Source organism: Panthera tigris, chromosome A2 (genome assembly GCF_018350195.1).
Source record: "Panthera tigris isolate Pti1 chromosome A2, P.tigris_Pti1_mat1.1, whole genome shotgun sequence".
Lineage (NCBI taxonomy): Eukaryota > Metazoa > Chordata > Mammalia > Carnivora > Felidae > Panthera > Panthera tigris.
In genome coordinates this window covers 1,398,956-1,532,683 of record NC_056661.1, presented here as the reverse complement: position 1 = coordinate 1,532,683, position 133,728 = coordinate 1,398,956, and the positions used below count along the sequence as shown (strand labels likewise).

At 63.4% G+C, this 133,728-nt stretch overlaps 9 protein-coding genes across 36 annotated transcripts; 4 read left to right on the top strand and 5 right to left on the bottom strand.

The window, feature by feature from the left end:
• Positions 1–13,893: 13,893 nt before the first annotated feature.
• Positions 13,894–18,798, bottom strand: LOC122236525. The gene is made up of 5 exons (XM_042977691.1): positions 18,683–18,798; positions 18,020–18,136; positions 17,793–17,907; positions 15,893–15,959; positions 13,894–14,468 (listed from the first exon to the last, which is right to left on the bottom strand). Exons 1-5 carry the CDS (start codon positions 18,796–18,798, stop codon positions 14,086–14,088), a joined length of 798 nt encoding a protein of 265 aa, XP_042833625.1. The 3' UTR covers positions 13,894–14,085.
• Positions 18,799–20,150: 1,352 nt separating this feature from the next.
• On the top strand, positions 20,151–22,225 carry LINGO3 (leucine rich repeat and Ig domain containing 3). Its single transcript, XM_042977671.1, has one exon. The coding sequence runs from the start codon at positions 20,185–20,187 to the stop codon at positions 21,961–21,963; it is 1,779 nt and encodes a 592-aa protein (XP_042833605.1). The 5' UTR covers positions 20,151–20,184; the 3' UTR covers positions 21,964–22,225.
• Positions 22,226–27,297: 5,072 nt separating this feature from the next.
• PEAK3 (PEAK family member 3) lies at positions 27,298–32,626 on the top strand. Of its 7 annotated transcripts, none has more exons than XM_042977669.1 (4): positions 27,298–27,470; positions 28,505–28,587; positions 29,071–29,612; positions 30,895–32,626. In XM_042977669.1, exons 2-4 carry the CDS (start codon positions 28,506–28,508, stop codon positions 31,675–31,677), a joined length of 1,407 nt encoding a protein of 468 aa, XP_042833603.1. In that variant the 5' UTR covers positions 27,298–27,470; position 28,505; the 3' UTR covers positions 31,678–32,626. The 7 variants fall into 7 exon arrangements, with proteins under 7 accessions (XP_042833603.1, XP_042833602.1, XP_042833600.1 ...); XM_042977668.1 differs by having other exon boundaries at positions 28,300–28,587; XM_042977666.1 differs by having other exon boundaries at positions 28,231–28,587.
• Positions 32,627–34,069: 1,443 nt separating this feature from the next.
• OAZ1 (ornithine decarboxylase antizyme 1) lies at positions 34,070–36,703 on the bottom strand. The gene is given in 6 exon segments (XM_042977663.1): positions 34,070–34,637; positions 34,781–34,866; positions 35,007–35,179; positions 35,399–35,485; positions 35,487–35,553; positions 36,467–36,703. Coding segments are annotated over 6 exon segments (693 nt in total). The 5' UTR covers positions 36,613–36,703; the 3' UTR covers positions 34,070–34,503.
• Positions 36,704–44,600: 7,897 nt separating this feature from the next.
• JSRP1 (junctional sarcoplasmic reticulum protein 1) lies at positions 44,601–48,850 on the top strand. 5 transcript variants are annotated; one of them, XM_042977658.1, is made up of 8 exons: positions 44,601–44,711; positions 45,077–45,191; positions 46,202–46,336; positions 46,721–46,758; positions 46,918–47,047; positions 47,394–47,576; positions 48,125–48,222; positions 48,316–48,850. In XM_042977658.1, exons 3-8 carry the CDS (start codon positions 46,219–46,221, stop codon positions 48,757–48,759), a joined length of 1,011 nt encoding a protein of 336 aa, XP_042833592.1. In that variant the 5' UTR covers positions 44,601–44,711; positions 45,077–45,191; positions 46,202–46,218; the 3' UTR covers positions 48,760–48,850. The 5 variants fall into 5 exon arrangements, with proteins under 5 accessions (XP_042833592.1, XP_042833593.1, XP_042833591.1 ...); XM_042977659.1 differs by having other exon boundaries at positions 46,173–46,336; XM_042977657.1 differs by having other exon boundaries at positions 46,109–46,336.
• A 233-nt stretch (positions 48,851–49,083) lies between these two features.
• On the bottom strand, positions 49,084–52,579 carry AMH (anti-Mullerian hormone). The gene is made up of 5 exons (XM_042977640.1): positions 51,437–52,579; positions 50,725–50,867; positions 50,407–50,515; positions 50,155–50,314; positions 49,084–50,077 (listed from the first exon to the last, which is right to left on the bottom strand). Exons 1-5 carry the CDS (start codon positions 51,873–51,875, stop codon positions 49,159–49,161), a joined length of 1,770 nt encoding a protein of 589 aa, XP_042833574.1. The 5' UTR covers positions 51,876–52,579; the 3' UTR covers positions 49,084–49,158.
• A 61-nt stretch (positions 52,580–52,640) lies between these two features.
• On the bottom strand, positions 52,641–63,120 carry SF3A2 (splicing factor 3a subunit 2). Of its 16 annotated transcripts, none has more exons than XM_042977644.1 (11): positions 62,420–62,803; positions 60,271–60,346; positions 58,798–58,881; positions 58,292–58,455; positions 56,984–57,055; positions 55,889–55,935; positions 55,351–55,460; positions 54,275–54,324; positions 54,051–54,191; positions 53,660–53,728; positions 52,641–53,555 (listed from the first exon to the last, which is right to left on the bottom strand). In XM_042977644.1, exons 4-11 carry the CDS (start codon positions 58,415–58,417, stop codon positions 52,755–52,757), a joined length of 1,416 nt encoding a protein of 471 aa, XP_042833578.1. In that variant the 5' UTR covers positions 58,418–58,455; positions 58,798–58,881; positions 60,271–60,346; positions 62,420–62,803; the 3' UTR covers positions 52,641–52,754. The 16 variants fall into 16 exon arrangements, with proteins under 16 accessions (XP_042833578.1, XP_042833581.1, XP_042833589.1 ...); XM_042977647.1 differs by lacking the exon at positions 60,271–60,346 and adding an exon at positions 60,040–60,136; XM_042977655.1 differs by lacking the exons at positions 60,271–60,346; positions 62,420–62,803 and adding an exon at positions 62,970–63,120 and having other exon boundaries at positions 58,822–58,884.
• Positions 63,121–63,320: 200 nt separating this feature from the next.
• Positions 63,321–65,789, top strand: PLEKHJ1 (pleckstrin homology domain containing J1). The gene is made up of 6 exons (XM_042977662.1): positions 63,321–63,657; positions 63,766–63,833; positions 63,927–63,993; positions 64,855–64,945; positions 65,033–65,096; positions 65,178–65,789. The coding sequence occupies exons 1-6, from the start codon at positions 63,450–63,452 to the stop codon at positions 65,241–65,243; spliced, it is 564 nt and encodes a 187-aa protein (XP_042833596.1). The 5' UTR covers positions 63,321–63,449; the 3' UTR covers positions 65,244–65,789.
• A 3,271-nt stretch (positions 65,790–69,060) lies between these two features.
• Positions 69,061–129,802, bottom strand: DOT1L (DOT1 like histone lysine methyltransferase). 3 transcript variants are annotated; one of them, XM_042977638.1, is made up of 29 exons: positions 129,664–129,802; positions 112,863–112,906; positions 104,374–104,448; positions 102,300–102,363; positions 100,702–100,930; positions 99,792–99,886; positions 99,372–99,434; positions 92,492–92,547; positions 90,352–90,431; positions 86,640–86,708; positions 85,909–86,015; positions 85,590–85,631; positions 84,625–84,735; positions 84,256–84,490; positions 83,740–83,853; positions 83,012–83,103; positions 82,594–82,695; positions 82,192–82,329; positions 81,376–81,501; positions 79,914–80,398; positions 79,588–79,723; positions 79,052–79,198; positions 77,824–77,938; positions 76,313–76,875; positions 75,876–75,997; positions 73,507–73,571; positions 72,093–73,016; positions 70,755–71,307; positions 69,061–69,275 (listed from the first exon to the last, which is right to left on the bottom strand). In XM_042977638.1, the coding sequence occupies exons 1-28, from the start codon at positions 129,742–129,744 to the stop codon at positions 70,790–70,792; spliced, it is 4,998 nt and encodes a 1,665-aa protein (XP_042833572.1). In that variant the 5' UTR covers positions 129,745–129,802; the 3' UTR covers positions 69,061–69,275; positions 70,755–70,789. The 3 variants fall into 3 exon arrangements, with proteins under 3 accessions (XP_042833572.1, XP_042833571.1, XP_042833573.1); XM_042977637.1 differs by having other exon boundaries at positions 75,876–76,078; positions 129,664–129,801; XM_042977639.1 differs by lacking the exon at positions 70,755–71,307 and having other exon boundaries at positions 75,876–76,078; positions 129,664–129,800.
• Positions 129,803–133,728: the final 3,926 nt, after the last annotated feature.

Here is a 133,728-nt window from a genome sequence, read left to right as displayed (position 1 = left end):
AGGCTGCAGCCGCCAGACCAGGAGCTAGCCCCGCTCTACGTGCACACGGTCACCGCGGCCCACGGCTTCCGGGTGCTGGCTGAGAGGCCTCGGGTGTTGTCTGCAGAGGACCCGTTCTGGGAGACGGTGCCAGCGGCCCCAGCAGACAGGGAGAGAGGGGCAGAACCCGGCTTGAGCCCAGACCGGCCAGAGAACCCCCGGACACCCCCCCACGGCAGATTCTAGAGCCTTCCGAAGGCGGACCGGATCTTCATGTTGCCCACGGTCAGCCCCGCCCCTCCCCACCCCAGCTGCCTTTGTCCCCCGGGTAGCTCTGGTGACAGGATACACCTTCTGGTCCACTTAGCGCCCCCCGCACACCCCCCCCCACCAAGCCCTTTCATCACCCCGCTTACAGATGAGGAAACTGAGGCCCAGACGGCAGGGATGCCAGCTCGGATGGCAGGCTGCCCCCGGCACCCTCTCCCCTACCTTTCCTGTGCTCTAAAGCCACCGAGGCCCACTGCCCGTCCCTGAGGCCCAAAGCTAGATGGGTGACCTACGTGGGGTGGGCACAGAGAAAGGGAATCACCACCTGCCCCACCCCCTGGCCAGGGGCCCGGAGGGAGCCAGTCCTCATTCCTACGCTGCAGGCCTGTTCCTGCCGCCAGCAGCCAGCGGAAGACCTCACTGCGGCCTCCGAGCACCGACAAAAGGACCCGATGCTGCCGAGTAGCTTGGGACCCTCTGCTGCAGATCCCAGAGCCCCCAGGGTGCCCCGACTGTCACCACAGGCCTCCTGGCCAGGGAAACGGGGGAGGGCCCAGTGGAGGACGCGGACGTAAGAGGCTTTTGTCAGGCAAGTCTGCAGGTACAGGGGGCCGGTTCCTGCATCCACGGGCTGCTGGCTTGAGCTCAGGGTGTGAGCAAGGACAGCCCCCCCCCCCCGGGCCCGCCCCCCTCCCCGCCTCCTGCTGCCCCCACGTCCCTCCCTCCCTCCCTCCGCAGGAACAGGTCCCCCCCACCACCACCCACCGCCTCCCTGCTGTTGCCAGGGAGACGGGGGAGACCCCGGGCCTCGAGGCCTCAACCCAACCTGACCAAAAGGTGTCGCTGGAGGCTCTCGGTCTCCTCACAAGAAACATTCAAGGACGGACTGGCACACCCGTGTTTGAGCCAAGCCCGAGGGAGTGCATTACAGCGAGCGCGCTACCCCCCACGCCGTGTGAGGGTCTGTCTGTCACCGACGGTTGTTAACAAGGACGCGGGATGTTATTACTGGGGGAAGGGGATTTGGGGAGGGGGGTTTGCGCCTCTTCTGCCTTCCTCGGTCAGGGTCTCCTGCCTTCTTTGTCGTGGGCGGGGGTTTGATCCCGCTGCCTGCGGCTCTCATTTGCCGGGTGCTGCGGGGACCGGCCTCCGACCTCCCGAGAGTGGGCCCCGACCCCCCCTCTGCTGGCCTGCACGCGTCCTCTTACAACCCGACTAGCTGCCTATTTTAACGCTGCCCGCCAAGGAAACCTTAAAATCTTTTATTTTATTTTATTTTTTTATTTATTTTTGAGACAGAGAGAGACAGAGCATGAGCAGGGGAGGGGCAGAGAGAGAGGAAGACACAGAATCCGAAGCAGCTCCAGGCTCCGAGCTGTCAGCACAGAGCCCAATATGGGGCTCGAACTCATGGACTGTGAGATCATGACCTGAGCTGAAGTCGGACGCTTAACCGATTGAACCACCCAGGAGCCCCTAAAATCTTTTAAAAGAATGGGTGATGGCCCGTCTTCCCTCGCGACCGCGTGCGGGATTGGGACGCTGACCTGCCTGAAGGCCCCGGAGGTCCCCTCTCTCCAGGTTTTAGGAGACCTGGAGGGACAGCGGGGAGCAGGACAAGGGGTGGCTCACTCTGTTTCGGGGTTGCTGCGGATTTACCTGGCTGAGGCGAGAGGAAATAAGTGTGTTAGTAACTTGAGGCCCCGGGGTCCGACATCAGAATGGGGTGTGCGGTCGCTAGGGGTCCGGGAGGAGGGTGGGCCATGAGGAGTCCAAGGAGCCCCCCGGGAGGAGGCGGAGGCTGGTGGCGGTTTAGGACCTGGGGTCCTTCCTCGGACCTTATCCGCGGCCCGGACGCATGGGCCACTTGCTGGAGATGTGGGCCTCTGGGGGGCGGTGTGGGGGGCGTCCTTGGCAATTGAGAGGCCCCCTCCTTGCAGCTGGCCGCGTGGGCGCGTGGTCAAGGAGGGTCTGCTCACAGTCTGGCACCTGTTAACTTTTGGGGCCCCCTACTCTCGGGGCTCTGCTCGGGGGAGTAAGCCTGCGCTGTGGTGCTGGGCGTAGGGCCCCTGCCTCCAGAACCTGGCAGAGGGGGGCCTCTTACACGGAACTGCCGCCAGCGGTGAGCCAGCTGCCGTCCTGGCCGCCTAGAGTTGGCCTCTCAGGTCTGGGCTGCTGTGCCGGGGCCGGGTGCCTGTCACCCCCAGCGGCAGGAGGGCAGCGGGGGGCCCAAGGATCTAGCACGCTTTGACTTACTTCCTGAGAGTCCAGCCCTGGGGCCTGACCTTCAGGGAAGTATCCTCTGGCTACCATCACTGTCCCTTGGTCTCTGGGACTCCCTGTACCTGCTGGAGTCTGAGCCCCAAGGATCTGACCCGACGCTGCCTTGATGGCTTCTCCCTCGGAGAGCACAGCGGCGGCCACCGCCCTTGGGTGTCCGGGTGTCTGTTTCGAAAGAAAGGCTGTGGGTCGCGGGGCGGCCCCCGGTCTTGAGTAGGTGCCCCCAGAGTCACCCCTTGCCTTTCGGCCACAAGTAAGGGGAAGCACTTTTCAAGGTTAGGCGTCCCCAGTGTGGGGGCTGTTGCGAGCAGGCTCTGAGCTGTTGCTTTCCCTTCCGTGCAAGCGGGTCGGTGTCCGGGCCTTTTAAAACCTGGTGCAGGGGTTTGGCTGTGAATCTGGATTCCGCAAAACCCTCCATCCTAGAAACGTCTCGCCCCTGCACGGTATGGCTTCCTTGTGCTTACGGAAAGGGCCCGGCTTCCCGGGGTTCGGACGTGTCCCGAGTGTCCTCGCGTGGGCCTCTGTTGGGGCCACTCCACACCCTTGCGGCGACAGAACGCCGGTCCTTCCTGGAAGGGGCTACAGGGGAGCGTGTCACCCACACATCGCAAGCAAGCTTCCTGAGCCGTCTGGCAGGAGCGTCGCCAGACAGGTGGGGACTGTCCCTAAAGCCCAGGGCAGGACTGCGGGCGTAATGCTGAGTCACACTGGTGGGTGGATGTCGCTCCCTTCAAAGGCAAGCGTTCTGAGATTCCAGACGTAAGCGCGCAGAAGAAAGCGGCTTGGAGACGTGGGACCGTGAGCCAAGCGGTGCCTTCCGGGGTCGGGGGTGAGACAGTGCAGGGATGAGGCGCCTGGGGGGCTCAGTCGGTTGGGCGTCCGACTTCGGCTCAGCTCATGATCTCACGGTCCGTGAGTTCGAGCCCCGCGTCGGGCTCTGTGACGACAGCTCGGAGCCTGGAGCCTGCCTCGGGTTCTGTGTCTCCCCCTCTCTCTGCCCTTCCCCTGCTTGTGCGCTCTCTCTCTCTCTCTCTCTCTCTCTCTCTCTCTCTCTCTCAAAGATAAATAAATCGACATGAAAACAGAAGACAGTGCAGGGATGAGGCACAATGGGGTTGACACGGGGCAGGGGGCCCAAAGGGAGCACAGCACCAGGAGGCCGTGATTTAAGATCGTGTCTGTTGAGGGCTAGAGGCCTCACCTGCTTCAGGTTTAATGGGGTGCTGGCACCTGCAGGGATCATTACTCTTGTCCTTTAAAGCACTTTCTATCGGATTTACAAACATAGCTCCTCCTGGGGTCCCCTTGTCCCACACATGGGGATTAACCCAATCCCATGCCTGCGGGAAATAGCACAAGATGGGACCTCCCGAGCCAGGAAGAGGCCAAGAGTAGCGCCCAGGGTAGACGGAAGCCTCCTCCCAAGAGCGGGCGTGGACGTTCTGGCAGGACCCGCCGTCTGCAAGCCGCGGGGTGACTTCCCCGCAAACGAGATGGGGGCTGAGTAAATACTTTGATTTGGGCCCTCCCTCCACCCTGACAACAGGGCAGCTTCAGAAGCTAGGGGCCCCCAGTGGGAATCAGGGGAGAAGTGGCTCTCGCGTGGACAGGAAACCGAATAGGCTTACCTGCCACTTTTGGGGCCACCTGTGGTTCCTCCCCCAGGACGGTGACGGCCTCCTGGGGGGCCTCCAGGGAGCTCGGGGCCGGTCAATCAGCCACGGCCGTGACCGGTAAGAGGTGGGACCCCGGCTCCCTTTGGACCCACGGGCTCCCTCTTCCAGTGTCCTCCCTGTTTACGCAGGGGACACGGCGCTGGAGGAGGTGGGTGCCTGGGGCACTCGTGGCCCCAGTGGCCCAGACCACCACGGGAGAAATGGGCTCCCTTGCCTTGTCGTCTTATTTGGGGTGGGTTCGGGTGGCCCCGAGGTGGGTCGCCAGCTGTGAGGGCGGCAGTCGAAGCCTGGCCGGCCTGCTGAAGACCGAGAAGGCCGCACCCCATGGTGATTAGCTGCTGTCTGGGCCCCACAGCCACGTGTTGGAGCTTCCTACGGTTTCTGGGGCTGACTGGCCTATGAACCGGACCCCAGGACTGACCGCCCTGCCCAGTGTCTGGGTCCACATTGTGGATTCCCACAGCCCTCCTGCACGATCGGAAGAGGGCAGGATGTCCCTGTTCGTGTCACAGTTCGCTGGCTTGGTGACACCACAGTGCCATGTGGTCCCTGAGGGCCAGTCCCGGTCGCTGGGGGTTTGCTCGGTGTTACAGCAGAAAGTGAGGAGGACCACGCGGTCCTCCCAGCTGAGATCACCCGTCTGAGTCAGCTCACAGATCCCCCCGTAAATCTGTCAGCTGACGACCCAGCGCCCAGGGCATCGTAGCGGGCAGGGAAGCTCCTTCTGACTTGGCTGCGGTGACGGAGGACGGACGGGTTGGCAGGCGCCGGGCCCGAGGCGAGGGGGCATCTCCGTGGCTCCTGGGTCGTTCCCCGAGGGGAGCTACAGACAGAAATCCCTCCCTGGAGCCACGAGCCAGAGGACCCCATCCAGCCACGTGTGCCTTGCATTTGTCAGATGGCTCCAGAGGGCCGTGAAGGCCGGGGCATAGGGGGTCTCCATCCATTTCTGGTCTCTTACGGAAGAGGTGAACCTGTGGTGTGGTTGAGACCCATTTTCCCGCCAGACTTCCCGCCCTCCGGCTTATGTTGGGGCCAAGCTGCGTCACCGACGCGGAGAAGCGTTTTCATTTTTTTTTTTTTTCTAAAGTTGTTTAAAAAAAAAATTTTTTTTTAAAATGTATTTATTTTTGACAGAGAGAGTGTGAGCATGAGCCGGGGAGGGGCAGACAGAGAAGGAGACACAGAATCTGAAACAGGCTCCAGGCTCTGAGCCGTCAGCACAGAGCCCGACACGGGGCTCGAACCCACGAACCGCGAGATCGTCACCCGAGCTGAAGTCAGATGCTTAACCGACTGAGCCCCCCAGGTGCCCCTGGCTGCTGTTTTTTTAAGATTTTATGTATTTAAGTGATCTCCACACCCAGCATGGGGCTCGAACTCACAGCCCCGAGATCAAGAGTCTCCCACTCTTCCGGGCACCCCCGAGTGCCCCTCCACATCCCCCCTTTTGTTGCCCCACTGCTCCTGGGTTTCGGGCTCACTGTCCCTTATTGTGACTCTGTTAAAACAGCGTCAAGGAGACCCCCAGGGTTCTGGATGGGGAGCCTGGTTCCACAAAAGACCACCAAGGAATCGAAACAGAGACGTTTATTCCTCACAGGACCCGTGGGCGGTACGGGGCCTGGGAGAGCCTGGCCGGGAGCAGGACCCACACAAGACTTTACTAGGGTCCGTGGGTAGAGCGTTTTGGGGTCCCTGCACTAAAGCTGGTTTGGTCACTTCAACCAAGAAAGAGCAGGGGTTTGGCAAGCTCCGTGGGGGCTTATCTAAGGGGCCCCCACAGGGAGGCCCGAGGGGGGCGGGGGGCATGTCCCAGGGCAGCTGTGGGGGTTGGGGGGGGCTCGTGCTTCCTTGTGTCCCAGATGCTGCTCTCCAGGGCGCATGCCCGCCCGAGGGACCAGTTCTAGGCCCCCCCGCAGGCCACTTGGCCGAACAAAATCGATGCCGAGGCATGAAGGCCACAGAGCAGCAGGGCTAGACTCTGGACTCCCCGCTGGCCTCTGCCGCCCTTGGGCCCACGGAACTTGTCCTTTGGGGCCCAGCCCTCCCATGACATTTGCCTGGTAGCCTGGATTTGGGGCCCCCTGGTCTCCCCAGCCCGATGGCGGGACCTGTGTTTGGGGACCCCGTATCCCAAGGGCACCACACACAGTGCGAGGAAGTGTTGACTCAGTAACTAATAACCAACAACCTCTGACAGTCGAGAGGGATTCGCTGTTACTACTTTTTTTTTCAAGTGTATTCACTTATTTTGAGAGAGGGAGTGGACAGAGAGAGGGGGAGAGAGCGAGAGAATCCCAAGCAGGCCCCGCACCGTCCGCGCAGAGCCCGATGCGGGGCTCGAATCCACAAACCGCGCGCGAAACCGAGAGCCAGATGCTCAGCCCCCAGGATTCGCTGCTATTATCCCCATGTTGCAGATGAGGCTACTGGGGCCCAGAGAGGTTAGCTCAAGGTCACACGGCAGGGACCCAGCAAGACCCCAGGGATCTGGAACTGGAGCCCAAGGCTTCGATCACTGCACGTTTGATGATTCCACTCCCACTTACGGAGAGGAAGCCACTTGTCTGGGGCCACACCTGCGGCTCCCAGGCCACCTGTCCCCACAGCCTCCGTCCACTGGCCGTGACTGCCAATCCTGCACTTCATACTGGAGAGAGAGGGCAAGAGGAGGCGGGCTTCTGATTTTAGAAATAATTACTGCCACCTAAGGGCTCCTGCTGGCTTTTCCAGGCGTGAGGGCACAAGAGGGGAAAAGCCCGTGGCCCAGGCACACCCCCACCCAGAGGGGCACACCCCCCGGGCAGGTGGCCACCTCCCTGCCCCCCAGCCCCTCTCATGGCTTCCCCATCTGGAGCTGTGCTCTCCTCCTGGGTGGTCCATCACCATGGCAACATCCCCAGCGCGCGCGCGCACACACACACACACACACACACACACACAAGTGGTCGTAACCTTGGCAACCAGGTACTTCCACCCCCGCCACCTGGGACGCTTGACCCCCTTTCCACAGCCCCCACACCCCTATGGTGGCATCTTGCTGGGGATGCTGGGCCCAGAGAGGCCACCAGGGTGGCTGAACCCCCCTCCGTCATACTGCTGGACGCATCGGAGCAGCGCACTCCAACGTGCACGTTCTAGCTGTTTGCTGAGCACCTACTAGGTCCTCTGGGACATGGCAGCCTGCGAGACAGGCGTGGTCCCTGCCCTCGGCAGGCACTCCCTTGGGACAGGAAGTGGGGAGATGCTGGCCAAGGACAGAAAGGGGAAGACAGGCAGCGGCTTTGGGGAGCGGTACTTAGAGGAAAACCAGGGTGCCGCTTCCCTGCTCAGAATCCCCACCTCTGGGGTTCCCTCAACATCACTGGGTCACTCAGTCATTCAACCAGGATCGGCTGGATGCCTGCTGTGCGCACACTGGAGCCACAGCAAGAAAGAAGGAAGGGCACAGGGAAACAGGATTAAGTCGGGAAATTGCAGAGAATCTTAGCTGGGGAGAGTGCCGAGGAGGAGGGAACCGGTGGAGCCGTGAGTCAGGGGCAGGGAAGCAGGAGGGGAAGTCAGGGGAAGGGCGGTGCACAGGCAGAGGAGCAGCCGTGCAAAGGTCCTGAGCTGCGTGTGGGCGAGGCCTGCCCCTGCCCTTCAGCCAGGCTTGGGAGCAGTGCCCACACACCGGGCAAAGCAGCCAGCACCCTGGTGTGCCCTCTGTCATTGGGAGTGGCGTCTGTGCGGGTCTAGAAGATGGGGACTGTTCTGACTCCCGCGTCACAGGTGTGGAAACTGAGGCTGGAGGGGAGTCTCCCACAGCCCCATCGCCAGGAAGTGGTGGCAGGATCTAGACTGGAAGCCTGGCCCCCACTCCAGGTCACCTCTCAGCCTGCTGGACTCATCTCCTGTGCCCTTCCTCGGGGAAGCGTCCCTGTCCCCCACCCGGGTTGGGCACTGGGTGTCTCTACTGATATTTCCACCCCGCTTCATGACTATTTCGTGACTCTGCTTCCCCCGCCAGCCTTGGCGAGCCCCCTCGTTTCTCTGAGTGTCTCCTCCCTCCAGCACTTTGCCTGGTATACGATAGGTGCTCAGTAATGCCTTCCGCCAAGAGCCCCGAGAAGCAGGCATCAAAGGGAGACACAGAACTCAGAGAAGGGAAGTGACCGCCCCGAGGTCACACAGCACATACGCGGTGATGACTCCTCTGTGCAGTGTTCTAGGCTGGTCATGGGGGTGGGGAACCATGAGGGACGGCCGCCCACATCCCCCTTCCGGACCTCTCTGTGGCCAGGAAGGGAGCCATCCCCCCACCCCCCACCCCCCCGTCCTGGGGGGGGGCGGGGCCTGGCCTGCAGCCTCCTGAGATGCGGTTTCTGGGCCTCCAGCCAACGCGACAGTCTGGGAACGGAGCCTGCTTGAGTCACAGGTGGCTGAGCTGACACCAAGCTGCCATCGAAGCAGCTGGGTGGATGCAGAGGGCAGGGAGGGCTGGGGGTGCCGTCTCTGAGCCTCACTTTGCTCATCTGGGAAATGGGGATGGTAGAAGGGTCCACCTTGGGACAGCGAGCGCAGCAAGTAGCAAAGGGCCTACGACTGAAATGAGCTGGGCACTGGCGTTATTAGCCAGATGGGGAAGAGGACGCCCCCAACCCCGTCCTCTGCCCCCGGGGCCCCCGATCTGCAGAGATGTCCACCTCCCAGTGAGCGAGCCCTCCGAATGGGGCAGGCCGGTCCCGGAGGCTAAAACACCCCACTCCTTGTCCTACTTCCGCCCTGTCCCGCTTGCAAGGGGGAGCCACGGGACCCCAGCCTGGGAGTTTTCACCCTGACGCTCCCTGGTTCTGGAGTGTGTTCTGAAAAGACCCCTCTCATCAGACAGGGAGGCCCCCCTCCTACCCTGAGGCTCCCAAGCGTAGGGGCACCCACTGGTCCCCAAACTGTTCGCGGTAGTGAAAGTGAAAGGCTCCGAGCACGCTGCCTCCGCCAGGCCGGGGGTGTCGGTGGGAGAGCCCTCGTACTCACACACAGGTGACTGCGGACTAGCCAAAGGAAGGATGAAGGGACGGCATTGCAGGCAGAGGGAACGGCAAATGCAGAGGCCCCGAGGCAGGCAGCAGCACGGGTGCTTGAGGAGGAGCAGGAAGGGGAGGGTGGGAAGAAAGGGGGTGCCTCGGATCCAGAAACACACCCTCAGTTTAGACACGATCCTGAGGGCAATAAGGAGCCACGGTCGGTTCTGGAGCACAGTGGTTCGGTTGCCTCTGGGGCCCATGTGGGGGGCCGGCTGGAGCGGAAGAGGCTGGGCAGGTGTACACGTGCCAGGTGGCGGAGGCCCGGACGGAGGAGGAGGCCTCGAGGAGCGGGCAGGTCCCCGAGCGGCCCAGCCGGGGCGCCCCTGCGTTTCCTGCGCCACCGCCTCAGCAGGCCCACCAAGGCCACGGCTCCAGGGGTCCTCGGACTGGCGCCAACGCGGGCAGCGCGCACACTGACCGCACGCGCCCCCAGGCCTGCTCGCGTCCCCGCCCTGCGCCCCGGCGCGCGTCCTGGCACCTGCGCGCACGTGGCCCCGCGCACCCCGCACACCTGCGGCCCCGGCGCCGTGCACCCCGCGAGCGGGCGGCGCGCACGGCCCGGCGCAGCCCCGCGCGCCCCCGCCCCGCCCGCCGGGGAGAGCGGCGGGCGCGCGCGGCGGGGGCGCGCACGGCGGCCCGGGAGGCGGCGGCGGCGGCGGCTCGTGTCGGCTCCGGGCGGCCCTCGCGCCGCAGCCCGCGCCGTGTCCGCGGCGGAGCCGCCCAGGTGAGTGGCCGCGCGGGCCGGCGACCCCGCTCCGCCCGCGCCCCGCAGCCCCCCCCACCCCCGCGCGCGCCCGTCCTCGCCCTGGGCACTCGCCCCGCGCCGCCCCTCCTGGGCGCATCGCTCCCCGCCAGACCCCCGGCGCTCCCCCTGGAAACTTTGGGGGCCACTCCCCACGCTGGGGTCCCCTCGCCCCTCCCCTGGGGCGCTGAGGAGCGCGGAGCCGGGTGGGCGTCTCTCTGGGGCGGCGAGGACACCAGGAAGGATGCGCTCCCTTCCATGGGGGAAGAAGGGAGCACTGGCAGGGTCCTGGGGTGGGGGGTGCTGCTGGAAGACGGCGGGGATAGGGGCTTCACCCCTGCAGCCGGGTCTGGGCCAGCCTGGAGGTGCTGAGATGCCAGGACAGAGAAGGGGGCGTTTGGGGTCCACACCAGACAGGCTCCCTCTCTTGGGCTGGGGACAGCTCAGCCCGGTGGGGAGGCATTCGGGGCGCAGGGCTGAGCCCTCTGCGCTGTGGGCCTGTGTCCAGACAACACCAAGGATGGGGCGGAAAGCTTCTTTCTGTCCCCTGAGTTTGGGCCTGGGTGCCCCCTGGGCCCGTGGGGCCTGGCCGGTGAGCCCCATTCAACAAGTTGGGGCGAGGGGGGACGGTGCCCTGTGCCTCGGTCTGGGCCCAAGAAAAGACCCGGTCCTTACTTGCAAAGCGCTTTAATAACTGGTTTCCTCAAAGCGTGCTCTGGGCGCGAAAGACCCAGGCACCTCAGCCCCCCAGTTCTGAGGTTCGGGCCCCGACGCTGCATTAGGAACAAGCAACCCCCTGGTGGATCCATGTGTGCACAGAGGTGGTTGAGAACCTCTTGCTTCCGGCAGGGGGTAGGAAGGGGGTGTCTGGTGTGACGTGACATCAGGCTGAGGGACCATCTGGGACTTGGTGGGTGAGGGGACCTCTGGACCGGCAGGGCTGTGAGACCCGGAGCAACCCAGGAGGCCTCCCTGGACGGGGTGTGAAGGCTGCAAAGAGCGTGGCATTTGAGGGACAGAAGGCAGAGGACACAGGGTCTCAGTGTGGATGAGGCGGTGAGCAAGGAGGGGCTTGTCTGTGTCAGGAGTATCGGCCGAGGCGCGCTAGGGGCACCTCTGAGCCAAAGCAGCTGCCATCTGGGGCAGGTTGGGAACTGGGGGACCCCAGAGACGCCCTGCACTCCACCTGGACGGCACGGGGTGACGGCCCGGCCCCGGGACGGGGGTTCGGAAGGGCCGGAGCCAGCCTCCCGCACCCGGGCTTTCCTTCCGTTCCCCGTCCCGTCTGGTGACTTCCGGCATAGGATGGCCCCTCTCTGAGCTCCAGCTCTGAGGCTGACCTAACAGACGGGTGCGCGCCGGGCCCGGTGGCTGCTGGGTCCCCACAGCTCTGCCTGGTGTCTGCTCAGCCTCAGTGTGCTCTTCTGTACAATGGGGGCGGCTCCTAGCCGCCCCCAGACGGAGCCCGGGATCTGAAGGTGCCTCGCTGAGTGGGCACGGAAGGCAGATGTGAGCCGGCAGCCCGACTGCTCTTCCCACAGTGCTGTCATTCCTGGGCACCCCTGAGTCACCACCTCGTCACCAGGTAGACAGCCTCTCGGGGAACTCTGCAGGCAAAGCTCGTCCCAGGTGGGCCTGAGTGAGCCGTCATCATCTTCCCGTGTCAGTCCCGGGCCTCAGAAGAGCGTCCTCTGCCCTCCAGCGGGGCTCTCGCACTTAACGGAAAGGAGCTGGCACCTCCAGACGTTGACCCTTGAGCTCAGTGAGGCTAGATGCGCCGGGGATCACTCTGACCCTCAGTCTCCTTTTCTCCGAATTGGGCTTCATCACTGCCACCCTCGCGGCTGGGCGGGCGGGTGAGCGGCCACGGTCTATGGTGAGCATTTCGAAAAGTAGTTCCGATCTAGAAGCCTCACCTGTAGAGGGCAGTTGACAGTGCTCGTGCACAGGCTGCAAGGAAAGTGGGTCGGGAGGCCCCCAGCCCCCCAAGGGGTTAAGGGACTGTCGGCAGACGGGAGACTAATTAGAGCTTAATGAATTGTCATGGATGAAAGCCCCAGGAGGGTGTGGATCTAGGACACACAGCGCACCAAACGGCGGAGGGGGGGTCGGCTGTGTGTCCCCAAAAGCAGGGCCTCAGAGGGCCGGGTGCTGCTGCGGCTGGGCCCCCACCTTCCGAGTCTGTCTAGAAGCTTAAGTGGGGGACGTTTCTAGACCCTGCCAAAGCAGACTCCCCGTGCTCCCTCCTGCCCCCATTGTTGGGGGGGGCGGAGGGGGTCCAGCTGCCAGCTTCCACCGTCTCCACCGCCCCCCCCCCCCAGGCTGCCCCGTGGGTTCAGCTGTGGCCTCCAGGGGGACCTTGCCCGGCCTTGCTTGCCCGGCCTTGCCCTAGGCAGTCCTCAGCATCCCCTGGCCTGGCAGGGGTGGGAGGATGTGTCTCCTGTGGCCTGGACGGGGAGCAGGCTCACTCAGAACAGAGGAGGTGGGTGGAAGGTTCTGGGGGCCTGGCCAGGCCGCCTCTGTCCCAGGGGAGGGGCGAGGGTACCCCAGCCACACTCTCCTCCTCCTTGGCCTCAGAGCTTGATGGCAAATTAGTCCCCGGACAGTTTGGGGGGGGGGGGTGGAGGGAGGGCTCTGCAATTGCCCAGGTCCCGCCATGATGGACAGATGTCAGGGCCCCTCCCCGTGGGCCCCCCCACCCGTGAGCTGGTGCTGAGGCACCCCGTGGGGAGCTCGGCCGCTTGCTCTCCCCAGCCCCTGGAAGGAGGCCCACAGCTCCGCGGGGACCTCCGCCCACCTCTTCAAGACCACACGCCTCTCCCAGGCCACTGTCACAAACCGCCACCAACCTAGGGCTTAAAACCACACACACTGGTTCTCTGACAGCTCTGGGCTCAGAAGTCCTAAGACCCAGGCGTGGGCAGGGCCGGTTGCCCCCGGGGCCCCAGGGAGCCCCGTCTCCCCCCTTTTCTGGCTTCCAGAGGCGCCGCATCCTGGGCCCACGGCCCCTCCTTCCTCACGGCGGCAGCACAGGGTCCACCCGGCTCTCTGCCTCGCTCTCGTGGGGACCTCGTGGGGATGCTGGGCACCCCCTAGTCGTCTGGGACAGTGTCCCCATCTTGAGGTCAGCTCAACGGTATCCTTAAGGTCACTGGCAAACGGGATCCTGGTGGCCACCTAGGGCGACATTCAGGGGTTCCAGGGAGCAGGATATAGGCATCGTAGGAGTGGCCGTTCCGCCAGCCCTCCCGTTCAGGTCAACTCGGCGAGGCCTCCCCAGGCCTTGTGGGACCAAGCATCAGACCGTAACAGACCCCCCCAGTTTTCCCAAACCATCCTGCTGCCGGTAACCATTTTCACGATTCCTGTCTGCTTGCCCCCCCAACACGACGCCCCGGGAGGGAACCGGACACGAGAGGCCACACGGGGTGTGAGTCCACGTGTGTGAAACGTGGGGGCTGGGGAGGGGGGTGGAGGTGATGGCTGATGAGGACGGGGATTCCTTTTGGGGAGATGGAATGTTCTGGAATTGGAGAGAGGTGACGGTTGCACGACGCCGTGAGGGAACTAAAGACGCTGAGTTAAAAACTTGAAACGGGACACATGCGGCCACAAAGGCCCAGCCCCGGTCAGGACCTGCCACACGGTAGGTTTCAGGAGGAGAAATGGGCACACAGGGTGACTGGGTAGCGGGGTGTCTCCACCCCCCGGACCCCCGTCCGCGGTGACCGCAGCCGCCCTGCAGAGGGCCTGGTCATGGCAGTGACACTCTGTCCTTGCAACACAAGTCACCTGCCCACTGGACGCGGGGGCCGGGATGGCTCGGCCCCTGAGGTGGGAAGAAGGGCGGGGAGGTTCGGGCGACCAGCCCCCTGAGTGCTCGCCCGGCTGGAAAACGGGGTGGCAGAGGCCCTGGAGGGGCTCCCGGGCGCAGCACCGTCACCTGGCCACAGCAGGGAGGAAATGCCCTTCGGCCCTCATCCCGGCGCCCAGGCTTGCCGACCCCAAAGCTTTGTGTGGTGTGGGAGGAGGGGCTGCGGTCCCGGGGGCCCCACCGTCCTGCCCGGCTGGCTCAGGGCGGGCCCCTGGGTCTGCGGAGCTGACAGAGGTCGTGGTTCTGTGGAGCACGGGGGTCCCCCGACCCTGGGAGAGCCGTGGAGAACGGGGCGTGGGCTCGAGTCCCGGATCTGCTTGTCACCTGCTCCGTGGCCCTGGCCGGGTGGCTTCCCCTCTCTGGGCCTCTGCTCTCCCGTCTGTAACACAGGCTGATAATCAGCTCACTTCCTCCTGGGGCGTCAAGTGCGCGCCTGCCGTGTGCCGCGCATCCGTAGATGGGGCTGTCACCTGGGGTGGTCCTGCCTCCCCGTCTGGGGACATCTGTGGTTGTCATGACTGGCGATGCCCCTGGCGTCGAGCGGGTGGGGGCCGGGGACGCTGCTGAACACCCCGCAGTGCCTGGGACGGCCCCCCGGAGAATGACGTCACCCCTCAGTGGTGACGGCTGTCATCCAACCCTCCCACATCCCCCGGTGTCATTGTGCAGATGGGAACCCTGAGGCCGCAGAGGACGTCTGTTGAGAGCTCAGGTGTGAGCTGGCCTGCAGTGGGTTGGCGGTGGCCCAGCAGTGACAGGAGATCCAGAGCGAGGGGGAGCTGGGATGTGCTCGGAGGTGGGGCTCACGGCACCTGCTGACGGATTGGCCGGGGGTGGGGGGTTGCCACGATCCCAGCTTGTGCGGGAGGCGGGGCGGGGGGGGTGGAGCAGGGACAGCTCCCCGTTGCCTGGGTGCTGCACCCCCCCACCCCGAGGAGAGGTCGGGCATGCGGCCGGGTCCCCAGGACTGGAGCTCAGGGGAGACGTGCTGCCCGAGACACAAAACCAGGGTCATCAGCTAACAGTGGCGGTTAGTCTGGGCAGCCGGGAGGAGGGGCCTCAGGTGGGTGCCAGGTGCTGGGCAGGGCGGGGACGCAGGGTCTGGGCGCAGGTGGGCGTCACCTCCCCCAGGGCCGCGGCCCCGGGGGGCAGAGAATGGTGAAGCGGTCCCACCGCCCCGCCTGTGCCCTGGCCCGCCCTTCCTGCAGCATCTGTTCTGCTGACCCCTTCGCCTCCCGCAGGGAACGGGCCCCGGTCTCTAACGACCCCGCAGAGGCAGGACCCGAATCCAGACCTCTACCGGAGAGGGAACCCAGGGTCCCGGCCTCCTGATGCCACCCTGAGGCCCCGGGAGAGGAAACCGGTCTGCAGAGGGGCCCTTCCTTCCCGGGGTGCCCAGCCCCTCGACCATCCGAGAGCGACAGACACAGGGGGTACCCAGGACCTCCGGGGGAGGCGTCAGAAGCTCCGGCCCCCCGCGCCCCCGCCCCCGTGGAGACGACGAGGCCGTGCCTGAGAGGAGGTTTCGGGTGACGAGCTGGGTCCCAGCCTGGGCGGCCCCGCTCCTGTGACAGGCAAGGCACAGAGAGGGTGCACTGCTCATCACAGGTCACAAGGGGCGGGGACGGACAGCACCTGCTGTACCATAAGCCGGGCCAACCTCTCGTCGCCTGATGCCTTCCAGATTTCGTCCTTACCCATATCCTGTGCCGGCTAATTTTTGAGAATTCTTTCCAACTTAAAAACAACTTAAAATTTTTCAACAGTCCGCCCTCCTCTCTGGCCTCAGCACCTTGCCTGGACCGCGCGGCCCCCGCTCGCGGCGTTTGCCCCTGATGTGCCCTCCACCCGACCGCCCCCCCTGAGCCATCTGCTCGGTCTCTGATGGAACATTCCTCTCTCGGTAGATTAGATCTTCGCAGCCCCCTCGCCACGCCGTCCCTTCCCCGGATATACGTTTCTCCGCCGGCGGCCCCGGGAGGCGGGAGAGGGCGCGTGCATTTACCTCCTTTGATATCGTTCGGCTCCAAGAAAGCGAGCTCTCGGTCTTCCGTGCTCCGTGTCCCCCGGACCTGGAAAATGTTCCCCACATGGTAGGTGTTTGTTGACTGACTGGTGGACAGAGGCAGTGAATGAGGGGAAACAGCGTGATGGTGTCTCCAGAGGTGACAACAGAAGTCATTCTTAAGGACATCCCCGAAGCTAAGGTAACGTTGTATGCCAACTATACTCAATTAAAAAATTCTTAAAAACTAGGACCAGGAGAAGCAGAGCCGTGTTGCAAATCGTAGCCGGCTTCGCCCGAGACCGTCCCCTGCCACCTCTGATGTGCTGTGTGGACCAGAGCAGGTGACTTAGGTTGCTTTGAGCCTCAGTGTTCCTGTCTGTAAAGTTAAGGTGACAGCAGCGTGTCCCCCCCCCCTCGCCGTGTGATTGTTGTGGGACCATCCAGGTGGAGCCCTGACCCCAGGGCTGGCACAGAGCAGAGGCGTTTGCCCTGAGGAGGAGGAGGGGGAGGTTCACAGTCCGGCTGACGGGAGACCAGCAATAAACAAGGGTTTAATAGCATTTAGAGAGACTAGGATGGGGACACCTGGCTGGCTCCGTCAGTGGAGTGTGCAACTCTTGAGTTTGAGCCCCACTTTGGGTGTAGAGCGTGCTCAAAAAAATAGACGAGGATGGGGACTGTAGTACAGAGAGTCACCAGGGGAGTGACATTAGGGGTGAGACCCAAATAAAGTCAGGGAGAGAGCCATGCAGGGAAGGTGTTCCAGGCAGAGGGAACATCGTGTGCAAAGGTCCTGGGGCAGGACCCGTCTGGCGTGTTGGAGGGACAGCACGAAGGCCCGTGTGGCTGGAGCAGAGTGAGCAAGGGGGAGAGAGGGAGGAGGGGAGGGCAGAGGGGACGGGGGCAAGTCGTGCAGGGCCTTGGGGACCTCAGGGAGGACTGAATTATACTCGAGGGGGCTGAAATTCTCTGCTGCAGAAAGAACAAAGCAGGCAGTTCTGCCCGCACAAGGAATCTGGGGGCTGAGCCATACCGCCCATTTCCTCGTTGAGGCAAAGCCAGAGAGGCCCCAAGTCCTTACAGTCAGAGGCCCTGTCCCCAGTTCCCCGGGGAGAGGACAGTTACCCCTTGACCACAGGGAACAGCACAGGCTGGGACAGGGACCCAGGAGTAACCTCACACTCAGGGACTAGTTTAAGTTAGGAAGTTGCCAGAATTGTGAGTCGGGCAGCTGAACAGGGCACCGTCCGTTCTGGCTCTCTTGTCCCCTCCTGGGACACGGCCTCTCCGTGTGCTGTTCAGGGCAACAACATGGGGGGAATGACCTAGAAAAACAGCCTCAGAAGGAAGTTTGCCTTGGGGAAAGACCGTGTCCCTGCAATGCCCAGGTCAGAATTAAGGACAGCTGCAGGGGGAGGGCACAAGCAGCCAGCTCTCGCTCCCTCCCACAGCCTCCCCACGTCCGCCAGCCGGGGGCAGGGAGCGGGGACCCGTGGCATCCCGGACACCGGATGATGCTTGCTTTCCTCGCGGTGTGAGCTGAGAGTGAGCAACCCCCTTCCCACCGCTCACGGTGCTGTCCCGTGCGGTGTGTGAGTCCCCAGGCGTTTTGGGGGGGCACCTGCCCACGGATTCACGCGTCCGCCCGAGTCGAGAGTTCCGTTTGGTGTTCTGTGTTCCCGTATTTTGCCGTGAACAGGGCTATGCTGTCTGTAATTGCTTGGCAAACCGGTTTGTCTCTAAGCCCCGTCTAACTGCACCCCGGCTGTCTTTCTCTGCGGGTCCGTCCGTGTCTCCCAGAGCCCCGCCACAACCGGGGGTCACAGCTTACTTCCTCCCCCGCTGATGGACACGTGGGTTAGCCCCAGTCCGCGCTTTCACGCGACAGGCAGCAAACCTGCGTGGCCACGGCGTCTGCTCCCGCGCGGTCTTTGTCAGGGATCCACGGCCCCTCTTGAAGTCTTGCGCCAGTGCCCCGAGGCCCCCTTCGCAAAACGCCACAATCGCGGCGGCTGAAAACGACAGGAGTGTGTTCTGTGTTCCGGAGGCGAGAAGCACAAACTCAAGGGACCTCCCCCCGGGCTGGGCCCCCGCTCAGGGCTCTAGGGGAGGATCCTCCCTTGCCTCTTCCAGCTCTTGGGGGTGACCGGTGACCTGCGGTGTCCCGTGGCTCGCGGGTGCACCCTCCAACCCGCCGACACGGAGCCGTCTTGCCCGCGCGTCTGCGTCCGAATCTCCGCTCTTCGTCAAATCGCCGGTGGCTGGACGAGGGCCGCCTTGCCCCAGGGTGACCCCATCTTCACTGGATGGCACCTGCAGAGCGCAGACTCTCCCCCCGTTACGTGACTCTCCCCCAGCGTTCGGTGGCAGTTATTCGGGGGCTCCGTGTGTTACTTCCCCAAAGGGCCCAGGAAGGCAGGCGCTGGCCTCGCAGATGTTGAGCCGACGAGGATCTGTTGCCTGAGCCCCTGCCGAGCCGGGCCTCTGGGGACAGCGCGGAAACAGGAAGCCTCTCCTGGGACGAGGGGGGGTCCGGGGGAGCCTTGGGGGGCTGCAGCTGCTAAGATGCCGAAAATAGCGGACCGGCTGACGGGGCAGCCCCCATCCCTGCCATCTGGCTGGAGCCCCCCCCACCCACACCCCACCTTGACCCCCGGGATCTGGGCTGCAGCCCAGAAGAGTGGGGGGAGGGGTAAGGGGTGGCGGGGCCAGCAGGCGAGACGGGCAGGCCCGGGGCCCTGCACGCCCCACACCATCTGGCCTCCCTCCCCCAACCCCTTCACTCACTCCTTCTGCCTCAGGGCCTTTGCACTGGCTGCTCCGCCAGCCCGGCCCTCCCTTCCCCGGACACCGCGGGCACCTCCCTGACCGTCCTTTGTGTCTGCGTTAGGGTCCACCCACATCTGGGTCTCAGCTCACGTGTCACCTTTCCAGCTGCACCTCCTTCCCCCGGGATCACCGACTCTTCCTTTCAGAGCACCCGGGGCACATTCTCTGGTCTTGCTGCTTGTGTTGAGTGAGCCCCGAAGGTCATCAAGCAGGTGCCGGGTCTAGGCTCTGAGAAACCGGAAGTGATGAAGACAAGTGCCTTGGAGAGGTTACAATCCACAGGGAGCAGACAACGAACAGGGTGTTAACCTGTAATTTCATGTGCTGGTTGGACCGGTGTAGACACAGGGAACTGAGGAAGGGCAAGACGGGTGGGGGGGGGGGCTGGTAAGGCCTCCGGGGGGGAGGGCAGGGGGGAATATTTAGACCACCTGTGTCCCCACAGGGTGGATGTGAACCCCAGGAGGTCGGGGTCTACACCTGCCTTGTTCATCAGTGTGTTTGGAGACTGGTATACAGTAGGCACTCAGTAAGTGTTCTGGGGGGCTGTACCCCAAAATTTAACCTAGATTTGTGAAGTTCTTCTCCAGTTCAATAAATGTTTCCTCTTGCAATTTATTTTTTATTATGATAAAATTCACATGAACACAAACTTGCCCTTTTAAAGTATACATTTCAGGGGCGCCTGGGTGGCTCAGTCCGTTAAGTGTCTGACTTCCGCTCGGGTCATGAACTCGTGGTTGGTGAGTTCAAGCCCCACATCGGGCGGGCTCTGTGCTGACAGCTCGGAGCCTGGAGCCTGCTTCGGATTCTGTGTCTCCCTCTCTCTCTCTGTGCCCTCCCCCCGCTTACACTCCCTTTCTCTCTCAAAAATAAACAAACATTAAGAAAATTTAAAGTATACATTTCAGCGGCTTTTAGTATATTCACAGCGCTGTGCAACCATCAGCACCGTCTAAATCCAGAACATTCCATAACCCCCAAAAGAAGTCTCGTCCCCGTGCGCTGTCACCCCTCACCCCCTCCCCAGCCCCCGGCTCCCAGGAGCCCCCTTCCCGTCCGTGGATGAGCCTGTTCTGGACGTTTCACACCCGCGGACTCACACCCCGCGTGGCCTCTCGTGTCCGGTTGCCTCCCTGAGCGCCGTGTGTTCGGGGTCCGTCCGCGGGGCGGCGGGGGCGGGCGCCTCGCTCCTGCTGGGGACCGAGTGACGTTCCGTGTGGACGGAGCACGTTTCTGTTCATCTGTTGATGGGCATTTGGCTGGTTTGCAGCTGTTGGCTGTGGTGGGTACCGCGGGCACAGGTTTTTGGGGGCGCGCCCAGGAGCGGGACTGCGGGCCCCGCGGCGGAGAACCGCGTCTTGCGCACGCGTGCTAACGCTGCTCCCCCCCCCCCCCCCGCCGCAACCCTCAGGTGCCCACGAGGATGGTGGCGCGGCCCTAGGCCCAGGCTCCGCACCATGACCTGCTGGCTGTGCGTCCTGAGCCTGCAGCTCCTGCTCCTGCCCGCGGCGCCGCCCCCGGCCGGCGGCTGCCCCGCCCGCTGCGAGTGCACGGCGCAGACGCGCGCGGTGGCCTGTCCCCGGCGCCGGCTGACCGCCGTGCCCGACGGCATCCCGGCCGAGACGCGCCTGCTGGAGCTCAGCCGCAACCGCATCCGCTGCCTGAACCCGGGCGACCTGGCCGCGCTGCCGCTGCTGGAGGAGCTGGACCTGAGCGAGAACGTGATCGCGCACGTGGAGCCGGGCGCCTTCGCCAACCTGCCGCGCCTGCGCGTCCTGCGCCTCCGGGGCAACCTGCTCAAGCTCCTCCCGCCCGGCGTCTTCACGCGCCTGGACAACCTCACGCTGCTGGACCTGAGCGAGAACAAGCTGGTCATCCTCCTGGACTACACCTTCCAGGACCTGCGCAGCCTCCGCCGGCTGGAGGTGGGCGACAACCACCTGGTGTTCATCTCGCGCCGGGCCTTCGCGGGGCTGCTGGCGCTCGAGGAGCTGACCCTGGAGCGCTGCAACCTCACGGCGCTGTCGGGCGAGTCCCTGGGCCACCTGCGGGGCCTGGGCGCCCTGCGGCTGCGCCACCTGGCCATCGCCGCCCTGGAGGACCAGAACTTCCGCAGGCTGCCCGGCCTGCTGCACCTGGAGATCGACAACTGGCCGCTGCTGGAGGAGGTGGCCGCCGGCAGCCTGCAGGGCCTCAACCTGACCTCGCTGTCCGTCACGCACACCAACATCACCGCCGTGCCGGCGGCCGCGCTCCGCCACCAGGCCCACCTCACCTGCCTCAACCTGTCCCACAACCCCATCAGCACGGTGCCGCGCGGCTCCTTCCGCGACCTGGTCCGCCTGCGCGAGCTGCACCTGGCCGGCGCCCTGCTGGCCGTGGTGGAGCCGCAGGCCTTCCTGGGGCTGCGGCAGATCCGCCTGCTCAACCTCTCCAACAACCTGCTGTCCACGCTGGAGGAGAGCACCTTCCACTCGGTCAACACGCTGGAGACGCTGCGCGTGGACGGGAACCCGCTGGCCTGCGACTGTCGCCTGCTCTGGATCGTGCAGCGCCGGAAGACCCTCAACTTCGACGGGCGGCTCCCGGCCTGCGCCACCCCCGCCGAGGTGCGCGGCGACGCGCTGCGCAACCTGCCCGACTCCGTGCTCTTCGAGTACTTCGTGTGCCGCAAGCCCAAGATCCGCGAGCGGCGGCTGCAGCGCGTCACGGCCGCCGCGGGCGACGACGTGCGCTTCCAGTGCCGCGCCGAGGGCGAGCCCGCGCCCGCCGTGGCCTGGGTGACGCCGCGCCACCGCGCCGTGACCGCCGCCAGCGCCGGGCGCGCGCGCGTGCTGCCGGGGGGCACGCTGGAGATCCGCGGCGCGCGCCCGCAGGACAGCGGCACGTACACGTGCGTGGCCAGCAACGCGGGCGGCAACGACACCTACTTCGCCACGCTGACCGTGCAGCCCGAGCCCGCCGCCAACCGGACCCCGGGCGAGGCCCGCAACGACACGCAGGCGGCCGCGCGCTTCCCGCTGGACCTCACCACCATCCTGGTGTCCACCGCCATGGGCTGCATCACCTTCCTGGGCGTCGTCCTCTTCTGCTTCCTGCTGCTGTTCGTGTGGAGCCGCGGCCGCGGGCAGCATAAGAACAACTTCTCGGTGGAGTACTCCTTCCGCAAGGTGGACGGGCCGGCCGCCGCCGCGGGCCAGGGGGGGGCGCGCAAGTTCACCATGAAGATGATCTGAGAGGGTCCGGGCGCCCCCACGCGGGCCCGGCCGACGACCACCTATGCATTTCCCGGAGCGGGGAGGGGGGGGGGGCTCCCTCCCCGCGGCCGCCTCCTGGCGGAACTTCCCCTTTTTTTGTAGAGACCCGACCACAGGACTTTTTTCATCAGGACGCATTTTTGCATTGTTTCGCAAAGCATTTTCTAAAGGTTTCACCCCGTCTTCCTGCCCCCGCCGGGGTCCCGAGCTGGGCGGGGTGGGAGTTCGGAGCCGCCGGAGCCGCCAGCCCCCCCCCCCCCCCCCCCCGCCTCCTCCCCAGAGCAAGTAGTTCACACCCGGGGGGGGGGGGGGGGGGAGATGATCCAGCGCGCGGAGAGCAACCCGGTCCCCGGGGGAGGCCCGTGAAAGCCCATAACGGGCCACACCCGGATGCCCCACACCGCACCTCACATCCAGCGGCACGCACGCGTTCACACCAAGGACACAACCCACGCGAGACCGAGCGCTCACACCTCCTACCCGGCTGACCCCGAACAGGCGCGCCCGGCCGCTGAGCTCCCGGCGGGCCTGCACAGCTCTCGGAGACCACCGCTCACACCTGGGACACACCCCACTCGCACTCAGGACACTCGCAGCTGACACACGGCCCACCCGAGACACACAGCTCACACTTGGGACGTGCCCGGCCTACGCTGGGAACACAGTCGGCTCCCAGCCAGGACACGCTCAGCTCACACCCAGCTCCTGACCCACCGGGCATCTCGGGGCTGGAGGAAAGTCTGGCTGAGCATGTAAATGCTCCCCCAGGGGCCCAGCACGCGGCATGCTAGCCCCCCCTCCCCGCCCCCGTCTCCGCCCCCAGACTCCCTCCCACCAGGACCCCTGGCCCAGCAGGGCGGGCTGCCCACTAGAAGCCATTTCCCTAGCGCCCTCCGGCACCCCTAACGGCTGCCACCTGCTTCCTGTGTCCATGCCACACGGGAGGCACAGCTGCCCTGGCCCCTGGCTCGGGAGCATGGCCTCTGGAGTGACCCTCCTCCCTGAGTCCACACTACCCCTGAGCCAGCCTCAGATGAGCCCCGAGGGTGGCCCTCCCGTGCCCAGCCCTGTGACCCACCGCGCGTGTGGGGAGCGAGGCCAGAGAGTGTGGGAGGTTCTCGGGGTCCCCGTTAGGTGCGTTACAGGGGCAGCCATGGAGAACGAGGCCAGGACAGGGTGCAGGCTGCAGGGAGGGTCTGGACCCGGCTGTTGGGAGCAGAGGTCCCTCGGTGTCTGCCCCTTTGGGGCAGAGCTCGCGCTAAGATCAAGGGAGCCGAGGGCAGACTATAGCTCAGGCTGAGGAAGAGCTTGCCCAAGGTCACTGCCCCTTTACTCTTCAGATAGCGAGTTCCCCATCACTGGGGGTAAGCAACAGGAACTGAGGTTTTGCAGAAATATTCAGACACCACACTGGGTCCATCCGTGACCCTGCCTCTCCCAGGCTGATTATCGCCCCCGCCCTCCACCTGGGCCAGATGACAGGCCATCATCGGGGGAAGGGGCGCGGGAAATGTTGCGGGACCCCTCGACTAGTCAGGAGCTTGGCCGCCCGCCAGGAGGTCGGGACAGTATTCTTAAGGACCTTACAGGAAGGCTCGAAACCAGCCCTCTTCCTGCCCACGTGGGTAATTTTATCTGGTGACTGAGAACCACTGAGGACTACAGTGTCCTCATCTGTAAAATGGGTCTGAGGTCAGATCCACCGCCGCATATACAGAGGCCAGGCCCATGGATGGGCTTCGCGGTTGACTGGGATCCTGGATCCTTCAAGATCTTTCCGAGAGGAGCCAGAGACAAAGCTGGGTGAACACTGGGGGTCTGGGGCAAAGGATTCACACGGAACTCGGAGGGGGGTACGGGCCGTTCTCCCCGGGATGTGTGGCTGCAAGCGTCGGGACGCCCTGGTCCTTCTCCCACGGCCGCAAACGGGCCAGCGGGGCCGGGTGACGGGCCGCTGACCCCGCCTCAACCTCACTCGTGGCGGACATGGTGACGGCCAAAGGGGGTGCCCTGCGACCCCAAGCCCCACCCGAGTTGGGCAGAACTGACTAGTTTTCCCCCTTCACATCCTCCTAACCTTGGTTGCCATAACAACCCCAAGGGCCCCTCAAAATGACATCCAAGTGCCTTTACCATCGTCAAAGATGGGAGGGGTGTGTTCTCACAGCAGCGTTAGGACTTGACGGAAAGTCAGCAAAGTGGGATCTCCCACCCCCTCTGCCCAACCCCCATCCCAACATGAACCGAGACCCCCCCCCAGCCCCCCATCCTAACAGGAACCAAGACCCCCAGCCCCCCAGCACCCCCCAGCCCCCTAGCCCCGCAGCCCCCTCCTGCTGTATTTGGTTGGAATCTAATAAAATGAAGCTGATTTAATAGCAGACTCAGTTTCTTTTGTTTTTGTTTGTTTGTTTTTAATTCTCATGGGAGGAGTGAGGGCAGGAAGCAGTGGCTTCTGGGGTCCCCAGGGGGAACAGGTGTTTGTGGAGTGACAGCGGCCTGCTGAGATGACGTTACAGTAGCACTTCGGGAGTGCCCGATCTGTCCCGCGTGCTGTTCCCCAGCTCCTGCCATGCAGGTGACATCCTGGGAGCCGGGTCCTGTCATGACCTCACTTTACAGAGAGGCACAGGGAGGGCCAGAGGATGGAGGGCATCTGCCCAGAGCCCCCAGCTAAGGGGAGGTGGGGCACTCCTGCTGTGCCCTCACAGCTGGCAGCTTCCACCAGGCCGGGGCGGGGGGGGGGGGGGTGTCTGTCCTCTCCTAAGGGGTCCCATCAGTTTCCCTGCCTGCTTTTTTTTTTTTTAAAGACTTATTTAATTATGTTATGTTCAAGGTGGGGCTCGAACCCACGACCCCGAAATCAAGAGCCACGGGCCCTTCCGACGGAGCCAGCCAGGCGCGTCCGAGAGCAGGCAGCTTTATCCGCACTGCAGAGTGAGGGAAACTCGGGCCCAGAGCCCGTCTGAGCTGGAAACTCAGCTCCCGAGAGCCTGCGCTCTTTCTGGAAAGAGGTAGGCCGAGTCAGAGTGGTCAGCAGACTCTGACCTGGGCGAGGTGGCCAGGGGCAGTTCTCAAATGCCACTCGGTGTCACTCCGGGTCTCAGTTCCCCATTTGAAGCTGGGGACATGTCAGGGCTGTGGGATGCGCCCCCCCCCCCCGCCCCGCCCCGTGCCTGATTGAAAAGGAGCCGGGAGGCGAGGGTGCTGGGCCATGGGACCCTCCCTCAGAGCCTCCCTTCCCCTTGAACCGGGTTCAAGACCCAGGATTTCCTGAATCCCGTCTTATTCCAGGGGCGTGGCTGAGGGGTCCTCCTTCCTGGGGCAGCCTAGGCCCGGCTAAAGAGGACCCGGCCTGTTGGTGGCTGGAAACCGAGGGGGGGCCCCTCAGAGGGTGTCCGTGGGGTCCCCCAAAACACAGGACACAGGTCCAGGTAGCACACGTGGGCCCGGGGCAGGGACGCTGAACATCCCTGTCTCGATTTCCCCTCCCAGATGGAGCTAGGAAGGAGGGCAGTTTCCTCCGGCCAGCACCCTCTCGGGGGAGTCCCGGAGCTGTGACCCCTCGTAACGAAACTCAGTGGCTTAAAACAACTGAGATTCATTAGTCCTGGAGCTCAAACCTGTAAAATGAGTCAGCAGGGCCGGCTTCCCCCGGGGCCCCGTCTCCCCCCTTTTCCGGCTTCTGGAGGCACCGCATCCTTGGCCGTCGGCCCCTCCTCCACCCTCACAGCCAGCAGCACGGGGTCCGCCCCGTCTCTCTGCCTCCCTCTTGTGAGGACCTGTGTGGACGCTGGGCCCCCAGGAACCCAGGGTCATGACCGCCTCGCCTAACAAGCAGAGCCTCAGACACACCTGCAGCCTCAGTTTCCCCGCCACGACACATAGCAGGTTCAGGGGCTCCGGACATCTGGACCTGGACATCCTGGGGGCCGTGACCCTGCCCGCCGCAAAAACCAGAGCGTTTTTCTCGGGAAGGCCAGCGTCATGTGAAATCGTGAGCACTTAGCATCCCACGGCCACGCCGGGCCACGCCAGACGCGCAGAGCCTGGCTTCGGCTCCCGCGGGACTCGGTGACTGCTTGTCAGACAGAAGAGGACAGTCCCCAGAGGGCCCGACACGGAGGCCGAGCGGCCGGCGGGGGCGGGCACGGGACGACTCACAGGCGGATGGCCAGTTTTCGTGGTGAGCCGAGGCACGCGGTCCCCGTTCCCGAGCCTCGGGGGAGGCCTGCCCAGTGGGGCTCAGGGGGGTGCCGGCAGTAGGCCCTGTGCTCCCCCCTCCCGCGGAGGGTCGGGGGGGGGGGCACTGCGAGCACAGGCCGGCTTGAGGCAGGCAGGGGATCCCCATGCGTCACCTGCTTGTCACCGTGCCCCGTCCTGGTGGAGACGCCCCTGGAGATCTCACCCCTGTCCCAGGCTGGCCATCTGCTCGCCCCTCCCCCACGCCACCCCCGGCCTGGCCACATGGCTGTCACAGCAGGGCTGGGACCAGGGCGGGGTGGGTGAACCGCTCACCTCGGGCACCGCATCTAAGGGGCGCCCAGAACAGTCATCAGGACCAACATTCCATAAACAAAATTAGTTCATGTCCCGTATGCACAGTGACCGAAACAGTCATCTTTTAGATAAAAACGGGATCTGCCCTGGCCTGACCCCGCCCGGCCCCGGTTCTTAATAAAACTTCATTCACGAAAACAGACCGCCAGCCCGTGGCCAGAGCCAACGAGGCTTCGTAAATACGACGGTAAAATGTTATTTCTCCGGATCGCTGCGCGGGGTTGTTTTGGCCTCGCCTTACATTCTGCGCCCGAGGGGAGAGTGTGGCACGGCCCCCCTCCCCCCTGTCGTCGTGGCTCAGAGCCGTGACCTGGCCGCTGGCCCCCAGGGTCTCGTGAAGGGAAGGACGAGAACCCGTGATCGGGGTTTGGGCAGTGAGGAGGCCGCCTGCTCAGCCCCGCTGGCCCCAGCTGGGACAGCCCAGCATTTGTGGGATCCGGCCCCGAGGTTCCTGGAGCCCGCACCCCGCCTCCCGCCACCGGTTCCGAAGCCCACCCAAATCGCTGCTGGGTGTGGCAGGGGACCCGCGAGGAAGGGGTTCACGGAGCGGCTTCATCTGCTTCCGGTGGGGAGTGAGATGATTCCGGTTTTCAAAAGTTTTTAAAAATATTTGCTTACATTTGAGGCAGAGAGAGACAGAGCACGAGTGGGGGAGGGGCAGAGAGAGGGGGAGACCCGGAATCGGAAGCAGGCGCCAGGCTCCGAGCGGTCCGCACAGAGCCCGACGCGGGGCTCGAACCCACGAACCGCGAGATCACGACCTGAGCCGAAGTCGGACGCTTCACCTCCTGGGCCACCCAGGCGCCCCTTCGTGTTTGAAAGAAGAGTCCAGCTGGTGTGACTGTCGTGAGGCAGCACGAGGGAACTGCTCTCCTTTATTCCCCGGAACAGAGAGGGGTGGCGATTTGCCCAACGTCACACAGCGGGTCAGAGCAGAGCCGGGTTCCGTGGAGCTGGGACGGGTGGGGGGCTGGTGCGCTGGGGGCTTCTCAGACGCCCTGCACGAGGGACGGTGAAAGCAGAGAGAGAGGACAGAGCCACCCCGGTGGCGGTGGTGTTTCCCGCTGCCCCAGCGCTGCCGGGGCTCTCTGCCCTCCCGAAGGCGGGGAGCCTAACTTGTCTGGCCGCCGGCCCCCTGGGGTGACCCCTTGGACCTTGCCCATGTCACCCCCCGCTGCTCGCAGCCCTGGGGCCCCCCTTCCTGGCCCAGGCGGCGCCCTCTGCCTGGAATGCCCTCCCCACCTTTGAGGGAGGTGTCCTGGGAGGGCGGGCGGGGAGCCAGGCTGGGGAAGTGGCACAGAGGCCCCCACACCGGCCTGCGGTCTGACAGTTGCACGGCACTTCCGGACCACAGCGGCCGCAGGCACACTGTCCTGGCAGGCCGGGGTGGCAGCTGCCCGGAGTCTGTCCCCAAGGCCCACCCCCTGCCCCTGGTCACTCCAGTTCTGCAGGTAGGGGCTCCTGGAGGGGTGCTCGGCAGGGAGGGGGCAGATGCTGTACCTTGCAGAGGTTGGGGTGACCAGGAATCTGGGGGGGGGGGGAGCCACTGCCCACTGCCTGGCTCGAGGGGGCTAGAGGAGCTGAGCTCTGGGACGGAAGCCCGAGCGGGTCCCTGGCTACTGTCCCACCCCCCCCCACCAATGGCCCGCATTCGAAGCTGGACATTCTATTCTGTCCATGTCACAGAGGCACAGGGTCCTTCCCCCTGCCCTGAAAAGTTGATGGGTGACATTCCTGCCTGCCCCATGAGGACAGGAGTCCAGAGAGGGCAACAAACCCTCCCAGAGAGAGCCACACAGCGGGTCAAGGCCAGGCAAGAAGACCAAGACCGCCCCTCTTGCCTGGGTCCCTGCACCCCCACCAACGCCATGGAGCCCTCCTGGCTCCCGCATGTGCCCGCCCGCGCACGCCCCCTGGAGTCCTCCTCCCGCCCACGCACGCCCCCAACTCTGACCTTCAGCATGAGCAGCCCCCCGACGCTCACAGAGACCCCCGCACCTGACGCCCCCACCTGGCCGACTCAGCCTACCTACGGCAACCTCGGTGAGCCACCCTGGGGCCCTGGCTGGGGGACACGGGCTGGCAGGGGCGGGTGGCTGAGCTGAAGGGCTGAGTCTCTCGTCACCCTCGAGGGAGCCCCCTGCCCGATGGCGGCTGAGCTCACTTAGAGTGGTTGTTTCCACATCTTTCATAAAACTTTGTTAAGAAAAGGCTGGGATCATCAGCTTGTAAAAATGAGGAAGCTGGAATTCACGGGGTGGGGGGGGACGGGGGGGTCATCTGGCCAGAGCCATGCAGCAAAGGGGACCACCTGCCGTGGGCTGGACACTTCTCGACCACTGGTCTGTCACTCCTCTGGGCCTCGGTTTCCTCCTTTGTAAATGGGGGGTGGTGTTCGTACCCCCACGGGGCACCGGGCAGCTGGATGTTGTTGAGGCAGTCGAGGCTGAGGGGTGGAGTCAGGTTCCCGAGGCCCCAGACTCTGCGAGGCCTCACCCCCTCCCTGCTCCCCCTCCCTCCCCCCAGGTGAGGTCCGCGCCCACCTGCTGCCCTCCAAGGCCTGCCGGCCCCCCCGGAAATCTGGGCCCCCCTCGGCTGACCCGCAGCCCCTGCCCCCACCCCTGCCCAAGAAGACCCTGTCCAGGACCCAGTCTCTGCCCAGCCACAGGGCCCCCAGCCGCAGCCCTGCTCCGGAAAGGCAGCCCCGGAGGCCCTTTCTGGGGTCCCACAGTGTGGACGAGCGCCAGGCGGATGACGGCCAAGCTCGGCCAGCCTGTCCCCTTGCAGAGCCGCCCTTCAGCTCCCTCGACACCTCACTGGGCCTCTCCTGGCACGACCTGAATTGCCTTGAGGACACGCGCGCCGTCCTGGAGGCCCGGCAGCTGGAGGGTCTCCGCACCGTGCACTCCCGGCTCGAGGCCCGGCTCCTGGGGGGCCACCCGGGCCCCTGCCACCCCGGCCACAGCTTCCGCCTCCTGGACAGCTCGCCCTACGTGGAGAGCGGGGACGCCCTCTACTACCGCATGGTGCGGGTGGGCGACGAGTCGTGGCACCTCCTGGCGGCCAAGGTGAGCCCTGCCCCCACCCCACCTCCTCCGAAGTTTCCAGTTTTCCATCTTAGGCACAACCCAGGACACGCACGGCGGGGGCTCAGCTGCCTAGTTTGCAGCGAGCATGACCTAACACAGCCCTCAGTGCCACGTTTCTCAAGCGTGGGGCCACTGACATGCAAATGGCTGGGGGTCTTGTCTGCCGCCCCCCCCCATGCCCCTCAGGAGCCTAGGAATCTGCATTGTAACCAGTCTCGGACGAACCCTGCCGCTAGAAAGCCGCTGCGTTCACCGCACTGAATAATCCTCGTCAGGAGCTGCCCAAACGTATGGAGCGTTTCCTTTGTGCCTTGAGCGTTTGCGGGGAGTCCCGGACTCCTGGGTGATGCGAGTATCACCGCATTTGTCCTAAGGGCTCTTCTGTCTTTTATGCACCACTCAGGAAAAAAAAAAAACCAACAAGATTCCTGTTAAACCACACCACCAGGGAACCTCACCCATTTGACAAAACGTGCTAGTGCAGGCCCGTAATTTTTACAGACTGGAGCGTCGTGGGGAGAAGGTTCTCGCTGGCTGTGTGTTCAGTTGACGGTTGGATCCTGGATCCACAAACAGACACAAAAACCCTCCCCTGGCGATTCGAATCTCATTCCCAGAGCTGACGCTCTCCTGACCTGCTAGAAAGAGCCGTGTGCTGGCCGGTCCTGCAGCCACCGGCCACGTAGGACTTATGAGCACTTGAAACGGGGCTGGTCCGGCCCGGGATGTGCTCTGAGGGCCAACCATACACCAGATCTCCAAGGCTTAGTATCTAAAAATTACTGTCATGTAAAACCCCTCGTTCATAGATTCGATGTTGATGACCGGCCCGTGGTAACATCTTGGATATATCCGGTCAAATAAAAACTACTGTGAACATTACGTTCACGTCTCTTATCGCTTTTTAAAAATGAGGCTTCTGGAAAGTTTTAATTATACCGTGGCCGCAGTTGCGTTTCTACTGCAGGCCCAGCCCTGGCGCCTTCGCCGCCCCTGCCCCTGCCCCTGCCCGGAGCGATAAGAACCCACGCCTTTGGCAGGCCGCACAGTCTGACCCCTAAACACCACCCTCCTTAGCGTAGCTCTCCCTAAAATCACGTGGGCCACGAACATCCCAATTCACATTGAACCTGCTTCCTCCGGAGGCGAGGCAACCCACCTCCGCCACCGGAAACCGCAGCGGGGGCGGGGCGGGCAGGTGGAGGCGCTCGTCCGGGGGTCTCGGCGGTCAGGCCCTGACGGCCCGCCTTTGCCCCCGCAGGTGTCCAAGTCGGGAGCGGAGGAGCCTCGCCCGTGGGGCCTGGAGCTGCAGGCCTCACTGCCCCCACACTTCAACCTCCAGGGGCTGTGCGGCCTGGTGCCCGAGGGCGCACTGCCCGGGGTGCCCTGGACGGGCCCCGTGGTGCTGGCGGCCGAGGTGCCGGAGCGCACGCTGACCCAGTGGCTGGCAGAGGTGGGCACGCGGCGGCGGCCGGCGGAGTTGGCCTGGGCGGCGGCCCTGCTCCTGCTGCAGCTGAGCGCGGCCCTGGAGCAGCTGGAGGCGCGCGGCGCGGCCCTGGCGGAGCTGCGGCCGGAGAACCTGCTGCTGGCGGCGCCCCGGGGCTGTGCGGCCGCCGGGCCCCCGCGCCTGCTGCTGGCCGACTTCGGCCGCGTCCACCCACAGCCGCCGGGAGCCCCGGGCGCCCACGCGCCGCAGCTGGGCCGCCTGCTCCGCACGCTCCTCGGCCTCGCCGCGCCCTCAGCCACGCCCTTGGCCGACGGCCTGGAGACTCTGGCGGCCCGGCTGGCCCGCTCCCGGCCCTCGGCGGCCCAGACGCGCGGCGCGCTGCGGGCGCTACTCTGGGGGCCCGGGCCCGAGCTGCACCGCCAGGGGGCGCTGCTGGGGCCCTGGCTGCAGGTGCGCCGCGCGCTGCTGGTCCTGCACCTGGCCGAGCGGGCCTCGGGTGGGGAACTGCCCGGCCTGGAGGACTGGCTGTGCTGTGAGTACCTGGCCGAGGCCACCGAGGCCTCGCTGAGCCACGCCCTGGCACTGCTGTGGGACTGACGCCTCCAAGGGCCGCGTGCCTGTCTGTTGGGGGGGGGGGGGGGTGGCAGGCACACAGGGGACCTGGGCCGGAAGGCCAGCCGACAGTGAGGGAATGTGGACGCCTCTTCTGGGGAGCCTGCCCCCTGCCGTGCTGGGGACTTAGGCCCAAGTCGTCCCCAGGAAGGCAGGGGGCTAATGGCCAGCGCCTCCCGAAGCTTCCTGATGCTGGACGGCCCAGCCCTCCCCCAGCTGTGCACACTCCCTATCAACCGTCTCCGTGAGAGGGTGGGACCCCTCCGCCCACCTCCCGGCAGAGGCGAGGAGGATGCCCTTCTAGTGCTGGAGTCTGATGGTCACTGTCTTCATGAGAAGGTGGCCACGGTCCCTCCGATGCCGGTAGCAGAGGCATCTCTGGCCCTGGAGCACCCCCTTGTGCTGAGGACCGCCAGGGATCCTGAGTGTGAACGTCCTTGTTAAGAATGGCTTAAAAAAAAAAAAAAGAATGGCTTGGGGTCTCCGGGGGGAGGGAAAGCTCCCCAGAACCTGAGACACCAGCCCACCCGGCAGAGCCCACCCCAGAGGAGTCTGAACTCACCTGCCCCAATGCCACCCCGCCACTCTCTGCACCCGCCGTGGCCCCCTCCCTGGTGCTCCGTGAAATTAAATTTTGTCCAGCCACCAAGCCTTTCCATGGGCTGTTCCCTCTGCCAGACCGTCCAAATCTCACCTGCTCCAAACAAAGTTGCCCCTCCTGGGCCCACCTTCGCCCCTCACTCTGCTCCCACCTCCTCCCAGAGCACCTGTCGCCACCGGGAAGTATTTATGTCCTTATCTGTCACCTAAGAACTTCACCCATCAGGCTGGGAGCGCCTTGAGGGCAGAAAGCCAGGCTTAACACACAGTAGGTGGGTTTTTTTTTAATTTTTTTTAACGTTTATTTATTTTTGAGACAGAGAGAGACAGAGCATGAACGGGGGAGGGTCAGAGAGAGAGGGAGACACAGAATCTGAAACAGGCTCCAGGCTCTGAGCAGTCAGCACAGAGTCCGACGCGGGGCTCGAACTCATGGACCGCGAGATCGTGACCTGAGCCAAAGTCGGACGCTTAACCGACTGAGCCCCCCAGGCGCCCCCACAGTAGGTGTTTAATTAATAGCATAGGATGATGCAATCACCTGGCAAGAAGACTCATCAGGGAACCTAAGGAAAAGAACAGAGTATCTCTGAAAAATGAACACAGAAGCCCCGAGGGGTGCCACTGCCCTTGCCTGGGGACTCCAGTCATGCCCCTCACTTCCCTTCCCCCATCACGGCTAATCCCCAGGTATGACCAGGGTCTTCTCCTGCTCAAACATCTCCCATGGCTCCCTAATACCCTCAGAACACAGTGGGGCTCCTTCCAACATTCCACAAGCTCTCTTTGGCCAACCCCTCCTGCCACATTGCCTATCCTCGGAGCTTTCTGGCCACCAGACCTTGCCCAAATTGTTTCCTCCCCTGGATCATTCTCCCCTCAAGGCCTGTGCTTGACTCCTACTCATCCTTCATTCAGCACCCCAGCTCGAGCCCCTTGTCCACACTCGCACTCCCCGCACTGGAGTGTTGTCCAGCTTTGTCCCTTCACGCCTCTGAAGACCGGCTGCACCCTCAGGTAGCTGAACATCCCTCTCCAGCCCCAGAGACACTCCAATCCCTCCGAGTACCTTTCCTGCTCCCCTTTTCCAGCCTGTCTCCCAGCCAAGGCCTGGATGTGAATCCCTGGGCCATGCTCCCAGACGCAGCCAGCAGGTGGCACTGCGGTCCCGCCGATCGAATGCCTCAGGGCCCCTCCCCCTAGCCCGCCTACTGCCGGCCCCTCCGGCTTCCCCACCTTTGCCCCCCACCCCCACCTGCCAGGACCCGGCAGGCCGCAGTCCCACCCCAGCACAGCACAGCACAGCACGCAGGGCCCTCTCCAAGGGGTGCAGGTGCACTCGGGGTCCGCACCGGTGCTAAGGTGGGGCCACGTCCCAGACACTCCCCAACACCTTAGCCTGGACAGTCCCCTGGGGGCGGACCTGGGAGCCCTGGCCACGCCCCAAGCCACCAGAATAAGCCCAGCCTCAGGCAGAGGGGAAACTTCAGGGCCAGGCAGCATCCCAGCAAAGGGCACTAGCTAAGGTTCAAGGGTGGGGCTGCTGGGAAGGACCGAGAAGGCGTGGGGTTCAGACATGGCCCAAGCAAGGCCTGGGAAGGGCCTCCCAGCCCACAGGAACCCGGCCACAGCCCGGAAGGCGAGGCCTCAGCCTTGGCTTCTCCCCCCCAACCCCCGGAACGAGGGTCACTCAGCTCAGGACGCACTACGCCCACCGCCTCAAGTCGCGGGCGGTGGGGACAGTGGCCGGCTGAACACCACTGAGCCAACACGGGTCTTGCAGGTGTCATCACTTTTATTCAGGTTTTTGAGCACTGAAGAGCAGTAACACCTAACTTCTCAAGATCAGAGACCGAGGATTTCCAAAAGCCTTCAAATAAACTCCTTCTCCAAGTACAGGGACAATTGGAATCATCTTAAACCAGCAATAAAAAAGTAAAATATAAACTTTTATTTAGAATTAAAGCAAATACTTCAGTATCACAAACACAATATTAAACTTCAGGAAATATACTGCTAATTTGGAGTGAGCATTTATTTGCACAATCACAACATGCGGACACACCCAGCAGAGGCGAGCACCCTGCCGCCTGCGCCCTCGGCGAAGCAGTCGGTCACGCCGGCCACGCAAAGCAAAACACGCAAAGGGACCGCAGCAGAGGCTCCGAGGGCTCCCGCCGCAGAGCGCCGGGGTGGCGGGCGGTGCTGCCACTACTCCTCCTCCCCCGAAGACTCCCTCTCAAACGTGTAGGCCATGAAGCAAGCGTCGGGTCTCTTGGGGACAAGGGGATGCCCCGGTCTCACAATCTCAAAGCCCAAAAAGCTGAAGGTCCGGAGCAAGGCAGCTGCAGGGGAGACACCGTCAGAGACACCGCCGCCCTGGGGCCGCGCGCCCATCACCGGAGGCCCGGAGGCTCCGGTGCCTGGGGGCGACGACACCCTCTCCCATCACCTCTGCAGACCCGGTCGCCCCCGGGACGGCCCCCACCTCTGTCATCGCGGTTCTTGTGGAAGCAAATGAAGACGTGGTCGGCGTGGAGCTGCTCCTCCGCGAACTCCAGAAGAACTGCGAAGCTGAAGGGCGGGTGTGAGCGCCTCCCCCCCCCCCCCCGGGGGCCCAGGCCCGCTGGCCACGCCCCCGCCCCTCCCCCCGACCCGCGGGGCGGGGGGGGGGGGGGGGGGGGGGACAGCCCCAGGCAGCCCGGGGCCCCTACCTGTCTTTGCTCCCCTCGGGCAGGGCCCCGCCTGGGATCTCGATGTACAGGCAGCCGCCACTCAGCACCGCTCTCCAGTCGACGTGCTTGGAGCCCGTGAGCCTGGTCTGGACGTTCAGGACCCTCGTCTTGTTGTTAGACGTTAGTTCCTCTGTTACATTCAGCCGATTATCCTGCCGGGGCGCCCCAAGTCCGCACCTTGTATCCGCGCAGCAGCCAACCCGGGGAAGGCCCCCCAGCGACCTGCCCCCCCCCCCCCACCCCCGGGGCGCGCGGACATCTGGACGCGGTTGGGGGAAGGGGGAAGTGGCTCGGGACCTTGGCTCCCAGGAGGCTCCGCGCGGGGAAGCAGGTGCGGCCCCCCCCCCCCCGGGCGGCGCGAGCATACTCACGGAGTAAAATAAATTAGCTGAAAGATTGTGATCCCTCTGACTATTCCCTCGCCCACCTGGGATCTTCAGGGGTGGGTGAGGGACATCAGGAGCACCACCGAGGCCCCGGACCCAGGTTACTACAGCAGTTAGGAGCGGTGACGGAGGCCCTGGAACTGCAGCCGACGGCGCCGGTGAGCCGGGCCGTGTTTACACCGGCGCCACTTCCGCTGTCAGGGCGGCGCCGGCACAGCGACCCCGCCGCCGCCGCCCGGCTCCCGTCCTCCACCCCCCCCCCCACCCCCCCAGGGCCTCAGACCCGGACTCGGCCTCCGCCGCCACTTCCCGTTTCTTCCCCAACCCGCTCCACTTCCCCTTCTCCCTTCGTCGTCGGCCGGCCCCGCCGGGCTCGTGGGGTCCGGGCGGCACCCCGGTCGGCCGGGCGCCCCCCCACACCCCCCCCCCCGCCGGCCCCGGGGTTGCGTCATCTCGCCGCCGCGGCCCTCGGCCCCGAGGGAGATTTTCACAATCGGCGCAGCCCGAGCGCCAGCAGCCATTTGCTGCGCGGCGTAAACAGGCTCCGTAGTCGCCTCCATCTTGCGCGGCTCCCATCCGGGGCCCCCCGAACCGCGGCCGTCTACGTGGCGGGGTCCCGGGGGTGGGGGTGTCTCGAGGGCAGCCGCGCGGCGGGGAATGGGGAGGGGGGGTCCCGCGGTCAACGACAGCCGGCCGCGCCCGCACAGCACGCACTCGCGCGGGCCTGACTCGGCCTCGGGCCAGCCCGCCCCGACCCGCCCCCCCCGACCCCTAACACCGCGCCCGCCCCCCAGATCAGCGCACAGCGCCCCACGTCCCAGGGACTCTCGCGCCCCCCAAATCCGATCGCCGCCGGGCCCCGGGGACCCCTAGGGGCCGCCGGGAGTAGGGTGGGGGGGGGGGGGGAGGACAGTGGGCACCCGCCCCGCCCCCGCCGCGATTATGGCCTCGACAAAGGGGCGGACCTCGGGCTCCCCGGACTTCCGCGGCCGGCGCCCCGCGGGCCTGCGCGGCCGCGCTTCTGGAAGCTTCGGGCGGGGGCGGGGCGCTCACCTCTCGCTGCTGCGGCCGCCGCGGCTGTGCAGGCTGAGGAGCGGCATGGTGCGGCTGGCGTGGACGGTGGCGCTGGGTTTATCCCCCTCCTTCTCTCTGGCGAAGCAGTGGCTGTTGAGGATCCGCTGCAGGGAGGATTTCACCATCCGGCCGCTGGGGTCCGAAACCAGAAAACCTCCGCTGCGCTTCTCCGCGCCGCCGCCGCTGCTCGCCGTTCGCAAAATGGCGCCGCCGCCGCCGCCCGCCTTTATAGGCGCTGTGTCCAGGCCACGCCCCCTCGCCGTCCGGAGCGCGGCCGCGCGAGGGGGCGGGGCCACGGGGGCCCCCGGAAACGCAGGCGTGCCCGCCCCTCTCGGCGTCTGATTGGCGGGAGGCCGGGGTTGGGGCGGGGCCGCCTTGGGCCCTGCCCCCGCTCCTGAGGACTCTCTGCGGGCTCTCGGGGGGCGGGGCGCCGTGGCCCCGAGAACGCATTGCGCGTCCCCCCCGCCCGCGTCAGCTGGGCCTGGGGGCGGGGCACCTCGCTCAGTGCGACTTCGGGAGGCGGGAGGCTGCGTCTCCGCCCCGGTTCCCCGTTCCTCGTCCCTTCCCTCAGCGGGGCCCCCTCCCCCGGCCGGCACGGGGCGACGACAGAGGCCCCAGGTATTTGCGGGAGGGGTCCCAGAGCCACCCCCCCCGGGCAGGATTACCTGCAGGAATCACCCCGAAAGGATCGGGCCTAACGAGGGTTATCTGCCTTCGTGTTTCACGTTTTAAGACGGCTGCAATTAGAAAGCGAAGCTTCAGGGTTAGAGACGCATTTGGCGGACTCCGAAGGAGCCTTACCCTCGGGAGCTCCGATGCGGGGCGTCCCCGCGGGGAAACTCATCGTTTGACGCGCGCACCAGACCCGCCGCGGGCAGAAGTGCCACTCCCCGCGCTTAAATGCAGGAGCGCACTCTCTGCGAGCTAACTCTGGGACTTATCAGGGAAAATGCTGATTTTTGCAGGTCCTGCTTTGTTTCATGGTTTTGGGTTTCCGGCACATTTACATAGAGGCTCCGAACGAAGCGTTACCTAGCATTGAAGCAGCTTCTGTTTGTTTTCTGTCTTCACAATTCCTGCCTCTCGTTTTAATTTCATTCTGCTATGTCCATTTGGGTTAGAGCCACAGACTTTTCCCCAAAGGGACCTTGAATGATTGCCAAACCAGCAGGAGCTCACTCTCCAGAGCACGTGCGCTGAACCCCTGTGTGTCTCCGAATTCCCTTCCATGCCCATCGCACTGTTTGTTATACAGTAACTCCCAAGGAAAACAACGTCCAATTTACAGCTTCCCTCCATGCATTATCAAGACTCCCTCTAAACTGTAAGAATTGCATGTAGGGGGCCAACCAAAGAATTTTCCTGGGAAAGAATATTTAATCCATGACTTCGTTTAGAGTTGCAGCTCCCAGGGAAAATTAAAAGCAGGTGGATTGCTGATAGTGAACTTTCTAATCGTTTTCCATTGTTATGCAGAGACGCATGCTTTGGTTGTGAGGGCTCCCTCCCACCCACCCTGGGGTGCTGCTTCAATATTCTCACTATTTGTAGGGTTAGTATCTTTGTTCTAACGAAGGTCCTGTTTTCTTGACGCCAGAAGAGCCCCTGAGCTTTGAAATCTTTTTTCTTCCTTTCCTTTTTTTTTTTTTTTTTTTTTGTCTCTCGATGGCTCTCCAGTGTTTTGCACTGACGAGTGATTCTGGGCCAAGAGTCCGGAATCCAGACCTGCCACTGGTCACTGGGTCACATGGTGTTTACTCCCCATGCCTGAGGCCAGAAAGTGACAGAGGTCACAGTTGAGCCTCAGCCCCACGGGTGACTGTCTTGTGCCGGGGCAGAGTCTGGGGAATAAGATTCATCCCTCGTCACCCCACAGGGAACCAGCAGGAGCCTCGAGAGGAGAGACCCAACACCCAGGTGGGGAGGCTCCCTTCTGCATCGACAGGTTTTGTGCCCTTGCTGGCCAAGGCACCCTTCTAATTCGGAATCGTTGTGGGTGGAAAGCTGGGGCGGGGGCTCTTAGAAAACAAGTTGCAGCACCTTGCAAAAGAGCAGAGCTTGGAGAGAAAAGGGGGTACGTGTGGGGTGGGGTAGGACAGGCCAGGGAGAGCCAGGGAGAGTAGCCGCAGGGGGCAGGGCATCCTAAGGCCTCCCAGCGCTGTGGCGGGGATATGGGAGCAGTGTCACTCACCCTCTCGGGTCTGGATCTGGGGGACAGCTCCCTCTGCACGCTGTCAGGGAGGCAGGGGCGCCTGGGATGAGGAACATGTTCCTCAGCCTCACTGACGGTGGTGGGGGAGGGGACCCAGGCCCCCCGCCTCCGCCAAGATTGCAAACGCTGAGGCCGGGTCAGAACATCCTCCCAGATCTCATGTGGCACCAAAAGGCTTGCTTGCTGTCAGATCTTGGTCACCGCCCGCGGTATTCAGGGGCTGAGGCAGAAATCGATTCCCACTATGCGCAGTAGGGCCGGTCACGCCTGGGGGTGTCCCAGGCACTGGGGGGGGGGGAGGGGGTTGAGCATACCCCTGGTCCCCACCACTCGATGCCGGGAACCCCTTCAGTTGTGACAGCCACAGATGTCCCGAGACACCGCCCCGTGTCTCGCAAATGTCACGTTTTCCTTTCTGTCTACTCTGGGCGCACCTGCAAATGTCGTCTGTGAGGGAGGAAACTCCTCTGTCGGAAGAGCACAGTGGAGGAGAGCTCAGGATCAGCACAGGTGCTCAAGGCAGCCCCCCACCCCGGGCTGGGCTTGCTGGGGACCAAGACGGAAATCAGACTGTGGGAGCCTGTGAGAGGCGAGGACCCCCAGACTGCAGGGTAGGGAAGAGGCATATCAGGGAGGGCCTCGTGGAGGTGGTGAGAGCTGAGCTGCTGGTAAGGACAGCAGAGGATGTGGTGCCCGATGGTGAGCCCAGGCTTCATGTCCTGGTGAGATCAGTGTGGCGAGGTCCGATATCTGGGGGCACCAGGGAATCTGAGGGTCTCACTCTGATTTTTAAAAAGGATGTGTAGAGTATAGTTGGCTGATTCACAACCTCCCCCTCAACATCCGCGTCCTAGTTCTGGAATGTGTGAATGTGTCACCTCACCTGGTAAAAGGGGAACAAGTCAAGGCCCCCGAGGCGGGGGTGGCCCTGGGGCCCCGGGGGGGGGGGGGGACCAGCCCTGCCCAGGCCTGGGCGTTAGGACTTCTGACCCCAGAGCTGTCAGAGAATCGATGTGTGTGGTTTTAAGCCCTCAGTTGGTGGTGATTTGTCACATTGGCCCCGAGGGACTCCCACTTAGAATGATGTCAAGGTTCAGTACGTGGGTCAGTGACGTGGGGCGTGTGGCCATGTAAATTCCGTCCAAACGCACGGATCTCCGGCTCATGCTGCAGCATTTCAATATCCACAACCGACTTTGCAGTAAAAATTCAGGGGGGCGCCTGGGTGGCTCCACTCGGTCGAGTGTCTGACTCTTGATTTCAGCTCAGGTCATGATCTCACGGTTCAAGGGTTCCAGCCCCACGGCTGCACTGACAGTGCAGAGCCTCCTTGGGATTCTCTCTCTCCCTCTCTCTCTGCCCCTGCCCCACTCATTCTCTCTCTCCCTGTCTCTCTGTCTCCCTCTGCCTCCCTCAAAATAAAGAAACCTTATAAATAAAATAAAAAGTAAACATAGAAAAAGCTTGGGTCTCCCTTCATCAGGTCCACCTGGCCCTTTCTCCCATCCTCACTCCCAGGAACGAGACAGCAGAAGGGTCTTGGCCCCTTGAGCAGGGAAACGGGAGCTAAGCAGTCACCAGCCATTCTGAACACGTGTCACACAGCCCGGCTGTGCGTCAGGCCCAAGGAAGGCTTCAGACGGCTGCAACCTGGCCACGAATCCACACAGGCGTCTGCGGCCGTGCGATAAAGCACAGGACACCAAACCGTGCTGGTGACATGGTGACAGGCCGGTAAACACGCGGGTTCAAAGAACCAGAGGGGGCGTCGACCAAGAAACGGGTGCGGAGTATCTCACACGGGCCAACTATTTCTTTGTCTCGTTGATATTTTCCGATGCTCTCTTCCTTATTTTACTCTGCGGTGCCCAAGTGTTTTTACAAAGGTTTCATTTTAGAAAGAAAATGATCCACAGGCTGCCACCCGAACGTAACGGTGGCACCGCTCTTTGTCCCGCCCCGTGTGGCCCGCACCTCTGTTTTGACCACGCTTTATCTTCGTTTCTGTAGAATTTCTGTTGCTAAATACAAGAGCAGCGGGTGGGCGTGACTCTTGATCTCGGGGTGTTGAGTTCGAGCCCCACGTTGTAAATGCAGGAGCAGAGGATGTTTACCGAGGAAACGAAATACACACAGGCATGTTTCTTACAGACATTTCTTTATATATATATATATATATTTTTTTTTAATTTTTTTAATGTGTATTTATTTTTGAGAGAGAGAGAGAGCGCGTGAGCTAGGGGAGGGGCAGAGCGAGGGAGACACAGAATCCGAAACAGGCCCCAGGCTCCCAGCTGTCAGCACAGAGCCCGACGCGGGGCTCGAACCCGCGAACCGTGAGATCGTGACCTGAGCCGAAGTCGGACGCTCAACCGACTGAGCCCCCCAGGCGCCCCAAACCATAACATGCTCTTGAGAGAAAAGAAAGCGTAGTTTATTAAACAAGATGTTCAGATCCTCACGGATGATGCTGGTTTTTGAAAAGTGAACACGTACGTGATGTCACCACGGAGGGTCACGGAAACAGCGAGGAAAGAATCCTCAGATGTTGACATCGTCTGCGTTGGGACGGGAGTACGCTGGGCTTGCTAAACACTGTCCTCGCCGAGCTCGTCTACGTTTTCTAAATGTTCGGGCTTTGTCGTGTAATAGGAAGAATGCGCTCTGTTTTGGGGGTGCGGGGGGCCGCTGGCCTCAGCTATGCGGGTGGGCACGTTTGTCAGCTTTCACGGTGGCTCCTGGGGGGAACTTACTCGCTCAGGGTTTATGCTGCTGGTGACCCACTGCTCCAATCCACCTCCCCTTAGGGTCCCGAAGGGGCTCTCGCTTTCCAGCTGCAAACCCCTGGGTCCGGGTCTCAGGATGAGCCTTCGAATATGGAGAAGAGAGCCCAGAGCCCCCCAGAGCAGGGGACCCCTGCTTCTCTGCACGGTCACGTGGGGAGAAGGAAGTTTGGGGATGTATGTGTTTCTTGCAGCTGCCGTAACTAATAACCGCAAAATGAGGGACTAAAAACAACTTCTGGGGGCAGAGTCTGGAACCCAGGCATCCGCAGGGCGCCCTCCCCCTCTCTGCCCTAGAGGTGGGGAGGGAAGGGGGAGGGCCCTTCCTGCAGCTCCTGGTGGCTCGGACATTCCACCGGTGGCCGCGTCCCTCCGTGTCTGCCCCCCCACCCCCCGCGTGTATCTACATCATCTCCTCCGTGCGCGTGTCTGTTTCCAAAGTCCCTTCTCCTTACAAGAGCCCCATCCTGAGAATGTCACAGACTGGGGGGGTTGTAAACAACAGAGATTTATTTCTCGGTTTCGGAGGCTGGGAGTCCAAGGTCCAGGCGTCGGTAGATTTGGTGTCTGGTGGGGGGGTCCCATTCCTGGTTCGTGGACGGCTGTCTCCTCCCTGTGTCGTCGTGTGGGGAAGGGATGGGGAGGGTTCTCTGGGGTCTCCTTCATGAGGGCATTGATCCCATCCACGGGGGCGCCAGCCTCACGACCCAATCACCACAAAGGCCCCACCTCCAAATACCGTCACGCTGGAGATTAGGTTTCAACATACAAATTGGGGGGGGGGGGCGGAGACACGCCTTCAATCTGCAGCGGACCCCAATTCCCAAGTAAGGCCACGTCCTGAGGTTCTGGGTGTTAGGACTTGAGCATGTGTTTTGGGGGGGGGGGGTACAGTGAACCCAGTACCGGAGTCAGAGGCGTGTCCCAAAGGTCAACCTTCCTCAAGGGGCCTCATGTGAGCCGTGGGGGAAAAATGTGGGAACGGGTCCCGTAGGGCGAGGGCCCTCCTGACTGAGTGCGGGCACATTTCCCACAAGCGTATGACTTTTACAGCAACCATGGGAGCCCGGCTGCGTGGAAATTGATTGGGATTCCACGCGGGGGCTCTCTGAGCCCAGAGACCCCCGTCCCAAGTCCTGATGCTCCTGCTCCCATGCTGCCTCCCGGGAGACCTGTTTGCACTGGGTAATTACTATGACAACCAACGTGTGTCTGGGGTGGAACGGACTCACTAGGTTCTATCCTGATGGCGGGATATAGTCCACCGTGTTTTGACAGTTTAAATTCAACAGGGTCTCCTCCCGGTGCCGCTGACGTCGGGGCGGGTCACTCTGGGGGCAGAGCAGCGTCCCCGGCCCCACCAGCCGCAGATGTCCCCCCCCCCCCATGGCTCAGCATGGGGCAGAGTCACCCTGGCTGAGAACCACAGACCTACAGTTACAGAAATCGTGTCTTGTCACACATTTTAAAATATATGGCTCATCTATGGTATTTAAAAGGTTTTGGGGGGGCGCCTGGGTGGCTCAGTCGGTTAAGCGGCCGACTTCAGCCAGGTCACGATCTCACGGTCCGTGAGTTCGAGCCCCGCGTCGGGCTCTGTGCTGACGGCTCGGAGCCTGGAGCCTGTTTCAGATTCTGTGTCTCCCTCTCTCTCTGACCCTCCCCTGTTCATGCTCTGTCTCTCTCTGTCTCAAAAATAAATAAACGTTAAAAAAAAATTAAAAAAAAAAAAAGGTTTTGGAGGCTTTCAAAATAAGCTTATGACCTTTTTACTCTGACGGTTCACGTTAGTTACTCAGGGGGTTCTGTTTATCCAGACAGCTCCTGTGGAAGGTGGGGACATTTTTTTTTTTTTTTTTTTTGTCACTTGGCATGCCACTCTGGTAACTTCCAATGTATGTTTTGGTCCTGTCCAGGTAAAGTGGTATTTTAAGATTCTACATGAGCTCACGGGGCTTGTCCCCTTAATTCTGTCATACGAAATGGGATTCATTGTTATGTAATCTTTCAATTTTTTTTTTAACGTTTATTTATTATTGAGAGACATAGAGAGACAGAGCATGAACAGGGGAGGGGCAGAGAGAGAGGGAGACACAGAATCCGAAGCAGCCTCCAGGCTCTGAGCTGTCGGCACGGAGCCTGATGTGGGACTCGAGCTCACGAACCGTGAGATCATGACCTGAGCTGCAGTCGGGGCTGAGCCACCCAGGTGCCCCTCTTCACACATTTTAATATTAAAAACTTGTTTTTTTTTTTTTTTTTTTTTTTTTACAGGTGATGAGTCTGGCATGTAAAGGGCATCTCATAAATCCGGTATTAAGAAAAAAAGACTTCAAAGCAGGGACTCCAACAGGTATTTGCACCCCCGTGTTCATAGCAGCATGACTGCTGTCCTTCGGTGGATGAAGGACAAACGCGCTGTGTCCACTTACACCCCGGAGTATGACCCAGCCTCAGGAAGGAAAAACGTCCCGCCACCTGCCACCGCGTGGAGGGACCCGGAGGCCACTGTGCGCGGTGACAGGAGCCGGACACAGAAGGACACGTCCCGCGTGACCCCACTCACAGGGGGTCCCCAGAGGAGTCCCGTCCACAGAGACAGAGAGCAGACGCTGGGAGCCAGGGGTGGGGCAGGGGGCGGGGAGTCCGTGCTTCCTGGGGGCAGCGTCTCAGTCTGGGGAGATGGAAAGTTCTGGAGACGGGTGGTGGGGGCGGGTGCAGGACAGCGTGAGCGCCTGACGCCGCTGAGCTGTGCGCTTAGAGACGGTTACGATGGTGAATTTCAGGTTGTGTGTATTTTATAACCACAATAAAAAAATCAACGTATAAAAATCCACGATGAACATGATCTCGACCTTTTCTAAAGACGGGATCTGACCCGGGGCTTGACCACCCACCACGTCTTCTCCTCTCCCTCATCTCACCCTGTCGGATGCCAGCGAGCGGATACACGCCGCGTGTCCGCCCCCGCCGCCCGGCGGACGGACCCGAACACGCGGCGCTCAGCGAGGGAACCCGACACGAGCGGCCATGCGGCGTGTGAGTCCGCGTGTGAAACGTCCGGAACGGGCTCATCCGCGGACGGGGAGGGGCCTCGTGGGGGCCGGGGGAGGGGCGGTGACGGTTAACGGGGAGGGGGTTGCTGTTGGGGAGACAGAATGTTCTGGAGTTGGTGGTGGTAGAGCCACCGCGCCCATGGTTGTGAGCGCGGATTTCATATGGATTCCAGGTGCGGAAACAGGCGTCCCAGCTCGCGTCTTGCCCTCACGCCCCTGGCCCCACAGGCCCCACCGGGCCCCAGGAGCAGGGGTGCAGCTGAGCCCCGCACGTAATCGGCGCTCCACATGCCTGCTGATGGAATTCGAGGGACCCTCCCTGGGTGCTCCCGCCTCCGGGTGCTCCCGCCTCCGGGACCTCCCTTCCTGGGCTCGGGGACGGCAAGCAGCTTTCCCAGGCCACCGTGGCCAGCCCAGCAGCGGCTCTGTGCTGCAGCGGGGGTGGGGTCACCCTTGGGCCAATGCCCAGTCCTGCTCTGAGCGTGGGGGCCGCCCCAGCAGCAACCTTGTGCCCGGGCCTCCCCCCCTCTCGCTGCAGCCTGCTGAGCTCATTGGCCCAGGCCGCGGCCTCCAGGCACCTGTTGCTGTCTGTCTGGGGGCCACCCTCCCCGTGCTCCATCTGTCCAGCGGGCTCACTGTGGCGGCTGTGCACAGTAAGTAGGGCAGGGGGAGGCCTGGGCAGAGGTGGGGGGTCCCCTGGGTCTGGGGGAGGCCATCTCGGAGGTCCGCGGGAGTCCCCAGCTCTCGTGGTGGCCCCCCTACATACCTGAGGGCACATACCTGCGGCCTGGCCTGTCGGGGCCCCTCCCCCAATGCCCTGCTCCAGCCCCAGGGAAGGGTCACTTTTCTGGCCGGAGATGTGACACAATGGTGCTGGCAGCCAGGGGCACTGGAGACCCCAAAGGCTTTGGGAAATCGGCAGGACTGGGTTCGACCACAAGCTCCCTCCGACCTCCGGCTGACGGCTGTCTCCAGAGACTCAGTTTCCTCATCTGCCCTATGGGAGCAGAGGCAGTGGGAGGAGGCCCCAGCATTGGGGTCAGGAAGCTCCCGGGGGGCCCCTGCCCCTCCCTGCCTGTAGTGGCCAGAGTGAGGCTGGTCCTGACCGCTGCAGCGTGAGCTTCTAGATTTAGGGGTGGGGGGGGGTGCAGCAATGGCAGACCAGGATGGTCCGGAGACCCCATGTGGACAACAGCCTGGGAGGGGCTGGCACCACGTTGGCCTGTCGCGCTGGCTTCCGGCACCGGATAAAAATAGTCCCTGCTCTCAGAGAACATGAGTCCACCCTGGGGCCAAGGGTTCTGGTCTGGGCTCTGTCTCCTCTCTGTGTGACCTTGGGGGGGGGGGTCCCAGCCCTCTCTGGGCCCCAGCAGCCTCCTTGTGCTCAGGGAGGGTGGGCTATGGGGAGGGGTCCCAAGGCAGGGGGCGGGGGGCATGAGGGCAAGGCTGTCCCGCCACGCCAGGCTGAGTGTGAACTTGCCAGGTGAAGGGGGTTCCGGGCAGAGGGGCCAGTAATGGCTGAGGTGAGAGGCGGGGGCCAGTCGATTCGTGTACACGGGGCGCCCCCCAGGTCAGGCCCACAGCAGGGCCTCAGCAAGCGCAAGACGCCTGCAGGCGAGACGCCTTTTCTGCAGCCCTCCTCCCGCCCATCTCCGGATCCCAGGCTTCTCAGACGTCTCCATGACAACCAGGGCCTTGCAGGAGCTGGATGGAGGCCTGGGCAGCTGCCAAGCAGGCCAGGACCTCTCCACGCTGGCTGACCCCTGCCCTGACCAGCCCCTGGAGGACAGAGCTCGAGGTACCCACAGAGGCACTGGCAGGATGGAACCCAAGCCCCTGTCTTCCCATTGAGCTGGAGGTTGACCTCCAGAGACCGGGACCTAGACTCCCACGTTGGACTGGTTTAAACTATGCTCCCCGTTTCCGACCTCTGTCCGTTAGTGCCTTGGGGATCTACAAAGAGCCCCAGAAACATAAGCGCTGGGCCCCGCGGGTCAGGAGTCAAATCCCCGCTTGCCCGCAAAGTGCTGTGTGCCTGTGGGCAGGGCTGCCTGTGGGCCTGTTTCCTTTCTAATCTGTAAAATGGGAGCCATCACCCACCCTTAGCCCTGCAGAGCCCAGCAGAGGGTGGGATGGGCCCGGGGGTCTCACGACCTTGACTCTCTCTCTTTTCCTATTACAGCAACACCGAGGCCGGCCGACTCTAGCAGCTGGTCCCATGTGAGCAGCCGGGGCCCCGGGGTTTCAACCTACGATGCCCCTGCAGCCAGGGATACGCTGGCCAAGGGGGTGGCTTTCTATACTCCGTGGGAAGGGTGTGGGCTCCCTTAGGGGAAAGAGACAAAGGAAACACCCCAGGCGACTGGTGACTCCTCATAGGATTCTCAAGAGCCGGCAGCAGAGGGCAGCCCCACAGGCAATGTGGATGCCAGGCCCAAGAAGACCGAAAAAGAGCCTGTGACCAAAGTGGCCCTAGGAGCTGGGAAAGAGAGGCTGAAAGCTGGAGCAAGTAGGCTTGCAGAAGGCAGGGGTGAGGTGGGGGCGTGGGTGCGGCCCAGCAGGGCGTCAGATCCTGGACTGCTGGGGCTTTGGATGTAGGGGGAAGGGAACGGGGCGCAGTGGGGCTGCTGGCTGGGTTCTGTCCCGGGTGTCACCAGCGGTCACCAAAAGGGCTTGGGACCCTCTGCTAAAGCATAACACAACCTCAGCCTGGGTTAATTACCTTCTAGATTATTCTCCCCATCCCAGGGAAGCTCCGAGGCATGCAGGGCCGCGAGGCCAGGCAGGGAGGAGCTGAGATCAGGGCCCAGGTCTGCCCCGTGGGGCTGTGCCCAGCCCAGCACTTGCTCCCGCAGCTCCCCGGAGCCCCGCCCGCAAGAAGGCGCAGGCCGCCCCTCCCCCGCAGCGGCCACCGCCGCCCCCGGCCCCGGCCCCGGCCCCGAGCGAGGAGCTGCCCTGGGGAGACCTGTCACTCAACAAGTGCCTGGTGCTCGCCTCACTCCTGGCGATGCTGGGTTCGGCCTTCCAGCTGTGCCGCGGTGAGCCTGCGCCCTCCGGGGTGGGGTCTTGAATACCCGCCCCCGCCTCCCCGGGCTGGTCCCCTTCCCCCTCCCCCCGCCCCCGCCACGGTGTGGACCTCAGAGGAGTGCTCGTCCCCCCACTGCCCCGCCTTGTGCAGGCACACTGCTCAGCGACTGACCTTGGGCGCCCCCAGGGCGGGGCCTCCTCCCCCACCCCCACCCCCACCGGCGACCTGACCCTGGGCCCTTCCTCTCCCCACGTCGGATTTGGCGCTCCTCCCCCCTCGGTGAACAGGTCCTCGCCCACCTCGGGCCCTGCCCCTACCCCCGCCCAGGGCTGGCCCTGTGAGCCCCCTTGCTAGTGTGTGCGCTCCGGGCAGCTCTTGCCGCCCTTTTGCACCTGGAATGAGGGAGACTGGGAGGGAAGGGGGCGCCGCAGCAGTGAGACCCTGGAGCCTTCCCTTCGGAAGGCTCGGAGAGGGGAGGGGGGAGGGCTCCAGCGGGGAGGACGCGGGTGGAGGGCGCGGTGTGCGCCTTGGCCTGGGCTGACACCCCTCCCCTCCAAGATGCTGTGGCGGGGGAGGCAGGCACCCCTGCACCTGTCCCCGAGCCGTGGGTACCGCCCAGGTCGGCACCGGAGCCAGCGTCGCCCCGGCCCCCGCCCCCGGTAAGCGCCTCCTTTAAGTGACCGCGGGCGGTGGGGGGAGGGGCCTGGGCCGGCAGGGGAGGCGTGCGCTGACCCCGCCGTCTCACACCGCCGGCGTGGCAGCCGAAGCCCGAGGCCTGGGTCCCCCCATCGGGACCGCCCGCGCCCCAGGTGGAGGCGGAGGAGAAGGCCGAGGTTCCTGGGAGCCGGGAGGCTGCAGACAAGGCTGCTGGGGAAGAGCGCGCGCCCAAGGAGACGCCTCGGAAGGAGGAGAGGCCTCGGAGGGAGAGGCCGCCGAAGGAGCAGAGGCCGCCGAAGGAGAGGCCGCGGAGGGAGGAGAGGGCTCGGAAGCAGGAGAAGCCACGGGCCGCCAGGGAGCCCCGAGGGGCCCTACCGCGGCGCTGGGAGGCAGGCGAAGGGGGCCGTCGGCCTTGGACGCAGGACTCCGGAGACCCCGGGCGCAGGAAGAGGCAGGCCTGGGGCTCCCCGCGGCGGCCGGACGAGGACCGGCCTCCGGGCCGCCAGAAGCAGCGGGCTGGCAAGGGGCGGGACTGAGCCAGGCCTCGGTACTGTGTGACACACAGTCCCGGGACCCCCGCTCGGTGGCCCCCGCGGTTCAGTGAAATAAATTGAGTGCTGCAGCCCCCGGGGCCGCCTGCTCCTTTGAGCCTCGACGCCGGAACCTGCCTGGGCCTGAATGGCGGAGATGGCAGCTCTAAGGGGAGATGGGGGGAGGGGGGGAGGGCGCCGGCCAGGCAGCGACCCGACCCCGCCTCGCCCCTCCTGCCAGGGGCGAGCTGGCCGGGAGGAGGCCCCCCCCCCCCCGGCGGTCCCCACCGCGCGCGCGCGCACACACGTACACGTCAGCCTGTGCTTGCCGGTCTTTATTGGGGCGCTGATGGGGGTCCGAATAAATATGGGCGGGGACGCCCCTCGGGGGGCACGGTGCGGGGCTCACCGGCAGCCGCACTCGGTGGCCACCATGTTGGGCACGTGGTGCGCGCTGATGCGCTCCTCCGACAGGCTGATGAGGAGCTTGCCCGCGTAGGCCGTGGGCACGCAGCAGGGCGGGCGCGCCAGGGCGGCGCCGCGGGCCTGCATCTTGAGCAGCAGCACCACGTGGTTGCCGTAGCGCGGGTTGCGGTCGGACTGCGGCCAGCCGCACGCGCCCTGGCAGTTGTTGGCCTGGTACGTCTCCGGGATGAGCACGGAGCGCTCGGCGCGCAGGTCCACGCTCAGCTCGCGCAGCGCGCACGGCCCGTCGGCCGCCCCGGCCCCCGCGCTGCGCTGTGCCCGCGCCGGTCCGCCCTGCTCGCGCCCGCGCCACTCCGCGCGCAGACCCTGCAGCGCCTTGAGCAGCAGCAGCGCGCGCAGCGGGCCGCCGGGGCCGCCGGGGGCCCCCGGGTCCCCCGGGTCCCCCGAATCGCCGGGGCACAGCGCGAGCAGGCGCGCCAGCAGCGGCGTGGCGGCCGGCGGCAGCCCCGGGAGCCCGCGCAGCTCGGCGGCCGCGGCCTGCAGCTCGGCGGCCACGCGACCCGCTAGGCCGGCGGCCCAGGGCGCGGACGCCGGGCCGCGTGGCGGCGCGGGGTCCCCGGCGGCGGCGGCGGCGGCGGCGGCGGTGGGCGTGGCGGGTGGCAGCAGAAGCAGCAGCAGCGGCTCGTCGCCGCCGTTGAGCAGGCGCTCCTGCGCCGCGGGGTCCGACAGGTTGACCAGGCCCTGCGGGAAGCCGGCCAGCGCGCCGGGGTCCAGGGCCAGGCGCGGCGGCGAGGCCCGGGCCGGGGGCCCCCGCAGCGCGCGCACCAGGCGCGTGAGCGTCTCCAGGAAGGGGTCGGCGCTGGACCGTGGCTCCTCAGGCGCCTGCTCCTGGGGGGGCCTGGAAGGCGGCGTTGGGCGGTAGGGGGCAGGCGCAGGGTTCCCCTCCCGACACCCCCAACGTGGGCCTGCGCACACCTGGGCGGCGGGAGAGGCACTTGGTCCAGCAGGCCACGCGCGGGCAGCGGTGCAGGCGCGGGCCCCGGCAGCAGGAGCAGCGCCGGGGTCCTGCGTGTGAAGCAGCGGGGGTCGGGGCCGAACAGCAGCTCCTGCAGCTGGGCGGTGCTCAGGGGCGCACCTGCGTGGCGGGGGGCCCGGGGCCTGGCTGAGCGGGGGGCCGAGGCCCGCGGGCCGCCCGCCCTTGCCCGGTCCCTCTCTTGGAGAGCCTACCGTCTCTGCGGGGTTGCAGGGTCAGGGTGAGCCCGGGGCTGCGCCAGGCCCCTTCTGGGTGGTCCACCGCCAGCACCAGGTAGCGGGTGTCCCGGGACTGACAGAGGTTCTGTGGAGACCGGGGCTCAGCCTAGCCAGGTGGGGGGGCGAGGACACCAGCCCTGCTCTGCCCATTGCCCTTGACACCCCCCGTCAAGGTTCCAACTAGCGGACTTGGAACCTTTCTGTTCAGCACAGTTAAAAAACCCCATTCCCCCTCCTCTGCTGGGTGAGGGCTCCTGGAGGCCCCAGAACTAACCCCCTTCAATACCCTGGTACCTGGGTGCCTGGCAGCCCAGCCCCTGTGACCGTGACCTCGGGGCCAGGGCCAGGGTACAGCACCAGCATCGCCAGCTCTAGGGGACCGGCCCCTCCAGGCGGGGGCTCCTGGAACTTCAGTGAGGGTGTCGGCTCCCATGTCACTGTGGCCAGGAGGGACAAATAGGGAAGGGGCAACACCTGAGTCACCGAGGCCCCAGCCCCTCCCCGAAGCCCGTCTTGCAGTCCTGCGGGGAGAGCCCCCACCCCTACCGGGAGAGGCTTGACACCCAGACATCGGGTGCAGGGCCTTGCCCCCATACGAGGAGCCTGGAGAACCCCTGGGGTCTGTCTGGGGCTCTCCTTAGTGGGGGGAGCCCATAGGGTCCCCTGGGAAACCATTTCCTCCAGCAGCTCCCGGGAACAGGCCACACACTACCCTTGGAGGGGGGGTGTGGGCGCAGCATGGCTCTGCCCCGACCCCCTTCTGCTCCTTCATGGGGTGGGGGGGCGGTGAACACCTCCCAGGAGGGCTGCAGGAGGGGTGGGCTTGGAAGCAAAGCATCGGGGGGTTTGCAGCCCCCGGACACGAAGGGCCCCCACTTCCTGGGCCCTCGGCCTCAGCCTTCCCAGGAGGCCAAGATGGGTCTAGAGTTGGGCTCCGGCAGGACCCGGTCTGGAAAGAGTGGTGGCAGCGTGGCCCCCCCCAGGCCGTGGCCCCCTCCCTACATACCTTCCTCCAGGTGCAGCACCACCAGCCGCCGCCCCCCGGGTTCCCCCAGCCACGCCTGCAGCTGCCGCAGAGAGAACAGGGCGGCCTGCCTGTCCCTGGGGGCGCAAACTCCGAAGGTGGCCAGGCCGTGGGGACCCCAGCGGGCCCGCCGCACGGCCTCGAGGAAGGCGTGCTCGTAGCCTCTCGGCGCCCCCACCACCCGAAGCGGGGAGCCGCTCCCGTTACCACCCCTGTCCAGCGTCACCAGGCACAGGGGGTCTTGGGGACCGCCCGGGGGCTGCCAGTCCCAATCCGGGTGGAAGATGAGACCCCCGGTGCCTGTGGCTGGCCCTCCGGGCAGGGCCGGGGTGCCGGAGACCTCTTCCCCAGGGTCCCCGGCCATCAGCAGAGCCCCCATCACCGACAGCACGAGGGCCGGCGGAGAGAGCAGACCAGGCATCCTAGCTGCTGCGAGGGGCCGTGTTGCTCTGGCTTATATGGAGGAGACCGGGATGTTTGTGCAGGAGCAAAGCCCCTATCTCCTTCTGGGGTGTGACCTTGGGGGCCAGTGTCTGGTGCCCCACCATGGGCCCGGGCAGGCAAAGGAGCCTCTCAAAGCCTCTTCTGTTCCAGCCTGACCGCCTATCTTCCTACCCGTGATACAGAGTGCCGCCCGTGCCCAATTGGTCCAACGACTGTCCTTGATGAGGTTTTCCCCTCTGCAGGAGGGAGTGGGAACCAGACCAGGGAGCGACAGCGCAGACTATCAACAGCTCTGGGATGGGGGCAGGGGGGCAGGCGCCCTGGAGGACTCCGGCACCCGGCTCTGATGGGGACCAGAGATCTTGGTGTTCAGACCGCTGGGTGCATGGGCTTGGCCGGAGGGTGGTCTCCCAGCGAAGCTGGGGCTCCCCAAGTGCTCGTTCACACTGCCTCTTGGCACCCTGGAGCTGCAGAAGCACAGCCATTTGGCTGGAGACCCCAAGGAGGGTGAGCGGCCGCAGAAGAGAGCCCAGACCCGCTGCTGACCGCCTGGGTCTGTCCTTCACCCACCGGCATCCTGGGAGGACACAGGGACACTGAGGCCCCAATCCCAAGCTCCCCACATATAATGGTGGGGGTGCACGTGGGTGTTCGCCAGCAGCGAGTGAAACTACCACACCTACTGACCCACAGAGCCTCCCCCCCCCCCCCCGTTCCCCCACACAGCAGGTCACTTTGGGCATCAGGGGAGACCGTTTAATGACCGTCGGGGACATGGCACAACCCTGCACAAAAGCACATAGCTTGGAGAGAAACAGGACAAGACAGCGAACTGGCCTGGAGAAGGGGCAGCTTTTTAGTTGGCTGGGGGAGGGGGTGGAATGTTCCCAGGGCCCTCGGAGGGCAGCGGGGGCCTCAGCATCGGAGGCATGGGAGTTGGGGGGTGCACCCCGGGATTTGAGGGGTGAACTCCAGGAGGCTGGGGGTGAACCCCAGGAGCTGGGGGATGGACCCCAGGAGCAGATGGGTGGACCCCAGGAGGTGGGGGGTGAACCCCAGGAGGCTGGGGGTGGATCCCTGGGGCTGGGGGGTGGACCCCAGGAGCCGGGGGGTGGACGCCAGGGGCCTGGGGGTGAACCGCGGGAGCTGCGGGGTGCACCCCCGGAGCTTGGGGGTGAACTGCAGGAGCTGGGGGGTGGACCCCTGGGGCCTGGGGGTGGACCCCGGCAGAGGGGGGAGGGTGGACACCCGGGGCAGGGGGGTGGACCCCTGGGGCTGGAGGGTGGACGCCCGGAGCAGGGGGGTGAACCCCAGATGCTGGGGGGTGCACCACTGGTGTTGGGGGGTGGACCCCGGGAGCCGGGGGGTGGACTCCTGGTGCCGGGGGGTGGACCCCAGATGTTGGGGGGTGGACCCCAGGAGCTGGTGGGGGCAGCTGGGGAGGGCCCGGGGGCCCGGAGGGTGCAGGCCCGCTGGGCGGCATGGGCGGAAGGGGCAGGCCTCCTGGCGGTGGCGGGGGCAGAGACTCTGGCAGCGGTGGCCGGGGGGGCAGACCGTTCATCAGCGGGGGCGGGGGGCGCTTCACCCCGGGGGGCCCAGCGGGGAGGCTTGGCGGGGCTGGAGGCTTCTCCATCTTGAAGTGGAACTGGAGGAAAAACTGGAGAAGACGGAGGGGGCTGAGCGGCGGTCCAGAGGGGACAGGCCGGCCGGGGCAGATGCCCAAGGCCCCACGAGCGCCTGGACCCAGACCGACTCACTCACCTGCTTTGTTTCCCGATTCCAGTGAGTCCAGAACTTGCCCTCGGCCTTGTCGATCTCCCTGCTTGGCACCTGTGTGGGGAGGGGGGTGGAGTGGGGCCTTGAGGACCACGACGGATCTGGGGTGGCGGCGGCTGATGTCCCAGCCCGGCTACCTAGCAGCCCTGGGGCCCCGGGGAAAGGCTGTGCTCTTTGCCCGGGACGGGGTTACGGGTCCCCAAACAGCCTGGCCACAAGGGTGTCTTCCCACCAGGGCCACGTCAGGCTCTCTGCCCTTCGGTGGGGACCCACCTCTGGACGCCCAGCCCCCGGCTGTCGCTTCACACAGCTCCCCAGTCTTCCAGAGGCCGCGACCCACCGGGGGACGGCTGCTGGGGGACCCCGTGGGTGCTACCTTGAAGGCGATGGTCTCGTAGGGCTCGGCGGCCATCAGGAGGTACTGCCAGCGCCGGTCCGGAGGCTCGATCCTCTGCTCGTAGGCGGACATAAAGCGGTGGCGGGGCATGACGCCCTCGGCGATCTCGGGGTAGTCGATCTGGGGGGCGGGGGAGGGCAGGTGGCAGCGCCGCCGTTCAAGGGACCCCCCCCCGCCCCCAGTCGGGCTCCGGCTGCCCCTACCTGGAAGAGGAGACTCTGCTGGCCCATCTCTGTGTCCCTCTGCTTGGTCACTGCAACACACGAAGGTTATCAGGTCCAGGCCAGCTCGTGCTCCCGGAGGCTAGGGGACCACGGGGTCCCTGCCTGAGGTCACAGAGCCAGGGGTGTGCGTGGGCAGGACGCGGGCCCCGTGGCCCTCACCTCGAGGCCTGGGACGACACTCAACGGAATCTGAAGAGGGCGCACACTGTGCACACACAGCAAGCGGGGTCTGTGCCCCTGCTTCTGGGAGGACGCCCTTCACGTTAGAGCCCTGCAGCCAGGCCTCCAGTGGCCCTGTTCTCACTTGCAGACCGCTCTCCATACAGCTCTGGAACATGCCGCGCTCCCCCCCAAGCCCTCCAGCGTCTCCCCATGACACTCAGGACAGAGACCAGGTGGCCTACCATGGCCCAAAGGCCTTTGGTGGCCTCCACCTGCCCCCCCACCCCCCTCAGATCCTGTCATCCCAGCCCTAGCTTATCAAGCAGACCTGCCCCAGGACCTTTGCGCTGCTGTGTCGGGCTTGGAGTGCCAGTCACGCACAGACATCACTACCTTTAGTTAGAACAGCTACCTGCTAGCTCTTTCTTTCTAACTCCCGGAAACACAGTCCACTATATTCCAATGGAGCCACTTAACCTACTTTCTGGCAGGTGATCCAAGAACCCTCCTCTCTGCCGTCAGTTCCACTAAGTAAGTGGTTTCTTACACAGACCTTCATCCTCTCCTCCGTCAGGCTGAAGCACCAACACCCTGTCCCAAGGTCAAGGAAAGGGCCCCCCCCCATGGTCACTCATGTCCCCCAACAGCACAGTAAAGAACCACCTGCTCCTAAGACACGGGGACACGGGGCCCGAGAAGCCGTGACACTCTGTTACGGCTCTTTGGGAACGTTGACAGGAAAGGGGGGCTGCCGGTCCCAGCCTGGTCCTTCCAATGGGAAACAGGAGAGGCACGGACAAGTGGGGGTCTCCGCAGCAAAGGGCCAGAGAACAGCAGCTTCTGTGTGGCTCAAGGACAGGGCTGCGGGCCAGACCGCCCCCAGACAGAATTACCTTTGTAGCCTGGGCGGCCGATCTTCACAAACTTCTTCACCTCCACCTTGACCTTCTCTGGCGCCGGCTGGGCGGGGGCCTCTTTGGCCTCCTTGGCGGCTCGCCGGGCCCTGCAGGCGGGACAGAGACGGCACTGTGGCCCCCCACACGGGCCGCCAAGGCCACAGGCCCAGGTGCTGGGAGCTGTCCAACCCTCACAGCGACCTTGGGAGTTTGAGAGACCAGGGGCACGGGGGTGGGGGTGCTGGCTGGGGGTCCCAGGGTTCGCACGCAGTGGGGCTGGGACAGGCTCGGGGCACCTCTGTCCCCATCACATTTTGTGCCGCCCCTCACTAGGGGGACTTCTGTGACCCTCACCTCTCTCCCCGTGTTACAGAAGCCCCAGGCTGCAGCACGATCAGCTTGACCGCTGGGGAAAGAGCACCTCCCGCCCCTCCTCGCGCCCACCCTCTGCTCGGCCCCAAGGCCCGGGAGACCCCGTGACGCAGCTCCTGGAGGGGCTGGACCCCGGGCGCTGGAAGGGGGCGCAGGTACTCACAAGTTGGTCTGATGCTTCTTCCCCTGGGTGTGCGCCAGGTAACTCCCCTGCAGCGGGAAAAGCACACGGGTGGTTCGAGACCAGGTGAGCGAGGGCGGGGAGGGCAGAGAGGAGCCGGCCTCTGTCCACAGGCCCTGCCTCGAGGCGGGCGCTGGGTGGCTGCCGGACAGACAAGCTCCGGCACGTTCGCACGAAGCGGAGCAACCCCGAGCCGGAGAAGGCGTCTGCGAGCGCCCGCTGGCACGGCGCGTGGGACTCGGGAAGGCTCGCCGCCCAGCGCCGCGGGGGGTGATCAGTGGGCCCGGCTGCACGGTGGAGGCTGGTACCCCCCAAGTGACGTGCCCCGTGACCGCCGGGTCCGACCTGACGACAGCCCAGGGGACCTCTCCACACGGAGCGGGGCGGACTCGCCGTTTCTTGATCGCCAGGGGAGCACTGGTGGCGTCTGGGGAAGTGTGTGGTGGTCGTGACCGGGGCGGTCCTGGCATCGAGCGGGTGGGGGACGCGGCTCAGCACCCCCGAGAACGACCCGACTCCTCTGTCAGCACCGCCGAGGGGGACAGACCGTGCGACTTGGCACCACTTGTGACCACAAACAACCCGAATGCTCAACAACGGGAAAGGGGAAAGCCGGATCTACTCGCTCCGGGGCGGATCTGCGCACTGTGCGCTCGTGGCGGACTACGCCCTCCCGGTCACTGAAAGAGCCCACTTGGAGCCACACCGACGAGATCCCAAAAACCGGATCTAGAACTCCCGGGCACGGGCCTGGCCCAGGGCCGACGGCACGCTCCCGCAATAACGGTAGCAGCGGGGGTTACGGCGCAGCTGGGGGACCGCGGGGGGGGGGGGGGGGGGGGGGGGGGCGGCGCAGACCGGGGACGGGGTGCTTGGCCTGCGCCTGGAGCACGCAGGGTCTCCCCTAAAGGACGTGCCCGAGAGCGCAGTCTGCTGAGGTAGCAGGCCCGAGCCCCTCCACCCTCGGGCGGGCCCTGAACGATGTCCCGGAATTACAAAGGGGGCAGCGTTGCCGGGCCAGGCGGCGGGGGACCCCGACGCGCAGCAGCAGAATCCACCCCAGAGCCGAGAACACACCTCGTTGTTGTGCAGGGTCAGGCACAGCTTGCACTCGTAGGAGCCCAGGTGGTTCTTCATGAAGTAAGGGTCCTGCGGAGAGAAACATCCGTCAGCGGCGACCGTGGCCCCGCACGCGCCGTGAAGAGCCAGAGCCCGGTCTTCGTCCAAGCAGCAGAGGCGGCTGCTTTCCCTCGGGCAGGCGTTCGAGGACAGGGGGCCAGGAGGAGCCCGTGGCCCAGGCTCCACGGGGCCCTCCTGAGGCAGCACCGCGGCACCCGCCCCCCCCCCCCCGCCCCCCCGGATCCCGTGGACACAGGCCGCTCGGCAGGGCTGGGGGCCCACGATACTGGTTCTCCACCCGGCCCCGGTGGCGGTTCCAGGTCCGGAAGGAAGCAGAGCCAGGACGGCATGGCTGAGCGCCCGCCTCCCAGGCCAGGCCAGGCCAGGCCAGGGACCCGTCGCTAACCTCGCAGGCTTTGCCAAGCTCTGCGGCACAAGCCAGACACCAGAACAAAAGCAAACGCCTCAACGAAGGCCCGTGGAGACCCTGGTCTCTGCACGCGGGGTTCCCAGGCCAGCCACGCAGCCTTCCACGAATAGGGGCGGTGGCACAGACCCACGGGGGTTCAAATCCTAACTCGCTGTCCCGTGACTGTGTCGTTGTTGGCCGTGACGGTTCTCCCTCGTCTCCTTGGGAAAATGGGGACGGGAACACAGCTGACCTCATAGGTGAGGCCTGGCACAGGGTGAGAGCTCTCGTCTCAGAGGAGTCTGAAGTCTAAGGGGCACCATGCGTGGACCCAGGGCACACTGGGGGACGTCTGGGGACACTGGAGTTTGTCACAGTTGGGGTGATCCTGGCACTGAGTGGGCGGGGGCCGGGATGCTGCTGGGCTGCCAACAGCACCCAGGATGCTCTGGCCCTAAGTGTCCGCAGTGCCGACGGGCAAACCCCGGTCTACCGATAGCTCTGAACCGCCAAATAAAACGTTGCCCTTCACTGCTCGTGGCCAGAACGTCGATCCACACGACACTGTCTTGGTCCTCGCCACTGGCAATTCCCACGCCTCTGGCAAGTCAGTCACACAAAAAACTCACGCGATAACCCCCCTCCCCCCCTCTGAACAGCAGGCGGTCTCTGGGGTGGGCAGCTGGAGCTGCTCTAGGTCAAGTTCTCTTGATTACAGACCGGGACCCGAGGCCCAGAGAGCTGGGCAGCGGGGCGAAGGGCACCAGGTGCGGGCGTAGTGAATGTGGCTCCACTGACAGAAGGCAGAGCGAGGGAACACGGGACGGAGGGGGCTTCCTGCCCTCGGTTCAACCCACCTTGTTGATGTCAATGGTCTCCAGGGCCAGCTGCCGGAGGCGCTCCCTGCGGTCTCGGTTGCTCTCTGAGGAGGAGGCCACGCCTCCACTCCCCGTCTTACCCCCAGGGCGATGCTGGAAGTCCATGGTGATGGCCTTGGGGCTTTACCAGACCCCGGAGAAACCTGCAGGGACAAGGGAGAGGCTGTGACAGTGCAGGGCACAGCAGGGGACAGGGCAGGAGAGACCCCCTCCCCCCACCCTCTGCAGTCTCCCATCCCTCTCCCTGCCCCCCACCCCATAGTCTCCCACCCCGCCAACTCCTGATGGGGACAAGCCTCATGGCCTCCCACCCTCCCCAATCTTCAGGTAGGCTGAGGGCCCAGAATGGCCCAGGCACGCACAAACCAGGAACAGGATAAACATGCCTGGCCCTGGGGGAGGCCTGGACAGGAAGCCCCCGCAGCCCGGAAGGTGTAAAGGCTCGGAGACCCAAAAGGGCAACGAGGAAGAAACGGCCAAGCCACCTGCTTCAAGAAGCCTTCCCGGACCTTGGCCCGAAGTCTCTGTGTCTGCTCACTTCTCCGGAGTCCTGTAGCTCAGCCGAAAACCTGCTGAAGAGGAGGAAGAGAATCTACCTGTTCCTCCTAACGCACAAGAGACATTCAAGACCGGACTGTGGCCCAGGAGGGCTCCCCTGAGCCCTCGATACCCCGTCCCGCTCCCTGCCACAGTGCCTCCCACGTTCTTCCAGACTCGGCTCAAACCCAACCCCCAGGCACCTCTCTCTCGTCTCTGAACACTCTCCCTCTTGACTGGTCAGTATCAGCCCCGCTGGCTTAAACCCACACTATCTTGTCTCTGCAGAAGTGAGCTCACAGGGACAGGCCCAGCAGTGAACATGACCGCACAAAGACGCCCCCATTCTAATCCCCAAAACAGTAAACGTGGAACCACATATGGCAAAAAGGACCTTGCAGGCGGGATCGATTCAAGGTCCCAAAGTGGGGGTGACCCTGGGTTCCCCAGGGGCCCAGTGTCCTCACGAAGGAGGCAGAGGGTCGGAGGCTGAGAGCCAGGCAGACCCTGTGCTGCTGGCCGCGAGGATGAGGAGGGGACACAGGCCGAGGACGCTGTGCCTCTGGAAGCCGGAAAAAGGGGGAGACAGGGCTCCCTGCAGCCCCTAGAAGGAGCACGGCCCTCCATTTTATACTTCTGATTTCCAGAACTGCACAGTAATAAATCTGTAGCCCTTAAACCACTAACTTCATGGTGATTTGCTATAGTGGCCACACGCAAGGAACACAGAGGGTACAGACCAGCTGTGCTGTGGACCTTGGAGTCACCCTGTAACTCTAGAGGAACCTCGACCTCTCCCTGGCCCGGTTCTTATCCTCTCGATGAGCACATGAAGACCTCACACCCCGGAACCAGCAACGGGACGTTCCGGATGGCTGCCGACTCAGGGCAGTTATACCGGTCACAGGGTCAGACCCTGTATTACAGAAGGACGCCTGGAGCTTCCCACTTTGAAACGCTGTCAGGCCAAGTGCGGAGGCCAAGCACCGCCAACTATCCCAATCACTCCATCAAACGGCACTTGGTCCTGAGAAGAGGGTACAACGCCAAGAGCACCCCCTGCCAGGGAGGCAAGTGCATCGGCCCACGGAACCCCCGCTGCCTCGCCACCTGTGCCGTTTGCAGCGAGCCCAGGGAAAGCTGCACCCCAACCCTCCCAGGGGGGATCCCCGTGGTCCTGGCTGCCAGACCTGGTCACAGGCTCCGCGGGGGAGGCCCTGCCAGGGGCTGAGCTGTGCCGGCATCTGCCATGAAGCACCCGCTGTGCCTTGGGAGACTCCAGCGTTTCTGGGGGAAGTGGTGAGAAACTCCTGGGGTCAGGGGGAAGGGGGGAGCACAGAGGGACACGATTGGCCCTCGCTGCTGCCCACAGCACGGCGGGGGGCTGGGGAGGTCTCTCCCACAGGTCTTGAGTGACTTACGGGCCTCCGTGGGGAGCCTCCCACCTTCTCAAGGACGTTACGGGAGAGCGTTCATCCAAACAATGAAATGGGGTGCCTGTGGGGGAGCGTGTGCTGATCAAGTGAGCAGCAGCTGACAGTAGATGAAAACGTGCTCAACGTCACTGTCCCCAGGGAACCGCAAATCAAAACCACACGGACGCACTGCCTCCCGCCCATCAGGATGGCTGTTGCCAGAAACAGAAAACAAAGGCAACTCTCCGGAGTCAGGGCCGGACTCAGGAGGAAGCGGTGTCCCCCCGTCTGCAGAGGAGAGGACGACACAAGCTCAAGGCCCAGGACACAGTCTGTGCTGATGCCTTGTTTCCCGTCATGTGTTACATGGGTGACACTTCCGGAACACTCCACGGACCGAGTGGGAGCAAAGAGCTGCCCAAGTGACTCGGAAGGCAACGTTTTAACAAAGCCAAGGGTTCCCACAAGTTTGGTGATGAGCCCGGTTCCTTCTGAATGGCCAGATAAGCCCCTCGAATGTTAGAGGCCGGCTGGGGAGTGTGCCCTGCTGGTGTCAGCTCAGGGAAACCCGACTCAGGTACTGAACTGGTCGCCACGTCAGAGGGAAACCAGTGACCACTAGAGACCCAAACTGCTGGCTCCTAGCAGCGCACTGCACACATCATCCCTGTCCCCGCCTCCATCCCCAAGAGATCTCGTGCCCAGGGGCCTCGACAGACTGCTCGCACAGACCGGAGTTTTATCGTCAGAAGGACTGGAACGAAGGGACACTGCACTTGGGCTGGCACTGTGGGGGAGAGTCCAGGAGAGGAGGGAGGCCCAGGCCGAAAAGAGGGAATCCCATCAAAACCTGCCCACCAAACAGCAGGCAGCCTGCCCTTCCCCCACGCCTTGCCCAGCAGGGCCAGCTGGAGGCCCCCGGCAAGAGCACCAGAGACCAGCTCCTGGGACTCTGGCCGCTGGGGTCTCGCACGCCCCAAAGAAAACACCAGCGCCTTCCCAGGCTGGCCGGGCAGTGAGACTCGCTAAGTGAAGCTGGCAATTCAAACATAACCAGATATGAAAAACCCCATGTATCAAGAAAGGAAGGAAAGGAAAAGGAAAAGGAGAAAAGGAAATGAAGCAAGGAAGAAAAGGAAGAAAGAAACCTGACAGAAACCTCCCCAGATGATGGCAGTGTCCTCCTTGATTACCGGACAAGGCACTACACCACGAAAGCAGTGCAACCCGCCAAAAGTTAGCAAGGCGAATTAAAACCAGAAGGAAACTTCAGAAACATGGAATGATCCAAACAAAACACAGAACACGAGAGCTTGGAAGTACAAATTAAGCAAGCCTTTTACAAAAGGGAATACAAAAGGGGAAAATAGGTCAGATTTCAGAGCAATAATAGAAAGAAGCATGGGAAGCCTTACCAAAGATATGCGAGAGCCTTACCAGAGAGAGAAACAATATCCCTGGGCTGAGGGAATCTGACAGTTCAGATAGAAACAAACACACAAAAACCCATCAATGAAAACAATCGTGAAACTCTACACCACCAAGAAAAACCTCCAGTTTCTATCAAAGGAAAAAAACAGAAACAAAAGGTCAGACACCAAAGGACAATCAGAGCAGAGATAAGCAACACTTTCTCAGTCTCAAGATGAATTTTCAACCTAGACTTTTACACTCCAATTTCCAACCGCGAGAGTAAGGAAATAACCAAGGACTCAAAATCAATTCCTTTGAAAGCTATCTGGAGATGCATCCCGACACAACAAAGGAAAACAAACAGATGGTCCGACTGAAAACAGAAGCCAATCAATAGGTGTTGAGATGTTGGGAGCTTCGAGGAAAAAACTTAACAGGTCAAGAAAACCAGGCTAACAGGAAAAATGCAGAAATTAGGGTTTTTTTTTGGGGGGGGGGGAGGGAGAACAATGGAAGAAAAGCACACAAGTGACCCCGATAATTGCCTTCGCAGCAGAGAATACTTTCAGCCTTAGGAAACAGGTCTAACGATGTCGCTAAAACTCCTGCAGAAAACACATTCAGAGAGCGGAAGGGGAAGCTGCAGTGGGTGGGCGGGAGGCAGAAACAAGACCCACCAATCATGAGAGAAGTCAGCAGGTCAGGCCCCAAACCCACACGGCCAGAGAGACCCGCTCCTTACAAAAGCAAGGGCTCGCTTTACGGAGAGGGAGGCGGCCTCCGGGGCCCAACGAGGGAGCGGGAAGCTAGCAAGCGGATGATCAGCGCCAGCTCCTCTCGGCCAGGAAAAGCAGCCCCGGACACGCGAGTTTGACCAGGGCCAGTTAACGGGCTCTGGCCGCCTGGGGGCGGCGCCGAGCGCCCCGCCCCCAGGACCGCGCTCCCTACTCGGCGGGCCCGGGGCGGCCGTTATATCCCCCACACAACAGGGGCGGGCATGGAAGCTTCCCGGACCCGAGAGACTCAGGACCGCACAACCACGGCGAAGAGCCGCAAATCAGTGCTCGCAGGGGTCCTAGGGGCGCGGAGGGCACCATGTGAGCCGCCACCCGACCCGATCCCACGGGCCTACGGAGAGACTTCCGAGGACGCGGGAGTCGTTTGGCTGTCCTGGCGCGCGGCCGTCGGGAACCCCGAAGCCGCCCGGCCCTCGCTAGCACCCCCCGCCGCCCGCGTACGCTCCCGTCCAGGGAAGCCAGGGCCTCGGGGCCCCCCCCACCCCCCGCCCTCACCGTGCTCCGTTCCTCACTCCGCGCCCGCCGCCACTACGACTACGTTACGCGCAAGCGCATCTCATCCTAGGGAAATACTTCCGGGGACGAAGCGGGCAGGGCCTCCCGAGTGCGCATGCCCGCCCTGCCCGGAGAGGTGGGCCGGAGGCTCGGGAGGCGCGAGAAAAGGGGGCGGGACTGAGAGTATGGGCCGGGATTCTAAGTGCGCGTGCGCACCAGCCTCTTGACGACTTCTCGGTGGCTCTAATTCGCGCGGGCTCAGGTCTCGCGGGAGGTCGGGTTGCGACTCGTTCCGCTCCGCCTGCTTCTGTCCGCTTCGGCAAAGGGCACCACTGGTCGTGAGGGTACCTTACTCTGTTCCCACCCCGGGTCCAGCTTATTGCGCAGTTATATGTGACGATCGTCTGTTTTGCTTACTGTCTCCTGCGCGCCGCGCGCCCGAGGTCGACGGGATGGGTGGTTCGGCAGCGCGCAAGCGCAATGGCTGCCGTAGTACTTCCGGGAGGACGGCGCTGTGGGACTTTTTTGGCGCGAGGGCGGCCGGCGGCCCGGAGGGCGCGGCTCGCGCTCGGTGTTTTGGGTCCGGGCGGCGCCATGCGCTACAACGAGAAGGAGCTGCAGGCGCTCTCCCGGCAGCCGGCCGAGCTGGCGGCCGAGCTCGGCATGCGGGGCCCCAAGAAAGGCAGCGGTGAGCGGGCCGGGTCACCGAGGCGGGCGCAGGGGGACGCGGGCGGGCGGGCGGGCGGACGGGGCTGGGCGGCCACCGAGCCCGCGCGAGCCTGCCCTGTGCTCGCAGTGCTGAAGCGGCGACTGGTGAAGCTGGTGGTCAACTTCCTTTTCTACTTTCGGACGGACGAGGCCGAGGTAGGCCGCCCGGGGGGCGCCCTGGAGCGCACGGGGGCCGGGGTCCCCCCGGAGGCGCGCCCCCACCCTCGCCTGCTCCTCCTCTTCCCGCAGCCCGTCGGGGCCCTACTGCTGGAGCACTGCAGAGTCACCCAGGAAGAGCCCAGCGGCTTCTCCATTAGTGAGTGTCGGGCGTGGCGGACGAGGCCGGCCGCGACCCCAGCCCCGCCCTGCCCCGCCTGCCTCTGCCGAGATCAAGTCCACTGCCCCGGGCTGCCCAAGGTCGAGCTGGGCCTTCCCGCTGGGCGGGCGCCGCATTCTAGCGCCCCGCGGTGCCCGCCCCAGATCCACTAGGACTTTGTCTCTCGCTGGGGAGCCCTGTACCCCTCGGGTGCCGTCCTCTGGGCGCTGCGGAGCATCCTCCTGGGTCCTGAGGGGGTCGGGTTGGCAGGGAGGAAAGACGGAGTTTCTACAAGTTTCCCATGCCACACTTGAAGGGCTTAAACGGCAGGAACGTGTGCTCCCCCAGATCTGGAGGGCGGGAGTCTGAGATCAGGGTGTGTGCAGGGGTGGTTCCTTGTTAAGAAGACGTTTTGCCATGCTTTCCTGACTTCTGGGGGTCGCCAGCGATCCAGGGTGCTCCTTGCCCGCGCTTCTCTGTAGAATCATGTCCCCCCAGCCTGTGTTCATTCTCACGTGGTTTACTCTCCTTGTTTGTGTCCAGATTTTCATTTTTGACAAGGACACAAATTCTATCAGACTTGGTGCCAGTGTTATTGTAGGCTAATCTCATAGTAAGTCATTACGTCGGTAACTGTTGTGCATTCAAATAGGGTCACGTGTTTAGGTTCTAGACTTGAACGTACCGTTTTAGGGACAGAATTCCATCCAGGGCACAGCTGGTGAGAAGTCCTGAGCCTGGGCTTGGACTGGAGGAAGGGACAGTTCTGGACAGAGGTCGCGGGAAGCTGAGGCCTGAGGGGGAGGGGGAGGTGGGGGGGGTTGAGCCGGGGAATGAGATGGGGACCGCCTCCCCCTGCAGGCTTCATGGAGGATCCGGAGAGGAAGTATCACTTCGAGTGCCGCAGTGAGGAACAGCGTCAGGAGTGGATGGGGGCTCTGCGTCGAGCCAGGTGGGGTGTGGGCCCGGTGGGGGGGGGGGGCGGTCTGGGCCGGGGGCAGAGCAGGACTCTGTGAGCACACGTCGCTTTCTCCCCCAGCTACGAGTTCATGCGGAGAAGCCTTATATTCTACAGAAATGAGATCCAGAAAATGACCGGCAAGGTGCACAGAGGGCTGGGGGCGGGGGTGGGATGGAGTGGGGCCTCTGGGGCCTGAGCTGACACCACCTGTTCACCCGCACAGGACCCCCTGGAGCAGTTTGGCATCTCCGAGGAGGCCAGGTTCCGGCTGGGTGGCTTGAAGGCCTGAGTGTGGGGTGGGGCTTTTCAGCTTTTCTACTGGGGCTGGAAGAGCCCTCCCCGTCCTCACCAGGCCCTGGGGTTCCTGGCCAAGCCTGGATTTGCTGCAGCAGACTTCAGAAACCCAAGACTGGTGGAGGTGGGCGGGGGCAGGTTGGAGAGACAACCCAGTGACCCCACCCCCACCCCCACCCCGGTGCCTCAGGCCCACCCCCTGACTCCCCCCCCCTCCCCCAGACTGGTCTGGCACCTGCTGGTGCCACATGCTGCTACCGGGGGAGGAGTGTCCCCTCCCAGAAGCTGTGCCCAGCCCTTGGGTGTATCCATCTGGGGCCTGAAGCGCCCAAGGCTGGTGCAGCCCTGCTTCCCTGTGCAGGCTGAATGTACGAAGCTAGATGATGCTGTGAAGGGCGTGGGGGCCGGGCCTCCTGGAGCCACTGTGAATTCTCCTCCTACCGACGGGCAAGCCCTGGCTGGGCGCCTCCGGGCGGGGAGCTGCAAGCATTGACTCAGGCCAGCGTGCTTGTTCTGTTCAAATAAAGGTACCTCTTTTCCACGTGGGACGGTGCTGCAGGGGACACGTGGAGGGCTGGCGGGCCGGGTGGTTGAGCCGGCTCCAGAAGGAAGCAGGGCCTAAGTGGAACAGCAGTGCTCTCCGGGCCAGAGGTTGAAGTTCCCCGGGAGGAAGGGCTGGCCTGCCTGGATCAGAGAGACCTAGAACCAGACCACGGAGAGACGGGGAGGCTGGGTGAGGAACCCTAAGGTGATCCTGACTGCACCCCACTTCCAGTTCCCAGGCCTCCCTTGAGTCCAGGCAGGACCTCAGGAAGCATCTTGCCAACGTAAAAGTCCTAAATTAGTTGGTTTTACTTCAAAAGGGAAGTGTGCTGGGTTGTGCTGACCTATTCAGGTGTAGGCACAGGTGGGGTGGGGTGGGGTGGGGTGGGGCGGGCCCTCCCTGAGATGGGTGCTCACAGTCATGGTCTCACGGCTGCCTTGGGGGGCTTTTTCTGTGAGCCCCAGTCCTCCCACTTGGGGAGTGGGGAGTGTGGCCCCTGGCCCTCATGCCTCTCCCTCACCCTGTCGTAAGCAGAAAGAAATGGTTCCAGCAGACCAGGTTCAAATGAAAAGTATTTTATTACAGCGCCTAGAGGTGGAGATGCAGAGTGCGTCGGGGTTCTCTTAGGACAGGAGGAGGGTCGAGGCAGCAGCCCGGGGAGGGACAGGCCATGCCAGCACCCACCCCCAACTGGAACACAGTCTACCAGAAACACAAAGCGAAGCCCCATCTGAGTTACAAATTAAGGTGGACACACGAAAAACGAGCCAGTGTGGCTGGACCATGGGGAGGAGGACAGGGGCCGGAAAGGAACCGTGTCCTGCTGTGGAGCGAGCGGTGTGGATCAAGAGGGGCGCGTGAGGCTCACACGCGTCAGTTTGTAGCTGTGAGAAACGGCGACCGCCCGGGGGGCCGTTTTCCTTGTTGAGTTTTCCTGAGCAGAGCCACCCTGCGGCCCACCGGACTTCCCTGAAGGTGCCCGCAGTCAGCGGTGGCACCGGGGCCTTGCGCACCACCGCCGCGCTGCCTTCCCTCCCACAGCCGGCCTTGCTGTTGGTGGGGGTGGGGGGGTGGGGGGGTGGGGACTGGGGACTGGTCCCGCGGTCAGGAGGGCCGAGGGGCTCAGGAAGGAGACTCCCTAGCCTAACCCGCCAGGGACAGCGGGGCCGCTGAGATTGCACACCGACGCTCGTGCGTGTGCGCCGTTTCTATCGGGAGGGTGCGTATGGCACGTCGCTGGGGACCCCCCCCGAAGCGATGCAGTGTTTGTGTACAGGGTTGCCCTGTTCTAGACCAGGGACTTGTGCCGTGACCTCTCCGCTGCCCACCCTGTAGTTTTTAGGGAGCCCTGGGCTCCTGACACGGGGTGGGAGGGCACCCTCTCAGAGAGGCCGAGCAGACACCGCCTTGTCCAGGAGGCCAGGGCTTGGGGTTCACAGGGGCGAGGCACAGCACCTTCACACGCCGGGGAGCACCGGCCCAGAGGGAGGGAGCCATGACCACCAGTTACAGGAGGATGAGCCAATTTCAAGAACCCATCACGAGCACCATCTTCTGCCTCAACTGTTGGTCTGGACCAGCGACGTCACCCCCAGGGCAAGCAGGGAAGCAGGGCTCTTGCAGGGAGGGTCCGGCCAACTTCCAAAGCTGAGCCAGTGGCCAGACCTGCCCTGCATAGACTGGTCCGCCATCTTGAGGTGGCGGCAGGCAGAAAACCATCCTCCAGCCCCGCCTGCCAGAAAGGCTGGCTCCAGCCCCGCCCCTGGGGGTGAGGAGGAAGTGGGGCCTGGCCTCGGCCCACCACACTGACGCTCCCAGGTAGGCAGAGGACTCCTGACATCCACACTTGGAGGGAGGCAGCCTTGCTGGCCAGACGGGACGCGGCAGGAGCTCAAGGCCTTTACTTGAGCAACAGGTTAGACCCTACACACAGCCCACCTTCAGAAAGAGGCAAGCTGCCTGTGTTCCTTGGTGGGTGCAAGCACCTGAGGACAGGGCTCTGACCCCTCCCCCATCTTGGGGTTCAGGTCCCCTCCCAGGACCTTGGCTGACGTTGGCCCTTTCAGGGGATGGAAGGCTTCGGGGGGGGGGGGGGGGCACCCTTCTGAAGACTGTGGAGAGACACAGCACTGGTCAGCTGGGGGACCTGGGACCAGTCACAGACTGCTATGCTGGACCCTGCTGGCCACCTCTGGAAACATCTAAAATGACTCTCCTGACTCTTCCCTGGTCGCCTGCCCCCCCCCCCCCCCCCCCCAGTGCATTCATTCCCAAGCACCATCAAGGCTGCTCCGGGGTAGGGGCCGGCTGAGACCGGGAGCAGCAATGCCAACTGGCCAGAGAGACACGGGCAGGACGCGGGGCCCGTCCCCTGTGCCCCAGGAGCCGCGGTGACGCAGAGTCCGGGGCTGAGGGCCGGCCCTGGGCCCCTGCCACTGTGTGCACTTGAATAAATAGAAAGGTTTCCCCCCTCACTTTTCTCTTTTCTTTTTTAGTTTACTGTGCGTTATACAATCTAAAAATAAATGAAGTCAAGTCTATGAAATTTATAAATTTTCATCACATCTCTATAAAATACTGTCACTCATCAGCGTGACTCTCTTCTGTACACACACACCAGGCACCCGTGACTAACCTGCCCCACGTCACCGGCCAACGTGCCGTGAGCTTACTACGCGCTTTGGTGGACGGCGGCGTGAGCCCCAGACGAGCAGAGACGCACAAAAGTAAACGCGCTGGCCGCGCCAGCGGGGAGTCGGGTACCAGCCCTTCCTCGCGAGCACCACTCAGAACGGGCTCCGTGCAGGAGCGGGGAGGGCCTGGCCCTCCCACGCCCACCGGCCGTTCCTATGCCAAAGGCGCTGATCCCGGGGCCGGGGGGGGGGGGGGGGGGGGGGGGGCCGACAGTCTGGCGGGAGCCGTTCACAGTGATGGGGAGGGGGCTTCTTCTGAGGAATGTCACAACAGAGCGAGCCACCCCCCGCCTGGAGACAGCCGTGCCTTTGGTATAGGAAGAGCGGCGGGGACAAACAGGGCAGGCGCCTCACGGCCTGGGTTTGGCGTTGGTCAACCTCCAGTCAGCACCAAGAGGACGAGGCGGCAGCGAGGCCCGCGTCGAGATAGCACCGGGACCGGCGGTCAGCGTGTCCGCGGGCGGGCCAGTCCTTCGGGTGGACGTCTTTATATAGATCCTCTCATATATAGTATTTACATTTCTCAATAGGTCGCCTTTACGACTCCGGTGGAGTAAAATAAGTCAGAATGTCTATACTTTTTAAAAAACGATAAATACTTTATCTAAAACTATCAACAGTACGAGCTGGAGCCAGGCCCCAGCATCTCCCGCAGGTGTGCGCAGCGCTGATTCACAGTAGAGCCTCGTCCCCTGTCCTCGGTCCGTCCCGCCGTCCCGTGGCCGCTGCCGCACCGCCGGCCCAGCCCGTGCGTGCATAGGTCTCACGGTTGAGGTAGAATCCTAGTTACCTGCGGAGACCAGCGCGGGAGGAAAGGCAGCATTAGCGTTCCGCTCGGGGGGGGGACGACCCGCACATTCCCCCAGGCCAGGGAGCCACACCTCCTACAGACAAATGGCGGCGCACGGTCAGACAGACAGGCTGTGGTCGCTGCAGGCCCCACCTCTGCTGGCAGGGACCGCCCCCTCCCCAGCCCCGCCCCCCGGTCCACACCCCCTGGCCCTCCTCCCCAGGAGCCTTGGAGCCGAGGCCCTCCAGGCCGGACCGCCACCTGCCCGGCACTGCTCACAGTCCCGCCCCGGGGGGAGGGTGGGCGGGGGGACCGCGTGCGACAGCAGCAGTGGTCCACTGTGGGCCAGGACCGGAGCCTGCTGCCCAGACGCTTCCACGCGTACACCTCTGACCTCTTCGAAGCCAGTCTCGGCCGCACAAAACGCCTGCTCTGACAGCGTGAGGCCACCACACGCGAAAGCTGCTCTACCTTCTGGACTTTTCCAACAGGACTGAGGCACAACCTCAGGCCGGGCTGTCTACCGACCTGCACTCTGACTGGGAGGGCATCAGACTCCAGCGGCCCCCGCCCCTCCCGTCTGTTTCCACTTAAACACGCGGCAGACGGTTGAGGACGGCCCGGCCCCAGCACCCTGTCAGTGCCCGGCTTCCTTTTCTCAAGTCCTCGCCTGGAAGGCCCCTCACCCCCAGGGACGCCAAGCAGCACCAGAAGTGGCCACGCCAGCTGCACCAGGGCCTGGCTTCCTAACGCGGGCACACAGCCGGCAGAGGAGCGGACGCAAACCCTCCCCGAACAGGCCTCACGGAGACCTTCCTCACCCGTTTCCAAGCACGGGCCCTTCCTACACTGCCCTCCGCTGAACCTCCACTGACCGCCCCAAGGCAGGGGCCGCGTTCCTCCGAGCAGGAGGGGCTGTGTGCTGCAGCCGCCAGCACAAAGCGCTGCCCACGACCTAGGCAGCCCCTTCCTCTGTGGCCGGTGCCACGCAGCCCCATACCCACTGGCTCCCAGGGCCTGCAGGCAGGGGGCTCCAGCTCAGGAGCCCGAGGCTCGAACGCCAAGTTTGGATGGCCGTCTACACACTGCCTTTTCCTTAAGACCTACAAAGCGCGCCGGGGAGACAGGCTGCGGGAGGCCCAAGAGCAGACAGACGGCGAGGCTGAGCTCCGAGCTGCCCCTGTGGCCGGGGGCCCGTGGGGCTTGCCCTAAAGGTCTGGGCCGGGCAGCGAGAGCCGGCCACTCCCTCGAGCTCCGTGGCGTCTGCTCAGCCGTCCTGGAGGCTGGTACACACGGCCAGCCCCGGTTTCCCTGGCTTTCCCTTGCACCTCTCAGAACCGACCGTCTCCACCCGAGGCAGAACAGCCTGGGTCCCCTGGGCCCCTCCTCGGAGCCCTGCGGGCCCGTCCACTCTCTGTGGAAGGAAGGACAGACAGTTCAGGGTCTCATACGGGCCCCCTGGTTGGGCTCTAGCCTTACCTTACAGAATACGAACCGCTAGCTAAGCAAGGTCTTTATCTTGGCTTAACCCCCGCAAGGCGCGCGGCATACGGAGGCGGCATGCCAAGGGAAACCCACACGGCGGACGGCCCCGTGGAGCTGGCCTGTGGGATCACGGGCGCGGCCTGGGCCAGGGCCAGCCCGGGCAGGGGCTGGTGGTGCACCGTGAAGGAGGGGCGGGGGGCCTTGTGCGGGAGGGAGGCGAGCTTGATGGACAGAGAGGCGTTAGCAGGCTGCAGAGAGGCGGCAGAGGAGGCGGGTAAGAAAGCCTGGTTAGCCGGGAGGGACGCGAGGTTCTGCAGAAGCGCGGGCTCAGAGTTAGCAGGGAGCAGCGCGGGGGCGGGAGGCAAGGCGGCGTTAGGGGGAGGGGGCGCGGGGAGGGCAGGCTGCCCCGGTGGGGGCGGGGGCGGGGCGCCGGCCACCGCCTGCAGCGGGGTTAAGCTCAGCGTGGCGCTGCGACACGCAGCCCCGCTGCCGAAACTGGCTCCAAACGGATGAGCGGAGGCGGAAGGCACCGCGTGGTTAAAGACACCTGCAAACAGGAGAGAAAAACTCAGCTTCAACAGGGGGGCACTCTCCAGTCGGGCGAAGAGAGCGAGACATCGGGAAGCAGACAGCGGCCGCAGCTCTGCGTGCGACGCGGGGGGAGGGGAGTGGGGGGGAGGGGGGGCAAAGCAGCAAGCAGCGGGGGGGGGGGGGGGGGGGGGGGGGGGAAGGGAGGGGGGGCGCGGGCGGCCGGTGTGACTCACCTGCGGGCGCACCTGCCCGGGGCTCCCAGCCGCAGGACGGGGTCCTGCCCGCCTGCGCCCACCACAGAGCTGGCTGGGACCCCGCGGTGGGCCCGGCCCAGCCCAGCCACGCGGCTCCTCTCCACCCCTACACGGTGCCACCACGCGGCAGGCGCCGCGGCCGCCGGCTCTCGCCCAGCGCCGGCCCCCCGCGGCCGCCCGGACCCATGGGCCGTGTCAGGTTCGACAGGTGGCCTCCACGGGGATGAGACAAAGCCCTAGTCGTGGCGCCAGCTCTCCCGAAGGTACAAGGGACGCCGTCACGGCCCGAGGACCTGACACAGGCCGACTCACACGTGGGCGCTCTGCCCACGCCACAGGCGCGTCTGCAGCTCACGAAAAGGAACGAGGTGACGGGTGCAAAGTGGACCCGAGGGGACACACGGGCACAGCCTCTCGCCCCTTAGGGGGCCCTGCAAGGGAACCTGGAAAGCAGTTGTCATTAACCCGGCGGTCCAGGAGGGCGTCGGCGACGGCGTGCGGCCCACAGGACCCGAGAGTCACACGAGAGAGACGCGCGTCCGCCTACCTCCAACTGCGCCGCCTGCCACCCCGGAGGGAAAGCTGCCCATGGCGTGCGAGTTGGTCAGTCTGGTTGCGGCGGACGAGACGTGCACCAGGCCGGCGGCCGGCACGGAGCCAAACAGGGACTGCAGCACAGACGAGCCCAGGTTGGCCTGCAGCGACATGGGGCCCAGGGCGAACTGCGGGCCGGGGGCAAATGTGCCCAGGAAGGGGCGGTGCGCCTGGGCGGAGGGGGCCGCGCTGACCACCGAGGACGCCGCCGTGGCGAGGCCCGGGCCACTGAGGAGGCCGCCGGGGGGCACGTTGGCGGCCGCAATGAAGAGGTTGTGGCCGTTCTTCAGGTCGGGCTCACGGTCCCGGCCCTTGCCCGGCTTGCCGTGCGCCAGCGAGGCCTTGTCCGGGGGCCCGCACGCCGGGGGGCCCGGCTCGCCTGCCTCCCTGCCCTTGGGGCCGCCCGCGCCGTCCAGCTGCCTCTTGTTCACAAAGGGCCCAGGCTCTGCAGCGCTGTCCTTGCCCCGGGGGGCGGGAAAGCTCAGGGGGGCGCCCAGGCCTGCCGCCTCGGGGACCTTGTGGGAGAGAGAAGCACCATCACTGAAGCTGTGTAAACTGAGGTCGGCGGCCAGGCCCCCGCTGAAGGCGAAGCCGTTGGGAGGGTTGCTGCTTGGGCTCAGCCCGCCTGCCCCCGACAGGGCACCAGGGAAGCTTTTCCTGGGGTGGGCGGCCAGCTTGGCGTCGGCCGAGCCGGGCTCCTCCAGGGGCGGCCGGAAAGCAAACAGGGAGTTGTGGCTCAGGGCAGAGCCGGCCTGCAGCGGGCTGTCGGCGCACTTGGCCAGGCCGAGGTCGGAGATGGGCGAAAAGGTAGACTTCCACTTGCTGCTGTTGGCGGGCTCGCCGGCAGGGGGCGGCTTCCTCCCGGCCAGGCCACCACCTGCCGAGGAGACGTGCAGCCCGTGAGGCGCAGGCACCTCCGAGGGCCGAGCGGGGCAGGAGACGAGGTGCTGGGCCTCTGAGGGGCCGGGGGCTCAGAGACACCCCTCCCACCCAAGGGAAGCGTGCTGTGGTCCATAACTAGGCCTGTTGGTGGGGGGGGGGGGGGGGCCGGGTGGTGCCGAGCAGGCCGAGGGTGGGGCGGGAGGGGAGCCGGGCACCAGAGCCTGTGCGAGAGGGGACGAGGCAGGCGTGTAAGCAGAGAGAGTCAGACTCCGGCCTGGGCCAAACAGGAGGGGACGGGACTGCCGCCCGGCAGCACCGGAACCAACAGCCGTGGGGACGGCTTTCCAGGTCCCGCTGTCCACGCAGGTGGCACTCAACATTGCCCAGAGACCATTCTAGAAGCCGAGCGTCCAGGCCACGCCTGGGGCTGAGTCACCTTCAGCCCGGGGGAGATACAGGACAGGACGGGGAGGAAAGTCACTCACCGTTTTCCAAGGTTTTCGGAGGAGATCTGCTTTCTAAGGAGATTGTCGCAATTTTTCTCTCAATTCTATCGAGAAAAACACAGGCGGCAGATGTTTGAAATCCATTTACACGGCAGAGGGCTGTGTGCGCACGCTGCTGCCCGGGGAGGCGGGGAGGTGGGGAGGCAGGCGGCACGCAGCCCGCCTGCCCTCAGACCCCTTTACAGGCAACTGTGGCTCCCAGGCCTCTCGTGTGCCGTGCAGGACGCCGCCAGTGGCAGGCGATAGGGCCGAGGCTCAGGCACAGGGGCGCCATCTCCCGACACAGAGAGACACCCACAAGTCCCTGCTGGGGCCACCTGGGTGTTAACTTGCCTCCCAAGCTTTGTCAAATCTCGGCGCCGGCTGTGGCTACAGGCGCTGCCTCATCTACGGCGTGTCCCCTGTGGCCGGTAGCACGTGCTCACAGGGGCACCAAATCCGTATGTTCTACGTGTCAGTATCTCCAGAGCACGTGCCAAGAATGCTATGACCTCCAGAAACACAGGAAAAGTTCCAAAAGGATTTGGAAACTACGAGGTTGGACATTCCCAGCACAAAACAAAAGCACTCGAGTGCAAAATTCCTAGAAACATAACTTAGGTACGCGGAAGAGGAACAGACAAGACACCGAAAGCACAGGCAGGAAAAGCAGGCAAAGAGGAATGGGACTGGACCAAAATCTAACTCTGCCCTTCGAAGGACATCAGCAAGAAACTGAAAAGAAAACCCAGAGAAAGGAAGGAAACGTTCAAGGATCAGACCCCTGATAAAGGATGGTGTCTAGAACACGTGAAGAACTCTGACAGTCGAACAAAAACCCACCCAACGACGCCACACACAAGGAGCACCTGGACGCACGTTTCTCCAAAGACGCACAAATGGCCAAGCAGCGCACGAGACGATGCTCACCGTCACTGGTGATTGAAAGAGAAGGAACCCACAACGACGAAACGCTGTGCCCGTAAGAATGGCTGCTACGTTAAAAAAAAAAACCGTTGGGGCACCTGGGTGGCTCAGCTGGTTAAGCATCCGACTTCCGCTTAATCATGATCTCGCGGTCCGTGAGTTCGAGCCCCGCATCGGGCTCTGTGCCGACAGCTTGGAGCCTGGAGCCTGCTTCGGGTTCTGTGTCTCCCACTCTCTTCCCCTCCGCCCACTTGTGCTCTCCCTCTCTCTCCCTCTCTCTCCCTCTCAAGATAAATATTAAAAAAATCGTAAATAGGTAGGTAGATGACAAAACCAGAAACTAACAAGTGACGCGGAGAAACTGGCACCCTCACCCGCGGCCGGGGGACGAGGCAGCCACTGCGGAAAATAGTCTGGAGGTTCCGCAAAAAGCTAAACAGAGTCACCGCGTGACCCAGCAATTCTACTTCTGGGTAAACGGGAAACGCTATTTTTTTTGGAAAACGTTTTCAAACAAAAACACGCGTGTGAAACTTCACAGCAGCATAATCCTCATTAACTGAAGAGCGGCAACACCCACCCCAGGGTCCCTTAGCAGACGAAGGATGACCACGATGTGGTCCACCCACACGCCGGAATGTGACCCGGCCCCAGGGAGGAAGGACGTCCCGCCGCCTGCCGCCACGTGGAGGGACCCGGAGGCCACTGTGCGCGGTGACAGGAGCCGGACACAGAAGGACACGTCCCGCGTGACCCCATCACAGGGGGTCCCCGGAGGAGTCCCGTCCACAGAGACAGAGAGTAGACGGTGGGAGCCAGGGCTGGGGCAGGGGCGGGGAGTGACAGATGAGGGGGCTTCTTTTCGGGGTGACAACAACCTCCCACAATTGGCACTAGCGACGTCTGCACCCCTCTGAACACGCCCCCGACCCCCAGATCGCGCTCCAGACAGAGACGTGCTGCGGGAATCCGCACCAGTAAGAACGCCACGCACCACAGAAGAGAAGCCCTTCGCGACCCATCACGCCGCGGGTGAAGCGTTCACCAGCAGCACAGAGCTCCTCGAGCCTCCTCGAGCGCTTTCCTGCCGTGGCCGCCTGCGCCCCGGACGAGAAACAACACAGCGGCCCCCACGCCAGGGCCTCCAAACCCGGGTGGCCGGCCCTGCCCTGGACCTTGAATCTCGGGTGGGAAGGCGGCCCGGGCCCTTCACAGACAACAACTCACCGAGCGGAGGCCAACACCCCAGAGACACTGTCCGCCCGAGGACGGCCGCTCTGGGGAACCGCGGACAGCAGCCGACGGGTCGTGCCCCCCGTGCCCCCCAACTAATGATAGCCGGACGCCGCCTGTCCTTCACCCGGGCCCTGCCCTGGGAGGGGCCCCGCCGGATCACGAGGGCCTCTCCTCCCGCGAAAGCTGCCCTGCCTGGCCCCCCTCACCTGGTGCTGCCCGGCTCGTCCTCGGAGCCCTGCTCCTCGTCCGAGGTCAGTGGGGAGTAGTGGGCCCCGTTGGTCTGGCTCAGGGGCTTCTCCTTCTTGAGGACGGGCGGCTGGTCGCTGTCCTGGTAGGGGACAGGGGAGCTCTTCAGGCTCTCAGGGGACGAAATGGCCGTGATTTCCAAAGGCTGGTTAATGTTGCTAACCTGAGGGACCGGCACAGACACAGCACGACCCCGTCAACAGGCTCCCAGAGCACCGACACCCGGGGCTGTGCTTGGGACCCTCTCACCCAGACCCGCTCCGGATCTCAGACCGGACCCTCCGGGGGAGTGCCGGGGCGAGGGGGCCGAGGCCTGGCTGTGCTCCGGGAGCCCTGCCGCCCCGGCCGGGCTGAGCACAGAACACGCCCTCCCGCCCCCGCCCGTTCCCAGCCTTACCATGGAGTTCAGGTTCAGGGGGGACCCTGAAGACTGCGTGAAGAGGCCGGCCACGGACGGCAGGGCCCGGCGCTTGGGCGACACGCCTGAGCTCAGGCCGGGGGTCCCTGCCGCCGCCCGCTTCCTTCTGCCCCGCTTGCGGCTGTCCTGCCCGTGGCCCTGGCTGCCGTCCCCACGGCCGCCCGTGGGTAGAGGGCTGGGCTTGCTGGGAGGCGACTGCTTGGTGCTGCCCCCGCCGGCCGAGACGGTGAAGACGATCCTCCGCTTGGCTTCGCCCTCGGGGTCCGAGAAGCCGGCCTCGGGAGGAAGGTCCCCTTTGTTGGCGTCAGGGAGCGGGCCCTGGGCGGCGCCGCTCAGGCGGGGGCTGGCACAGAGCGGGTGGGCGGGCGAGGCTGCGCCAGAGCTGCGGGGCTGCGGCAGCAGGGGCGGGTGCTGCGGGGTGGAGCCACAGGACCCCACGCTGGCAAACAGACCGCCTGCGCTGGGGACCTCGTCAAAGGTGCCGGGATCTGCTCCGGAAGCGAGGGGGGCTGGGCTGACGGCCACCGAGCCCGCGTAGAAGCCTGCCGGAAAAGACAGTTTCTCAGGGGAGCCCAGCGCAGAGTGGCCAAGGGGACCCGCGTGGGTGCAGCTGGTGAGGGAGCTCAGCACCCACGAACCTGCCCTACACGTGGTTCCTTCGAGCACCCGGACACAGGCGCCCGCGAACCAAGCTCGACGGTGCGAGAGATGCCCGCCCAGCCCCGGGCGCCCCCGGGCTCCCGGCACTTCTGGACTGGGGGCCCGCAGCTCCGGATGCGTGCTGGGCACCCCCAGGGAGCCCTTTCGCGGCCCGCCCCGGGAGCCTCACCAAGCGTGGGGGAAGCCCTGAGCACGTGAACGTCTTTTGTGCAGACCGAGGCCCGGCCCCGGCGCCAGGGGGGCTGCTGTGCCGGGGACTGGAGGCAGGGCCTCCCCTCCTACAGGCCGCGTGTGGGCACGGGGGCCGGCTAACTCAAGACCAGCCCGTGGGTCCAGCGGTCCGGGCGCCTGCTGCGTAAACACTATCGTCCTGCACACACATCCCGGGCCACGCGCTCTCCAGCCACAGAGCTGCACAGGGGGGCAGAGACCCAACGGACCGCGGAGTGCCACCTGGCTGCTACAGAAAGTCCGTGGGGCCTCTGCCGGCGCGTGCGGCCTCAACCACTGGCGCTCCCTGAAGGAGAACCGGCACCGGGCTAGAAACGCCCACAGCAGCTTGATGAGGACATCGCCTACCGGCTGAGGCCCACCTCCTGGGCTGAAATACAGCCAGAGTGAGCACGTTCACGTCGGGATGCCGAGGCCTGAGGGTCGCGAGCCCTGCCGAAGCCCACACGAGAAGCCCCCAACCGCCTAGAGCTGGTCGTGTTGCGTGACGACAGCCCCGATGCAACACCTCAGACCCCGCGGCCGGGAGGAGGTGGGCCAGCTGGGCCACGGGGGAAGGGCCAGGGGCAGGGACCCAGGAGCAGGAGGAGCCCACCGACCTGCAGGGGCTGGGGCGAGACTTTTGCTTCCGGCGCTGTGTGCATTAGTGCCCATCTGCTTTTCAAGTGTGGACAAGGACTCTCGGGTCTGCGGCACGGGGCTGGGGGTGCTTCTCTGTGGAGAAAAAGGATGCACTGTCAGCTGAGCCTGGGCTGGCAGGTGAAGGTCAAGAAGAGCGTCCCAGATGTAAGCCACGGGAGGTGCAAAGGGCCGGAGGCAGGGAGAACGGCAGGTAGGTGAGAGCCGGCACATAGGGGGAAAGGGACCTGCTTGGGTCTGAGCGCCGTGGGCAGTCACCAGAAGGTTCTGCCAAGGCGACTTGGGTTTGAAAGGATAGCTGTGGCTAACGGCCAACGTCAGGCTAGGGACGGAGGGATCAAGGAGAGACGGGACGGGCTGCAGCTATGACGCAACCAGTGATTCCACTCCCGTATGGAACGGGGCGAAGACGCCACCCACCCCAAACCTGTGCGTGCACGTTCACGGCAGCGTGATCCACAATGGCCAAAGGTGGAAACAAACGTCCACCCTCGGACAAACAGAGAAGCGCAGCGTGGCCCTCCACACACGCACACGTCCCTCGGCCGCCAGCAGGAGCGAGGCGCCCGCCCCCGCCACCCCGCGGACGGACCCCGAACACGCGACGCTCAGGGAGGGAACCCGACACGAGAGGCCACACGGGGTGGGAGTCCACCTGTGTGAATGAACCTGTGAACGGGTATGGCTGCATAACCAAACGTATTAAAACCACTAAAGCATGCTCTACGCGGGTGGGCCGTCCGTGACTCGTATCTCAATAAACACAAAGAAAGGCCCGCATCACACGAGACACTGCCGTTTCTGCCCTTCGCGGGGGCACACACGTGAGGCGGGACGGCCAAAAGTGAGCCACCGGGAGGGGAGACGGGCTGCACGCCTCTACCGAATCCAGACTTTTAGTCCCTCTCCACCCGCGCGCGCCCCCTTTTACAAAAACAGACCTGAAACAAACACGGGAAAACGTCGCCGTGAGGAGCCCCGGAATCTGGGCGTTCCAACGTCCCGGAGCAGGGCGGTCCGCTCCGAACGTACCAGCGCACAAGCTCACAAAAGGGAACTACCAGGCCTTGTGGGAAAAAATGAAACGAGACCCCCCCCCCTCTGCCTACACACCACAGCCCTGCAGCCCGAGGGCCCGGGCCTGCGAGAGCAGGTCGCCGGCACCTTCCCCGCCCGGCGTCCACTCACCACTTTCTCGGCACGGCTGGGCAGCACCACGCTGGCCAGAGGGATGCTGACGGGCAGCTTGCTGGGCTGCACGGTGCTGAGCGGGATGCTGACAGGCAGGCTGGTGATGGCCTCCCCGCTGCTGGCATAGGCACGCTCCTTCAAACCCTGCAGACACACGGCCACACCCTCGTTGCTCCCGCTGACCGCTAACGCCGGGCCACGAGCACCACCCGAAGGACACGGGGACCTCCCGCCACAGGAGAAGGCCCCTCGTCCCAGTAAAACCCCCCCACGGCTCCTCCCGAAATTCGGGGTCCCGCCTCCCCCCAACCTCAGGTCCCCACGCCGTGACCCACACGCTGCCCCTCACACCTGCCGCCTTCCGCTCACGAACGAAACCACCGCCCTCCTCCTCCAGCCTGCGGGCAACAGCCCCCCACAGGGGCTCAGCACCGTTTCCAGGCTCACCCCCGGCCCCCCCGAAGCCTGGCGTGGCCCTCACCTGGCTCAGGATGCCTGCCGAGCACCCCGCACAGCCCACGCCCCGCCCTCACCTTCTCGCCGCCCCTCTCCCCTGTCATCTGTAAGGCCACGGGGGACGAGGGCCGGGGGTCCTGAGGGCTCAGCTTGATGCCGTTGGCGATGCCCGGGCTCTGGTACGGAAGGCCGTTCTCCTTGGCGTGCTCGGCTCTGGAAGAAGACGCATCTCTGGCTCGTTCTCCGGGGAGCCGCCGGAGCCGGGGTGTTGCACCCAGAGCTGGCATCCCGGGCCCAGCAAACGCCCCGAATCTCTTCTGAACCGCTGGGGTCTCGCCCTAAGAACCCCAAGGTGGCCCCAGGGCGCCAGAGCAGGGCTGGCGCGTGCCACACGCAGACTCACCGCGGGTGCAGCTCCCCGGCCGCCGTCTTGCCGCCGGCCGCGTGGTCCTGGCTGAGGTGCCGCCTCAGCACCAGCTTGGCCGGGGACAGCCTGGTGTAGTCCGGCAAGGCCAGGCCGGACACCTTCTCGAGCCTCGGCCGGCTGCCGTGGCTGGGGGTGCAGGGCACGACCTCCTGGTCCAGCGGGGAGGCCAGGTACTGGGGGGTGTTCTGCTTGGACGGGGGCCGGCTCAGCGCACCGCAGGGCTCGTAGCTGGCCGCGTGGCCGTTCATGGAGAGTTCCGGGCTGGCGCTGCTGAAGTGCGGCAGGGAGAACCTAGAGCAGTCCAGGTCGAGGTGCAGCCGGCCGGGGTCCGCCTCCGGCTCCCGGCCCAGGGCGCCCTTGCCGCGCAGGTGCGCCGACAGGGCGTCGTCGGGCGGCACGCAGGACTTGAGCTGCAGAAGCTCTTGCTGCCGCTGGCTCTTCTCCAGCTCCACGATGCTGATCTGCAAGGGGAGGGGGGTCAGGCCCGCCGCCGCCGGCCTGGGGACCGGCCGCGCCCAGCAAGGCACCCGAGGGACGGGCCCGGGAAGGCGGGAAGGACGCGGGCCGGCTTTGTGGGTGACGGAGAAGCCAGCGCCGCCGGGCACCCCGCACGGGTCGAGAGGCTCCGGGGCGTCCAGAGCAGCTCTGCCGACGCGCACCCGTGGGAAAGGGGGACGGGACGGGGCGGCCCCGGCTGTGAGGGAGGCTACGGGCGCTCCGTCCGCGGGGAGCCCTCCTGCCGCGCTCCCTCTCGGTCACTGGGGACACGAGACGCCCCCTCTGAGGACTCTCTGTTTTGTTCTTTTCCCATAACGAAGCACCTCGCTCTTTACTACGCGGAAGGGTCAGGGCCCAGCAGCTCCTCCTGCTGGTGCGCCTGTGGAAACAGGACCCGGCCCGGCCGACGGGGTCGGCAGGCCTATTCCCCGTGCCGCGTGCTGCTGGCTCAGCAGGAGGGGACGCCTGGGCCACAACCCTTCAGAGAGCACAACTGGTCGTGCGGTCACCCGGTCAGCCAGCAGCCGAGGAACGTGAGGGCACGAGGGCCCCCCTGCTCCCCCTTCCTTCTCGCCCTGTGTCCCCGCTGACCTGGACGCACACGTCGCCGTCCTCAGCGAGCAGTGCGAGCTCTGTGGCGGGGTGCGCGAGCACTGCCCTCCCCGGGGGCCGCTTCGGCACCCACCCCCAGGTGGGTAGGGGCGCCGAGGGAATCCCAGGTTTCTAATGGAACCCGAGCCGCCCCGGGAGCAAGTGGGGCCCCTCGGACGCCAAGCCCGGCGCCCCCCCACCCTCCCCGGGGGCCAAGATGGGGCATCAGGGCCGCCGTCACTGCAGCAACACAACCCGTATCCTGTCCTCGGGAGCAGGGTGGTTTCGGGGGGCTGGCGGGGGGCACTTCCCGCGTTCTTGATGCATCAAAGCCCAGAGGGGCCCCCACCTGCAGCTCCAGGCAGTGCCTCTGCTTCTCGGAGATCTGGCTCCTCAGGGCCTGCTTCTCCTTCAGCAGGTTCTCCAGCGACAGCGTGGACCAGTCCAGTTTCAACTCCTCACACCGAGCCTTGAGCTGCGGGGACGGGGAGGCCGCAGTCGTGAGCCCGCGGGGAGGGCGGGGTGGGCGCAGGTCCACCCGGCACAGGGCAGACACCGGACAGGTGTCCCTGAGGGCCTGCAGGCCCAGGGAAGGGACCCCCCGCTGAGGGAAGGCGAGGCTGAGAAGTCAGCCCAACGGGGAGACCGGGGTCCCCTGTGGGAACACCCAAGGGGGACAAGATGAGGGTCCTCAGGACCGAACGGGGAGGCCCCGTGAGAAGTGGCGCTCCTGCCCGTCCAGCAACGTGCCCTGGGCCCCGTGGGAGCGAGGTCCCGAGAGGCCCGCGCCCTAGCCCTAGGGGCGCATTCGGGAGCCCAGCATGGGTGGCAGAAACGCGAAAGCCTGGGCCGCCTACAAAGCCACGTCTGGTGAAAGCGTCAGGGCCTTTGGCAGGGCCCTGGGCCCCGCTGGCTCCCGCGTCCTTTGAGAGCCCAGGAAGGGACCTCAGCGTTCCCAGAATGAGCCGGACTGGAGTCGGGTGAGGGGGGGCCTGGGAAACCCGTCCTCGGGAAGGACGTCGGGCCCCACGAGCACCCCGTCATCCTGCCTGTCCAGGGTGCACACAGAATGACCGTTTCCAGGCCACCCCCCCCCCGCCCCATGTGCCCCCTCCCCCGCCCCTCTCCCCACCCCGTGTGCCCCAGAAGGCCGCCCCCCGCCCACCAGCTGCAGGCTCTGGCTCCTCAGCTCCCTGTTGTCCTCCTGCAGCTGCTCTGTCTGCTCCCTCAGCTGCTGGTTATGGGCCGAGATCTCCTTCTGCGCCTGAATCAGGTCGTTGTAGGTCAGCGCCTTCACCCCCAGCTGTGGACACACGATAGCACGGGTGGGCTTTTGTGCAGGGGTGCGCCATGGCGGGCAGGGGGTGGGGCCGGTAAGGAGGGGCCCGGGGGGCGGCCGCCCGGGAAAGGGGCGCGAGCCCTCCCACGTTCCGGAACCCGCCGTCAGAACAGGTGAAAGGTCAAAACCCCAGGAAGGAGAAGATCCTTCCAGATCTCCGCTCCCTGGGCCGTGCCCTGGCCCGCACGCTGCCCGCCCAGGGTGGTGATGCGGTCTCGGCACCCCTACCTCATCCAGTTTCTGCTGGAAGAGCCTCTTGATCTCCTCTTTCTGGGCCTGGCAGTGGCCGAACAGCTGCTGTGCGGCCCCCAGCAGCCGGGCGTTCTTCTCCTGCAGGGGCGCAGCACGGTGACGGGAGGCCCCGTCCCCCCACGCCCCTTCCCACGGCGGGACACGCCCCGGCCCAGAAGGCCGACGACCCTTGGCCCATCTCAGTGGTGGAGAGCATCGCTGCTCGGTGAGGAGCAACGTCCCGCAGCCTCTCCAGACCCTGCAGGGGCAGGTGACTGGGCCTGTGGAGACCGTCACTGCTCCTACGGGCATGGGAGCCCCTGCCGGGTTATGCCTCCAGGCCCAGGACAGCCCGGCAGCGTTCGGGACCCAGGGGGCAGAACCGCTCCGTGAGGGTGCCCAGGGCAGGGCTCACCTTCTCCTGGTCCAGCAGCTGCTGAAGGCTGGCCTTGTACTGGGCGGTCTTGGTGTAGGCCAAGAACTGCAGGTACTGAATCTTGAAGGATTCTAGGCGGAAGCGAGATGACTTCACTGCAGACGTGACCCCATGGGGCCCTTCAGAAAGCGGCGTGGGAGGGCGTGGCCGCTGTCCCCAGAGGCTGCTGGAGGTCACCTCCTGCCATCAGGCCAGGGCCCTCGGTGCCCTCTGGAGCCCCTCGCGGCTCCCGCCACCGCTCCCCGGTGTCGACCTCCCCGCAAGGCCGTGTTATCGAATCTGCCGGTTTTTTGGTAAACACGGGCTACTGATGTTGAACCGAGGGAACCGGCGACGCCCGAGGCACGGAAGGGGTTTCCTTTGCCTGATGTTTAGACGAGCAACAGGTGCACCCGGCCTGGCATCGTGAGCGCGTGCGTAGATGGGGCCTCCCCCACCCACTGCCGTAGATACGGCCCGGACTGTTCTCTGGGGAGCACTGCGCGGCATCCTGGGCCCCGCCCCCTCGAGACCAGAAGCACCGCAGCCCAGACAGCCACAGACGCCCCCCCCCCCCGCCAGAAATGGCCCCACATGCCCTGGGGCGGAGCCCCGACCTCAGGCGACCAGGGGGCCGGGCTGACCCAAGGCCCAGGGGCCACCGGGCGGCACTGAGCCTGAGGCCGGGGCGCCCAGCATGGGGGCCCGCGGGCCAGGCCGCGGCTCACCTAGCAGCTTCTGCAGTGCGGGCGGGGTGGCTGCCAGCAGCGGCCGGTCGGGGGCGTGCCGCTGCACGCAGGGAGGTAGCTGATAGAAGGGGCTATGAGGTGACCTGTACGCATCTGCGGGGAGAAAGAAGCAGGTTCACGCGTCAGCGGCAGACTGACGCTCCCGGGGCCCGGCCAGTCCGTTCCACGGAACTGCCGGGTCTTTGTAAAGACGTGACCGAACGCGCTCGGCCAAGGACGATGGCAGACACGACATCCCGGCAGTTCCGGAAGCAGAGACGCGTCCCCTCGCGACCGAAGAAATCCCAGCTCTTCACCAGAGCCTGGGTCGGCAGGATGCTGGCAAGGCCCGGAGCGGGACACGCTCCGGGGCGGGGCGCCCGGGCGTAGACAGGCCCGGGGGACGCCCCAGTGCGCCTGTGGCACCGAGCCACTCGGCGCACGAGCCGTCACCGCGGCCTGAGCCCCGAGGTGGAGAGGTGAGGGGGGCTGTGGGCCCGCTCGCGGCCGACTCACCCTGTGGCGAGGGCGCCGCCGTCTGCGACGAGGCCGGGGCGTGCAGGAGGTCCAGTGCAGTTTGGCTCTTCCGGGGCTTGCGCTCGGGGTTGGCAGCGCTCATCTTCTTGGGGCGCCCGCGCTTCCTGCCGGCCATTTTCCGCCCCTTCTTGTTCAGCTTCTTCTTCCGGGCTTTGGAGGGGGACGGCTTTTTGATGGCGGTCGTCCCAGCCTTCTCTTCCTCGGCACCGGAATCCTAGCAGACAGCGGGCGGCGGGATGTCAAGGGGACGCGATGCCCTCGTCGGGGACGCGCGTTCCCGGTAAGTCACGGGAGCCGCACGCCACGGAGCAGGGGCCCCCGGGCGCAGGGCGCGCGGCGAGCGCTCACCACGGGGGTGTCCGCGGCCACGGCAGCCTTGCTCTCGGGCACCTTGGTGGGAGTGGCCGTGTTGCTCTTGTTCTCTCGCTGCTGCCGGCGCCGAGCCGCCTCTTGCTCCTCCTGGAAAGCAAGCGGTGGGCGTTTGCGGATGCGCGGGCTCGGCCAGGCCCCTCCGGCACGGCTCGCGGTGCGCCACCAGCACAGGCGGGGAAACCGAGGCACAGCGGAGCCCGAGAGTGCAGCGCCCCCTCCCCCCGCCAACCTCTAGGCAGACGAGCCGCCCGACCGTCCTTTCCCTCCCGTGGGCGGCGAGCTTTGCCACACCGCCACACCGAGAGAGGCCTGTGCCCGAGGGCAGACGCTGCCGCCGGCCTGGGCTCCCGGCAACACCCGGGCGGGCCGGCAGCTGCAGGGCTGTGGGCACAGGTGCCCGGCTACGGTGGGAAGGACACAGGGCTCCGGGTGGCAGGAGCTGGCCGTCTGACAGGCCTCTCTTGCACACGGACTTGTCTGAGTCCCCAGAAAGAAAGAAAAGCTCTCGGAGAGACGTACGGAACAAACGGACAGCGGCCACGAGGCCGCAGCGGGAAGGGCGTGAGCACTGGGAGGAATGCAGGAACCAAGCGGCCGGCGCAGTCAGGACCCAGGCTGGCGCCCCGCTGTGGGGGCGGCCGCTCTGCCCTCGGATGGCGACTCAGGCCGGGACAGCACGAGGGCCGCTCGCCGCCCTTCAGCACAAACGCCCACGTCACCAAAGCCCACCTCAGAGACCCGCTCAACCCGCTGCCGAAACGCGCATAAGAACCGTGGCCCAGCCGCGGCCGTTAAGGACGAGGCGGGTGTGCGCGGGCAGGGCCGTGACCCAGACCCCGTCACACAGACCAGCACCTGTGCGTGTGTGGCCACTTGCAACCCGCACACCCCAACAGGCAGCACACACACGCTGTTCAGGCGAGGGAAGAACACAGACTTACCCTGAGTTTTGGGTTTTTCAGACTAGAAAAATAGTTTTCAAGCTAAAAATACAAAAAGGAAAGGAAAACTCTTGTTAGAAGTCAGCCCCAACCCTTTCAGGACGAAAGCAACGTCCCGGATGCACAGCCAGCGGGCACTCTCGGGAGGGTGGCACAGAGTCCCCCAGGCCGACGTCTGTAGGGGCCGACCCGACTCCGGGCTCCCAGCGTGTGGGGCCCGACCCTGTCACGAGCCACCCGGGACAAGGCCCGCCCCACACAAGGGCTGGGGCCGTGGAGAGCGCCGGGCCCCCCCACCCCGCACGCGTGGGGCACTCACTATGGTGCGGTCGATGGTGTGCAGGTAGTAGGAGACTGGCTTCCCCGTCCAGGACACAGAGCCCTTCAGGGGCGAGAGCTCCACGACGCGCATGATGGTGCCGATGTCTGCGCACAACAGGCTGCGGTTAGGGCCCCTCCTGCGCCCAAGGGGTGAGCGGGGTGTGTGTGTGGGGGGGAGGCTCTGCGCGGTTTTGTGGGGACTCTCTCCCTCCTCACAAAAGACAGGTGGGAGGCCAGGTGAGGTGCTCGCATCAGTCCCGCTCCCCCGAGGGGCTTGTCCAAGGAGGATGGCGACAAGCCCCCGTGGGGTCGGAGAGCACTTAGAGGGCGACTGAAAAGCAACGTGGCTGCAGGAGCCCCCAGCAGCACACAAGAGGTCATGAGCCCCGGGGCCCATGTGGCTTGGCCCAGGGGCCTGAGGTGCAGCCCATGCTATGCAGGACAGCCACCTCTGTGACAGACCCCTCCCTGAGTTCTCCTGAGCTGTCCCGCCTTCGACACCCACCCGGGGCCACTCTGCCCCCAGGGGACACAGGGCAGGTCTGTGGTCATGACAACCAGGGCAGTCCTGGCATGGGGCGGGGGCGGGGGGGCGGGGGGGGGGGGGAGGAATGCCCCCAGGGGGCGGTCTGCCCTGACATGAGCAGTGCCGGGGGGGACAGACCCGATGCTGACACAGCCAGATGCCGGAAATCACAGATCTTAATACTTCAGCAACGGAGAACTTACCGCTCAAGTTTCTGCTGTTTATTCTGAAGTTCAGAGGCGCAAAGGGCTTCGAGGACACAATTCTGCCACCTGAAACACAAACCTAGTTACTGCCGTTCTGGGGAAGCGCCTGCACGCACACAAATGAGAGGGAGACAGACGTCAGGGGAGCGAGGGGAAGCCGCAGGAGCAGCGGGGACGGCGACCGCGTGCACAGCAGCAGGACGGAGTCCCGTCCGCCTCCTACGAGGAAGAGCAGGACCAGGTGCCGCCTCCCAGCTTAACTCTGTCCCGCCAGCTGCTCTCCCGTGACAACGGTCCGAGGCCCCACGGTGCTGACCTCGGACCCGAAGGTCCCAGCTGGGGGCTCACCCATCTGTGAGGACAGACCGGGCGGGAGTGAGGACGGTGACTTGGCACGGCCCCCCCCGCCCCGCCCCCACGGTCTGCGTGCTTGTGGGACGCGTCCCGCAATCGACAGCCAAGGCAAAGCCCTAAAGCCCCAAAAGCAGCACCGGGCCGCGTCGGCGGGGCAGCCACACAGGCCGCATCATCCCCAGTGTGCAGAGTTCTAAGGAGAGAGGACTCACAGAGGAATCCACGGGCTCAGGAGGGAGTCCGCGGCGCGTGCGTGACAAACACCGTGAACAAACACACGTGCTCCCAGAAGCCACGCTTCTCCGTATGAGGGAAAAAAGAGCCAGTCGGAGAAGTCGAGGAAAACAATAAGGTCACGTTCAAATTGGAAAAGTCCCGGGGCACCTGGGTGGTCGGTGGGCTGAGCGTCCGACTCTTGATTTTTGGCTAAGGTTATGATCTCACGGTTCGTGGGACTGAGCCCCTCGTCAAGCTCCGCGCTGACAGCACAGAGCCTGCTGGGGATTCTCTCTCTGCCCCTCCCCTGCTTGTGCACCCTCCCTCCTTTCAACGAATCAATCAATTGGAAAATTCCCTTTGAGTGCAGTTCGACACACGCACACAGACACAGACGGACACGGGCACAAACATGCCAGCCCGCCATGACCCCCGGCGCCGGGAGCACCCGCTGCCCCACCCGGTCCTGAGAACCGGCCCCCTGGGAGCGGGGGGTGACGGGCCCAGCGCCGGGCCAGGGACGAAGTCAGGGGCGGACGTGTCGTGCCAGGGCACGAGCCAGAGCTCACAGAGCGCGCGGGGTCGCATCAGAGGTCTCGCAGCCAGGGGCTGAACAGAGCCCCGTGGGACGCTGGGAACCCAGGGCGCCTCTGAGAGCGTGGTGCCAAGCAGGATAAACGCCGGGTCCACGGGCGCTCCCGCTAGGAGCCCGGCACCCCGTGCTGCCCACTCGGCAACAGCCGGTGCCGCGAGGGCCCGAGAGGAGGTCATGGCCGGCGGCTGGGACCGCAGGGCTCGGCAGGCAGCCCTCCCATGGGAAAGCACGATGCAGAGACCCGGAGAGCAACGCTGCGCAGGACGGCGAGCCCGAGTGCCCGGCAGGCGTCCCCGATGAGCAGGGAGGAGACGTGCTGGAGCCAAAGCCCGCGAGGCCCCTGGCCAGGGCAGGGCGGCGGGAAGGCAAGCTCTCGGGCAGGCAGCGGGCGGAGGGGCTCCCCGGTCCGTCCCGGGGCAGGTGCACGGCTCGCTCCCTATCCTGGGACAGCCACCGCTCACTCTTCCAAAATGACCAAGAGACACACGTGTGCACGACCCGCGGCCGTCGGTGCTGAAGACAGCCGTGTCTACGCAGGGCGACCCTCTCACGGGCTCAAAACCTTCTATCACGAGACACAGGGGACCCAATCCCATTCCTCTCTAACAACAGGGATGAAGAGGGCACCCGGGGCCTTCTTACAGCTAGGGACAGGAGGGAGGGGTGGGGAAGGTGCCACACACAGGCCCCCTGGCTGGGAGCGCTGAGGTCAGATGCAGGCCATCTAGGAGTCTAGAAAGTTCTTGTAGCTTTAGGAACTGTAGTGACCGGCTAAAGAGGAGGGCACTTCCTGGGGCTTCCCGTCCAGGTCCCAGGTGGGCCGACAGCGTGAGGACGGCATACACAACCTCACGGTACAGCCACAGCTCACGGCCCACTTCCCCCACCAGGGCACACCCCACCGGGCGCCCGCAGGCCAGTCGCGCTCACGCCCGGAGGACCCGGAGAAGGACGAGCGCCTGAGGTCAGAGCTCTAACGAGGACAGCAGCAGCCCCTGGCCCCCACCCGGAGCCCGGCCGCCGTGCACCCTGGGCGCTTGTGGGGAGGGGAGTCCCGAGCTAGGGTCTGAGCGCTTGGCTGCAGACTGGACCCACGAGCGGTGGGCTCCTCTCTCCCGAAACACCGTGCACGACGGCCAAGGACGCGGGGCTCAGCGCGTCACAGGGCTCGGCCCAACTGACCTGACTTTCTCCACGGGGAGAAACAGGTACGTCCTCGACTCTTGGGTCAGTGAGGACGGACGAGAAACAGGCAGGAGGCCGCACACCGAGGAGAGCAAACGGCCAGGCGACATGGCCCCCGTCCACGGAGACAGACAGGAGGACCCGCCGTGGCCCACGGGGTGCCCAGGGCCACCTACAGCCCACAAGCGTGCTGGCGTTTCTACCTCCCTCCGGGAGCTCGCTGGGTTCTCTCTCCCACGCTCCGAGTCCGAGCACAACATGCTGTGTGGCCCACTGGCACTTACAAGGGCCGAACTGGTGTCCAAACAAACCAGCTGACTCCCACCTATTGAGAAGATTCTACACCGGATGTTCTCGTCCGTCTGACATTCCAAGCACACCAGGAAACCCCTGGCACGATGGAGGGAGAAGAGACACCTAACCTGGGCCACCTGCGGCCTGAGCGGGCCCCGACCGCACTCCCGGGGCCAGAAGCCAAGAGCCGGAGGGAGCCTCCTTCCCTCATCCCGTAGCCACAGAGGGCGTGCGGGCGGGGCGCGCGGCCCCACGGCACAGGCTCCTCGGGCCGCCACTCAGGACGGCCGTTCCCAGGTGCTCCCCCGGAGGGAGCGGCTGGCTGTGCCAGGCCGTGAAGCGGCCGTGAGGCTGCCAAGAGGCTGCACCTCGGCACGCGGCCTTGACTCTCAGCTTGCCGAGATTTAGAAAACACACACTCTTCCCCAGGCGGCTCAGGCCAGACACAGTGGAGGGCCTCACACGCCACCAAAGCACCAACACAGCTGCAAACCTAGAAGCCTTCACGGGCACGAGGGAAACACGACCCTAGGCACACGTCCGGCTTGAGAACAAGAGTGCGGCCTCCCCCACAGCCGTGCCGAGCAGCTGTGGCTGCGAGTCGGAGCCTCACACACGGCGAAGGGGCCGTCCCTCCTCCCCACCCCGGGAACGGAAGGCGGAGGCAGCCGGGCGGCGATGGGCCCAGACACAAGGAAAACCCAGGAAGAGCAAAGGGGCCAGTCTGGACGGCCCCAGTGCCCTCACCAGCCCAGGTTAGGGCCAGCAGACAAAATGGGGACGCCAGTCAAATCTGAGTTTCAGGCACGGACCGAGTGATCCTGCAGCAGAAGCGGGGACATCCTTGTACAGAGAAGTCACTCGGTGTCTACGCGAAACGGGAACGTAACCGCACGGCCTGGGGCCCGCTCGTCAGTCTGGCCGCCCACCCGGGTCCGATCAGCGGAACCCCGCTCCCGAGGCTGACGGGCACGGATAAGGGCTCCAAGGCCCACAACCGGTGCCAGATCCACAGACAGACCGGGCGTGGGGCGACGCAGGGCAGGGTTACGGGGAGCGCCTCACCTTCCTTCATGTTCGCAAACCGCTCCTTCAGCTGGTGATCCACCTCAGGACCAAAGGCAAAGTTATTCACAAATATAACACTGCAAAATAATATTCCAGTTGAGTTCAACGAAGGCTCCATCCGCGCACGCGCACAGCACTCCGGGGCACACCGTGCCATGGCCTCCTCCACCAGCGCCCCAGCCCGGGGGGGGGGGGGGGGGGGGTGCGAACGGGGCCCGCGGGCCAGGACGCTGAGCCCGGCTTGCTGCTGGCTCGACAACCAGGCTGCCCGCTTCCCTGGAGGAAAGGTGGACACCTGCTCGCCAGGAGGAGGCCCCTGGGGCCGAAACAGGACCGCAGAGATGTCCCCTGGGGACAGAGGCGTGAGGACACAGAGGCAGCAGGAGAGGACCCGTGGGACCAGAAGCGAAGTCGTCCCCAGGGAGGGTGTGGCTCGTCCCTTCTCCGTTCTCCCGCATGCCTGGCCCGGACACGCCGCCCCACACCCGCCCAGGCCCGGCTCTCGCCCACGAGAGGAACTCTGACGGCCGCGCTCTACGAGCAGCATGCCGCTGGCTCATCTGAGCCCACGACTAACTCTGCTCTGTGCGTGGTCGTGTGGCTCCTGTCTCCCTACCTAAGGGCCTCCAGGTAAAAACTACGCCACAGCGAGAACTGGGCACAGCCGCCAGAACTGCGGACAGGGAGTTTACTTCCTCACCGGAACGTGACGGAAGACAGAGAGAGGGCCGATGGCCGTCCCCTCGCTGCTCGATTTAAGTCTTGATAGTTTAAAATTAAAAAGCCTGGAAACCTGGGGCGCCTGTGTGGCTCAGTCGGTTTAGCGTCTGACTTTGGCTCAGGTCATGATCTCACGGTTCACGAGCCCCGCGTCAGGCTCTGTGCTGACAGCTCTGTCCCCCTCTCTCTGCCCCTCCCCTGCTTACACTCTCCCGAAAAATAAATATTAAAAAAAAAAAAAAAAAAAAAAAAGCCTGGAAACCGTCACTGCACCCAGTAGCAGAATGGTCCTGGGGAGCCTGAGCAGGGTGAGAACAGACAGCACACCCAACGGGCATTAAAGACGCAGAAGCGCCCAGGGTGCTCCCCCCACAGCGCCGCATGGAAAGAGGGCGGGTGGGACTTTAGGCCGGGGCAAAGGCGTCCCTGGGGGCTGAGAGACCGAGCCCCGACGAGAGAGCTGGGTGCGATAAGCCCTGACCGAAGAAGGGTGCTCTGAAGGCAGCCACCCTCTCATGTCTCAGAAGCCACCAGAAGCTCACTGAGGCCAGGCAAAGCAGGAGCGGACACCCTAACAATAAGGGGGCTGCTGGGGAGGGGGCCCAGAAGCAGAGCGCCTGGGGCACGTCAGGGGATGCTCTACGGGCCCAAGGCCCGTCCTGCTCTCCCACAGGACCAGGGGCGGCGAGGCCCAGAGGGGCGGTGTGCTCGCCACGAGCTCTCACATCGCCAGCGCAACCAGAGACGGGACCCCTGGGCCTGGATGCTGCTAGCCAGCTCTCGGTGAGGATGGGGCTTCCTCTCCGCTGGAGAGCCCTCACATCCCTACCGATGGGGATGCTCATGGGGTCGGCACAAGGGGCTCAGGAAAAGAGGGAAGACTGGGCTGGCAGGGAGACCAGAGCGGACCCAGCACAGTTGGGGGACTTGTCACAGGAGCGCCACAAAGGGACACACTCTGCAAAGAGCCGCCCCCCCCACCCCCCGCCTTCTACCTGGCCCCCAGGCTCAGACGCTGGGGAACACAGGGCGGCAGGCGGTAAGCCTGCAGGAAAGGCAGAGAGGCCACACTGCCAGGTCCCCCAGACAGTGGCTGCTGCTGGCAAGGCTGACTTGTGTCCCAGGAGACCCACACGCCGGAGACCAGAGAAGGGGCCGCAGACCCGTGTCGGGCCCAGGGCAGGCCCGTGGGCAACGCTGCAGCGTCCCAGCCGGCCGCCCTCAGGGGTCAGGGGTGCGGACAGCCAGCCCCACGGCTGGCCGGAGGGCGGGGGACGGGCAGTGGGAGCCGGGGCCCGGCCACCTCCCCACCCCCGCCCGCCCCCCTCTGCTGTAGGTGAGGGGCCGGGAGAGAAAGACAGCTCGCGCCCCCTGGCCACGGACCCTCCCCCGGGGCGCCCGCCCGGCCGGACCCTACCTTGTGTTGGCAATCCGCTCTCTCCACTCCTCCGAGAGGAAGTCGCCTCTTTCCAGCTGGAAGGAAGAGAACAGGAGCGAGGCTGGTGGGGCCTCCCTGGGCGTCGCGCCCCGCCCGCCCTGCCCTCGGAGAGAGGATGAGATGAGCGCGGTCGCTAAAGTGGGGAGGACGTGAGACGGGGGAGGGGACGGCGGCTCCTGGGGCTACGGGACCACCCACGGTCGGTCGCTGCACAGCGGCCCGGAGCAGGGACGGGGCACACACAGGACAACAAGACGGTGGGCCGGAGGCTCCAGCTACACCAGAGGACACGCCGCGGGACCGCGAGGCACGGCCGCTTCTGTTCCCACCCGCTGGCGAGGCACTCAGGAAGCGCCCCGGGGCACAGGTCTCCGCCAGGTGACAGCGTCCGCACGGCTTGCTCTCTGTAACACACAAACACCCCCCGGGGCGTCCATCTGACCCCAGGCTTGCGCCGGCTTGTCCGCCTGCAAGGGCCCCGAGGCACCTTCCCTCCAGCTCTCCCTGCCGCTCGCGGCAGAAGGACATGGCGACTCCGGGCCCAAGTCTGCCCGGGAGCACCCGGTTCGTGACGACCCACGCGGCCACAGCCGTGGCGTTCCACAAGCCAAGAAGCCTAACTGCATCACTCTTTGAAAAGACAGTCATCGCCGCTCCTCGGTGTCCACCGGAGAATGGAAAACACACATCTACACACGATCCTGGGCACGCGTGATCTCGGCAGCGTGAGTGATTCAGAAGAGCCAAACCGTGGAAACAACCCAAAATGTCCACCAGCGTGTCCCCCACACACAGGAAGGTCCCCCAGACGCGAGCAGGAGCCAGGCGCCCACCCCCGCCGCCCCGCAGACGGACCCCGAACACGCGACGCTCAGGGAGGGAACCAGACACGAGAGGCCACGCGGGGTGTGAGTCCACGTGGGTGAAACGTCCAGAACAGGCCCATCCACGGACAGGGCGGGGCTCATGGAAGCCGAGGGTTGGGGGTGACTGCCCTCACCTGCACCCCCACACATGCGGTGAGGTGACCCGGAACCCCCACCCTTCTCATGAAGACAGCAGCCCAACGGGGCACCGGCCCCGCAGGCTCTCACAAAGGGACGGAAGAGAGACCCGAGCAGAGAAGGTCCTGCGTGCTGCTGCCCCAGGGCAATGAGGCCGTGAGCCAGGGCCCCAGGCCCGTCTTCCGGTGCACACGCGAGGAGACCGCCTAGGGCAGCATGTGGTGGATGTGCTGTGACAGCGCACGGCGTGGGGGATGGGGAGAAGGGGCGGCCACCCTAACGCGCTCTGGGACCTTGGGGGGCTGCCCACACCCCAGTCGTCCTGTCTGAACCCCCTTCCCACCTGTGGAACTTTCATGATCTGCACTCCCAAGGACAGCCCTGAGGGCCTGAGGAGTGGCTCAAGTCCGAAGTGCTTACTGTCCTGTGCCAGACAGAGCCCACCCGGGCCTGACACCTCCCTCCCCCGAGGCCGGCTCACGAGGCTGGCCCTCAGGGGCGTCTGGACCTGGACTCCGGGGCTCCCACCACCCTCGCAGGCAGGGCTCGTGTCCCGGAGCTGTCCGTGCAGACACGAGGTTTGCGCCGAGGACCCGCTCCCCTCCTGGGGTCTGGGGTCTCCGCCCGAGCCCGGCAGACGGGCCTGCTGACCGACCCCCGGTGAGAACCTGGGCGCTGGGTCTCTACGCCCCCTGGAGACCACACCTCACGTGTCGGTTTGGGGGAATTAAGCACATCCTGAGGGACACGCCGGGAGAGGATTCTGGGAGCTTGGCCTGGTGTCCCCACCCCTGCCCCACATGCCTTTGCCCGGAGGTCATCTTGCTTCCTATCCTTTCTCTGTATAAACCACAACCTTGGGGCTTGGGGACCACCATCTACTGAGCCCTGGGGGTCCTCCCGTAAGACCCCCACCCTCGAGGGCCCTCCTGGCACATCCCTGCCCGTAGGGTGGGGTTCTGGGAACGGACAGGGGTGCCGCAGGTGTCTCTTGCCGTGGCCAGGTCCCTGACCTCGGAGGCTGGCTCACCGTCCACAGCAGCACTGTGGAGCTTCGGCCTCACATTCCAAGCAAGGAAACAGTCGGTGTCCAGGCTCTGCCCACCCAGCCCCTGCAGGCCTGCTCCGGGCACAGGCGGGCTGCGATCATCCAAGGGCAGTGACGGGCACAGTGACCAGCTGAGCCGGCCGTGCCGCTGGGCCCAGCGCTCCGGAGTTAACAGAGCTCAGAAGGACGTGCGTGGCCTTCCCGTGCGCCCCTGCCCGGGGGACCCCGAGACCTCCTTCTACAGAGAAACGGGAAGACGCGTGAGAGGGCCCCGGCACGCACAGGTGCAGAGGGTTTCAGTCCCCATGACCACCTTTCCCCGCCCTTCCCAGAAACCACTGATCCGCAGCCCCACCCCAGGCTGCTGGTTCCTCCTGGAGGAACACGTCTCCGGTGAGGGGACGAGAGCCTGCTTCCAAGAACGGAGAGACCCAGCTTGCCCCCACCCAAGGTCAGGTGGCCCTGCATGCTCCGTCATTCGACGTTCGCTAACCTGCAGCCCACCTACTGTGGGCAGCCCAACCCACAGACGGACACAGCGCAGCTCGGCAGGACGGCCAGATCCTCTCTCTCAGCAGCACCGGGTCGCCAGCAGCTCGACCCAGACCAAGACCAGAGGGGAGGTGAGCCCAGCACGGGGCTCCGGCTGACCCGGCCAAGGAGGAAGCCGCAGGCACCACGGCGCCCAGCCACCCCGAGGGCCACACGGCATTGCCCGCCGGCAGCACTGGGCCGTCCTGACGCGGACAGGCCCGGAGGGGCGGCCGGCACCCAGAGGGAGGCCCCGCACACTTCCTAGAGAGGCACCTGCCCACGAGGGCACAGGCCGGTCCATAAAGACTCTGGCACCTTCCCCACGTGGCACTTCCACGAGGCCACGGGCACCCCAGGTACCGGACTCTCAACGCACGACACCTGCTGTGCGCCAGGCCCACCGCCAGGTGCCAGCAGCAGGCGGGTCTCACCATGAACTGTGTGATGGGGGCCCCGGGGGCTGGACAGAGCACCTCCCAGGCGGAAGGGACGGAGGGGGTGCCCTGAGGTCAGACAGATGCGCAGACAGAAGCCAAGCAGAAGGGTGGGGGGGAGCGGCTCTGACAGGAGGGCTGCATGGGGGGGTCAGGGGGGCCCGGCGCCTGGCAGCTGCTGGGCTGCAGGACGGGGGTGGGGGGTGGGGGTGGGGGTGCCGAGGCTGGCAGGGTGAACCCTGGCTGGGCGGCGCCTCTGTGGTGGCGGGAGGGGGACCGAGGCGGCCGCCCAGGGAGCCTTGGCCCGGAGAAGCACACTGGGCTATTTTTAGACTCCCACTGGCTTTGTTTCCTCTTCAGTCCGTAAGTAACGGGAGCGGGGCTCCGTCCGCCAACCAGGACGCCTGGTCGAAGCCACAGAAAGCTGGCAGGCTGGCCTCGCCAGACCCAGGACACAAGTTCCCGCCAGATCTGGGCGCTCACGGTCGGCACAAATCCACCACACCCTGCTGGAGCTGGGCCGCGTGGAGGCCGGCAACAGAACGCCAGGGGCACGGCCAGCCGCTCGTCCACGCACCACTCCGAGGCCGTGCCCCAGCGTCCTTCCAGCCAAATCCCATTCCCAGCCCCTTCGCTGGGGCCCCGACAGGGCTGACGAGTGCGGGAGGAACGAGAGCCCCTCCTGTGTGCCAACCACCGCGCCACAAGGCCCTGACGCGCCACCGACTCTGGATGGGGACGGGAGGAAGCGGAGAGGGGAGGTGGGGGGAGCGGAGGCCCGCCCGGGGTGCGCAGCGCCCCCAGCCTCACCCCTGTCTCTTACTCCAGCCGTGAGGAACACGCCAGAGGCTAAAACCAGGCTCCGGACAGAGTGCCGGAGGCCGTGCACGGATCAACGCCAGCCGTTTCTGGGAAATCTCGGAACCTTCACGCTGTGGGCTGCAGCTGCCTGACCCCGTCACCAGAAACAGGAAGCGTTTGAAAACTTGAAAAGCTAGGGCACCCGGTAGCTCGGTCAATGAGCGTCCGACTCTCGGTTTTGGCTCAGGTCACGATCCCAGGGTCGTGGGACGGAGCCCCGGGTCAGGCTGAGCGCAGAGCCTCCTTAAGATGCTCTCTCCCTCTGTCCCTCTCCCCTGTTCGCGTTCCAAGCTAAAATTTTAAGACACAAAAATGAAATAAAACAATTTAGGAAGTCACAGCTTTAGGAAAACGATAAGCCATTTGGGAACACAGCCAGCGTTAACAGCAGATACGGGGACCGTGCGGGAAGAAGTTCCCTGGAAACAGACCCACTGGACCCACCGCGCACTCAGCCCGGATAGCAAACACCAGGGGACCTCAGACACAGGGGCACAGGAGGAAGGCTGGACTGCTCGCCTTTCACGGAGGGGAGAAAACTCCGGAAGAAATCCCACCGGGAGACAGGATGGGCAAGTCCTGGCCCAAAAGGAGCAGAAGGGCACCTCCCCACTACGAGGCCGGCCTCACCCTGACACCAGAACCAAAGATGTTCCACAGGAAGGAAAATGGGTCGATATCTCTCAAGCACACGGGAGCGCCCCGGAAACCCGACACAGCGTGTGGAAACGACCGCGCGCCACGACCAAGTGGGATCCGCCCTGGCGGGAGGGCTGGCTCCGCTCACCACGTCAACGGGCCAAAGAAAGAGCACAGGCTCACGCCAGACGCACAGAGGGCCTCCATGACGAAGCCTCTCGACAAAATAAGGCAGAGGAGAACCACGTCAGCTTGATAAAGGGCGCCCACGGGACACCTGCAAACGCACATCGTCTCCACGGTGAGGAACCCGAAGCTTTCCCGATACCATCAGGACCAGGGCAAGGGGGCCGCTCTCTCTTCGTGACAGCGTCCTGCACACGTCTGCCGCCACGCTGGCGTGCCCAGCAAGACAGACCTACGGGACGCAGGTTGAGAAGGAAGGCGTAAAACCGCCTGTGTTCACAGACGACAGGATCCAAAGAATCCAGAGAACAAACCAACAAACAAACCTGGAACTAACCAGCCGTTACGGCAACAGTCACGGAGTAAGGGTATTGCTGCCCGCGAACAAACCACACACAAAGGTCAGCTGCCTTCCTATCAACGGGCAACGAACAAGTGGAACCGGAGGCTAAAAAGACCTTCACATAAGCACCGAGACAGACAGACTCAGGCATCACCTTAACGGAACGTGTAGGACGCCCGCACGAGGCTCAGTACAAGACCCTGGTGAACGACCTCAACGAAGAAGTCAGCAGACGGACGGAGAGTCCCCGTGTGAGGGCAGGAAATACCGTCAAGATGTTGGTTCCTCCCGACCCAACGTGCACATGCACACGCTCCCCCCGGCCCCGAGCCGGCGTGCTCTGTGACGGGCGCCCACAGACGGACTCCCGGGTTTATCTGGACAAGGCAAAGACAAGCGTCACGTCACGGGACAGCCGGGCGCTGCGGGGGCGCAGACGCAGTCCAGAGCCACGGGAACGCGGACGGCACGGGCTGGTGAGGGAGGCGGACAGCGGGACAGGACGGACGGCCAGAAACACGCAACTGGCGTGCGACACGCCTCACGGGCAGAGCGCCGGGGCGAGGGCAGACTGCAAGGACGGGGCCCGCGTGCCCGGAAAGGATCCGGGAGCCGACCTCACACCTCACAGCTCTACACGTCAAGCACGGAACACGGAACTCCCCAGAACGCCCAGAAGGTACCGAGGAGCAGGGGTGGGTGACCTTGGTTTGGGGAGTGCCTTTCCCACGCTGCAGCAGAGGCACGAGCGGGAAAGCGGCAGCTGTCAGGCGGTGCTAAGGGAGAGGGAGCCTCCCCGCCTCCAGCCCCCACCACGCCCCAGCCTGTCATCTCGTGACCAATCCTCACTCCCTAACACGAGCAGCTCAAAGCCCACGCCCCACGACGGCCCGCTTGGGGCCGGTGACTACGGAGAGGGAAAGAAGTGAACACGAACGGAGGGGCAACGGGGCCCCCACCGCAGAGCCAAGTGGACCTCAGCGATCGGGGCCTCGACCTCTGGGTACGTGCAGGCGATGACCTGGGATGAGAGGAGGAGTCAAAGATGCGGTTTAGACACACTCCGTCTGGGCCATCCCCGCGGCAGCCCGGTGCGGGGAGACTACAGGGCAGCGGTGTGTCCACGGCAAGAGAGAGAGTGACGGACGGAGTCACGGGCCCAGACACACATTTCGAGGTGTGATGCAGGTGCCCGGGCGGAGGCAGACGGAGGCCAGGGGCCTCGAACCCTGGCCAAGGAGCCTGGGCATCGACAGGCGGGGCCGAGCAACGGAGGCCGAGGGGCGGCAGCCGGGAGAGCCGGGGGCGCGTGCGGCCCCAAAGCCGAGCCTTGCCAGGAGGGACTCACGGGCGGGGTCACGTACCGCCACGAAGGCAAGGAGAAGGTGCCCCAGAGCGGGCCAGCGGGCGAGGGAAGAGGCCGTCCCACCCACACCCCACGGCCCAGCCTCGCACCGCTGCCGGCACGGACACGTGCCCAACACCCAAGGAGGGCTCCCCGAGAGCCCGCAGGGGCCTGGAGACACACGCACGACGAACTCCGTTCAGCGGCCGGGGGAGAGGAGAGCCGCCCCCGTTCTCGGACGGCAGGCGCAGGGGCCGCAGCCCCCGGGCAGCCCAGAGGGGGTGGAAGAGACCGGAGAGGGAGGCGGCACTCCGGTGACGACACGCGCGCCCCACGCAGGGCCGGGACAGGCAGGGAGGGCGTCCCGTCCCGGGAGGGGAGAAGAACGGCGGGTCAAGGGGGAGGAAGAGGCACACAAATGGAGCTGGGTCGGTAGCCGCAGGGGCATGGAGCGATGGCACTCACTGTGTATTCTGCATGCTTTTTTCCATACCATTTCATCCACTTCCTGAACTCTCGGTCCATGGTCTGCAAGGGAACGACCACACAGCCGTCAGCGGCTCCCCGTGGCCCCTTCCTACCCCCGCGAGACGAGCGGGGGGCCGCCCGTGGACCAGGCCTCAACACGACCCCTTTGACAAGCAGCCCCGGGACAGCCCGGGGCCTGCAGGGTCCACGGGTCCGGACCACACACCCTAAAGGGGTTTCCGAAGACAGAGGCGCTGCCCCAACCCCACTGGCCCCTCCCCGGGCAGCCGCCTCTGGAGGGCACGGGCCGCCCTGTGGGGAGCACACGGAGACCCGCCTTGTTCTGTCCTCTCTCTGTGCCCCGCAGGTCATGGCCAACAGGAGCCAGACCCTGCACCCTACTCCAGGGTCACTCACCTCCGCGTACTTGGCTGGGATGTCGGCTTTCTCCACGCCGTAGTGATGTTTGCAGTTGGTGGCCGCGGCCACCTGGAGCACGACCTGGCCCACTCCTTCAGAGACAAACACAGAGACAGAGAGACAGAGAGGAGGAGGGGGCGGGGGAGAGGGAGAGAGAAGGAGGGAGGAAGAGAAAGAGGGAGGGAAAAAGAGGGAGGAGAAGGAGGGAGAGAAAGAGAGGGAAAGAAAGAGAGGAAGAGAGAGAGATGAAGAGGGAGGGAGGGAGGGAGGGAGGGGGGAGAGAGAGGGAGGAAGGGAGGGAGAGGGAGGGGGAGGGAGCAAGAGGGAGGGAGGGGGAGAGAGAGGGAGACAGGGGGAAGGGAGAGGCGCTGTCACAGACGCGCGGCCCCTGGGTCAGAGGCGCGACCTACCCCTGGTGCTGCCCATGGGGATCAGCAGGCAGAGGCCACAGGCTCTCCCAAGTCACTGAGGACATTCTAGGGACACAGACCCTGAGCTGAGCCCCCACCCGCGGACGGGACGGCCGTCTCGCTCACACTGCCTCACACACACACACGCCACCGCACGGCCCCCGCGTCAGGACGCTGTTCTCCTGAGACCTAAGCGATCCGCGAGACACGGCTCCACGAGACGCGGGAGCACCCCGAAGGCTCCGGCCACCCGAGCCCACCCCCGTCGGCGCCACGGCGTGGCGGGGGCGGGCTCTGACCCAGGGCCCCGCGCACCAGAGACAGGCTCTCCGGACCGTGCGTCCCGACGAGTGGGCCGCACGCACGCAGGCCCAGCCGTCCAGGTCTCAAGAGGCCACGGGGGCTTGCCGCGAGGGGCTGCGGGCAGCAGGGGGTGGTGACCGAGCCACCCGCTCTGCCTCCGGGGGCCAGGGAGGCGGCGTGCTGCCCGCACTCACCGCTGCCCAGGTCCACAAACAGGTCGTCCTCGGTCATCTTGATCTCGTCGATCATCTGCGCGACCAGGTCAAAGGAGGTCTCCCCGTACACCTCCGGGGAGAAGGGCTCGTAGTTGTTGAGCTTCTCGGGGTCCGTCACCGAGTGGTTATACACCTGCTGCAGGATGTGCCGCAGGAGCCCGTTGGACGGCCGGGTGTTCAGTTTCATGGGCTGAGTGGTCCCCTTCCACTAGGGCGTCAAAGGGAGCACGTCACGAGTGACCGTCCTCCCAGCACCGCGGACTCCACCCGAGCCGGCTAAAGGCTCACACGCATGTGTCCTCCTGGGCGCCACACCCCTCAGGAGACGACAGAGGCCGCTAGCCGTGTGGGCCCCGCAGCCCTGGCCTCAGAGCTCCGCCCTTACCCGAGAGCCTGGCTGGGCAGAGAAGTGGGCCGGGAGCCGCAAAAAGGGCTAGCGCCTTGTGGGCCCTTGTTAGGGCCCCATGGCCGGGACCTCTGCCTCGGGGACAGGAACTGGGCCCGGAGGGGCAGTGGGTCCTCTGACCCCTCACAGCCCACCCCCTTCCGACGCACAGCAGCTGCCCTTCAGCCACCTGCAGCCATGACTGGGGCACAGAGCACCCCCGAGGACCTACCCACCTAGAGACACAGGGCGGTCTGGAGCCAGGCCACCACTGCGCGGGGGACCGGAGGCCGCATGGCCCGGCCCAAACCTCAGGCCCCGCCTCCTGCCCAGGACAAAACTGAGGCAGTGGGGTGGGGGTGCCACACAGCTGACCCCAGAAAAACCTCTATGAGCCCCAGTCTCTTTGCACAGGAGGCCCGAGGCCTGACCATACTCGACTGACTCAGCATCCCCCTCCCCCATCACTGCTACTAACGGGGATGACTGCCCTGTCCCAGGCCCCGGTGCCACAGGGGGGTCAGCAGGCAGAGGCCACACACCCCACCACAGTGGGCTGTCACCCCACCACAGCCTCCCCCACAGCAAGGCTCCTGCCGGAGAGCCCCCACCCAGACCAAGAGCCCACGCTGTCCGGACAGCAGAACGTCCTTGGAAACAGGAGTGACGCGCTCTTTGGAACCGCCTCCGCAGCCTGGCCCGGCCCGGCTGTCTCTGTTCTTTGCCAGGTGAGGCCTCCTAAGGCCCCAGCATGGTGGGTGAGCAAAGCGAGGACAGAGCCTCAGGCCTCTCCCCAGTCAGAATGTCCTAGGAAGGCGGGGAGATGCTCACAACACTGCTGGCTGAGGGGCAGGAGAAGCCCCGGGAAGCTCCTCAGCGTGTCCGCCTGTCACAGTCTGCGGAGACGGGGCGCCAGCGGGAAGGTACGCGTGCACCCGGGCCTGGGGACGACCGCTGGGCACGCAGGGCCCGAGGACGCACCCCACCCCCGACAGCAGCTCCCCAGACCCAAGCCACATTCGTACGCCCCTGCAGACGCCTCTCAAGGAAGCCCACGCTCCAGGTGGCCTGCAGGCTCTGGGAGGCGTGTGGTTAAAACCACCCGGGGAGCGTGAGGGCAGCCGGGTCCGGGCAGCCCAGCACAGGCCCCAGGCAAGGAGCCGAGCGTGGGGGGAGGGCAGAGGCCACCTACCAGCTGGTGGATGCTGTCGATGGCGCGGTTGTACTTATCACAGAGCCTCTGCATGCTCTCGAAGCTGGAAGGCAAGGGAAAGGCTCCGGTCACGCAGGAGCTCGGAAAGAGCCTGGGGGCCCAGCCGGCCTCTCGGGAGGGACAGCCCACGGCCAGGCAGAGCCAGCCCGCCCCCCGGTGGGCAGGCGGAGGACTCGGGCCCCCAGGAGAACCGCGCGTGGGCGACGAGGCCGAGCCAACAGTCTGGGGCTGAGACAGTCTTGAGCCACGTGCCGCGTGCTTGGGGCGGCCTGCGGAGGCCGAGGCTCCCGGGTCAAACCCAAGGTCAACGGCGCGCCCAGCAGGCGTTAAGTGAGGAGGTGAGGAGCCCTGCACAGACTTCACGTCGCGCTGTGGGCAGGACCCGGGTCGGCCGTCGCTGCCCCCGGGGCCGGACAGCAGTCCCATCTGACCTGCCAGCAGGACCCACTGCCCCACCGGGCTGTGCACCGGCCCCACACGGTCTTCCTTCCCTGGCCGGAAACAGCCCCCGCCTCAGCCCTAACTTGATGGGTTTGGGGACCACCCGGCGGCAGCAAGGGCCCCCTGACTCTCCTGGGCACCGCCCAACACCGGCCTCTGCAGAAAGCTTCCAGCACTTTCCAAGACATAGGTAGCACGTGTTAGATGCCTAAGGACAACCGGGCTGGGAGTCTGTCGTTGAGACTAGACTCTCCCAAACCTTCAAGTATGACTTTCAGTGAAATCCTCTAACCCAGGAGCCGCCCCCACCCCCCACCCAGGGCTGACTCTGCCTCCAGGGGACACTGCGTGACATCTGCGGATGCTCCCGGCATCGACAGGGTGGGGCCAGGGACGCTGCTCAGCCTGCGACAGGGCCCGGGACGCCCCACAGAGGACGAGACCCGCTTGGTGTCAGCGGTGCGGAGGGGACGTGCTCCAAGCGTCTGCCCCAAACCGGAGGGGGAGTCAGCGGCTCTTCCTACAACACCCACAAAACGCACACAGAGCAAGGAGGCTTCCCGCCCCGAGCAGGACACCAGGAGCCTGGGAGAGGAGCCTCCACACCCAGGGCACGGGAAGCGATGGCCGCACCGTGTACACCCCGGGCTTCCTGCCCCAGGCCTCCCTGCGTCTTCACCGACCGCCTGCCCCTCATCCTCGGCCGCGCCCCAGACCGGCCCCCCAGTGTCCACTCGCAATCTTTCCTAAGCCACCTGGACACGGAAGGGAAAACCACCTTGAAGGAAAACCATCCTTAAAAACCCTGGCCGGGCACAGAGCAAATGCCTACTGTCCAAGGGTCAGCGCCCGTCCGCACCCTCGCCCTGGGATCGGGAGGGGCGCACCCCAGTCCTCGGCCGGGCCCCTGCTGCCAGAGCCCAGGGCCTGAGCGCTCGGGACGACGGAGGGTGAGCACAGCCCCTTCCTTGCTTCTCAAATGCTGAGCTGATCAGGGAACGGGGTATGGGGCCAGGGCTGGCTCAGGCTGGAAGAGTGAGGCCAGGTCAACGACAGTGGGGTGCCGGGCCCCGCGAGGGGCTTCGGGGCTCCTCGGGGCCCAGCTATCGTGCCCGCAGGTGACCCAGTCCTCCGGACAGACTGCAGGCCGCTTTCAAGCCTGCCCAGAGCTGAAGCGGCAGGAGTGGGGAAGAAGAGAAACAAACAACTCCAGGCAGGCATTCCAGAGCCGGCCCCGCCCTTCCCCACCCACAGGACTCTCCCCATCCGGATGTGCCCGCGGGGAAACTGCCAGAAGCTGCCAGAGGGTGAACCCCAGAGACCCTGCCTGGAGCCAGGCCGGCACCCGAGACCGGGGAGGCCCGTGCTGAGGCGCCGCCGGCGGTGGCCGCAGAGAAGGCAGCGCCCGCCAGCCGGGGCCGGCCCCGCTCACGGCAGGGGCAGCGCCCGCAACGCGCCCCTCCCAATCGCGTCCTCCGGTGTCTGATCAACGTTTCCCGCCAACAAAACCTCACGGAGGCGCCAGCCAACCCTGACAGGGAGTCTCAGACCAGAGAAGAGCCAGTCTGCGCCCCGCGCAGGCGGGCGGACCGCTCGGCAGAGCTCGGCTCACCTTTTGGTGTCGTAGTCGATTAAAACGTAGTTCTCCATAGCGAGCTTGAGGTCCGGGATCTCTTCGCAGACCCACCTGAAACACAAGTGTAGACACAGCGGTGAAGAGTGTTACCATTGTCTATTTTCCACTCTCAACAGTCTTAAACACGGTTTACTCCCGAATACTGAAGACAAAAACAAGAACAAATTCTCATTACCGAACTCAAAATGCACAAAAGGAAAGGGAGGCATCACTTCAGAACAAATCGCGTAACGTTAAGGACGAGGTTGTGACACACATGCTTCTGTGGCTTCAGTCGGTGTCGCCTACGGGGGGGGGGGGGGGTGGTAACTGGGCTCACTCGCGACGGAGCCTGGAAGCGGGCCTGCTCAGGTCAGAGCTTGAAAAGCAGCGGGTGGACTGAGGGTTAAAGGCAACTATTTTTCTCTTAAGTTTGTTTATTTATTTTGAGAGAGAATGAGCGGGGTAGGAGCAGGAACAGAGAGAGAGAGGGACAGAGAGAATCCCAAGCAGGCTCCACGCCGACAGAGCAGGGCTCGACCTCATGAACCATGAGATCACGATCTGAGCGGACATCCAGAGTCAGACTGAGCCACCCAGAGGCCCCTAAAGGCAACTATTATCTCACAAGTTAACTGATCGCAAGACAAGGGGGTTTCTTCAACAAACAGGGGGAGCCTACAGATTAAAAGGGGCACAAAAATACGCCAACGAACCCTAAGATACGACCCTTGTTGAATCATGATGCAACGCTGACAGAAAGTCAAGGGAGAAGTCACTGCTGTAGACCTTACAAAACACGGACGTTATGATTTCAAACTGACGTGAAATGAACAAATTCCTTGAAACACACAAATAACCAAGACCTGACACGCGTAAGAACAAGTGACACCAATGAGGCTGGCCTTACCCCGGTGCCCAAACCAGAGGGAGACAAAGCCTCGTAAAGCAAACTCTGGGTAGAAAAAGGAAATCGACGGGCCAATTTCCCTCATGAAGGCAGACACAAAAATCCTCTACAGATATTAGCCGACAGGTTAGCAAGCCGTGTCAGTCAACTGAGCACCTGACTCCTGATCTCAGCTCAGGTCACCATCCCAGGGTCGTGGGCTCCAGCCCCGAATCGGGCTCCACAGTCAGCATGGAGCCCACTTGGGAGGGATCCATCCATTCTCTCTCTCTCCCTCTCTCTCCCCCCTCTGTCCCTCCCCACAAGACCCCCTCAGGCTCACAGTCCCCAGGGCCAGCGGGGCACGCCCGCCTCCAAGCATCAACTACCCTGTGCTCTCTCAGACCCAGGGAGCAACCTCTCCGTGGCGCAGTCCGTTCGGCAGCACACGTGGTTGATGTCAGGAGACCCGAGGGTACAGGAAGGTGTGCACCCTGCAGCGGCCACCAGACGGGCGGTGCGACACTGAGGACCCCAGAAGGGCAGGGACAGGTGAAAGACACTTCCCTCCAGTACTCAGTACAGACTCCGGCCAGCAGCACAGGGCAGGAAAAAAAAACAGCACAAAGACTAGAAACGCAACAACAAAACATCTCTATTCACAGGCACACAATTTAACACACAGACTAACCTAAGGAATTTACATAGGAACTTCTAGAACTCAGGTGGATTGAGCAAGGTCAGAAGACATGGGGTCAATGGGCAAAAATGAAGTCTATTTGCATATGTCAGCAACAAAGAATTTTGAAATGAATTTTTTTAATGCCGTTTAAAATACCAGTAAAAGCTAAATACCCAGGGATGATTGTTTTTTAATGTTTACTTATTTATTTTGAGAGAGAAAGAGCGTGAACTCATGAGCAGGGGAGGGGCAGAGAGGGAGAGTGTGTGCTCAGGAGGGGTAGAGAGACAGGGAGAGAGAGAATCCCACGGAGGCTCCAACCTGCCAGCACAGAGCCCGATGTGGGGCTCGAACTCACAACCCTGAGATCATGACCTGAGCTGAAATCAAGAGTCAGCCGCTTAACCGACTGAGCCACCCAGACGCCCCCCTCCCCCAGGAATAACTTTAATGAAAGATTTGTAAGACCTCCACACTGACAACTGTAAGACACTGCTGAGCAAACGTAAAGACGAGAAAAGGGAAACTCTGCTCACAGAAGACTCCACGTTGTTAAAATGGCCCTTCCCCCAAAACTGAACCGCCAACGCCAGAGTAGTGCCCAGTGCAAGCCCAGCAACTTTTGGAGAAGCGGACCACCTGGTTGTAAAATTGACACACAGGGCGCCTAGGGGGCTCAGTCAGTTAAGCGTCCAACCCTTGACTTCAGCTCAGGTCATGATCTCACGGATCACGGGTTCAAGCCCCGCGTCAGGCTCTGCGCTGACAGCATGGAGCCTGCTTGGGATTCTCTCTCCCTCCCTCTCTCTCCCTGCTCCTACCCTGCTTGCGTGCACTCTCCCTCTCTCTCTCTCTCTCTCAAAATAAATAAATAAACCTTAAAAAAAATCTGATACACTGAAAACGTCCACCAGTCAAGATGCCATTAAAACCACAAGCAGCTACACTATGTGTAATGAAGTATCTCACGAGGCACTCACAGCCAGAATATGTCAAGAATTCTCACAACTCAGCAAGGACAACGCAAACAACTCAATCTCAAAAAACAGCACTGGGGCGTCTGGGTGGCTCAGTCAGTTAGGTGTCCAACTCTGGCTCTGGTCATGATCTCATGGTTTGGGGTTTCAGGCCTGGCATGGGCCTCCCGACAGCTCAGAGCCTGGAGCCTTCTTCAAATTCTGTGTCTCCCTCTCTCTGCCCCTCCCCTGCCCAAGCTCTGTCTGTCTCTCTGTCTCTCTCTCTCTCAAAAATAAACATAAAAAGAGGCACCTGGGGGGCTCAGTCGGTTAAGCGTCCAACCGGCTCAGGTCATGATCTCACGGTTCGCGGGTTCGAGCCCCGCGTCGGGCTCTGTGCCGACAGCTCGGGGCCTGGAGCCTGCTTCGGATTCTGTGTCTCTCTCTCTCTCTGCTCCTCCCCTGCTCACACTCTATCTCTCTCTCAAAAAATAAACATTAAAAAAATTTTTAAAAAAACATTAAAAAGAAAAAAGGCAGCACAAACTCTTCTGTCATAAAAGAAACCAGGGGCGCCTGGGTGGCTCAGTCGGTTGAGCGTCTGACTTCGGCTCAGGTCATGATCTCGCGGTTCGTGAGTTCAAGTCCCTCACTGGGCTCTGTGCTGATGGCTCAGAGCCTGGAGCCTGCTTCGGATTCTGTGTCCTCTCTGCCCCTTCCCTGCTCATGCTCTGTCTCTCAAAAATGAATAAAGGTTAAAAAACCAATTTAAAAAAAAAAGAGAAAGAAACCAGAGCTCCTCAGAGATGTTGCTGATTCGAAGGTTTGGAACATGGGAGATTTCAGGTGACTCCAGAGCATCTGTGGTTCTAGAAAACAAGGATGTGCTCAGGAAGGCAGGGGGCATGCCAAAGGGACACGGGACGAACCGGAGAGCCCTCGGTGGCCAGCACAGGAACAATGTGAAACAAGGTTGTAACAGCAGGAGTGCATCACAGCTCATGGGATGAAACATGAAAACGGAGTTCTGATTAACAGCCGAGGAGAGGATGAGGCCTAGAACACAGCAGTCAGCAGTGGCGGCAGGTGAGGTCCACCTGTGGTGCGGAAGTCCAAGTGGAACCGCGATCTCTGCATAGTTCCCCAGGACCTCACCCGAGGTATGTATTAATTAGAAAGGGGGAAACGGTAACTACACCCCAGAGAAGCCTGGTGGACGCCACCTCAACCGGGTGGTCAAGCCTAACGTCACTCCACAGTAAGGCAGAATCAGAGGCCGGGTGCCTCTCGCGGCACTGAGGCTCTTACCAGGAATGGACGCTTTTTGTCACAACCGTTTTCCACACCTGTTCCACATTATTCAGAAGCAGGCCACAAATGTTACCAGTGGGTCCCTCACAAATACGTCAGCATTCCTCCTAAAAGTGACAGACTGTTTCTTTCAACATAACTACAATGCTGTGGGCGCACCTAGTAAAAACAACATCAGGAATAGTAAGGAATTTCCTCAAATTCATACAGCGCATCTGTGAAAAACCTACAGCTTACGTCATCTCCGTGAGGAAAGGCTGAAGGGCCTAGTCACCTCAATAAGACCAAGAAAAAGAGATAAAATCGTGAAGACTGAAAGGAAGAAGTAAAACTGTCCCTACTCAGAGATGATATAATTATTTCTTACAGCAAATCCTAATAAATCTACCAATCAAGTACCAGAATCAATAAATTTAGCAAAAGATCATGGTTAATGTATGAAAATCAATTGTGTTCTTTCTTATGAGCAGCAGATAACTGGAAAATAAAATTTAACACAGAATCCCATTTACAGTGGTGCCCAAAGCTTAACTGCCTGAGAACAAATCTAACAAAAGGTGTCCACGACCCCACACTAAAATAACAGAGGGCTGTTAGAGAAACACGGAAAGACCTAAGTAAGTAGAAAGATATACCATGTTCATGGATTGAAAGACCCAATACTGGAAAATGCAACAGCAAATCTTTCCAAACGACCTATCGATTCAATGCAATTCCTAACAAAACTATGCAAAAACCAACAAGCTGATTCTAAAATTTATATGGAAATGTGGGGCACCTGGGTGGCTCAGTCGGTTACGTGTCCAACTCTTGACTTTGGCTCAGGTCATGATTTCACGGTTCGTGAGTTCGAGCCCCACGTCGGGCTCCGTGCTGATTCTGCTTGGGATTCTGTCTCTCCCTCTCTCTCTAACCCCTCTCCCACTTACTCTCTCAAATAAATGAAAACAAACTTTAAGATAAAATGTACATGGAAATGCAAAGGAGGTAGAATAACCAAAACAATGTTTTAAAAGAAGACAAAGAGAGAAATTACTCCACCCACTTCCAACACTTACTATACAGCTAAGTAACCAAGGTCTTCTTTGGCCAAAGGACACACATGGGGGTCAGTGAAACAGAACCAAGTCTATAAATAAACCAACTCCTACACTGTCAACTGACTTTTGCAAAGGCGACAAGGGTATTTCATAGAGAAAGGACAGTGTCATTAACAATGGTGCTGGAACCAGTGGACATCCACATGCAAAATAATAAACTTTCAACTCATACACTGTACCACATGTAAAAATTCCCTCAAGATGGATGAAAAGATTTAAAAAGAAAACCTAAACTGTAAAACTTCTAGAAAACATACAAGAAAGCCCTTGTGAGCTCAAGGGCAAATATTTAGGCAATATTTAGGCAAATATTTCTTAAGAGGCAAAAAACACAACTTATGAAAGAAAAATGTGAACAAGTCGAACTTTTATTAAAAATTAAGCTATTGGGGAGCCTGGGTGGCTCAGTCAGTCGGTTAAGTGTCCAACTTAAGCTCAGGTCATGATCTCGCGGTCCTGAGTTCGAGCCCTGCGTCGGGCTCTGTGCTGACTGCTCAGAGCCTGGAGCCTACTTCGGATTCTCTGTCTCTATCTCACACTCTGTCTCTATCTCAAGGTGAATACATGTTAAAAAAAATATATATATGTTTTTTAAAAAGAATGCTCAAAATTCAATAGTGAGAAAAAAATCAGTTCTTAAAAATGGGCAAAAGACGAACATTATTAGTTATTAGGAAAATGCAAATTGAAACCACAATGAGGGGCACCTGAGTGGCTCAGTTGGTTAAGCATCCAACTCTTGGTTTCAGCTCAGGTCATGATCTCACGGTACGTGGGTTCAAGCCCCATGTCAGGCTCTGTGCTGACAGTGTGGAGCCTGCTTGGGATTCTCTGTCTCCCTCTCTCTCTCTGCCCCTCTCCTGCTTGAGCTCTGTCTAAATAAACAAACACTGAAACACACACACACACACACACACACACACACACACACAATAAAGTACCACTACACAGCTCAAATCAGAAACTGCAAAACCAACCCACAGCAACACCACATGCTGTGCACTGGGGGCTACACAGAGGTTCCTGAGCTGGTGGTGTGGGTGCAAAGCAGGCGGATCCCTTTGGAAAACACCTCGGCAGTTCCTCTTCGAGAAAGTTGTCATAAAACCCGGTAACCCCACTCCCGGGTATTTGCCCAAAAGAACCAAGACACGTCCACACGAGACCCCCATGTGGATGTTCACAGTGGCTTTGTTCATAATCACCAGAGTCCAACAGGACCCGAACGCAGTCGTCAACAAACTGCGGTCTATCCTCCGAGGGAAAACCCCTCGGAAACAAAGAGGAAACACGACCACCTGAAAATCGTGTGCTGAAAGGAGTCAGGAGAAAACAACAGCACTACTGACCAAGTCCATGTACGTAAAATTCTACGACACGCAAAGTAACCTGCAGAGGCAGAACGCAGCTCAGGGCTGCCTGGGGACAGCGGTGGGGGGACGCAGGTCAGAGGACACGAGGGAGCCCGCACAGGCGACGGAGATGCCCGCTCCCGAGGCTGCCTTGGGCATGCGTGGACACGTCCACGCCCGTCAGACCGTGTACCTTACTTGTGTGTGGCTCTCGTACGCCCACTATATTCCAAATTTTTATAATTCTCCTAATCTTTCTTTCAACGTTTATTTTTGAGCGAATACGAGTGGGGGAGGGACAGAGAGACAGGGGAACAGAGGATCAGAAGTGGGCTCCGTGCTCACAGCGGTGAGCCCGACATGGAGCTCGAACTCAAGAACCACGAGACCGTGACCTGAGCGGAAGCGGGAACCCCGACCGACTGAGCCCCCCCAGGCGCCCCGCAACTGCGCTTTTAAAACATGCAACTACGGGAAGGACTAGAAGTGTGTGCAGGTACAGATGACACTTAGGTGGCGATGAGCTGGTCGCTGTCAGGCTGGGTGACGGGAACCTGGGTTCAGCATGCCCTCTGTCTACCTCCGTATCTGCTGGACATTCCCCACCGCACCAAGTAACGTAAGAGAAAGAACACTGAAGTAACTGACCATCTTGCCAACGGACAGAACGGGTCTGCAGGGACAGCAAGGAAGAAGGTGAAGCCGTTTTGAGAGCCCGATGTGAGGCTCCCGCAGAATGGCCTCAGGAGGGGACGAGGCCACAGGGGACTGCGGACAGAGGGCTGGCTCCAAGGCCGCAGAGCCGATGCTGAGCCCCAGCACCAGGGACAAGTGACCAGCCCTACACACGAGAAACGGCTTCCAGCCCACCTGACTCACAGCCGCTGTGTTAAGCACCACACTCCCACTTCCTAACCAGCAGACTTTTTAAAAAATAACATAAATCAGGGGCGCCTGGGGGGCTCAGTCAGTCGAGCGTCCGACTTCGGCTCGGGTCGTGATCTCACGGCTCGTGAGTTCGGGCCCCACGTCGGGCTCCGTGCTGACAGCTCGGAGCCTGGAGCCCGCTTCGGATTCTGTGTCTCCCTCTCTCTCTGCCCCTCCTCCGCTCATGCTCTGTCTCTCTCTGTCTCAAAAATAAATAAACATTAAAAAATTTTTTTTAATAACATAAATCAAACTAAGCCAACCAGTTAACGCTACTGACTGGTTTCAGGCCCACCCTACAAGATCTGCACAGATTATTTCACTTAAAATTGCAAACACTCTTGCAAGGAGACTCGGCTTGGCCTCAGGAGCAAACCAAACGGGCTCAGGCAGCCGGAGCGCCGGGGGTTCGGTGGCCCCGCCAGGCGGCAGGGAAAGCACTCCCATCACAGCCGGACCTCACGTCCTGGCTTTCTCACCAGCCCAGTCCTGCCAGCAGCCTCGGCAGGTTCATGTAGACTTCACGGCTGTGGCCTGGGGGGTGGCTGTATGCTTAAGGCCTTTGAGGGACAACACAGCGAGAGAGGTCAAAGCCACGCACAAACACCAACGGCCCTGCCGCAGGAGCTCAGAGAAGAATGGGGTTTCTGACCGTGGAACATGTAGACAAGAAACGGTCCAGCCACGACAGCATTCAGGACATCCTTCCAGACCCCAGGCCAGCACGGGAGAAAAGGCCCCCGAGAAACAGAACGGCTGGCAGCCTCCCCCGGGTCCTGTCTAGGTCGCCAACCTACTGGCCCAGGAGGGCCCGGGGGGCTTTTCTCCACTCGCACGCAGGACAGGCCAGCAAAAGGCTGTCCCAGGTACCGAGGGGAAAAGCAGCCGCAGGAAAGCTGAGTCGGCACCCAATCCAAGAGGGAGGAGAGGGAAACGAGGGGGTGAGAGGAGGCGGGGAGAGCCCCCGAGGGCCCTGCCGGCTCAGCATTTCCCTCCCCTTCCACAGGAAGGCACCAAGTCTCAGAGAAGCACTGAGACCTGTTCCGGGCCACACGTGGACAACCCGGACTCTTCTGACCAAGTGGTCACTGCCTCTCAAGTCTTCCGGAGGTGCTCCCAGGAGGAGCCACGCAGGGCAAAGTGGGGTCAACCCGCAGACCAGACCATATGCCCAGAGAGCACAGGTGGGGTGGCCTGCACGGGGGGGGGGGGAGGGGGGAGGGGGGCCCACCCCGAGACTTCACCCACCCCAGCAGGTGGTACACTCACCGGATGGTCTCGATGATTTCATGAGCAGCATCGTGGTGTTTGTCCTGAAAGACAAAGGGACAGGTTTTACACCCTCCGGTGGTACAGGGTGTGGGGACCAGGCAGGGCCTACCAGCCAGTTCCCGCCTCTGGCCCGAGCTGGACCTGTGGCACTCCCTCCCAGGCGGGCAGGGAGGAGGGACCCGAGGTGACGTCGATGCCCCGACCCTTCTCTCCCCACCTCGCACCCCCACCTCTGCTGACTCTTCACCCACAGCCCCCATGTGTTCCTACAGCCTGGAAGCCGCGGGCCTGGCTTTGAGCTACTGAACATCTCCAGGCCTCTGTTTCCCCATCTGCAAAATGGGGAAACACGAGTACCACAACCACGGGGAAAGCTCATGTGGCGGTCCTCCCGCCAGAATGCAGACACCTCCCAACCCCACAGTTGATCACGCCAGGTTCCCACAATGCCTGTCACACGGGGCGGGGCGGGGCGGGGGGGGGGGGCTCACTGTTGCTCCTTCCTCACAGAGGAGGCCAAGGGCTCGCTCCAGGCCTCTCACCGGGGTCCGGACAGCCCTGGCCCCAGACCTTGAAAAAAGCAGGACCGGATGCGGCGAGTGGCCTTTCTCTGGCCCCCTGCTTCTCTGATACGAGCACCGCACCTGCTGCGGCACAGAGAAGGCGTGCGCGGTGCCGAGAGGTCAGGTTCAGAGCCGCGAACAGCTGCTCGTGGCAGTGACCGCACCTCTCAGGCCAGGCTTTCCAACAGACCCTGGGGGTGAGAGGGGTGAGGGGGGTGGGCGGGGGGCGGGCCCTAGTGCGGAGACTCCCGTCCCGTCCCGCACTCAGTGATGGTCAAAACAACCCCAAGGACCTTGGGCCCTAACCTCAGTTTCGTGGCCACGGCTCTCTGGGAACAGCTCCTCCCAGAAGGGGGCTCACCCGCTCCACGCACACAGCCCAGTGGCTCTGGTACTTCCAGAACTGTGCGACCAAAGCACTATTCCAGAACTCTTCTCACCCCAAACAGCTACCCTGTCCCCACTATCTGCCACGGCCCATCCCCCCGCAACCACTGACCCACTTTCTGTCTCGCAGGATGTGCCTGTTTCTGGACATTTCACGTGAATGGAATCACACACCGTGTGGCCTTTTGCGCTAAGCCTTAGTTTTTCTTTAAGGTAAAAGAACCAACTCGCAGCGTTCTCAATGTATCCTTCCACGGACGAAGGATCAGGTGACAAATATTAATTGTGCAAGAGGGGTCACGCGCGGTCCGGCACGGGAGACCCCACGCAGGCCAGGGGTCCCCACTGAGGGGAGCCTGACCACCAGCATGACTGCCACCTGCTGAGTCAGAAACCCGGGGTGGGGACCGCTAACGGGAACTCGTGGCCCGGACACCTTGCGGTAAGCGTCAGAAGACAGCTGGGGGGCAGGTCTGCTGGGCACGTGAGGTCACACCGGTCTCACGGGAACAACGGGAACCGGCAGCAAGGAGAGGCGCCCCGCAGGCCGCGGGGACCGACGGCCCCAGGCCGAGCGCGACTTGCCCCCGTGTTCTGGGGAGGGCACGTGGAGCCGGCAGAAAGCCCAGGCCTCGGACGCAGGAGCCCCACCACGCCCGCCTGCGCCAGCCTCTCTGGGCCCCAGCGGGCGGGAACGCAGCCCACTGGCCCGATTCCCCAGGAGGCCGTGCAGGAGGAGAAGCCGGTGACACAACGAATCGCGGCAGCTCGTCTGCTGTCTCGGCCTCGACTCCACACCTCCCGGCTCGACGGATGCAGAGCTCCTCTTAGCTGAGCCCGGCGGAATCTACCCCGCTACCTTCGGGGCCCCCACAAACTCCTCGCGGGCATTTCCCTGCTGTCTGGTGACACAGCATCGCGAACGAGGGGGGAGGCCGCGATTCCTGCTGCTCCGGCCGCTCGCCTCAACCGCGCAGCGCCCGGGCCCATGGCTGAGCCGGCCCTCCGCTCAGCCCTGGGCCCTCTGGGTCCACACCCCCCATCCGGACGCTGGAGAGGCGTAAGGTCTGATGGCCACAGCAGCAGGAGGCGTCCACGGAGCTCGGGAGAGTAAATGGCAATGTAGGGGAGTAGGTGACACCTCCAATGAGCTCAGATGGCACCAAGCCCTCTCCACCCGTGGCCGGCATTGCTCCCAAGTACCAGTCCACCCTGCAGATGGGGGCAGAGGCTTCGGTGATGAGTGGGAGGGCCAATCAGAGTCCCTGCCGGGCGGCGACACACCCACCCCTACAATGACCTCGTAAACCTCCAGGGGGGGAAAAACAGGTCGGGTACGCTTCATCAAAATGAAACGATTACACACACTTAAGGGCATCAAGGAAGTGGAAAGACAAACCACAGAAAGAGAGAAAAACTTTGCAAACCGTCCATCTGGAGAAGGACCTTATCTCTCACGGGCACACCTCGCTTTGCCGCCCTGTGCAGGCACGGCGTTCTCACAAACCGAAGGCGGCACGGACCCCCTGATGAGCGCGCGCCCCTCGGCACCCTTTCTCCAACTTGCTCACGCGGAGTCCGTGGCACGTCTTGGCCACTCTCGCAATCCTCCCAGCTTCATCACTGTGGTATTTGCCGCGGAGATCAGCGGTCAGTCTCACCGAAAGCTCAGGCGATGGTGAGCGTTTTTGCAAATCGTTTGTCCCTTAAGGTACGCACGCTGCCTTTTCTTCAGACGTCATCCCGCTGCACACTCGGTGGGCCACGGTGTGGCCTAAACCTAACTTGCACGCGCACAGGAAACCAATCTGCCTGAGTCGTTTTATGGAGGCGCTCGCTTTACTCTGGGGGCCTGGGACCAAACCCACAGTACCCCCGACGCGTGCCTGTGTGTACAGACAACTCGGGAGAGCTCAAAACAAAATGACAAATGAAGCCACGAAAACATATTGACACTGACACGGTTACAGAGAAGATGCTCCAGTGGCCAGACAGCGGCCAGACGACGAGGCTGACGAGGCCACGAAAAGATGCCCTGCCACCTGAGCCAGGATGGGACCCGAATCAAAACCACGAGGACAGCTGGAACGGGAGTGACGGGCCTGAGTGTGAGGGAGGAGGAGTAGGAACCTTCACACCTGGCGGAGCAGCCACTCTGGAAAGCGGCCCGGCAGCTCCTGTGATGTTTAAACAGAACATCCGCGGGCCCCAGCGACTCCACCCCCAAGCATACGGACGCCCAAAACGACAGCACATGTCGAAACACCTGTGCGCAGGGGCCTGGAAGGGTTGGGAGGGTGATGGCTGATGGGGATGGAGCTTCTCTTGGAGGAATGGAAAGTTCTGGAATTCACAGTAGCGGTGGTTGCACGAGTCTGTGAATATGACATTCTACGTGGGTCAGTTGTACGGTATGTGAATTATACCTCGAAAGAGCTGTTAACAGCAAAAACATCCACAGAAGAAATGCTCCCCACCATTAAAAGCACCCCCCGCCCCCGACCTCAGTAGGAAAACGCGGAGTTCGTGAGATTCTCACACGACGATTCCGCCCTGTTGCCGCTCAGTAACGTTTAACGAAACCCAGACACACAGTCTTGGCAAGAGCTCACCGGACTCCTGCACGGACTGACCCTGAAAAGCGGAGAAAACGCCATACTGTGTCGCAAGGTCTATGAGGGCAGTTAGTCTAGAACTTTCCACCAATTCTCTCTCGGATCACACTCTAGGAAAGCCAGCTAGCTGCTAGGTCACAAGCAGCCCCACAGAGAGGCCCATGTGGAGAGGAGCTGAGCCCTCCCGCCAACGGAGGGCGTCGGCATGACGAGCTCCTCCCACCTGGTCCAGAGTTCAGACGAGGCGGCCCTGGTGGGTCTGTGTTGACCACACCACGGTGTCTCGTGGGAGACGCTGAGCTAGAGCCACGCAGCTAAGTTGCTCCCGGACTCCTAACCCACAGAAATCATGACCTAATAAACTGTGTTGCTTCCAGCTGCTAAATCTGGGTTAACCTGTTACGCAGCCATAGCTAACCGATACAGACTTGGCGTTAAGGCTAACAAACCTTCCTGGGAGCACACTGCCTAGGAGAAAAACCCTAGAAATGCCCCTCACCACAGGGCCTGATTCAAGTCCTCACCGCAAAGTCACGAAACGAGCTGCACACCCTTGCGAAGCCCCTGGGCGCCAGGCGGACGCGGGCACAGAGCAGCCCGAGCAGCCGCGGCGCGGCGGGCACGTGCGGGTGCTGGGCTCACATCGCACCCCGGCCTCCGTCCTCACAGGAACCCGCCACAGCCTGCCAGCTGACTTGTCTCACACCAAATCCTGCACACGTGGGGAGGAGCCTGGAATGTGGGCTCATCTTGTTTGTGAGAAGAGGAAATCCAGCAGAAAAAAAAGGAGCGCCTGGGGGGCCCAGTCAGTCGAGCGTCCAACTTGGGCTCAGGTCAAGATCTCACGGTTCGTGGGTCCGAGCCCCACGTCGGGCTCTGTGCTGACAGCTCAGAGCCTGGAGCTGCTTCGGATTCTGCGTCTCCCTCTCTCTCTGCCCCTCCCCTGCTTGTGCTCTGTCTCTCTCTGTGTCTCGATAACAAATAAACATTAAAAAAAATTTTTTTTAAGCAGAAAAAAGGAAGGAAAAAAGTTGACAACTATGCCTCCAAAGATCACAGAATGACCCTTTCAGGGACTGGCCAGCCTCCACTGGCAGCTGTGAGCTGTGTAATTTAAGAAGCGCCGATCGCCATAAATGATTCAGAAAATCCAACTTCTTGGACGTGGCCTCCTCCTACTCCTCGGGCCTTCAGGGAAGACGCCAGACGCCGACCGGGAAGGGGGGACTGAGAACAGCCCCGACGAAGCCTGGATTTAGGAGAGGCCCTTGTCTTGTTACCCAGGGACAGCCCTCCCCCATCCTCCTCCTCCATCCCAGGAGCCCCAGAATCCCAGGTCTGTGCCCCAGGCCCGGTCTCCCTGTAGGGACCCCCAGCCTGGCGCCGGCCCACGGCAGGAACGTCAGCTTGCTGCGGCAGGGACTGACCCGCTCTCCCATCACTAAGTGCATCAGGGCGCCCAAATGAAGCAACCAGAGACGTTTCTTCACGTAACACCTGTTTGGCGAACGCTGCTACCCAGGAAAGCTGGCAACGGGCACTCAGCTTCACCGGGTCCCCCGCTCTGGGGAGCGCACGCAAACGTCCATGCTAAGTACAAGCACTCGTGTCTTCGAGTGCACACCACACGGAGAGCAGTCACCACACCTGAGATGGCGCCATCACCCAGCTCCCCAGTCGGGTGCTGATGTGAGGCCCCGGCTTCATTCCTCCAGACGCCCTGACCCTACTGTCCTCAGCACCACCCAGCACACACCGCGGACAGAGCGCGGGTGTGGGGATCCCCCGCTGTCGTGCTCGGCCCCAGCCCAGCCTCCTCTTATGCCCTGAGGACAAAGCTAAGAACAAGCACCCCTCGAGTCTCACCGCAAGGAGTCTGCACAGGGGCGTCTGATGCCCTCCCCCCTCACCGCCTCGACTCGGTCACTCTGCGCGTCCGCACGGCTGGCGGGGGCTCTGTGCTCAGGGAGCGGAGGCAAGGGAAGACCAAGAGGGGGACAAGATGACACGGGGAGCCCGCGGTGGACGCTCTGCGGACGTACTACTGCGACGAACCCACCCGCCAACTCCACTCTCCCGATTCCCATTTCCGACAAGAATGTCGCCCAAGGAGCACCGTCCGCTCCCATCAGGGATCACAGTAGGAGGGCAGACCCCGAGAGGTCCTGGGAGGCACCAGAACCCCCCGGAAGGGCTCGTCAAGTACAGATGAGGCCCACCCACAACGTTTCAGAGTCAGGGGTCTGGGGTCTGCGTCTCTAACAAGTTCCCAGATGACGCCGAGGCTGCCGGCTGGGGGACCCACTCTGCAAACCACAGCCCTAAGGACACAGAAGGCTACACTCACGCACGCCGTGACGTGGGAATTGCCGTGGACAGGAAGGCGGCGTGGGGACAGAGTTCCCAGAGTGGAGAACAAGAATGAAGGTGGGTGACGGGACATGGCCCAGCTTGGCCGGCAGATGTCTGCCGGAGGGCGAGAAAGGACACGGCGAAATCAACAGGCGTCCCGAAAACTCGGTCCGGGAGGAGGCCAGCGGGGCAGAGAGCACAGGGCCCCGGGGGGCCCGGCTGGGGCGCTCGGCCTCATCCATCCGCCTATACGCCTGCGCACCTGGGGGCCGGGGCTGCGAGCGGTGGCGAGGACGGCGGGCCAGCACGACGCGGCACGTGCGGGGCCCGAGCACCAAGAAGGGGAAGGCTGCCAAGTGGAAACGCGTGAACTCACGCAGCAGCGGCAGCAGAGAATCCTAGCAGCCGGGTCCACCATCAGCCCCACATGTCCGCACGCCCCCGGCAAGGGGACAGCAGGGTGGCAACAACAGGTGCCCTCGCTGCAGACTCCAGGAAGGTGGCGGAAGGCAGCCCCGCCAACCATACCCGAGGAGAGGACAGCCCACAGCTGAGGTCTGCACGAGGGACACAGGCCTCAGAAGAACAGAGCGCCGGGCCAAGCCAGGGCCATCGCAGGCAGGGGAGCCAGCCAGCAGACTTCAAAGGAGAAGAAGCCAAATTAGGGGCGCCTGGGTGGCTCAGTCGGTTAAGCGTCTGACTTCTGCTCAGGTCACGGTCTCACGGTCGGTGAGTTCGCGTCCCGCGTCAGGCTTTCCGCTGTCAGCACAGAGCCCAGTTTCAGTCCTCTGTCCCTTTCTCTCTCTGCCCTCCCCTATGCGTGCGCGCACGCTCTCTCTCTTTCCCTCTCTGTCAAAAGTAAATAAATGTTATAAAAAATAAAAAATAAAGAGGACGACCGCAAACAAAGACACCAACGCGGAAGCACTCTCAGGGCCGCTGGAGGGGCCAGGTGGAAAGACAGAGAGACTGTAAGGAGCAGGACGTCTGTGTCCCCAAATCCCCACGCTAGGGCCCCGACCCCAGCAGAATGGTCAGGAGACAGGGACTTTGGGAGGTGGGGAGGGTCAGGTGAGGTCATGAGGGACGGTGGGAGGGACGGTGGGAGGGACGGTGGGAGGGACGGTGGATGGGACCCGCCCCCACCCCCCATGGGATTAGTGCCCTTGTTAAGAGGACGAAGGGACTGGAGTGCTCTGTGTCATGTGACGACACGGCGAGACGGTGGGGCTGCCGGCCAGAAGTGGGCCTTCCCCAGGCACCGACGCCGCCAGCCGTCATCTTGGCCGTGAGAGGCCCCCCACACCCCCCTCCGGCCGCAGGGCTCTATTACTACAGTCCAAGCAAACTAAGACAAAGACCCCCAGGGCACACACAGGAAACAGCCAGTGTTCACAGGGTGACTCGGGGGGAAGAGAGGAGACAAGGAGCGGCCAAGGAGGAGCAGGCCTCCGACCGAAGGCAGGGAGAAGGACACAGGTGGGAACGCGGAAGTCCAACCAAGAGTGCCGGCCGGGAGCGCGGAGTCCCCCCCCCCCCGGCAGCAGCACACAGAGCCGGACGTGGCCGCGGACGGCAGTTACTGACGGAATGAGCTTCTGCAGCGGGACCAGGGACCCTGGGGCGGGCGGGGCAGCCCAGCTCCGAACCCAGGTGCGGAGCACCCCGAGCCACCCGCCCACGCCCCGCAGAAAGACGGCCACAGCCGGGAGGGCGGTCCCCTCCACCCCCGAGGACCCATGCGGAGACAGCCCCGGCCCCGTAGCGATGAAGAGGGCTGCGTGGGTTTAAGATCCGGGTTCACAGCACCGCGCCTCAGCACCGGTCCCCCGCTCCACAGGGCCCTGAAAAGAACCGGGCTCCTTGGAGGGAGGGCTGATTCCAGGGCCAGCGCAGAGAACACACAGGTGAGCCCGAACATCTGGCACAGCAGGCAGCCAAGACGTGTCCCACAAAGGGGCACAGGCGTGCCAAGGGCCCAGGACAAAGCCCGGGGGCGCTCCCGGTGGCCAGTTCTGGAACACGAGTGACAGGGTACTGGCTCACAGACCGGACAGACTGGACTGTGGCCCGGAGACGGCGTACACACCCAGGAGCCACACGGAGGCTCAAAGTGCAGAAGCAGGACGCGGGCAGGACCCAAAGCGGATGCAGGACCAGCTGAAGGGCGGGGGGGGGGGGGGGGGGGGGGGGGGGGGGGGAGGGCGCGAAAGCCCCACCACACCAGTGCTGCAGGCCGGCCAGGCCCCCCTCGGGCCAGAAAGCCCATGGGCCGACTCGAGGACCAGGGTCCCCGACAGTCTCGAAGCGCCCCTCGCAGGGGGAGGGGGAAAGTGGCAGCAACGTGCCGGTGGGACACCCGCCGAGAACACACAACCACTTCCGACCCCACACGGGAGCCCCTCTGCAAGGACGGGCCGTTCTCTGCAGGGCACACAAGGCGTGCAGGTCGGGACGGGTGCCGGCCTTTCCTCGGACGTGAGGAGCCGCGGCAGGTTCGAGCTGAGGACACGCGACAACTGAACACAAAGGGGACCCTGGGCTGGGCCTGAGCAGACAGGGACACGGGAGGTGAAGTCACCGGTGTCCTCAGCGCTGGCCCCGCTCTGATCCCGGTGTCATGGGAGCTGAGTGAGGCGCAAAGGAACCCTGTTCTGTTTGTGCAACGCGCCTTCAAGTTTAAAACCCCTTCCAAGGAAAACGGACAAAGTTGCACAGGGAGGTCGGACCCAGAAGCTCCCGCTGCAGTGCAGCTGGGCCCTGCCCTCAGCCCGCCCTCCCCGGGAGGCCCCCCCATCCGCCTGAGGGAGACACCGCAGGCCGCCTTTGGACTTGGCGGGAGCGGCACCAAGACCCTCATGGCACACCTGGGGCTCCGGCAGGCCCAGGAAAAGCACGCGGCTCCTGATCCTGAGGCTGTGAGTTCCAGACCCACGGTGAGTGCAGAGGTCACTCAGAGAGAAAATCTTGGGGGCGCTTGGGCGGCTCTGTCGGTTGTGTAAGACTTCGGCCCACCCCATGCTCTCCCGGTTCACGAGTTCGAGCCCCGCGTCGGGCTCTGTGCCGACAGCTCGGAGCCTGGAGCCTGCTTCGGATTCTGGGTCTCCTTCTCTCTCTGCCCCTCCCCCGTTCACACTCTGTGTGTGTGTGTGTGTCTCTCTCTCTCTCTCTCAAAGATAAATGCAAACATTAAAAAGGTTTTTTTAATCTTTAACAGAAATATAGCATACTTGAAGTCTTCCGAACATGTTAACCATTCCATGAACTTCACAGTACCTTTCCCCAGCTAAAATTCTACATTCCTCAACTCAAAAATAAGAAAAATATGTAACATAACACTCACGTTAAGGAACATATCAAAGTCTGAATCTGTTTAAACATCTTAAAACTCCGTGTGGACAATTTGCTATTTTAATAGTCACCTTAAATTTTATCCAGAAGCTTCCCTCTGACAAGTCCAGCCACTTGAGCAGAGAAGGCCCTGTGACAAAATGAATGCTCATTCCTGACCACTTTATTTTTTTAATATTTTTTATTTATTTTTTTAAAAAATTTTTAACATTTATTCATCTTCGAAAGACAGAGCGTGAGTGGGGGAGGGGCAGACAGAGAGGGAGACACAGAATCGGAAGCAGGCTCCAGGCTCGAGCTGTCGGCACAGAGCCCGACGCGGGGCTCGAACTCGCGAACCGCGAGCTCACGACCCCGGCTGAATTCGGAGGCTCAACCGACTGAGCCCCCCAGGTGCCCCCTTGATACTTTAAAACAAAGAGCACCACTTCAGTCTGAGCTCCTGCTTAAGATCACCGGACAAGAGCAAAAGCAATTAACTTGCGGTTTGTCCTCCCGATGACCAAGTCAAGAATCACAAAAGCACTTTTACCAGCTCAGAACAAGAGGAACTCAAAACGAGAGTCCACATCTAGAGACAAGAGCAAAGACAACGGGACACGGCTGGGGTAGGAGAGGATTAGCCAACCCTGGAGATCAGCCAGGAGAGGGTCAGGACGTCAGAGCGGCACAAGACCCTGGGAGCCCCGTCACCCACCCCCCGGAGGCGGGGGACAGCTACTGGTGAGGCTCCAGGAGGGGAGCAAGGGGCGGGTCTCTGGCTCACGCTTATCGTCAGGCCAAAGTGCACAGTGGGGCAGGGGACCAGGGCAGGCTGCCTCGGGCCTGGGCAAAGACAGCCAATCAGGCCGGCGAGGGCACCCCTGTTCCAACGTGGTCAGCCGTCCGCACTGAACCAAGCACAGAGCCCTCCTGCTGGAAGGCCTGCAGTCAGGAAGGACAGGACCTGGCGGGGGCATGTCTGCGCGGCTCCCTGGTCTGTGAACTGGCGCCTGTGCTGGACAGCCCCCCTCCTAGTCAGGCCGGCCCTTCTCCTCTGCCCTCAACTGGCTGGGTCTTCAGACACCACATGCCCACACAGAGCGCTGCGCAGGGAAGGCAGCCCCGCGGCTCACAGCCCTGGCGTCTACGCGGCAACAGAGACCGCTGGGGCTCTGGGCCTGCCGTACGTCCGTGGCGGGAGGCGGCGCGGGGAGAGAAACGTCTGTTCTGAAAGACCCACACGGTGACTATGGCCACACGGGGGCACCCGCGTGGGGAGTGCCAGATCTGGAGCCGAGTGAGGGGACAAGCCACTACCCCGCAGGGAAGCACGGCACCCGCCGAGAGCGGCCAACGCACCTCCAGGAGCTGCGCGAAACGTCAAGGCTGCTCGTCACGGCTTTGGAGCTTCGCTAGTTTTAAGGACTAAACTTAACGTGGCCCCCGAAGTAACGTCACGCTGCAAAAGGGGCCAGAATGGGGGCAGCTGATGCTGCTCAGGTAACCTCCCTCCAGGGAGGAGGGTGCTGGGCCAGGCGCTCTCAGGGAAGGCCTCTGCTCTGAGACTCACGGGGAGGGAGGGCGCGGCCCCCGCCACCACCTCCACCGCACCCCCTTCCCGGCGCCAGCGCTGACCTCTGTACAGGCCTTGCGACGGACGAGGGTGCTCAGAGGCCAGGGCCGCATCCAAAAGCACCCTGCCCACCACCCCGGCAGCCCCAGCTCCGGGGGGCAAGGGAGTCCCACCGGACACCCTCCCAGCAGTGTGCCAGGCCTGCTGCGTGGCCCTTAGCAAACCATCATGAAGAGCGGCTCCGGTGGACGAGTTAACATTTGAGCCCCTCGAGTCTCCGTGGGAAGAAGAGCCACAGGGGTGCCACGAGGCCTGAGTCCAGCTGGAGGAGAGAAGGGTGAAAAACCCGGAGGGCGTGAGGAGAGCTCGAGCGGTCCCAGGAGCCAAGCACGGCATCAGGGACGCCCACCCTACCGAGCAAGCAGGCCAGAGGGCCGGGCCGGGCCCATCACAGCCTACCCCTGCGCAAACTCGGTCCCATACAGCCCCGCACGCCGTGCTCTGAGGACCCCAATGACCAGGGGGTCCGGAGGACGGAGCCCCCACAAGGCAGGGGAGTCTAGAGCTATGCCATCCCAGCAGCAGCCGCTGGCCACCTGGTGCCACAAGATCCCACGACCTGGACCATCCACGTAGGGGAACGTCCCTCGGCCGCGAGCAGGAGCGAGGCGCCCACACCCGCCGCCCCGCGGACGGACCCTGAACACACAACGCTCAGGGAGGGAACCAGAAATGAGAGGCCACGCGGGGTGTGAGTCCACCTTTGTGAAACGTCCAGAACAGGCTCATCCATGAACAGGAAGGGGGTTCACGGGTGTCAGGAGCTGGGTGGGGTGGGGTGGGGGTGGGGGTGCTCGGGGGGTGGCTGTTGTGGGCGAAGGTTTCCTTTTGGGGTGATGTAATGCTCTGGAATTAGAGGTGGTAACTGTACCACCCCGTGAATGGACTAAAATCCGTGGAATCATACTTTAGGTGGATAAATGGTACAGTGTGTGCATTATATTGCAATAAAGCTGTTACTGATGAACAAAAACCACAAGACCCAGCACTGCCCCTGAACCCCACCCCCCCACCCCCAACTGTCATCCTGGTCCCTCCCCATCCCGCCTGGCCTCCTGTGCCCGCCCCTTCATGGGAGAGCAGATCCACCCACAGTGAGCCACGGGCAGACCAGGGAAACAGAACCCCGTGAGCCACTTTAAACACGTCCCCGCAAAACAGCCATCCAGACCAGCCTGAGCCCTCCGGAGCTCCTGTGGTCCCGCAGGTCACAGCCCCCCACCACCCCAGCCCCGCCACAAAGCCCCGGAAGCCCTGTTCCCCAACTCCTAAAAAGAAGCTTCGGGTTTTTAAATGATAGAAGTATTATCAGAGTGAACATCCACGAACGCTCACCCCCGCTTGCACCTGGAGTGAATTTAATGCTCTCTGCGCACTAGCCCACGCACCCCCGTGACTAACTGAAGGGAATTCAGGCTGAAGCCTCTCCAGAAATGAGGAAACTGAGGCTTAGGGAGACTGCACGATAAAGGCCAGAGCCCCTGACCTCCCGACTCCCGCTAGCAGCACCCCAGGTGCTGTGCACCAGAAGAGGGGCTGGTCCAACGCAGGGGAGAGGGCCTGCGAGGTGCCCAGGGGATGCAGGTAGGGGAGAAGAGAGAATCCGGTCCGGGAGAAGAGCACGGGGCAGAGGAACAGCAAGGGGCGTGCAGGGAACTGAGGGGCGCACCAGAGCCACATGGGGGCTGCGGAGCGGCAGACGCACCCCGGCACCCCCAAAATGCGGCAGGGCCTCGGCAAACAGAATCAATGCCATGGGCCGGCACTGGCAGGAGACACGCTGTGGAATTGGTAGGGACAGCTCGAGGGGACAGAGAAGGCAAGGGAGAGGCTTCTGGAAGTACAACCCTGAGAAAAAGGAAGCAGGAACGTTATTCCCACAGCTGGGGAGACAAAGACACAATTGCAGGGGCATCAGGCAGAGGAGGAAGTTTCCCAGGAGAGACGCATGGGGCCCAGGACCCGCTTACTCCCAGCTGCAGACCGTCGGCACCCCGCAGGTCCCGGCATTCAAAAGAGGACCCTGGGGCGCCTGGGTGGCTCAGTCAGTTGAGCACCTGACTCTCGGTTGCAGCTCAGGTCGAGATCCCAGGGTCGTGGAATCGAGCCCCACATACCGGGCTCTGTGCTGCACTGAGCCTGTTTAAGATTCTCTCTCTCCCTCTGCCTCTCTCCCCCACTCACTCACTAAAAAAAAGAAAAAACTCCTAAAGAAAAGAGGACCCCAAAACGCTTCGTATCTGGATTGTACCAATCTCAACGATACGATCGTTCTCCTCACTGGTTGTAAGATGCCACCACTGGGGGAAGCTGGGTTTAAGAACAGGGAATGTCTCTGTTATTTCTTATGGCTTCCAGTGAATCCGCGATTATCTCGAAATCAAAAGCTTAAGAACAGAGGCGCCTGGGTGGCTTGGTCGGTTGAGTGTCCGACTGTGGCTCAGGTCATGATCTCACAGTTTGAGGGCTCGAGCCCCGTGTTGGGCTCTGTGCGGACAGCTCAGAGCCTGGAGCCCGCTTCGGATCCTGTGTCTCCCTCTCTGCTCCTCCCGTGTTCATGCTCTGTCTCAAAAATAAACATTACTAAATTAAATTAAATTAAATTAAATTAAATTAAATTAAATTAAATTAAATTAAAAATTAAAAAATGAAAGTTTAAGGACAAAAAGGACAGAGCTCCCGGAGGGAGGGTAGAGTGGGCAGGCAGGTCCCCTGAAGCTCTGCCACCGCCTCCCTGGAGAACCCCTGAAGTTCCCAGCTCCCTCTGGCTCCCACCCATCGGGAACAGAGCACCAGCAGGCATTTGGACCTCAGGGACCACAGAGGAAATTCAGCCCTTTCCGATTATCCCTCCCCCCCTTTAAAGAGGCTACTCCACCCACACGAAGTTATCTAAGGGTTAATCTGCCTTCCACCTGAGTGTGGATTAGGCAAAAGGCTCACACCAGCGAGGTCAGTGTCAGAAAATATTTTCTGAGTCACAGGGAAGGATGGCTCACTCTGCCCGCCCACTTCAGCTACTACTCACAGCCCCGCTGAAAGGGCATGACTGCTGGAGGGCATTCGTCAGAGAAGTCGTGGGCTCCCGGGGAGGAAGCTGAAGGCGGGGACAGTCACGCTGGGGCCGCTCCCCCGCCCACAGGCTTAATAAGTCAAGGAGGGGAAGGGCCACTCCACACCCTGCCACCAGGCAACCAAAAATACCACAAACTCCCCTCCGGTGGAGACCTGGTTTTCCCACCAAAAGCAGGGCCACCGCGAGCAGCAGGCAGGTATCCCAGAACTCTGAGTCAGGGAAGGAGTACAAAACGCAGCCTGCCCCCTCCCCCTTGTCAATTTCCCCAAAAACCCTTTCTGAGGCTGGACATTCCCAGTGTGGGTGGCTGTGGCTGTTGACACTTCCTCCTCCAGATGCCCGGCCACCGCCTCCGGGAAGCCACCCACACCTCCCCCCAGGGTGAAACCAGCAGCCCTGCCCTCTAGGACTAAGTCGGACCGTCAGTGCACTTCTGTGTGTGTGAGTCACCTACCTCCCCGCGTTTGTAGGTTTCTGGAGCAGAACACTGCCCAGTGCCCTCTGCGTCCCCAGCAGGTGCTTGCAGGACGGGTAAATCAGTGAACAAATAGCCCCGTCATCTCACACATGCGGTCAGACGAGTAACGTGACCTTCTGGAGAGTTAACTCACCAACCGGTCCATTTTCCTAACATTCGTCATCGAGCCGTCACAGAGTACGAACCCTTCCAAAGGTACCGCCTCCCCCTTCCCACGAGAAAGCACAATCCCTCAGTAGGGGTGCGGAAAGGCCGCAGGCGTCACTACAAAGCGGTGACAAGCGAGCTGCTGCGGGCCACCGCAGCTCGCTGAGGATTTCACAGGGCCGTCCTGCCCGCTGGCCCGGCAGTGGCACAACGATGCCAGGAACGGGCCTGCTCACGTCAGGCAGAGCGCCGGGCCAGGCGGGCAGCACAACCCTGTCCCCTGCCAAACGAGGTCGAGGCCAGTGAGGGAAAGAGGCTCTGCAGTTCAGAACCACCCGCCACTGGGAAGCCAGGTCCTGCCAGGCCCAACACAGAAGGGCCTATTTACAGCAGGTACGAATCGCTGTGGCCTTGCTCCGCTCCAAATGAAAGACAGCGGTGGGGACACCGGGACTGTCTCCGGATGAGCTTTCACCATAGTATCAAATGCCTGGAGAGTGGCCCGCAGTGAATTTCCTCACTCTGCCAATACTCAAGAACACCCGTCTGTAAGATGTGCAAGTGTCAAACACAGCAGAGTGCCCCCCCACACTCCCCAACACTTTCCAAGGGGAAAACTCAACTTCAGGTAGAAACCTGCCCCCACACGTTCATAGCAGCTTTATTCGTAACCACCTCCGCCACCAGGAAACATCCCCCGCGTCCCGGCACCCGCCTGCCAAGGGGGAAAGGAAAACACGGAACACGCCATGGCAATAAAAAGGCGTGACTTCGGATACCCACAGCAACGTGGATTAAGTCTCAGAAATGCTCGGCTGAGAGAAAGCGGCCAGAATCCACTTATCTAACTTCCTGGAAAAGGCAAAACTGCAGGGATAGACAGGAGATTAGTGGCGGCCAGGAGGAAAGGGGCGAGTTGGCAGCGAAGGAGCAGCAGAAGGGAAGGCCGAGGGGCGAGGGATCCGTCAAAACCCCCAGGGCTGCGCTGTGCTAAAGAGAGCGGCCGTAGTACGTGGGAGCCACCGCGGGTAAAAACCAGTTCCGTTTCAAAGAACGCGCTGGCCAGCCAACTGGTGCATGCCGAGCGCTGTCACAAGGGCCGAGAGAGGCGGAGGCCCGTGCGACGGTTGGAGTTTTGAAGGTTCTCCCCGCTCGCGCGTCGTCACCTTGGACGTCTCCCCGCCCTGCCCCACTGCTCGGGCCGCCGGCCCGGACGGACGGACGGACACACACACACACACACACACACACACACACACCCAGACGGGCGCTGCCAGCCGGAAAAGCCGGAGCCCGGGCTCGACCCCGCCTCCGGCCGCAGGATAAGCAAAAATAGAAAGCTCCGGAGCGCGCGCGGCGGGCTGGCAACCGCGAAACCCTACGACCGCGGAGCACCCGGGGCCGGGAGCCAACACCCGCTCCCGGGCGGTCCCAGCGCTCCGACCCCGCCCCTGGCCGCGACGTTTCCAAAAACTGACACACACGGAGCGCGCGTGAGGGGCGGGGCGCGCGGGCTTCCCCGCCGGGTCCCCCGGAGGCCCTGTCTCCCCGCGAGGCGTTCGCGCCAAAGGGCGCCCCCACGCCGCCCGCCCGGGGGGCCCGCCGCGCCCCCCCCCCCCCCGCCCAACGGCACACTGCCCGGCCCGAGCCGCCCCGGGGCCGCGGACACCGCGCCACGCCGCCCACCCCGCGCCCCGGCGCCCCGCGGCCGCCTTGGTAAATTTCCGCTCGGCCTGTCATCTTCCAAGGGTCACTCGGCACCGGGGGACAGCGTGTCTCGTGCCCCAGGTCCGGCCGGCCCACCCACCCGGGACCGGGGAGCCGGGACGTCCCGTTTGCAAGGGTCCGGCCAGCCCACCCACTCGAGAGCAGGGGGGCTAGAAAACCCGGCGCGGAGGGAAGACAGGGCATCCCCCAAACGGAACAGCCGGGCACACTGACAGCGCAAAAAATAAACTACCCCAAACAGAAGGAAACCCCGGTGTCAGCGCACACACCGCGGCACGGCCGGCTCGCCCGCCGGCCCGGACCCCCCACCCCCACCCCGCCGCGGGCACCGGCAACGGCAGCCCCGCGCCCCGCCGCCCGGCCCCGCAAACGGCCACGGACCCGCAGGGGGGTCCGCGGGACCCCGGCGGCACCGTCGGCGGGCGGGCGCGGCGCGCCGCGGGGACCCGGGGCCGGGGGGCTGGGGGACGCGGGGGCAGTACTCACGTAGACCGGCAGCGGCCACGGGTAGACGGCGGGCTCGGCCCCTACGGGCGACTTGAGCCTCAGCTCCAGCTTCTCCCCCATGTCGGCGCGCGCGGCCGCCGCACCATGCTAGTCGGGCGGTTGGGGGAGGGGCGCGGCGCCGCCGGCGGGGGCGGGGCGGCGGGCGGAGGAGGGCGGGAGGGCGGGAGGCTGAGGGGAGGGGGGGGGCCCGGCCTGGGCCTCGGCCGCCGCCGCCGCCGCCGCCGCCGCCGCGCTCCCCGTCCGGCCCCCGGCTCCTCTTTGTGGTCACAGGCCCGGGGCCGCCAGCGCCGCCGCCATCTTGGGCCGGCGTGAAGCGAGCACAATGAGCCGGGGGCCGGGCCGAACCATTCGCCGCGCGCGCGCGGGGGGGGCCCGGCGCGAGGAGGCGGCGCGCGCCCGCTGCCCCGCCCGCCGCGCCGCGCGCGGCCCCCCCGCAGCCCCGCCCCGTGGGCTCGCCCGCACGCACGCACGCACGCACGTCCTCGGCTGCCCTCGGCTACCCACGCCAGCCCGACGCGGGGACCCGGGGAGACCCCGCGCGTGTGGGATGACAGGTTCGAGCCCCGCCCCTGGAGGAATGGGGCCCGCCCCCCGCGCCGGCAGTAGAGCTGTAATTCCTGGTTAAGTAGGAGGGTCGGCCTCCAGGCCGCCGCCGCCGCCGCTCGGAGTACCCGACTCGCCCAGCAAGAATGCAGCTTGTTGAGTACCCGCTGGGCGCGGGGACTGGGCACTCGTTAGTGGCCAGGGGGAAATGCCCTGCCCGCAGGGAGCTGCGCTTTCCGAGAGGATCACCCAAGAGCGTGCCTAATCTCCTGCGTCCACTGCATTACTCCACATGCGGCCAGGAGCTACTTTTCAAATCGGTGGACTTTAGGTAAAGGACGTGGTTACCCGCCATGGCGTGGGTGGGCCCCGTCCAATCAGGTGAAGGTCTTTAAGAGGAAATAAGTAAGCTTCCCCACAAGGAGGGACGTCTGTCTGCAGTAGTCTTCAGACTCCAGTTGCAACATCAGCCCTCCCTGAGGTTCCAGCCTGGGGGGCCCGCCCTGGAGATTTCTGACTTGCCAGCCCCACCTCCGAGTCCCATCGCCCAATTCCCTAAAAGTTCGTATGGATCTATAACGTGTACATACACTGAGCATATGCACACCTACGCATTTATGTGTGTACGTATATACATGTACTATATGTGTAAGTAAGTCTATTTACAGGTGCGTGTGTGTGCGTATATGTATTATATATGCATACACACGAGCATACTATATGCACGTGTATGTTAGCTGTGTATACCTATATATGCGTGTGTGTATATATTGTATTATGCGCCTGCTGCACATGTTTAGATGCATGTGTATATACATGTGTTGTAAAAACGTGCATATGTGCATTGCATATTGTATATGTACAGAGTACATCTACACACCTATATTTCCCTATACGTGTGCGTAAATATACACACACAGACATTCTCTGCTTGGCTGGAGAGCCCTCACTAACACAGACACTTGTGATAACTGAGCACCTGGCATGTGCTGGCAAAGGAGCCAACCGCCTCTGCCTTTTCGCTACGTCCCTTAAGTGTCACAGCCCCCCAGGAGGGCAGGTGATGGTGTCTGCTCTTCCCAGGTGAGGCGCCTGACGTCAGGGAGGTGCAGTGACCTGCCCAGTGTCACACAGGTGGAAAGATGGAGCTCTGGCAGGAGCGCGGCACGGCAGTGCCCACACCCCCGTAGGGGCTTCTCAGGGGCGATGCGGAGGGAGAGAGGCAGGGTCCGAAAGACAAGCTGTTGGGAGCTCTAGACCAAGGCCAACTCACCGAGGGCATTAGAAGTCTGGACAGTGGTTAGCCCTGGGCGGGGAGGGGGGTGGCCAGAGGAGTTACACAGGGACATTCACCTGTGAAAAAGTAGCCATCATGTGCTTTTTATATGTCTATCAATAAACTTTTTTATTTTTTAATGGTTTTTTTTTTTTAATTGAGAGAGAGAGACAGCACCAGCGGGGGAGGGGCCGAGAGAGAGGGGGAGACACAGAATCCGAAGCAGGCTCCAGGCTCTGAGCTGTTAGCACAGAGCCCGACGCGGGGCTCGAACATACGAACCGTGAGATCATGACCTGAGCCGAAGTCGGACGCTCAACCGACTGAGCCACCCAGGCGCCCCAATAAAAAGCTTTTTAAAAACAGATTCTCCTGGTTGCTATGTTAGCACACTGGAAGATTGGGGTGGGGGTGGGGGGGGGCAAAAGAAGAACGAATAAGAGGAGTGAGGAGGCCAGAGGGTCACCCAGGCGACAGGAAAGTTGGGCTCAGACAGGGACAAACCTCCCATGGGTCACGCAGCCAGCCTGGACTCCAGCTTCGTGAGCTGAGGACACCTGCCAGCCCTGGAGATAAGGGTTAGGGTCCCCAGCCTGAGAAGCCCAAAGCCCAGATGCACCCCTTGTCCTCCCAAGGAGGGCCAGTCACCCTGGGCTCCAGGGCCCTCAGGCTATTTTCAGCCTCCATCCCAGAGGGCACGTCTCAGGAAACACCCTCCCTCCCTTTCTGCCTCCCACTCCCTCCATCCTCTCCTTTCTGCCCAGAGACCCCCAGGGACCTCTCACACCCTGTCCAGCAGCCAACCAGGGAGTGCCTACTCACAGCTGCTTCCGTCCACCCCTCCCCTGCCCACCCCCCACTGGCTGAGAGATGCCAAGGCAAGCCCTGAAGGAGTGTGACCTTGGCCCAGGGCCATCAGCAAGTGCTGTTCCCTGGCTTGGAATCTTCCTAAGACTCCTGCCTCTGCCATCAGTCTTGTTCTCTGCTCGCTTCCTCCAGAACGTTCCTGGGCTCCGCAGCCAAGGTGGGGTCCCAGACTATGCTTTATACCTGCCTTACGCCCACAGAATTCCAATCCCGCCCCCCCCCCTTCCCTGCGGGGTGACTTTGGGTGAGTCTCTCAACCTCTGCGGGTCTCCTCATTTGAGCAGCTGATGATGCCAGCAGTCCGTGCCTCGGGGTGTTCGAGAGGGTTGAGTCAGTTACCATAGAAAATGCTAGAACAGTGCCTGGCACACGATTTGCCATCAGCACTGCTGTCGGTACTGTGACGGTGGTTTGTAGGGTGACCCACTATCCCGTTTGCCCGGTCTTGGCTCCGGAAACCCGGGGGACCCCTCTGTTCTGGGCAGACAGGGATGGTTCGTCATTCCATCTAGGACTTACCTTCCACTCCCACGCAGCCGGAAGGGAAAACTTCCCCCCACTTCCCCTCCTTGCCCGTAACCCTTCATTCATCTACTCGTCTCTTTGCTCATCTACTTTATTCACCGGGTGTTTCTTAAGCATCTACCACGTGGTGGCGCCTCTTCCAGGCGCTGGGAACAGAGCAGCCACGACGGGACAGTGGATGGAAATCCCTGTCCTCATAGAGCTTACGTTCCAGAAAGGACGGCAAACGATAAGTTGCTAAGATGTGATTTATGATACGGGAACGACGTCTCAGAGACCACTCAAGTAAAAGGACAGGGAGAGGGGGGCGGCTTCAAACGCAGACCCGCGCCGGCCGCCTCAACACCACCGTTCTGCCCCCGGAGGGATCCCGCCCCCAGGGGACACTGGGCCGGGTCTGGGGACATCTGTGGTTGTCACGACTGGGAGTGACGCTGCTCAGCCCCCCACAGTGTCCAGGTCACCCCTACAGAGAACGACCCAGGCCCAACATCAGCAGCGCCGAGGGGCAGAGACCCTGCTCCAACATTACTCTGGCCCATTGGTTCCCCCAGAGTCCTGCAAGGGCGGGGACTCTATCCTGGCCACTGGTACACCCTCAGAGGTGACCTGGAGTGAGGCAGCCAGGCAGGGTTGACCCAAGCCTCGGGGATGAAATGATAAGTGTGTGTGCCCATCCACCTGGCACTCAGAGCTGGGGAGGTGGCACCCCCACACGTGATGGCCTCTTTCACCCACCTTGTGCAGCTAGCCCTTTCCAGAGTCACCTCTTCTGGCCGCTGGCCTGGTCTCTGTGCTGGGTTGAGTTCCCTGGAGTTGAGGCAGGTCGATGA

Excerpts from the sequence above, each read along its gene's own strand:
- LINGO3 (XM_042977671.1), top strand. The coding sequence starts at position 20,185 with ATGACCTGCTGGCTGTGCGTCCTGAGCCTGCAGCTCCTGCTCCTGCCC.
- JSRP1 (XM_042977658.1), top strand. The coding sequence starts at position 46,219 with ATGACAACCAGGGCCTTGCAGGAGCTGGATGGAGGCCTGGGCAGCTGC. Across the intron at positions 47,048-47,393 it reads GAGGCTGAAAGCTGGAGCAA|CTCCCCGGAGCCCCGCCCGC; the intron begins GTAGGCTTGCAG and ends TTGCTCCCGCAG. Across the intron at positions 48,223-48,315 it reads CGTCGCCCCGGCCCCCGCCC|CCGGCGTGGCAGCCGAAGCC; the intron begins CCGGTAAGCGCC and ends CGTCTCACACCG.
- PLEKHJ1 (XM_042977662.1), top strand. The coding sequence starts at position 63,450 with ATGGCTGCCGTAGTACTTCCGGGAGGACGGCGCTGTGGGACTTTTTTG. Across the intron at positions 64,946-65,032 it reads GGGGCTCTGCGTCGAGCCAG|CTACGAGTTCATGCGGAGAA; the intron begins GTGGGGTGTGGG and ends TTTCTCCCCCAG. Across the intron at positions 65,097-65,177 it reads TCCAGAAAATGACCGGCAAG|GACCCCCTGGAGCAGTTTGG; the intron begins GTGCACAGAGGG and ends TCACCCGCACAG.
- DOT1L (XM_042977637.1), bottom strand. The coding sequence starts at position 129,744 with ATGGGGGAGAAGCTGGAGCTGAGGCTCAAGTCGCCCGTAGGGGCCGAG. Across the intron at positions 84,491-84,624 it reads TGGCCGCGGACACCCCCGTG|GATTCCGGTGCCGAGGAAGA; the intron begins GTGAGCGCTCGC and ends GCTGTCTGCTAG. Across the intron at positions 82,330-82,593 it reads TCCAGCAGAAACTGGATGAG|CTGGGGGTGAAGGCGCTGAC; the intron begins GTAGGGGTGCCG and ends GTGTGTCCACAG.
- SF3A2 (XM_042977655.1), bottom strand. The coding sequence starts at position 58,417 with ATGGACTTCCAGCATCGCCCTGGGGGTAAGACGGGGAGTGGAGGCGTG. Across the intron at positions 55,936-56,983 it reads TGACCCTGCACAACAACGAG|GGGAGTTACCTGGCGCACAC; the intron begins GTGTGTTCTCGG and ends TTCCCGCTGCAG. Across the intron at positions 55,461-55,888 it reads AAGAAGCATCAGACCAACTT|GGCCCGGCGAGCCGCCAAGG; the intron begins GTGAGTACCTGC and ends TCCCGCCTGCAG.
- LOC122236525 (XM_042977691.1), bottom strand. The coding sequence starts at position 18,798 with ATGTGGGTGGACCCTAACGCAGACACAAAGGACGGTCAGGGAGGTGCC. Across the intron at positions 15,960-17,792 it reads CAGACGCCGTGGCCACGCAG|GTCCGGGGGACACGGAGCAC; the intron begins GTTTGCTGCCTG and ends AACATTTTCCAG. Across the intron at positions 14,469-15,892 it reads GCCGAACGATATCAAAGGAG|GCACTGCGGGGTGTTCAGCA; the intron begins GTAAATGCACGC and ends GGGCCGTCCCAG.
- PEAK3 (XM_042977664.1), top strand. The coding sequence starts at position 28,185 with ATGGCCCGCATTCGAAGCTGGACATTCTATTCTGTCCATGTCACAGAG. Across the intron at positions 28,588-29,070 it reads GCCTACCTACGGCAACCTCG|GTGAGGTCCGCGCCCACCTG; the intron begins GTGAGCCACCCT and ends CCCTCCCCCCAG. Across the intron at positions 29,613-30,894 it reads GGCACCTCCTGGCGGCCAAG|GTGTCCAAGTCGGGAGCGGA; the intron begins GTGAGCCCTGCC and ends TTGCCCCCGCAG.
- AMH (XM_042977640.1), bottom strand. The coding sequence starts at position 51,875 with ATGCCTGGTCTGCTCTCTCCGCCGGCCCTCGTGCTGTCGGTGATGGGG. Across the intron at positions 50,868-51,436 it reads GGTGCTGCACCTGGAGGAAG|TGACATGGGAGCCGACACCC; the intron begins GTATGTAGGGAG and ends TCCTGGCCACAG. Across the intron at positions 50,315-50,406 it reads CCTGCAACCCCGCAGAGACG|GTGCGCCCCTGAGCACCGCC; the intron begins GTAGGCTCTCCA and ends CCCGCCACGCAG.